This window comes from Zingiber officinale, chromosome 2B (assembly GCF_018446385.1).
Source record: "Zingiber officinale cultivar Zhangliang chromosome 2B, Zo_v1.1, whole genome shotgun sequence".
Classification (NCBI taxonomy): Eukaryota; Viridiplantae; Streptophyta; class Magnoliopsida; order Zingiberales; family Zingiberaceae; genus Zingiber; species Zingiber officinale.
Window position 1 is genome coordinate 1203069 of NC_055989.1, and position 114808 is coordinate 1317876.

Below are 114808 nucleotides of genomic sequence, written 5' to 3' on the forward strand. Positions count from 1 at the left end.
AGAATTATATCCACCAAATACCCACTTCATACCCACCCTTAGGTGGTCGACCAAGCAAGCTTGGGTCGGCCAAGCCAAAGGCTTGAGCCAAGTAGGGTGGCCGGTCATAGCTTGGAGCCCAAGCTTGGTGTGGCCGACCATATTAAAATAAAAGGATTTTATTTTTTAAAAAAAAATTCTTATGTGGATATCATGGTTTTAAAAGAGAGTTTAAAATTTAAATCTTTCCTTTTGTAGCTTTCTACAAAAGATTAAGTGAAATGATTGATATCTTTCCTTATTTGTAGTTAAAAGGAATATTTTAATTTTTGATAAAACTTTCCTTTTTTGTAACCATTTTAATAATTTAAAAGAGAGTTTTAAAATTAAATCTTTCTTATTATAGTTTCTACAAAAGATTAAGAAAAGATTTGATATCTTTCCTTATTTGTAGATTGAGAGGAAGATTTTAATTTTAAAGATAACTTTCCTTTTTGGAAATCATCCACATGTTTTAATAGAGATATTTTAATTTATAAAATTTCCTTTTATAACCACTCATGAAGAGAAAATTAATAGAGAAATTTTTATTTTAAAAATTTCTGGAAACAAATAAGGAAGTTTTAATTTTGTGTTTAAAACTTGCCTTATATGGAGCAATTGAAGGGGTTGGCCATGTAAAGGGTTAAAAGGAATTTTTAATTAAATTTTCCTTATTAAGCAATGACAAGGAGGAGAATAAGGGAATTTTAATTATAATTAAATTTCCTTATTTGCCAAGACCAAGGAATATAAAAGAGAGGGTAAAGGTGTCTCACCTTACAACATATCTTCTATTGTTTCTCCTCTTTTCCTTGGTGTGTGGCCGACTCTATTCTCTTCTATTTCTCTTCTTCTTTAGTGGCCGGTGCATCCCTCTCTTGGAGCTCTTGTTGGTGGCCGGTTTTTACTAGGAGAAGAAGGAGAAGGAGAGAAAGGAGGTTTTGCTCTTGCATCCCTTGGAGCTTGAAGGTTGGTGGCCGAAACTTACAAGAAGGAAGTTGTCTTGGTGGTTCTCATCTCGATAGATCGTTGCCCACACAATGTTTGAGATAACAAGAGGAATACGATAGAAGATCAAGAGGTTGTTGCTTATAAAGAAAGGTATAACTAGTAATTCTATTCTGCATCATACTAGTTTTCTTTGTATAGTTTTTGAAATACCAAACACAAGAGGCATATGATTCTAGTTTTCGAATTTGTGATTCGAATTTGTGTTTTTTTTTGTTTTTAGAATTTGTGATCCGATTGTTCCTTTTGGTTAAACTTAGGATTACTATAAGGAAATTAAATATTAAATTTCTTTAAAAGGCTTTGTCTAGGCGGTGGTGGATGATCTCATACCCAAGAAGGCCTAGTACCTCGTCATGCAGTCCTGGAAGCTAATTTTAGAAATTAATATTTAATTGAATTTGTAACATGGGTGGATTTGGATCAATAATATTAAGCATCGTTTGCAATCCAAGTCTAAACCACTAAGAACAGATAAGTTAAATTTGGAATCAATAATGTTAAGTTCCGTTTGCGATTCCTAATTTAATTTCTAAAGAACACAATAGGTTGTTAGTAAATGTTCAGGACTTGTACAAAATTTTTGTACAGGGGAACCGGTATGATATTCAGCATAGCAACCAACAGGGGAATCTCGACTCTGACTATGTCCGAGTCGAGGGAATTTGGACCCTAAAGAGGACGCGAACGATACAATATATGCTCGACCCCTTTGTAGAGGTGAGATTGATATCACAATCGGAAGGATCTCAACCCCGACTATGCCCGAGTCGGGAGAATTTAGGCCCTAAAAAGAACATGGGTGATACGATATATGCTCAACCCCTTTGTAGGGTGAGGTTGATGTCGTAATCTTAAGAATACTCGACCCCAACTATGTCCGAATTGGGAGAGTTTATGTCTTGAAAAGGACAAGAATGATACGATATATGCTCGAACCCTTTGCAAGTGTGAGGTTGATATCTCAGCCAGAAGGATCTCGACCCTAACTATGTCAGAGTCGGGGGAGTTTCAGCCCTGAAAAGTGTTGGGTCACTTCGGGAGCGGGCTTGTTTGCTTGCTTCAAAGATGATGATGATGATGATGATGATGATGCAGTGGAAAACCTCACAGCAAGCTCACAATGCTAACACTAGAATTTACTTGGTATCCATCTCAAGAAGAAGTGACTAATCCAAGGATGCACACACACGAGCACTCTCCACTATGAAAACCACTCCTTCTCGATAACTACCGAAGGTGGAGAAATCTCGTACAAACTCACACAAGCATACAACTCGAAACAAGAAGCAAAAGTAAACAATACAATGAATAATCTCTCTTATTCGATCTTGTGTAGCTTGTAGATGCCTCTTCACTCTTGGAAGTGCAGCAACACTTGTCCCCAAGATGTTCCAAGAACTGGCGGAAGACTCGTGAGCTCGGTGGAGAAGAATCGGGAGAGATATTCGTGTAAGCGCTGCTTCATTTGAATTCGCTGTCACCTTTATATTCTGTGATCTAGGGCTCCCAATCAATTGGGCCTCCTCCCAATCGATTGCCACATCAAATCCCAATGATCCCAACCGTCCAAAACTTACATCCTGTGTAATGGTCATATCCCAATCGATTGACCAATCAATTTGGGAGGCTTGAATTGATCGACCAATCGATTCAAAGTGTCTATGTGCTCTCGTTGGAAAAGGCCTAAATCGATTAATCAATCAATTCAGCCTTTCTCACATCCTTACAAGAAATCTATCCCCAATTGATCAACTAATCGATTAGGAACCTTTCTGTGCTCGCGGGAAGGTCTCCCCAATCGATTGGTTGATCAATTGGACTACCTTCACTCGCAGCACACTCCCAATCAATCAGCTGATTGATTGAGCTCTGGTTCAATCGATCACCTGATTAATTGACTAACCCTAACTTGCCTAACTCAAGTCTAGGGTTCCCAAACCCAATATCCAATCAACCTTGACCTGTTGGGACTCCTCATTGTCTAGCATCAGTCAACCTTGACTTGCTAGGACTTCTTCACCAAGTGGTTGGTCAATTCCTTAACCCACTTGGACTTTTCTCCTTGTGCCAAGTATCCGGTCAATCCTTTGACCTACTTAGACTTCCAATCACCAGATGTTCGGTCATCCTTGACTACCTGAATTTCCATTGCCTGACTTCACTCACCAGGACATTCTTATTGCCTAGTTTCACTCACTAGGGCTTTCACCTGGCTTCACTCACCAGGATTTCCATCTGTCTGCATCACTCTCTAGGTCTTTCACCTAGCTTTACTCACTAGGATTTTCACAATGTCTGACTTCACTCACCAGGACTTTCCTGCTATCTGGCTTTACTCACTAGGATTTTTACCTAGCTTCACTCACTAGGATTTTCCTTCTGCCTGACTTCATTCACCAGGACTTTCAACACCAAGTGTCTGGTCAACAATGATCCACTTGAATTTTCCTCTTCTACCAACCTTCTCGGTGGACTTATCCTTGCCTAACCTCTAGTTAGGACTTTTCCAGTCAAGTTTTCGGTCAACCTTGACCTACCTGACTCTTCTTCTTGTCAACCTGGTCAACCTTGACCAATCTCCCAAACGGACGATTGTTTCTGTAATCTCCATACATTATTAAAACAATATTCATATATTGTCAAACATAGAAACTTACACATTACGACTCAAGCTTGAGTCAATTCAAACTTAGTTAACCTGGTAAACCTTGACCCAAGGATTATTGCACCAACAAAAAGGACACAGACAATACGATATATGCTCGACTTCTTTGCAGAGGTGAGGTTGATATCGCAGCCAAAAGGATCTCAACCCCGACTATGTCTAAGTTTGAGGAGTTTCATCCCTGAATAGGACACGAGCGACACGATATATGTTCGGACCCTTTGTAGGGATGAGGTTGATATCATAGCTAGAAGGATCTCGATCTCAACTATGTTTAAATCGAGAAAGTTTATGCCCTTAAAAGGACATGACGATACAATATATGTTCGACCCCTTTGTAGGGGTGAGGTTGATATCGCAGCCAGAAAGATCTCAACCTTGATTATGTCTGAATCGAGGGAGTTTGGGCCTTGAAAATGGCATAGGTGATACGATATATTCTCGACCCCTTTGCAAGGGTGAGGTTGATATTACTGACAGAAGGATCTCGACCCCGACTATGTCTGAGTCGGGGGAGTTTAGACCTTGAAAAGTACACATACGAACGATATATGCTTGACCCCTTTGTAGGGGTGAGGTTAATATTATAGCCAAAAGGATCTCGACCCCGACTATGTCCAAGTCAGGGGAGTTTGAGCCTTGAAAATGACACGGACGATATGATATATGTCAAACCCCTTTGCATAGGTGAGATTGATATCGTGGCCGGAAGGATCTTGACCTTGACTATGTCCGAGTCGGGGGAGTTTGGACCTTGAAAAGAACACGGGTGATACGATATATTCTCGACCCCTTTGCAGAGGTGAGGTTGACATCACAGTCGGAAGGATCTCGACCCCGATTATGCCTAAGTCAGGAGAGTTTGGGTCTTAAAAAGGATACGAGTGATACGATATATACTCGACCCTTTCATAGGAGTGAGGTTGATATCGCAGCCAGAAGAATTCGACCCCAATTATGTCGGAGTCGGAGGAGTTTTGACCCCCGACAAGACACGAACGATAGGATATATGCTTGACCCTTTTGCACAGGTGAGATTGATATCATAGCTAGAAGGATCGACCCTGACTATGTCTGAGTCGGGGGAGTCTAAGAGAAACTAATTTGAGACAGATGCTTTCATTTCTGTTAAAAAAGTAAGTACAATAAAAGTTTTTCAAGAAAAATGTATAAAAGATAACTATAGGATATTAGGATAGCTTAAGAATGATAAGACTTTAAATGATTGACACTCCATGGTGGATTCAGCCATTTGCCGCTTGAATTTGCAAGGTAATGAGCTCATGAGTTTAACCTTTCTATTACCCAAAATGGTCTCCTTCATTGAGGTTCTAGCTTGCACACGTCCCCTATTGGCTTCACTTTCTTCCAGACTAGGTCTCCGACTTGGAATGATCGATGTTACTCATTTATTGTAGTTGAGGTGCATCTGCTGGCAATATGCTACGAGTTGGGTGGTAGTTTTTGTTGGAATAATCTATGTGCCCTAGGTTTTGATATTTGGATAAAGATTTAAGTTAGGTTTATTATTGTATTTGATATACATTGTGAGTGAGCAAAATACAAGTACAATAAGGAAAGTCCAAGTGTGATCTTGACAAAGGAGAAAAGTCCAAGAGGAGTCTTAACAGTATAAGTCCAAGTATGTAGTCTTGGCAACGTAAGTCTAAGTATGTAGTCTTGACAACATAAGTTCAAGTATGACTTGGCAATGGTTGAAATCCCGAAGGTGAGAAGTCTCTTGGCAAAGGAAGACCCAACAATAAGGACAAGGTCAAAGGAAGCTCCAGAAGACAAGGCGTGAAGGATGAGGAGGAATCTGAGGGACGTGAGGCTGATGGAGGAGGCTAGAAGGCCAGGTCTAGGTTGGTCGGGCGAGAACGAGTGTTGAGAGAATGTACTCGGGGGTCAAATCCTAGGGTTAGGGTTTGACCAGTTGACTGGGCTAGGGAACAGAATATTTCTGTGCTCGATGGCTATGAAAACAATAAAATGCTCTGTAGCAGTACTATAGTAGTCGACTGGTATTTTTATCAATCGACTAGTATCGAGTTATTGACATGTAACTGTCGAATTCCACAAAGGACCAGTCGATTAGTGATTGTACCAGTCGACCGGTGGAGAAAAAAATATCTTGGTGTTTTCCTCCCGAGCTCTATTTAATAGAACTCGGGGTGCTTGACCATGGTTGACGAAATAAGTTGTGGTTAACCCTAATTAGAGTCTCCAAGTGCTCAAGTGATCTAGTGTGGTCTTGTGTGAGTTGTGGTGAGGTTTCTCCACCCACAAGGAGATACACAAGCTAGCCGGAAGTTCTCCAGGGAATCATCCACCGATGGATCAAGATCGTCCATCTTACGGACAACCGTGGAGTAGGAGCTTTATCTCTGAACCACGTAAACGAGCTTGTCTTCATGGCTTGCTTGTCTTCATTTTTCTTGTTTTAGTTTAGCTTTGTATTTGTTAGTTTGTTTTGTATTTCGTTGTGTATTAACATTATACATTATAGGAAGCGAATGATTTGGGTGAAACGTTATTCCCCCCCCCCCCCCCCCCCCCCCCTTTTTTAGTGGGCGTTAAGGTCCCAACAGCTTTCTCCCTGGTCTCCGAAATCAAATGCAAGTCGAGAAGACGTAGTTTATCATTGTCTTGCCTATAAATATTCCTTATGATAAATTCGTCTCTAACTTCCACTAAAACGACTGCCTCCCTACCATAGACAAGATGAAATGAAGTCTTCATGTACTCTCTCGAGGGGTCATTCGATACGCCCAAAAAATACTTGGTAATTCATCTACCTAGCTCCCTAGACCTGTTCTAATTTAATTTTTAGTCACTTACTATATCCCTGTTGACCAACTCGACTTACCCATTGCTTTGAAGATATGCTACTGAGGTAAAGACTTGTTGAATGTCAAAGCCTCCGCACCACTCCTTCAGCTGGCAACCTTAGAATTGTCATCCATTATCTTAAACAATTTTATAATGCCGGCAACCTTAGAATTGTCATCCATTATCTTAAACAATTTTATAATGCAGACCAAATCAACAAACGATATTTTGCCATAATAATTTCATGACCTCTTGTTCAGTTATTTGGGCTAATGGTACAATCTGTACCTATTTAGAAAAAATAGTCTACTACAACCAAAAGGGACTTCTTTTGTTGTTGCTCGATAGAAAAGGAACCCACGATATTCATACCCCATTGATCAAAGGGATAAGCCACGATGAAAATTTTTAAGAACTCAGTTGGGCGATGAGTGAGGTTCTGATGTTTCTGATAATGAAGACAAGCATCGACAAATCGAGTCATGTCTGCCTATAGAGTTGGTCAAATGTATTCAGCCAATAATATCTTCCAGGCTAATGTTCTTTCTCTTATATGATTATCTCAAATGCTCCTGTGAATTTTCCATAGGACATAGTTGGCATCGTCGTAGCCCAAGCACTTGAATTGGAACACTCTTCTTTTAAATAACCGAGCTTGTTCAAGGTCGAAGTCCTCATTCTAGATAGGCGGTGATGGATCTTCTGCGGTAGGCAGGTCCACTTTGGTTTGCAGTTTGATTAATCTGGGAGATCAATATAACTTGGGGCATATAGTCTTCGGTCCTAAATTGTGCTGGCCAATTTGGCCAGCTATCTGTTTTCTGATTCTCTGTCCGAGAGATTTTTTTTTCAAAGACTAACCTCTCGGAACGCCAATTGACGATGACCGACAATAACACGAGGCATGCTTCAATTTGAATTCTCTCCAAATCATAAAAATATATATATAATAATAAAGAGATGCATTCTATTAACGAGTTCAAATTTAACACTTTTTTAATAATAAACATTCACAATATCATTGGAAGCTTGGAGTCCAGTTACATAAGATGAAGCGATCTTAGATACATGTGTAGTGTTTCATAATATCCTTTCCTTTAGAAAATGACTTACATACTCGAATGAGGAAAGTTGAAGATGTAGACTTCATCGTATCCTCTCCTGCGATGCGCGATAGGCTATGTTAGTGAGTGAAAAACAGAACATAATATGAGCAAGAGAAAATCGCGATATGTTAAGTTACCCACCCTGCTCTCCCGCAATAAGTAGGACTATAATTGTATATGAGATTGTCCAAGACTTTATCAGCAGGAGGTCTATTTGATGATTTCCTCGCCTCACTACAAAAGAGATACCACGACCATCAAAATGCAAGCTAGCTAACGCATTGAGTGGAACGGAAACGAATATTGAAGCATTGTAGAAGTTAAAGTTCTTTAACAACTATGGGGAAACCTGATAAAATAGTTGGCAACATGTTGAGTTACACGCACTGCGTCCTCGCTATGGGGAATCATTGACAATCCCCACTCAAAAGCATTTTTCTGCAGTAATCCAGAGGTTTAGTTAGTCCTTCAGCAAACTCGTAACCTGTTAACTAGTTTCTCATCTGTTTCCTGTAGATTGCTAGTGGTGAAAACCAATATTTGATTGGAAATTCTTATACTGAGATCAAAACTGAGCTATAACCGAAGAACTTGTTGGTATGTAAATGATGGAAAGAATAGCAGATGAAAATTCACTCAATGTTTTGCCCGACTAAAATTCATAAGCAGGATCTTGATTCTAAAATGTTAGAGGAGAAGATATAGATTGGGATAAAAACTGATCAATTAGAGAAAATTGTTATGGTGATTACGATTACCTCTGGATGCCACTGAAAGCCGGTCACAGGATAATTATATGCTTGAACGGTTGAAACATAAACCTAAACTTGGAAAAAATAAAAGGGGCAAAAATTCATTATATGATATGAGATCAATATGTATGGGCACAGTAGAATATGACACCTTGTAGTACCTTACCATACTCATCCTTTGATGTTGTCAGAATTTGGAAAAAGCTTGAGAGAGCAGCATTACCTTGAAATTTTTTAGGCGATATACCAAACTTCCAGGTATCGCAATAATTAAACACAGATAAGAAATGTTAGGCTGCAGCATTGAGTGATGGACCTATGTATTTATATTTAATGGAAACCCCAAAAAGCAACGTGTAGTGAGATTATCAATATAGATAAATCAAATTGGTATAAAGAAAGTCAGCGAAACAGAATAATGAGACTGATCATTTCAAATAGGATAGAATCATACTTTATACCAAAGGTACAGAAGAATACCTTAGTCCAAGATCCTAAAAATACAAGAACAATCTAGGCTGCAACTGAATTTAAAAGAATATAACAATTCTTAGATAAAAGAATAAAGTCCATATGGTTTAAATGAACATACTTTATGATTTTGCATGGCAAGGCACTCTGAACTCAATTTCCTCAGTAATTCATTAGGGAATCTGCAGAATAAACATAGAAAGGATGGTTATGTGCATATTTCTATACACCAATTTACTGATTCATTGACCAAACAGACAGCAAAACATTGATAACAAGCGTTGAAGGATTCCAATAAATCTCATGAATATATATTGGTAGGATTCTACCTTCAGAATTAAGGATGGTGATGAAAAATTTGCATAATGGCAAACTAAAAAATAGTTTAAAGTAGGAGATCATATTAATGAAGTATGTGTAAATATGATAAATAATCAGTTGGCTAGCGCCTGCTTGTAGTCTCACAAATCTTTCCAGATCTCAGATAATAAAGTTTTTTATTTTTTTTGATGAAAAGTCAGCAAACCCATGTGATTGAATTGCAATATTTTGAATGAAACCAACAAGAAAGTGTTTTTTGTTTGTAATTGCTGTTGCACTTTCACCAAAACTCAAAGATTTTGTGATGAACTTGTGATTGACATGATACTAAGATCCTGATCATTTCTTCACAAATGATCCAAGACAGGAAAAAACAAACATTCAATTCTGGAAAATCACTATACAACCATGATAATCATTATATAATGAACTATCATTATGTCTGATAAATTAAAAGAAGTATAATTACTATAATTAGAAAATAGCACAAGTACTACATATAAGGAAGAGGTACACCACACAAGGTTCATGAAAGCACTTTCTCAACCACAGAAAGAATAACATAGCATAAAAGGAGGGGAAAAGAAGCACAAACAAATTTCACCTCCAACATTATATGCACACTAAATAAGGTGAACTTGTAATTCATCTATTTTTCTATTCATCGTGCAACCAGCATATTATGAAATAAGAAATGATTGCACATACCGCTCAAATACAGATCTTTGAACATCTGAATAATCTTGGAAATAAAGAGAAGATGCTTGATTCTCTCCATGAAACCTCTCTAATATATCACGGTCCTACAGTGGTCATAGAAAGTGCAAGAATGCTTATAATTCAAATTAGTTTACAAAATAAAATCAAACTTAATTTGGTTGTTACATTGTAAATAAAATTTCTCCCAATAGGCATATCTACATGTGTCATAGTCCCAAACTTAGGAGTCATGAGGCTCTTTCCCATAACATGACATGAAAAATAATCAAACACATACTTTTGCTCATCTTTGTCAAATTCTTCACTTTAGCTTATCATTGCACTCCAAAGCAATAGTTTCTAATGGAGAAACGTGGTTATATAATTTTCAGTCTGGCAATGAGATGGTAAACACTGATTCATGTTAGACAATGTTTCATTTGGGTCGTTTGCTTCAGATTGAGGCACAAGGATGGCATGGTGGATAACCTGTAAGAATGGTTTCTCTAGGTTGTCATACAATCTATATGTTATCATATAGCAAAAAGGCACTTGACTAACTGAGTTATACAAAGACAGAAAGTGAGAAGAAATGTGTTATCAAGCAAGTTTAGTTTATGTGATACTGATGCTAAATAAAGATTCTAAAGGCAAACTTATTCTACTAGTGTCACAATCAAACTATCAAAGAATAGAAAGGTAAAATCAATGGATTAATTCATATAATGGTGCATCGGACGAGTAATGGGCAAGAATGCATACTAACATAACATACAGATTAAAGTTCAGTGATATTTTCGACGTGAATAAACTCTAAAGAAAGCCTCTTTTATTGCAAATGAAATCAAATGGATAAACTAATATATAATCAATTGGGCTAGGAATAAATTAAGCAAACTGCAAGAGTTAATGAGACCTGAACAAATAAAAAGTTGTTAACAATTTACCTAAGACTAATCAAAGAAAGACACTTTTGCACAAACAGTTGAAATATCTACAATGTATCCATAAGCCCAATCTGAAAATGACCATTAATTACTATTTGAGGGCAGAAAAATCATCATTAGATATTAAAACATGGTAACCAAGGGAACAAAAAACAGAAGAATCATTTGACAGCATTACTAATCTTTCAGTGAAACAACTTCAACCTTGATGTGAGCCTGTTGGGCGTAAAACTGTAATAGAATGTAAGATACAAAATATTATAACGAATAATCCATAGAGGTGGGTGATTTCATATTCTGCAATTTACAATGGATGAGACAACAAAATAGGGGAATCTCCTGAATGCTATAAGCACTATAGTAACAGAACAAACTTCCAAACTAATTAATCAGAAACACATTTAAACATCTACATCAGGTATTGCACAATAAAAAAATACGCACATTATCAATATATGGATGGCAACATGCAAAGAGATTTAGCATGTCACCTTGCTGACAATCATGGTTAGGAGTTCAAACCCTAAACAAATGGCAAACAAGGGAAAATGTTCACCGGCATCATTTCTTTCCAGAGCTATCTGTCAACAAATGAAACATTATATATGAAAGCGTGAATATACAGGATACAATTCATTTCTGTAAGTAAGTATGCGACTCTATCGAGCAAGTATTAGGCAATACTCAATAGCCAAACAGAGAATAGTAAATCCCACCATCTCCCTCCTTACTAAAGATTAGAAAGAATACCTGGAAAACCTTTTTAATCGTCTCATAGTACAGTCCTGCCTTGGCCCATCCTCCGGTGAACAGTACGCCATTGACCAAATTCAGCTTCTGCAGCCGAAAAAAAAGAGTAAACAGTCACTTAACCTTCAGAATTGTTCTTAACGCGTGAAAAGCGAGAGAATCGCCTACCTCAATCAGTGTCTCCTCGGGCTCGTTGTAGATGAGAGGGATGACGCGGGCACCCGCTGACTCGACGAACTTGACGTAAGAGGCTGGAATGTTGGAGTCGCCGGAGGCGTTACTCAATCTGCCCGAGGCTCCATCTCCGGGGTGGCTGACGATCCCGATCACCGGCAAGTTGTAGAGAGTGGGGTCCGGGGAGGGGCAGCTCAACCCGTCCCGCGAGTACTCGAACGGCTCATCATCCTCCCTTTCCCATCCACCGGAGAGAAGGATCGAGCCACCCATAGCTTCTTCGTAGCGGACGGAAGAGGCGCCGACGAGCAGGAGAAGAGAGATGCACAGGATTACTCCTCGCCGCCGCGAAGCCATTCTTGGGGGAGGGTTAAGGTGAGAAACGGTAGGCAAGGAGCCGCACCATAAACTGTCCCATTTAATGATCAAAATTCAATGTACTACCTTTAAGTACCCAACAATGAACCTACCTCATGATCATCGGTGGTTCCCACCTGGATCCGCATGTAATTGCCTCACAGGGCGGTATGGTTCGACAGCTGGTGGAGATACTAGTCTAAACACGCACACACATTCAATGACTAACTCGAATCCGTACGGCCCAATCATACAACATACCCGTTGAATATCCTTTAGATGGGCCTCACTGGTCGTTTCCCCCAACTATGCCGCGAGTAAACTCGGGGTATTTATAGAGTTGGTCGAAATAGTGTTTTATTCGGAGAAAGTGCATGCGTGGCGGTAGAGTAACGATCGAGATTTGTGTACGGTGTTTGTGGAAGAAAATGATCTCTTAGGCAACAGCGGACACGCGCACTTTATCTGATTTAGGTATTGCGGACGTGGATTTTAGCTGGATTAAAGTTTGTTGGATCCTATTTGTCGTGGTTTTGTTGGATTTATTCTGTACTTTTTTATTTCCCGTCTTGAGCGCACTTTAATTTCTTCCTTAATATTCTTATAATTTATTTTACCTCTGAATAGACTTTTAATCACATTTATCCACATTATTCAAAAAAGACAATAAATTTATCCGGGAGTGACTATGCTAGTCCGATATATGAGAGTCGTCCATGAATATGTAAATCAATAAATGATCATTTTATGGTAAAAAAATTTGAAACCGTCATGTTACCAGCCCTAGGCCGCCCATTATTATTGATTAGAAGGTAAAATGAAGAAATTCAAGTAGTGAGTACTTGAGTGGAAATTTATTGAAGTGATGAAATTTTCTGTTGAGTTTGGCGCCCCCCTCTATCATTACAGTCTTATCTCAAATATTTATCATTGAACTATACCTTTAAGAGCTATCTATTATTATAATGTTTTCTTCAAGATGATCTCATACACTTTAAAAGACGATAAATCAGGACTTATTCAATTTTAGTCGAGTGATCTTCCCAAATAAGGAGTACGAGATACTCTGAATCATGCCCCTTAGTTAACTTAACAGTCAGTTATAACTTAACCTCATAATTTATCTCTCTTTATGTAACAAGATAACTTGTATTCATGCTCTTTAATTTACTCGTGCGCTTGAATTATGATCCAATATTTAAATTCACATAACATAACCATCTAAATACTATTTTATTAAATTTTTTTGTAAATTTCGATGAAACATCTATAACTCTCCTCTATTTTCAACTATATTATTAGTCCTTCATATAAAATATCTAAATTAATGCATCATCTTTTATTTTAATAATTATTATTATTATATAAAGGCTCGATAGTCTAGACGATGTCGGTGGGTGTCACCCATAGGCACCTCTCATATTGGGAGGCAAGCACCTTATCATTGGAAGCGCCTCTACATGTGAGGTGAGAGGCACTCACCGGGTGACATCCATCGTCGTCGCCTATATATATACCTCTCCATGCATATCTCTTATGCATAACTAAGTGCGTGGGGCGTCCGGATTACTTCCAGACATTTGAAAATACACATTTATAAGCGTCCAGATCACTTTCAAGTGCTTGGAAGATTTCTAGACACGCGAATTATATATAAATATACACATTAGAAAAATCGATCCCTCCAGAGATCCAAACGAATATAGTATATACACGTTTTCTCTCTATCAAAATAAAATAGTTACCTTTATTGCATAAATGATACAATCCCGACAGCAACTTTAATTCGTCAACAAATCTTAGCATGATCAATACGTCCGCGCCTCTACGGTATCCACACGAGTAAGTTCCTTGGTTCTTCTCCAAGAACTTCGGAATTAGATCTCTCTCTCTCTCTCTCTCTCCCCACGGAAATATAAGAGGAGAAAAGGATTCACACCAACCACCTCATCTTGCTAGAGCTAACATATATATTGGCAATCCAAGAGACACTCAAAACCTCTTTACCTTCTTAGCCTCTTTATGGATATTTAAGGTGACATTAAAAGGGAAGATAAACACTAACTCTTTATCTTTTCTGATGACTATTAATATTTATCTTAGTGGGCTCTTGATTACGTTGGGTCATAATAAGGTCCAAAACTAATTTCTGGATTAAGGCTCAAACCGATATAATTTTAGTCAAACTAAAATAAATCAATCTCCAAGTCAACATGCTCTTTATGTGTGACCTAATAGGTTCTTGTAATGTTGGCCATGTTTCTAAAAATATTTTAGATACACAAGCAATGAGCGACATCTAGTAATGCATCATTGCTACCCAAGTGATGAGAATGTTGAGATTCGACCTAACTTTTTTATGTTTATTATCTTGTATAATTTGGTCATTCTATTCTTGATATCTAGATTAATCCATGAGGCATAAACTGTGTCATCCTCTTAATCAATCTTTATATTTCTTCACCTCTAAATAGACACACTTAATCAAATAAGATCAATATCTCATATTGACAAATTTGAGCATGTTATGCATTCTTATGTCCTACTTAATCAAGGGGCTCACAGATATCACTTCTATTATATGGAAGGGATAGATCCATCTACATCACTCACATCCCTCCACATAACTTATTGCATACCCAGTGATCGACTTTATAATTCTTGTTATAAGTGACATTTATCAATACTAAAGTACACAACCCTTATGTAGAGAACCATAATGACTTCAAGTTTAAGAACTAGTCATACCAATAGTCACTATGAGAATGTTTATGACACTCATATAATGATCCATGAAATATTCTTATAACGGGTTAATTCAGTACATATTCTCTAATATATACTCATATGTCAACTTGATATCTCATATCCATGACTTGTAAGATTAAGTCATCAATTGACCTACATATTAGTCTCAATACATTAATATTGACCTTGTATATTAATGTTTGACTAAGAATAGTTAAGAGTGGTGTTATATATATATATACAGCCTCACTGATCAATTCAATCAATTGATATACTTAGACTAGAACTTACTACCCTATGATATTATTATACTTATTCATCTGCACAGATCTAAAGTAATATAATAATCATAAACTTTGTCTTTTATTAAAAAAAATGATACAAAAAATTCCTTGACAATCATCTCATAATTGACTCTATGGGCTAATACTAACAGATAACGCATTAGGCATGTAGCTTTCATGTTAACTAAGTAAAGACTCCTCGTTGGAAAAAATAACTCTGAACGGTCCTGCATGTCAAAAGGAACGTTAGCAACCGGGCTAGGGAAGGGGTCCTGGCGCAGGCACTCTGACGCTCAAGTTAATGGTCAAGCTAAAGACAATGAATAACAACGAATAATAGTAATAGATGAGTAGAATTACATAGCCTTGCCTACTTACGTCTGTAGATGGAGACCCCCTTTTATAGTGTTATTGTTTGTTGGTTCGTGAATTTCAAAGTATTTCTAAAAAATGATAGATCATGAAGATGCTCTGACATCTTTCTTAAAATGGACTCACAATCTCTGCGTTTGGCATGATGGAAGCTTCCAATGTAAAGATTGCATATAAAATATTCTCTGTCACTCGTGGCATAAAAAACCAAAAAAGAAATGTGAGGCCATTGAATTGAGGGGCCTTTAATATGTTTAGCTGTCAAACCAACCTAGCCTATCATGTATCCCGATCAACTGTCGCCTATAAGAACCACTATGTCGGATATGAGGAATGTTGTCAAAGACTCATCCTTCTCTCGACCTCTCCACTTAGCCCCAGAGTTCAATCGAACCGAGTGCATAGTTTACCCGACCGGATGGTAGGTCTGATCGGCTAGCTTACTCGATCGAATTAGTTAACCATGCTAACCCCGAGTGATGAAGAGGACATGGCTCTGAATGACACCAACTTGACTTAAAGTTTCATCAATATTGAACGGCTTGGCGTAGGGGTGGATCCAGAATTTTAAATTTGGGGGGGGGGGGGGGTGCATGTTAAGTGACAAAAATAATTGTCGTCAGAAATTTGTACACCCTTGAACAACCTCCGAATTCTCAATTTAGGGTTGAAATCGAGGTCAAAATTTACCTAGAAATCACCGTCCTAGGTTACACAGTGGTTGACGAGACAACAATAGTGAACAAGTTTAAATATAGCTCCGACACGAAACAAGAGCCAACGACCCTTCTCAAGTTGCGATATTACTTCAAGATTTTGGTATCAAACTACCAATAAAAAATTTAGGTTGTGGACTTTCTAAATATGTAATCAATTTTGAATTATGGTGATCGACGATGGCACAATTAACAATGAAAGCAACAACAATGGTTTTGGAGTGAATTGGAGTTTGATACCAAATTGTCTTTCATGTTATAGCAGCTATGTAACCGTAACTGCTACAACTACCACGAAGCCGTAGTTGCTATAACTACGTAGTAAATTTTTGAAAATCATAACTTTTGACTTGAATATCAAAATGAGACTTATTATTTATAGATTTCTAAATGAACTTCGATTCAAAAAAAAAAAAAGATCGTCTTATTGTGATATTTGAGTCAAAAGTTATGGTCTTTGAAAATTTACTACACAATTGTAGCTTCTACACTAACAACTATAGTTTTGTAGTTGCTACAACTGTATAGCAGCTACAAATCTGTAGCTGTAATAAAATAAAAAATAATTATAGTTGTAGTAGCTACTACACAGTAATTTCTACACGTTGTAGCAGCTAATAATTACTATACGTTGTAGCAGCTACTAATTGTTACAAGTTGTAGCAGCTACTGCACAGTAATTGTTATACATCGTAGCAGTTACTAACTGCTTCATGGTGTAGCAACTGTTGGGATCTTGGCGTCCGCTAGAGGGGGGTGAATAGCGTCTTATCCAAATCGTTACTTCCTACGCTTATTAGTGCATAGCGGAAATACAAAACAAATCTAACAAATAGAAAGCTAAACCAAGAGCCAATATCCAAGACAATCAAACCTCTAACACGTTATGTAACGTGGTTCGGAGATTAGGGCTCCTACTCCACGGTTGTCCGTAAGGTGGACGATCCAGATCTGTTGGTGGATGACTCCCCCGCAAACTCCGGCTAACTCACGTAGTTCCTTGTGGGTTGAGAAACCTCACCACAACTCTCACAAGAACACTTGAGACGCTAGGGTACAGGTGGACTACTAATAGGGGTTAACCACCTATATTTCGTCAACCTCAACCAAGCTCCCAAGTCTTGGTTATATAGGCCACGGGTTGAAAAATCCCGCATACCAGTCGACTGCCAAAACCATCGGTTGACTGTCCTCTGTGGAAATTCGACCGTTGCAGCCCAACGGCTCGATACCAGCCCTCTGTTCGCTCCCAGTCAACTGTCGACTGCTACAGTAACGCTACAGTGCTGCTACAGTAAACCCTAATCATATGATTTAACCCCCGAATACATTCACTCAGTACTCGTCCTCGCCCGACCAACATAGACCTAGCCTTCTAGCATCCTCCATCAGCCTTGCGTCCCTCGGATGTCTCCCCATCCTACACGTCTTGCCTTCTGGAGCTTCCATCGACCTTGTCATTATTGTCGGATCTTCCTTTGCCAAGAGGTCGCGCCTCCGGGACTTCATCCATTGCCAAGTCACACTTGGACTTACGTTGCCAAGACTACATTCTTGGACTTACACCGCCAAGACTCATCCTTGGACTTTCCTCCTTTGTCAAGATCACACTTGGACTTTTCTTATTGTACCTGTATCCTGCACACTCACAATGCATATCAAATACAACAATAAACCTAACTTAAACCTTTGCCCAAACATCAAAACCTAGGGTACCTAGATTGCTCCAACAACAACTACTTATTGGTGCAGGTTGCACTAACAGTTGAACTCAGGTTTTGATGAATAACAAAGTAAGTTAAGTTAGGTTTGTTATAATCTAACGATGTAATTAAGTGTGCAGGAGAAGTCCATATAGGTCGATGGACTGATCGGATATCTGACAAGAAATCCAACTAAGTCGATGGGCTGATCGGATATCTGGCACGAAGTCCAGCTAGGTCAACAGGCCGACCAGATAGATGACACGAAGTCCAAACAGGTCGACGGACTGACCGGATGTCTGACAAAACAGTAAGTTAAGGTAAATCACTAGAGGAGAGTGACTTGGTCAGGACACTTTCCCTGTTTAAGGGAACAGTAGGCGTCGATCCAACTTAGATCCATTTCGGAAATCTAAGTTGAGATCTTGACTAGATTCTAGTTTTGAGGAGACAGAATCTAATTACTACTCTATTTGCTATATTGTGCTAACTTTATTTTGCAGGGTAATATAATTTTTATTATCTCAGACTAACTTTTTCTTGCAGAAAAATGAGTTAACGAAAAAGTCAGGTCCGGGCGCTCGGATTCAATCCGAGCGCCCGGAATGCCAAAATCTATCTCAATGTCAATTTGGAGCATGCTGATTGGATGAGCTAACGTCACGGTCCAGGCGCTCGGAAGGGGTCCAGGCACCCGGAACTGCCTATACAAGCAACCTTCCACAGGAGCATAATAAGCAAGCTTCTTCAGTGGCTAGCGCATAAGGTGTTGCCATAATGAGGTATGGGGTTCGAATCTCGGCAAAGCCGAGATAAATACCTCCCTTATGTGCTAGTCACTATTCCAAAGGCTAGTAGCCGCCCGTGATTTACCTCTTCCTTGTTGACCTTGGGACGAGTTGGCGAGGGCGTTGGGGGCGAGCATATTCACCTTTTGCCACAATAATAAGCAAGCTTCTTCTGCGATTACTTTCTTGCGCGCTGCTCCAAAGACGCTCCTGCAACTCCATGACGCGACTCTGACGGCAGAGTCACGCTGCTCCGACGACTGAGCAACACAACTCCGATGACAGAGTGACGCGACTCCAACAACTAAAAGCACAACCTTCCAAATCTATGAGAAGTTGTTGGTATACTTGTTTATTTCTGCACTTAAATTATAGATTTGTTGTATTCCTCTTGTAAAGATTTGTGAATTGCGAGTGGATTGCCCAACGAAAGCACTCGACGAGTGCGAGTCTTGGAGTAGGAGTCGACGAAGACTTCGAACCAAGTAAAAATTGATCTGTTAGCGTTGTTTTCAATTTTCTCTTCCACTGCGCACTTTAATTTTATGTCTATTTTTTACGATCGCTATTCACCCTCCTCTAGCGTTTTTCACGATCCAATATATACTACTAACTATTACATATTTGTAGCAGGTACTACGTTGTAGCAGCTATACCACCTTAATGTTAGTTTTTAAAAATAAATATCACAGTGATTATTACATGTAATCAAAGAAGAGAAAAGAGAGCGCTTTAGAGGAAATAGATAGTTACATATAAATGAGAGATAAATTAAAAAAATTAAATTTTAGCCGTGTTATATATATATATTTAGATTTCTTTCAGATAGTAAAATCTTGAATTAACATGAAAGGTTAATCCAATTAAATAATCAAATTTTTATATATTTTATTTGATTCAAATTGATTCATTTGACTCGACTAGCTTCTTTCAAATGATATGTACTCAATTAAGATCAATCCGATCATTCAATTCGCCTTGACCGATCCACCTGTGTCGATTGACTCAAGTAAAATGATCATTTAGCCCAAACAACTCATAATCGTTCTACCCATCCAGACTGATTAGTCTATTTCAAAAAATTTCATATCCAGAAATTATGTTATAAAAATTGATAGAAAAACAGAACGGCTAATTAGTTTTTTATAAAAAAATTATAGAAAAATAGACTAATTCTTACAGTCGTTCGACGCACAGTCGGTCCAATAGAGCGACTACACGTCGCGTTAAATTCCCACGTCACCTTAATTGATCAATCCCGGAAATTGACCGAGTCCGACTATCCGACGTCATCACTTCCGGATGTTTCTAATCCACCAATTATTAAAAGATTAAATCGAAAATCGAAATATTAATATAATCCGATAGGAAATAACAGAAACCATTTGGAGGGTTTGAAAAGCGACGGCGTGATGGGATGGGAGAAGTAGGTGATTGGTGGCTTGTAATCACCGGTCAACTCTCTACTCTTCGGAGGGCAATAATAACAAATAAATAAAAATAAAAATAAAAAGCGCGTTTTTTTTTGTATCGATGTGGGAGCGGTCAAGAAGTCCACCCTTCGCCACTCCTGCACTCCACGCCAAACAAACCCTTCCTCCGTCTCCCTCTACCGCATCGCCTCCTCCTCGCCCCCAACCGATCTCCATTGACGACCAATCCCGATCGGAGGTTTAGGGCTAGGATCCGCGAGGAGGCGCGACGGGGACGGGAGAAAGATGAGATGAGATCGAACCCCTGGCTGATGCGTTTGAGTATCGACGCTGCTTCTGGGTGGGGTTTCGCGCATGGATAGGGCGAGGGGGGCGTCGGCCGCAGCGGGAGGCTCGGAAGCTCTGGTCGCGACGCTGACGAACGCGGTGCAGGCGCTCGGGCGGGGGTTCGACGTCACCTTAGATGCGCGGCTCCTCTACTGCAAGGGTGCCCCTGGGTCCCGCCTCGTCGTGCTCGACGACGCCAGCAGTAGGAGCTTGGTCATCGCCGACGGAGACTGTGCCGGGGGCGAGATCGTGCTCCCTGATGTGCCCTTGGACATTACGATCACGATGGAGAGCGACCGGCGAGAGCCCTCCGGCGTCTGTACTTTTCAACAGGCAAGTGGGTTCCAATTTGCTTTATCGTCTGTGTTGCTCTTGAGCTCAGGTCTCGAGAAATCTCTTTACGGTTTTCATAGATCAGATGCCATCGAATGTATCTAGGCTTTTAATTCCAGTCATATTCATTTTTATTACTGTTTATTTTTTTACATCAAATGTCGAGACATTTGAAGCATTTTTTTTTGTCTCTTATTCGGAGGAAACAATTGCCTGATTCCATTTGTTTTATAATAATAATAACAATAATAATTTATAACTTTTAAGAATGGATATCGTATCTTAACTTCACAAGTAGTGCTCTCATCAATATGCCATCGTTCTTAGAATGCATGTCCACCTCATGGAGCATTGAACCAGATGCACACAAAGATCTCAAGATGCACATTGACGTCTTCTGGCACATCTATCGTGCAGTATAACTGTTATTTGATATTGTATGTGGAAGTGAACTTTGTTTTGAGATAAGTACCTCACATGTCAAATATTAAGCTAGAGTTTGAAGAAGGAAAACAGGAAAGTTAACATAGCCTAGTTATCCTACTTAAAGTTTATGTGGAGTGCTGAGGAGAGTTTGACTGCGTGAGTTTGATGACACTTCTTCCATTTGAAGGCAGTATCGTACTTTTACATTATCATTTTCTAAGGTAGTAGTATCATTTCACTAAGCTAGGTCTTGATGGTAGAAGAAATTATTGTTACAGCCCTTCAGGTATAAAAAAACATGGTCTTTGAGTAGACAAAAATGATTGCAGCTCATATTGCTATGACTGTTCTGGTAATGCAGTGGTAGCCATTTAGAATGTGCTTGCTAAGCAAACTGTCCAACAATCAAACAAAAAATGAGGAACAATAACTTTTGCATCTCATTCCTCATAGCCAAGTCCCAAAGCTTCATCAATAATATTACCTTCCTTTGAAAAACCTGCTTTCAACAAAGATAGGATAGGCATTATGGTTGCGGAATATAACCACAACCCCTTTCATTCGGCAAGAGTCACCAGAAACCATCAGAATTAGGTTTCAACCACCTCCTGAATGGCCTACATTTGACATTAGTAATATAAGGAATAACAAATACATAACAATGCTCAACTTTGTGCATTGCAATATGTGGCTTAATGAATCTTTTCTTGCAATTCAACAGTAAATTAGGCTGGAGTGGTAAACATGTAAAGTCACATGCATGTGCACATATCCATTGAAGTGAAATCTGATCTCTTCTCAGATAGCAACGTGACTTGAACTGTAATCTATGTGACTGTTCTTGTGACTTGGATTTTGAAAATATTGCAATTTGATGTTGGCCGACATATTTGTCAGATACAAAATTAAGCCGTATCATTATTTTTATATTTAAACATCCATTGCAGTGTCTGGCTAGCAATTGAGTGTTCTTTGTGTATCCTTGTTCTATTCTCATACTAGTTCTACATCGTTTTCAGATGGCTGAGTATTTCAACAGGAAGTCGGATTTGCCTGGAACAATTCCTCTTGGCAGCTTTAACTCTATGTTCAATTTCACTGGATCTTGGAAAGTTGATGCTGCAACAACCAAAGCTCTTGCAATGGATGGTTTTTACATCCCTTTATACAAAGCTAAACTTATAAGTGATGAATTGGTTCTCCGAGATGATATCAAGTGTGCTATTCCTCGCAATTGGGACCCATCGATGTTGGCTAGGTTAGTAGGTAATAGTTTTGTTTACATCATGTCGAGGTATTTTAATCATGATTCTTTCTTTTGAAAATTGTATTTTCAATTTATAAAGTGCATAGCTTGTTTTCTTATCAGTGATGAAAGTCACATGTTTCTGATCAGAACTTACGTGATTATTATTTTGCTTATCATTGGGGAAAGTTGTATTCTTCTGCAATGATTATTATTATTTTACTGATTTTCTGACCAGGTTTTTCATATCTTGTTCAGCTTTATTGAGAACTTTGGCACCCATATAATCACATCGGTTACAATTGGTGGAAAAGATGAAGTGTATATTAAGCAGCACCATTCATCTCAGTTATCAGAGTCAGAAATTAAAAACTATGTTAAAGAAATTGGGGACCAAAGGTTCTTGAATTCACAGAATCAATCATTTAATGCTCCTTTGACCTACAAAGACAAGGTCAGTAGCCTTGCGACCTTCAAGTACATATCATATGGTATATGATACATAATGCTGTCCAACTATTGATTGTTTTCCTTTCAAATCCAGCTTTTGTTTGCAATCACATATCATATTATCTAGAGTTGCATTTCTCAGGAAGCACGTTTGCAAACCTATAACACAAATTGATGAACCAATATGTCATAGCCTAAGAAATAATGAAAATTAGCTGAAAATATCAATAGGATTTTGAAGTGATTCTATTTGCATGTTTGAAGTTGACATCAATAGGATTATTATTATTTTTGAAAAAAGTAGTGTGTACGGAACACCTATAGACTGACACATCATGCATCTGGCATTACTTCTTTTCAAGGATATTATTACATGTATTAGTGGCGATGTATAGCAATTTGAAAAATCATAAGAAAATAGCAAATTTTGTGTTTTTTTGGTCATTGGTCAATAGTTTATTCTTTATATTATCCAGATGACGTTTTCTTTTATGCAGGATATTACTGTTATCTTTCGGAGGAGAGGCGGTGATGATCTTGTTCAAAATCATGCAGAGTGGTTGAGCACCATTTCTGCAGCACCAGATGTTATCAATATGACCTTTCTCCCCATTGTTTCTCTTCTGACTGGATTACCTGGAGCTCAGAATCTAGTTCGTGCTGTTGACCTATATTTAGAGTGTATGTTCTGGTCAATCCCCTGTTCTTCTTTATTATACTGAATTATCTTTTATTTGATCATAAGGAATTAGAAATTTTATATTGCAATAGTCTCCAATTCATGTCACTAGATAGAGCAAATGCTGTGTCATAGACCAAAAGCTTCGTTTTGATTTATATTTGATGGCATGAGAACATTAGTGTCCCAAGAAGGCAATGATTTTAGTTTTTTGATGTTGTTGAACATCCCTTATTTAATTAATGTTTGTCACAAGAGATCAGACTCATTCGTGTGAGGTTAGTAGACATAGTGCTAATGTCTTCTAGGGACCTTTGTTTGTATTAATTAATGAGAAATTTTCTCATGTTCCATTGTAATTTGGACCTTGCCTACACATTATTTGCATAAGTCAGTACCTGTTTGTGTAATTAAGTGTTGTAATATTTCCTACTTGATTTCTCTCACCTTCTGGAACTTATCCTCGTAATCTTTGATTGTGTTTTATTTGATTATTTTAACTTGTGTGAAAAAGAGAGGATGAAAATCTCTCATATAAGTCGTGACAAGCATAACATTTAACTTTTACTGTTCCATGTCATTGTTTTCAGTAACCATATAATAATGAATCTGTAGCAATGCTGACTTAGTTTGCTTATGCCGAAAATCTAACTTGTGCCATTTTGCCGCACAATGTGAAATTGTACAGATTGTGTACTTACATTTGTATTTATAATTTTGTCTGCAGATAAGCCTCCTATAGAAGAACTAACATATTTCTTGGAGTTCCAAGTACAAAGAATTTGGGCTCCTGCACGAGTTAATGCTCCTGGACACCATAGAAAGGAGCCCATGTGTCCTTCTCTTCAGTTTAGTTTAATGGGCCCTAAGCTTTATATTAGCACAGAACAGGTAAATAGGAATCTAGTTGGCCATGTTTGAGACAAACTTAACGTAGTACAATGATTGTATGCCCTACCTTCTTTATGGGATTCACAGTAGATAATTGCCAAACCTTTTTGATCTGATTGCTGCATGCTGAATCATTCTTTATTGTTATTAATGGAATTTTGGACAAAGTAAAGAATTTGCTTTGGTAGCAAAGAAAGATGACTCTACGACCAGATCCCTAGTAACTTTTCCCATTTATTTCGTGCAGTTTTCATGTAGGTCAATAAGGCCTATCCAGGTTTAGATAAATGGTATCCTCTGCTAACTGTGAAGGGATTGAATTTTATGATCCTGTTAAAAATAAAAGCCTATCAATCTTTGAAATTGCTGGTGAAGAATTATTCTTTGAATTGTAATTTTGCTCAAATTCTGAAACAATCTTTATTCCTATGACAGACGTAAAACAAGAGCAATATTTCATGCTACTTTTGCTTTGCCGTATTGGAAGATTGATGAATGCATTTTATCAAATTCTTTTAGCTAAAGAAAATGTGGCTATTTTCAAGGTCTTCACTTTACTGCTATATATAGCAAGGTCTTGTTTTATTATTATATACAGCAATATGTGTGCCTATCATTCCCAACATGTATTATTGATTTGGCATCTCGAAAGCTACAAAAGTTTATTATTCTGTCAATATATTCTCTAGCTAAGAATTTCATAACTTAATGCAGGTATCTGTTGGTCGCAAACCTGTCACTGGCCTTAGGCTAAGTCTTGAAGGGAGCAAACAAAACCGGTTAGCCATCCATTTGCAGCATTTTGCAACCCTACCAAAGATCCTCCTACCACATTGGGACTCGCATGTTGCCATTGGCCCACCGAAATGGCAAGGCCCTGAGGAGCAGGACAGTCGCTGGTTTGAACCCATCAAGTGGAAAAATTTTGCCCACGTCAGCACCACACCCATTGAGAGTTCTGAAAGAAGCATTGTTGACCTCTCTGGCGTGTACATAGTAACCGGAGCTCAACTTGGGGTGTGGGATTTTGGTGCCAAGAGTGTCCTACACCTCAAACTGTTGTTCTCTAGGGTGCCTGGGTGTACCATAAGGAGATCTGTATGGGATCACAGTCCATCTACTAGCCAGGTACGGAAGGTAGAGGATACATCTTCTTCCACTTCAGTAGATAACTCCAAGCTCGCAAAGATTGTTGACATGACAGAGATGTTGAAGGGACCACAAGATACTCCAGGCCACTGGTTGGTAACTGGAGCCAAGTTAGGGGTCGAGAAAGGGAAGATTGTTGTGCGTGTTAAGTATTCCTTGTTGAACTACTGATTCCCCTACCTTTTCGTTATCCAGTTTATATTCAGTCCTCTGAGGCATTCTTTGTAATGGATAGCAGTGTCATTTTGTTCCTTTTGTACATTGTTATATGCAAAAGCTAGTTAACACACCCCCTTGTGGTTGTTTTTCTTACTTTTCATTTGTATGGTCCTGTTGTTGCTTGTATTCTAGAAAGGCTTCATTTTTATGTATAACATGAAAACAGTCCATTTTGATGTTTTCTTTGTGATCTGTGTAATAGTTAGTTTCTTGATTAACTTTCCCATTTCTAATCATCAAGGGAGACACTCATGTCTGGATGCAATAGGGGAACTTCTTTCTGACCGATGGCTTAGATTAATATATTGTTTCTGTTTTTTGATATTTGAACGACATTTGGCTCAGATTAACATATTGTTTCTTCTCTTGATATTTGAACAACATATTTGCTAAATTTCAGCCTACTGAATTGTCGTGTTGATCCTCAGAAAAGTCTTTAGCTGCTTCGATTGTTTTTGTATTTTCAGAGTATGTCTGCCTTTTGCTGATGCTTTGGAACTGTATATTCTTAACCCAGCTTTGTCAGATCCTCAGAAAAGTCTTTAGCTGCTTCGATTGTTTTTGTATTTTCAGAGTATGTCTGCCTTTTGCTGATGCTTTGGAACGTCTTAACCCAGCTTTGTCAGATTGTGAACAAGAGGGCAGATTGAGGCAGGTGATGAGGAACATCATATAACTATTCCAGGCAATGGGGACAGAATAAATGCTAAAGATGATGCTTCGTCTCTGAAGAAATTTGGCTGTTGTTCAAGGTAAGTAATGCTGATGCAATTATAGATGCTTCGTCCAGAAATTTGGCTTTCTATTTACAGATGCATTCTATACTTCTTCCATGATGAATTCCCTTTCAGGGATTAACAATTATAGATCTCAACTTGTAGAGAAAGGGGTCAGCTTACTCTGTTACTGAGCATTCACAACTATAAGCTACCAAGGTTAGTTTCAATACTTGAATTATTCATTTATCCTCTTTTGACTCAACACTTCAACATCCATACCTGTTAATCTTATACAAGGACCTTTACTGAGCACATCCATGTTTGTGTTGGATATCATACACGAGACCTGGTAACTCAGATTATAACTGTTTATCTTGCATGGCTATCTTTTCTTTTTAATGCAACTAGTGTTTGATTGTTACTCGTAACCAACTTTAGGGAAATTAGGTGAACTTGTGGGCCATTTCTTATTCCTTAACTCTCCTTTTGTTTTCCTTATTATATTTTTATTTAATCAAACCGTTGAAAAATAAAAACATTTGATATATAAAAAAAATAGCGCAAGACTAGCTACATAACTGCTTTTTGAATAAGAGTCCCACGACTTAATACATTATAATTTTACAAGGGTGTCCTTGTAAATAATTAACAATAATAGTAGAAACTTTAAGGAAAATAGATGAAAGAAAAAAAAATAAACATGAGAAACTTTAAGGATGAACATGAAAATAAAATAAAATAATGAAGCAATTAGCCTATTTTATAATACACCGCCAGCTGTCAAATCACAAAATTATTTTCTTATTTGCTCCTCATGTGCTGTTTTCTTTTTCTGTATGAATGAAATAATAATAATAGAAGATGAAGTAATTATTGATGCAGTCAAACAAAAAAAATGAAAAAGAAAAAGAAAAGACGTGTACGCGTCGTGACGAGAAACCAAGATCCAAATCAACGGTCGCCAATCCATCCGCTCGTTGTCCCAATCCAGGAAGCCGCCGCCGTCCCTCGGCGGAGCACCACCGAGTACTCCGGCAGCTCGCCCAGCCCCGCGAACAGCGCGTCGTCATCTCCCGCCCCCGCCGCCGTCTCCCTCTCCTCCGGCACCAACTCCGCCTCCCCGCCGCCGAAGAGGACGGATCCGTACAGCAACTCGTCGGATCCGGCCGAGGCGGGGGAAGTGGAAGTCACGTCGGGGAACCACCGGAACTCCGTGCCGTCCTCGAACGCCGTCATCATGGACCACAGCGGATCTTCCTCCCCCACCGCCGGCAGGCATTTCTCCTCCTCCTCCTCCTCCTTTACCACCGCCGTTTCCGCCGCCGCGGCTGGCGGCGGCGGCGGAGGCTGCGGCGTAGCGTGGGTGTGGCGAGCGCTTTTGGGTAGCGGCCAAGGGTGGTTGTGCTCGAAGGAGTAGGTGACGACGAGCGTGGTGGGATCGTGCCGGCTCCGCTCCACCTGCTTCCTCGCCGGACAACCCTTACAGCTGCTGCATCGGTAATAACCTCTGCAACATATACATTACATCTTTTATTATATATACAAATTATCTGGTAATTTTATTTATTTATTTATTTATTACCTTGGATACGAAGATCCCTTGATGGGCTTCTGGCCGTACTTTCTCCACGCCCACGAATCCGTGGGCGGGAACACCTCCCCGCCGCCCCCATTCTTCGGCCGGAGCCCCTCCGTACTGTCGCCCAACGGCACCGACACCACCCGCTTCTGGACCACCCGCCTGCTGCTCGACAAATTGCCTCAGTGAGACCGATGAGATCGCTGCATCGCATCCACTCTACTTCCAAACCAGAGTAAAAGTCTCACCTTCTCTTTCCCGGAGGCTGAGCCGCCCTAAAGTCTCCAGCTTTTCCGGCGACATCCTCCTCCTCCGTCACAACGGCGACGCCGTCCTCACTGACCTCCCAAGATTCCAACGACATCTCCTCCATCATGATCGACTGAGCAGGGCAGGGAAGGTAGGAGATGAAACAGGGACGGCCATGCCTTCCATATATATATAAATATAAATATAAATATAAATATTTATATATATAAAAAAATGTTTCGTCGGCCGGCGATTTCTGTGGGTTGTTATCAAGCAGAGGAAGTGTTCATAATCAAATGGCGTTCTTCATGCATGACAAGAGAGGTAAGGCAGGTTTTAAACAAAAAAAAAAAAATCTTGAATTGTGAAAATGATGGAATCGATGGTGCCATTTTGTTTTGTTTTGTTTTGTTTGGTTGTATATCATTTGTTCGCATTAAGTTCTATGATTCGATTTGTAATATCAGTATCATTAACCCTTGTACTATTATTTGTCAGCTGTCATTAAAGTTTTATAAATAACTTAACTGTCCCCAAAATTTAGTACAGACGATGGACGTATGAGATCTCTGACGTAATAATGATCAGGGGTCGGATTTTAAAAATTGACGATCTAAGTTTCATTCCATCATACGTTTATATACTTACATATATCTCTTTTCATATCCATAAAATTGATACTAAAAAAAATTTATTAATGTAATATATTTCTAATTAAAATTCGTAAAATTATAGGTAGTAAAAGATAAGAAAGATTAACTGCCCTAAATTTCAACTGTGATTTTTTATTTTGTCTTTTTGTTATTAAATACATAATAAAAAAAATGATTCCTCAGATCGTGCATACACTTTCTAAACATATTTAATTTTAGACATCTCATTCAATTCACCATCTTATCCGATCTCAGTTTCTTCACTTTGGATATCCAGAAGATACAAAAGAGTAGATAAATTAATAAATATATCATATTTGATATCTTTATTTATTGGAAAAAAAAATCAAAAAAGATTCATATTTTTTATTGAAATCATCTAGTTTTTTTATTTATTATCAAAACAACCCCTTCATTCCATCTCAATACATTTTTATTTTCAAAATCATCTTTATTTTTGACATTATTATAAACTTATAACTTAGACATGTCAACTTTTAATCAATACTATTAATAAAACTGTATTATAATAGTTATAGTTTATAATTTTCTTTTAGTTTAGATGGATCAATATTATACTATAGAAATACTTTAATTACGATCCATACTAATAATAAAGTATTATAAAAAAAATGATAATTCTAATTAATCTCATTGATTATTTTTAGGATGATTGATTTGGTCCCATAAAATTTTTCCATTAGTTATCAAGGTAAATCGGGAAGCGCACGCGGTGACTAACCCAGAAGTCCAGCATCCTTTGATTACGCCTCCCATTTGGAGGAAAAATTTCTACAAATATATCGTAACTGAGGTTCGAACCGTAAATTTTTGGATGACAATCTGAATATCCTATTATGGCACTATGACCCAGGAACAAATAATACCATATTATAGTAACTATAATTCATCATTATTACCAGGACATATTTAGAATTTTAGATTAGGGGCATGACCCCTAGTCCTATTACAATTGATTATTATAATATAAATACGATCTCTCTAATCAACACTCATTAATATTATATTATAATAATTATGAAACAATTCTAGATAATTTATTTCTTATCAACACTAATTAATAATATGTTATAACAACTATAGAATTATAGCTATTATAATTATGTATTATGTAGTTAACAGTTACAAAATTATAATTCGCATAATATAAGATCATAATTGATATAATTGTGTAACACTAGTTATATATGATCTTTCAGTTGCTATATTAATGTTAAAAATAAAAGTAATTTTGAAAAGTAAAAGGTAAAACAACGAATAAAATATTAATTTTAATAATAAATAAAAAAGGAAAAAAATATTTTCATGATTCAAATAAAAAAGAGGTCTTTTGACATTTCCCTCTTATTTATTTTTTAAAGTTCAAGCCATAAGGACAGATTGGAATGCCCATTTGATCACATCTTCTTATTAATTCTTTAAGTGCATCACTACAACTTGTTCTTCTCCTCTCTTTCACAGCTCTATATATTTATTTATTCATATTGAATATTTGTTTATTTTGCAATCGATGGCATGAAGTTTAATGCCCAATTGCTTGTCTCGGTCAACTACCTTTATGAATTTTTAACTTAAAAGTCAACGAGAAATTGGGTGTGAGGGTGGCCATAAACATGGCCATAGCTACCTAGCTGGTGCTAATTAAAAGGTTAATTATTAATTAAGTAGAGGATTAAGGTTAGGGTGGTAAACAAGTCAAGCCGAGTTTTGGGATGTTCAACCTTATTTGATAAGGTAATCAAGCCGAGCCGAACTTAAAATGAACCAAACTTTTAAAATGAGTGTTCAAGCTTAACTTGATTTATTTTTTATGAGCTTGAGCTTGTTTGAAGTTTGACTTGAACTTGATTCGTTTAGATATTATCAAGCTCTTAATTCAAGCTTGGCTTCGAGTTTTGTTCGTTTAGATGTTATCAAGCTCTCAATTCAAGTTTGTTTGATTGTTTGAAATTTTTAATTATTTGATTGGCTATTGAGCTTGATAATTTAAATTTATTTATTTATTTTATTTTATTGTTTATTTAGCATATTAAAATTTTTTTTATTAATGAATATGATTCGTGAACATTGTTCACGAACGTTAATGAGCTGAACACATATGTGTTCAAGCTTGTTTATTTAGCTTAACGAGCTATTTAAGCTTGTTTGTTTAATTAATCTTATATATATTGAGCAAATATAAACAAGCTCTTAGCAAATCGAACACCAAGCTTGTTCACGAACGTTTGATTCATTTACAACCCTAATTAAGGTGCTTAATTTATGTTACCATTGAGGGAAGCAGATTAATTAATATCAATATTTAATATCAGTGACAATTATGATACACAAGTATGAGATATGAGATGTGAGGTTAATTCTGTTCAGAACAAGTGAAGGTATAAGAAGAACAACAAGCAATCAATGGCAATGATCATCTCACCACAAGAGATTGCGCATGAGATTTGCTCTTAATTTTTTCCCTTAACTATTCCTTGTTCGATATCGCCTCAGGAAGCTTGAATGTGGGACGTCTATCGGCTCCCTTTCTCGAGTACTCTCGCCACCTTCTCGCCGCCGCAGCAGCACTCTTAGCCCTCGCCTTCACTGCTTCCTCTGTCATAAAGAACAGGAGCAAATATATGGATTGGAATGTAGAATTTTGTTTCTTTTCATCTTAATTTTGTTGTTATGAGAAATACCTGTATTCTTTGGTGAACCCCAAATATTGTTCCAAAATGCACTCGTAAATCCGCTCTTATCGGAATCTTTCGGTTTCATCATCTGCATCTTAGCCTTTTCCTGGAAATTTGGCATGAGCTTCAGAGTAAACAATTGAATGCGGCATCTAATGCTTTGATTACGAGTTAAATTTTCCGCGAACAAATAGACGAATCAATTATTAATATAACTTGATCACAATTGAATTTATCACTTGAGAGAACTCACCAAGACTTTTGCTTGGCGCTTTTCCCATCTCGAACTTGCCTGCCACATCAGAATGATTATATTCACTTTCGTAAAACTATAGCGCAAGGGATGCCAATAATATTAACTAACAACTTCATTCGAGTAAAAGAGATTCAGGAGAATCAAAGGAAGGCATCCAAAGTCTAAGATCAATAGCTTTACGCGACCGGAAGAGCTTTGCCAATTAATATATGATTTTAGATCTAAAATTCTGAACATATCTAGTTAATCTATAAAGACAAGTCAGGGAAATAAATCTTTATGTACCATTCTGAAAACATCCATGGATGATCTTCCCATTCCGGCGAGCATTAGCCCAACCTGTTCAAATGATATCAAATTTCCCATCACAAAACTTTTGCGTAAATAAATGGTATTGGAATAACATCTGACAATTTCATACTTAAATGTTCCCTAAATTAAATCTGTTTATAGAGTTTTATAGGCAGTATGATGTTCTAATTCTTTAATTCACACTACAGTTGATGCCACACTGAGTTGTAATTTTGAATAAGAGATACCATCACAATGGATTTCAGACAAAAATAAGTTCATACCGTTAAACAAATGATGCAAAACCCCAAACGACGACGACTAAGGAAACATTAATAGCACAGCTTTGGTTCAAAGTAATAAACTATCGTAAATACATCCAGAGAGATCATTAACTTTAAGACACAGCTTTGGTTATGCGAGTTTATGAATATATCTAACAGAGAATCATTAACTTTAAGATGAAAAATTGTCTTGTCTTACATTTACTCTCTCAACTCTACGCATTTCATCTTCAAGGAGAGAAAGTTGGGCAGCGGATGTCCAGTGAATGCAATCAACCGGGCTAAAATATAAATTAACAATAAAAACCACCGAGATGGCGGTTAAATTAGTGATTCATGAACTTGAAGAAAGTTGAAAGCATGGTTATGAGTGCTGTATCATGGAACAAAAACGATTAGGCTAATATGCAAATTATGACCACAAATGAGATAGAAGAAGAATTAGGGTAAAATTCTTGCAGAAATTTGCACATGCGTCTTATACAACATACTTCATGAATGTTTTGTTACCTATAAGATATTCTTGAATGGGAACAAGAAATTACAGAAAGCAAGGAACTACTGTAAGAATATGATATTTTGAATACTTACCAAAATATATTCTGATAACCAAATGCCTCTGCTCTTAATTCAAATTGAGCTTATGATGAATGATGGTTCATATGACCCTCATAGTTGCTCAAATATATGATGCATGATATGTTCTCAAATATCAAGTGCTATAAATATCTATATGGCCGGTTTGCCTTTACAATAGAGGCAAATCAAGATCAGTCAAACAACTGAAGTATTTCCAATATGCTCACAATATCTCACCAGGTATCAATTGCTTCTTGAACCAAGTTAAGATTCCCTGATTGGCTGCAAACTCTTGCACGGCCAAAGTCTTCCTCTATTTTGAACACATCCGGAGCCACATTAGCACAATTTTTGCACCCTACTCATGCAAGGGAAGAAAATATCAATGATGAGTATCATGTTTTTAGGACATAGATGAGAACCAGTTTAAAATCAGAATTTCACTAGCGCATGACAATTTAGTAAAGTAAGATGAATAGAAATGGTGAACCAAGTCCCTATTATAAGAAGCATAACATGAACATGTAATTGTAAGTTAGATTCTATGAACTCAGAAGAGCTGTAATCAAGTATTCAATATATATATATTATGATGCCATGTTGAGCATATTATGGTCATTCATCAATAGATCCAAACTAAGAAACTTGACATACCTATGCAACAAAACTCATCAACAAATGTATGATCTTTTGGAGCACTATCATCCAAGAAAGGATTCATAGCTGTTGCAGCATATCCATGAATTTCATCATATACCATACGCTGCACAGGATCACTGAGCACCTGCCCTTTCCATTCATATTAATTCACTGACCAATCAGTTTCCTAATGAATGTGAGATTGCAAAACTGTAGACCAAATCCATTTTGAAGAACTTACCGCATAGACCTCATTGATAAACATGCAGAAGTTATTGATATCTGGATCATTCCCGCTCAAGTCAGGATGGCATGATTTCATACAAGTATAATAAGCTTCCTTTATCTGCCGAGGAGTGGCATCTGACACCTGGTAGTGAGATAATGCAGGAATAATACATCAGAACTAGGTTGTAATATGAAGAGGCATAAAATCATTTATCTTTTAAGTTTGCCTATGAGGTACAACCATCTAATCATCATCATCAAACCTAAGGTATAAGCATCTTAAATTTAGATTGACGTTCATAAGTGTACAAATTTTTCACAAGAAACAACTTAAAGCCATGAAGATAATAATTAGGAATGATGAAGTTGTAAGATCCCGGCACGATTTCTACCTAGGATTTAGGATCTAGATCATTTGGGTCAATTTGAATTGTAAGGTCCTAAGTTCTACCATGGTAAGGAAGAAGAGAAGGAGATTTTGAGTTGTAACTTTCTTCTCCTATTCCTTTTCTCATGTGTATTTATGATGTTTACAAGCCCAACCAAGCTGAGCAGCACGTTCTACATTAACAAGAACATGGCTTCCTACTAGTATGCCAATATGTACATGGGAATCCAATACCTCATGTAACCAATTACAGAATCTAAACTCCCTATACTGTAGTACCAAACCGCAACGACTACAGATGTTCCCTTCGACTAAATGGTGGAAAAATGAGTCAACACAAACTTGAGCAAAATAACTCGTTAGCCAGACTTGGTTCCATTGGTTCACATAGAGAAGATCATACATTAGGCTTAGAGGGGATGAATCGGCTTGGTCTTGAACATATAACATCACTCCCTACCCAATCAAGATGTGTGCACACAAGCACTGAAACGATGGACCCTTCATGTTCTACGCAATTCACAGCAAAGGAGTCCATGACTTCTTCCACTCAGATCTTCATAATAAGCAATAGGAATACATCCTGAATGTTCATGCTTAGGCTGGGTCATCCTCAATCTTCATAAAAAGTAGGGTTTACTACTTTCAAACTGAAACCAAAACTACTAATTCACAAGATGAAGAATGCATATTTTATCAACCAAAATCCATGGATGGGTTCACGAACCAGGATCATCAATAAGCAGAAACGAGCTTACCAGCCCGAGAACAGCGTAGTAATCTTCGGCAACGCCATCTCGTGACGAGAAACCCTCAACATTCGCCGCAGCGATCTTAACGTCCCTCTTCCACTTCCGGCTATCCCGGCGATGGCGGCCAGGCCTCAAATACTCCGCGGCCGCTCTGCTCCGCCACCGGTTTCCATAACACGGCGCTAACTTGGGGAATTCGAGAAGCAATTCGGTGCGCACCGGCGCGAGCAATGAGGCCATCTGGCTACGAACGAAGTGAAGCCGGTTCTGCTTCCTGTGACGTACGAAGTTCTCCGTTTTTTTTTTTACTTCAATATTTTCTTTTATTCCTCCGCCTCTAAAAAAAAGAGATTTTTTTCCCCCTTCTCCTTCCCCAATTCGATTTTTTGGTTCGGATGAGGCCCAGAAATTTCCATCCTGGTGACTTAGATTCATAAAAACGAGTAATACGAACGATGAAAAAGGGGGGAGAAATCCAAAAATGAGGATAAAAGATTGAAAACAAATGGATACCTTAACTGAGGCGGAGATAAATCAAGGCGGGACCTAGTGAATCCGTAGCTTTCGTCAAGAACAATGGAGAGGAGTAATGCAGGGTGGGTGCTTGAATCCTGGGCCCGTTCGCAAGCTCCGCCACAACTCTGCCTTGCTCCAGGGCGGCACCCATCTAGAGCGCCCTTGTGGATCTGCCGCGGAGTCTCCCGGCCCTGTCGCCGTAGGCGTAGAGCCAAAATGCTGCGGGGGCGCAAGGAGTCGGGTCGTGGCCAAATCGTCTCAGCTATTTCATTTTAAAAAATCATTTTTTTATAAAAGGCATAAGGAAAAAAATCATTTTTTTTTTGCTATATATAGCGGTCAGCTAACAGGATACGGCGCAGCAAGGTTTTAGGAGGAGGCGGCGGCGGCGGCGGAGGTTTTCATCGAGGAAGCGTGCGTTCGCCATGGCGTCTAGGGTTTCTCTCAAGGTGAAAGGAAAGGCGAAGGCCGGGAAAGGACCCAAGTCCAAGGAGCAATCGACCTGCGAGCTCGTCAAGGAGTGGACCACCTGGGCGATGAAGAAAACCAAGGTGATCACCCACTACGGCTTCATCCCCCTCGTCATCCTCATCGGCATGAACTCCGAGCCCAAGCCCCATCTCTACCAGCTGCTCAGCCCCGTCTGATCGGCAAGTTTCTCCTCCCCGCCCCCAAATAATTAGGGCTTTTGAGTTTGCCATGAATATCTACTTTCCAATGCCTGTTTATCACACAGTAATATAGTTTCTGGTTTCCAGTTAAATCTTTCTTGAATGATTGTTCATGATGCGAGCCTGTTACCAAATCTGAATTTTGATATCAGTAAACTGTTCTTGCAATAACTCAGTAATCAATCCAACTTTCAAACTAAAATGAATAACTTGATGGTTGTGATTGATCACTCGAAGGCTTGCTGATTAAGGTTTCAGGGGATCAGAACTCAAAGCGACTCTGGTATTAGCTTAAAAAGGCTAAGAGAGTGTCTAATTTAACCCAAAAACATCAAGACATTTAGGTGAGAAATCTCTCGATATTTATGTATCTTTTAAGATCCATTACTCAAATATGTGAGACTAAGGTGGAGTTTATCTTACCCTCTCACATTCTACAAATAATGATCTCGATAAGTTGAAAATGGCATGCCGCATGATCTTGTCCGAATGAAGGAAGCTGAAAAGTCAGGGATGAGGTGATCGTTGACGGGATGAAAACTTCAATTCTGTATAACAAAACCAAACCAGGGAAGGAGTCTCTGGCGTTGGCCCTCCGACGCTCAAATCAAAATCAGGAAGAAAATGAGTAATCAAGAAAATGATAAATCTTGCCTTCTACATACCTGATGTATCTTTTTATATCTTTTTCTGTGATCGTTCATCTGTCTGGAAGGCTTCTTTGTCTGGACTTCTGTGCATTGATGGTAAATATAGTATTCTTCTTTATCTTGACTTCTTCATACTTAATGATAAACGACGTGTTCTCTTTTGCTTTGTTGTCTCCTCCTGTGTAATATCATTCCTTGTGTTGAATGGACGGTTCGAGCGGCTCGTTTTCCTGCTGACCAGTCCATGATGCCTTTACCGGTCGAGTGATGTCCGATCGGCCACTCCTTTGTCGATCGAGATAACCGAAAGCTCGACGTTGACCGTCTTAACTTTTATCGACACTGTGTCAATTGACCTGTAACAGATGGACCCTCCCTTATCACTGCAAATGCCAAGTAGAGGACCATTAGGCTCAATACTTTTGAGCAACAACATGTCGACTCATGCACAATGAGGAGTGGATGTGAGGTCGGGATAGAACTCGATCATGCTCGACGACTCAAATCCAAAGTCCTAAATGTCATGGAGTGCCGCGGCACACACCATCATTGAGGTCTTGAATCCCCATTTTTTATCTGATATTGATGGACATTGTAAAGTAAAGACTTAATGTTAGATTGTTTTAGTGGAGTAAAATTGAGGTGTCATGAAGAAGACACTTTGAGGTCTAATCTTATCTATGGGTCGATTTCTTAATCCTAGTGTCAAGCTACTACTTGTGCTCTTTTGTTAGCATTCTTGCGATCGACTATGAACCGGATAAAGATTAAGCCAGTTAGCTAGCGAGTTTTAGAAATTTAATTTTGACGTTTACAAAGTATTATAAGTTTTATTGTATCCTCTAATTATGTTGGGAATTTTGTGTTATCATTGTGGTCTATTATGGCTGTCTTGTTTGTTTTTCGGGTCGGATCCGGGTAATTTTAGAGATGATCAGTTCGATTAAAAATATTTATGACGGACGGTCCCGGAGTTTGACATCTTTTTCCGATTGCTTGGACGCCTTGCAATTGTCTTGTTCCATTGATAGAACGATGATTTTTTACGTTTTGTTTGGACTAAAATGATTAATGAATTCAAACAAACTCTCTCTCATTTGACATTACCAAAGTCAATTACTGTAGGACACCCTGTTAGTCAAAGCAGGCAAGTTGAGGATTTGACTTTTTCCAAAGTCAAGCTGTAGAACACCTGTCAGTCAAAGCAGGGCAAGATAAGGAAGAGGAGGAGGTGGTCATGCTCCTCTTCAAGCCTCGCCTTCCTTAGGAAGACGCTGATTTAAAATTTTATAAAATCATACTATTTTATTAATATGCATTTTTATTAATTAATTTTAATGTAGTTTAAAATGAAATTATGTTGTTTGTATAAATATCTTGGACAAATAAGTCAAATTTATAGGTCTGAATATTAAATTTATATTATATTATATTATATTATAATTATAATGTGCGCTCGATGACTATATTTTTTAAAAATAATTAGTATATGTATATATCTGAGAAATTAAATGTAATTTCTCTCTCGCTTAATTTTCTTTTTTTTATATATATATAATTAGAACCCACCGTATCAAAAAAATCTTATTGTTAATATAAAATCAATTTTCCGTAATTATACTCCACCCAATTTTCCACCATGCTCGTGGTCATCCAATTTAGATTCTCTGGATCATAACTCCTGATTCGTTCCTAGATCAAGGATGATTTATAAGTGAAATTTCATGAATCTCACCTATAAAATAGATGAGGTTCATAAAACTCCATCTATAAATAAGCTGGTCCATCTTCCTCTAGATCATATTTTGTAATTTAGAATTTACCTTCTCCGTGTTGTATTGGGACGGATTGACGGACGCGCTGGGGGCGAATGTATTCATTTTTTTTATCACAATATTTTATGATCCAGAAAATTCATGCTCGCGGCCATCATCTGGATCGCTTTTTACGGTCTAGGGATGACCCTTTTGCATACATTAGTGGGATGGATGACCTCTACTTATAAATAGGTGAAGGTCATCCATCCAATGCTCGCTCAGGATGCTGTGATTTACCTCCCTCGTGATGGCCTTGGGTCGGATGCGGCGGGGGCGCTGGGGGCGAGCGATTTCACTTTTTTACCACGGAAAGGTCATCCATTCCACCAATGAATATAAAAGGATTATTTCCTGGATCGCGATCAAGAGGATCTGCTCTCAACCCACAACCACCTCAAAACCTACATGGTGACTTGAACCCACCTACTGACCCAACTTTAAATATCCATCCATTCTATACTTATAAACACCGAGTCGTTGCTCCATCCATTGAAACTTGAATCAAAAGGTTTTGATTCCCACAGCTCAACCTCCGCCGTCGCCGCCGTCTCCGCCGTGGCCGCCTTCATCCTCAAGCAAGCGCAGATCGATCCGAGTGGCTAGACACGGAGTGAGTCTCGGTATTTTTGTGTTGATTTTATTTGTGTGCGTTTGTTGTTTGCGCAAATATCGTTACGCGACGCGTGTTTAGGAGTGAGATTCCATTCCAAGCGCGTTCGACGACGACGGCGACGACTCCACCTGTCTCGTTATTGTATTCATATATTCACGTTTGGTTTTGAGTTTGAAGGCGTGGGCGGCTGGGCTGCGCAATGAGGGGGCCGTCGGCGACGCGGCACCAGCGGCGATGGGCGTCGGACACCGTGCCGGCGGGGAGGGCGCTGAGCGCGGCGACGTCGCCGGCGACGTCGGGGATGGTGTCGGACGACGGGGAGGAGTTCGTGGAGGTGACCATCGACCTCCAGGACGACGACACCATCGTGCTCCGCAGAGTCGAGCCGGCGGCGGCGGCGGCCATCGAGGCGGGGTACGCGTCGGACGCCGCGTGGTCGGAGGCGGCGTCGGCCTCGCGGTCGCCGTCCATCGGGCGGAGCTCGTCGCACCGGCTGCTGCAGATCTCGCAGGAGCTGAAGGCGGAGGCGGTGGCGCGGGCGCGGCAGCTGAAGGAGGACCTGAAGGCGGAGCTCAAGCGGTTCCCGTGGGGCCACGGCCCGTCCTCGCGGGCCGCGGCCGCCTCGTCCTCCTCGGCGACGCCTGGCGTCGACTCGGCGCTGGCCGCGAGGGCAGCGCGCCGGCAACGGGCGCAGCTCGATCGGAGCAGATCCGGCGCCCACAAGGCGCTCCGAGGCCTCCGATTCATCAGCGGCCGCAAGGCCAACGGCGTCGACGCGTGGAACGAGGTGCAGATCAACTTCGACAAGCTCGCGCACGACGGCTTCCTCGCCCGATCCGATTTCGCCCAATGCATAGGTCCGCCCCTCCGTCTCCCCCAACTCATTCCCGCTCCATCTAACCGAACCCTAGCCCGACGCAGGAATGAAAGACTCCGAGGAGTTCGCATTGGAGCTGTTCGACGCATTGAGCAGGAGAAGAAGGCTGAACGTCGAGCGGATTAGCAGAGACGAACTCCACGAGTTCTGGTGCCAGATCACCGATCAGAGCTTCGATTCCCGACTTCAGATCTTCTTCGACATGTAAGAAATCCCTAATTTTCCTCCTCCTCCTTCATTCTCTCAACCCCAAATTCGATCCCCAATTTTCAAATTTTGAATCCGTTTAGGGTGGACAAGAACGAGGACGGCCACATCACAGAGGAGGAAGTAAAAGAGGTAATTTCTCCCCCTCCTTCCTTTTCCCTTCATCGTTTACTTTTAGTAAAAAAAAAAAAAATATTGAATCATGTAACACCGATTTATGATGATAATTTGACATCCTTCCGTTGTATCGTAGTAGTCAGATTACATTTAAAATTAAACTTAATGGAGTTGGTGAACAGAACCGGCGACATCAGTATCAACTACCCGATTTCCTCCACACCTCACAAAATCCTTCGCTTTCATTGACACATTCTTAACAGCTCTGCCGAAGTTCCCATCTTGATTTTTAGTCCGATGGAATATTAGTTTACTGTTTTGCCCAGCTCAGGCCCAGTCCACTGCCCCTGTCACAGCGGTTGGTAAAGGGTATTTAGGTCAAATACTATCATTTCCATTTGAATTGCACATCAATGTCTCTGTCTTATTGATATGTTTGGGATATTTTAATTGTACAATGAAAAAGTATCGCATTTTGAACATTTTTTAACTAAGTTGTTTTGAAAACTAACCTTATTTATATAGATTTTGATTGACTTGCGTCATTATTTTATTTTTTTTCCTTTTCAGATAATAATGCTTAGTGCTTGCGCTAATAAGCTGTCGAGGCTGAAAGAACAGGCAGAGGAGTATGCAGCTTTAATAATGGAGGAGTTGGATCCCGAGAGACTCGGCTACATCGAGGTCACTCTCTCCTTTTAATTAAAATATATTCAAACGTGAATTCTTCCATAACTGCATGGTTTAAATAATAAATTTATTATATATACATATATATATATATAGCCATGGGTCCAGCCTGAGATAGCACGGGAGCTCTGGTCTGTTCTGTGTGTCGTAGTCTCTTCCATCAATCTTAAGATATGGATTTCAAGAGACGTCTGTTAGGTTAATTTCACTCTTATTTCTTGGTGTTCTTGGTGGACCTGTACCTGTCTCCTTTTCGAGTTCTAGAAGAATGTTGGTGCCTTTGTCAAACTTGTGGACCAACTTGATCACTTTAATTAAAATGGGATGGTGGTGCATGCAGAAAGGACGTTTGAGGTGGCCTTCTTACCCGAATCACCACTTACAGCCTTGTTTTTCATCACCAACGTGAGGACGTGTATTTCCACTTTGTCACTTCTCCCCAAATCCATGCATTTTAATTCAAGCACTAATTTGTTTCCCCTTTGGGTCGAAGAAAGCTTTGCCGATCGATCACTTGTATTAATTAATGATATTAATAAACTAAGCAAGAGTTTAATAAAGAAGTAATTTTCATGGCGATGGCAGCTTTGGCAACTGGAGACGCTGCTGCTGCAGAAGGACACGTACTTCAACTACAGCCAGGCGCTGAGCTACACGAGCCAGGCGCTGAGCCAGAACCTTGCCGGGCTGAGGAAGAAGGGACCAATCAGGAAGCTGAGTACCAAGCTGGCCTACTACGTGGAGGAGAATTGGAAGAGGCTGTGGGTGGTGACCCTGTGGATCGCCCTCATGGCTGGCCTCTTCATCTGGAAATTCATTCAGTATCGCAACAGGTACGCGTTCCGTGTCATGGGTTACTGTCTCACCACCGCCAAGGGCGCCGCCGAGACGTTGAAGTTTAACATGGCTCTCATCCTCCTCCCGGTGTGCCGGAACACCATCACCTGGCTACGCTCCACCCGCCTCGCCCGTGCCCTGCCATTTGACGACAACATCAACTTCCATAAGGTCAGTCCGTATTCTAATTAATTCTTTCTTTTATACTCTCCAATTTCGTATGTATTATCTATCTTTTCTTATTATACTATGAACATTTATATTAATAACAAAAGAGTAAAATACTGCGGGGATAAGATAAGATAAAACTAGTGAAGCTCTTTCTCCATTAATTTCTTCGCCCTATTATTATGTATGGCCGACATCAGATATAAAGGGTAGGCGCAATAATGATTATTGCATTAAATAGATGGAGTATGCCATAAGTTGGGCAGATAAGAAAAATGATATGCACAAGGAAAAAAACTCAATGAAAACCTCAAGGATAGACACATAAAGTCATGGCCCACCATTTCAAGGATAGACGCATAAAATGATGGGGCCCACAAAAAGTGAAATGGTGGGCCATGACTTTATGTGTCTATCCTTGAGGTTTTCATTGAGTTTTTTTCCTTGTGCATATCATTGCTCGGCAGATAAATACGTGGAAAGCGATGGCATCACCTAACCACCACGGAAGAAAATATTTAGGGTTTATTTGGTTGAAGATTATCCTTGATAATTTTGGTTATTGAGATTTTTCTTGATTCTGGGGTTAAAATTTTTTTTTTACCCAAAAAATCCTTGGATAAGAAAAAAATGTGCCAAAAAAGAAAACATAAAGAAAAAAATGAAAAATATAAAAAATAAAATTTTAAATTTTAAAAAATGTACAAAAAAAAAAAAAAAAAAAAAAACATAATAAAAATCTTTAAAATATAAAAAATATAAAAAACCATAAATAACGTAAAAAACGTAAAAAATAAAAAACGTAAAAAAATGTAAAAAAAATAAAAAAATAAAAGACATAAAAAATTAAAAACGTAAAAAAATAAAAAAATATATAAAAATATATAAAAAAGTAAAAAATTGCTAATAATAATAATAATAATATGTATGGTTGATTTTGTAACTGAAGGTAATATGGTAAAATATTAAAATAGGTTATTCATTAAAACTTTCAAACAAACAAGTTTTTGTTGCATTATTTAGGTTGAACCAAACAATATTTGGTTATGCTTTATTTCCCTTGACCTTGGTTATGTGATTACTTGGTAATCACATAACTAAGGTTATACATGATAACTTGAATCAAACGCACCCTTACAGGAGAGAAATACTCCCCGTGGGTCGTAGTTTGCTTAGGACGACAAACTTAGTATAATGGGATAAGAGATTAATTTTCGACGGATATATATTTTTAGGGAAAAAAAATTTTCTCACTCTCTAATCAACTTATCGGTCGACTATAAGTTAATCATGTAATTTATCTTCCTTTATTGGGGACGGACTATGAGGGGTTGCTACCATATACAAGAAGAAATACCTAACTCTTCATGTGTGGTATGAAATCAGGAAAGATAGTGCGCTAGGTAGGTGGTTTCGATGTTGACCGTTAGAAAACTTTGAGCTAGAAGCAAAGGGCGCCGAACAATCCTGTGTGTCAAAAAAAAACATAGAGGGAAAAAAATACAACAACTAGGCCAAGAAGAGGTTCTCGACGCACACACTCTGACGCCCAAGTCAAACAAGTAGTCGAGAGGAAATGGAATGCAGTGACTAGTAGAAAGGAACAGTGGGTTATGAGTGCTTAATGTTGCGTACCTGTGCCTTTAGAAGGGAATCCCTAATATAGTGCTACTTTTCCTCTACGCACAAATATCGGTGCATTTTCAAAAAATAATCAACCATTCTAACATTCTAACACCTTTATGAAAATAGACCCATTACTTCTATGCTTTGCAAGGTAGAAACTTTCATCATAAAAACTGCACAAGGAATATTCCCTTGATTCTTTGATAACCATTACACAAAACGTCAAAAAGGCATATTAGGCCGTTGGGTTGATGGGCCATTAATATGCTTTGATGGTAGGTCGACCGAGCCCCCTCTCTTGTCCGATCAGACCTCGTTCGCTAACGGGTCAAGTCGGCTAAGGAATGATGACCCTCTCGAGGACTCGGCCTCCGCTCGGTCAAAGAGTCCGGTTAGACCGTACGCCTAGCATATCCGATCAAACCAAAAGAACTTGGCTATGAATTGCACTAATACAACTCGGGCTTCCATCAATCTTGAGGGACTTGAGATCCGATCGAACCAGAAGTCTGATCGACTAGACCACTCGGCTGAGACATGTGACCATACTAGCTCTGAGTGTTGACCCCTCGACTTTGATCACCACGTCAGCCGACTTTCTTGACTTTAACACCGACTTTGGGGGGCCCTACGTTATTTGTCGTATTACAAGTCTCCCCTCCAAGTCTAGTCAAAGGAGGTTGCAAGCCCGACTGACTAGACACTTGTTTCTTGTGTCTCTTGTTCTCCGATCGGACGCTCGGTCCATACTCCATCACTCAACTCGAGTTGACGTTACACTAGTGTCTTGAAAACAAGGTATGTCACTTACTATTAATGCTTAGTATGATGAACACGCCTTTTCATCATAAGCATGCTTACCACTGTAGATCCGCGTTAAGCCGGTGATGCGGTGATAAAGGGAAGCCCACCTGTCACGGGTCAATTGACACAATGTCGGTCAAAGTCAAGGCGGTTAACGTCGGGGCTTACGGAAAGAGCCTTGGCCAAAAGTGGTTGTCTGGTTATCCCGGCTGGCAAAGGATTGGCCGAATAGATCACCTGGCCGGTCAGACAAATGGACATCATGGGCCAGTCGGACAAATGGATAACCCGTAGTTGGTTGTTCCGGTCGGCAGGAAAACGAGCCGATCGAACCGCCCATCCGGCAGGAAACGAGTCGCTCGGACTGTCCGTCTGGCACAAGAATGACACTACACAGGAGGAGACGAGAAAACAAAAGAGAACACTCCGTCTATTATCATTAAATATGAAGAAGCAAGACCAAGAAGAACACTTCATTTATCATTAATACACAAAAGTCAAGACAAAAAAGCCTTCCTCTGGCAATTAATATCATTAAATAAGGGCAGAAGAACGATCACAAAGAAAGGTATAAAATGGTATACCAGGTATGAGGAAAGGCAAGATTGATCATTTTCTTGATTACTCATTCTCTCTTCCTGATTTTAACTTGAGCGTCCGAGGGCTAACGCAGGGCCCCTACCCTAGTTTGGTTTTCTTTTGCAAGATTGAAGTTTTCATCCCGTCAGTGGTCACCCCATCCTCGATTTTCCAGCTTCCTTCATTCGGACAGGATCATCCGACTAGAGGGGGTGAATAGTCCTGAAAATTAAACTAGAATAATATCTCTTGCGTTTGCTTTAATAAGGATGCACAATTAATTAAGCAAATATAATTAACATAAAATAGCAAAAATAAAGTAAGAGGACAAAAGATTTTATTTAGTTACAACCTAGGTGGTTGTTAATCCAAGATAGTTGAAAGCTCCACTAAAATTCTCCTTCGTGAATGCGAAGTAGTCTTTGAAAACTCAAGAATTACTAGAAAGATTAGTACAATGATTGATATATAATTCTTAGCTCCAAAGGGATTTTTATAGCCTCCTGGAAAAAATTACCATTTTTTGGAGGTGTCTCTAGGGGGATAAAAGTTTATCCTCTTCTCAATGGTAGCCTAATGACTATTGTTTATTGGAGGCGCCTTTATAGAAGCTCCAAGGCGCCTCCTATAGAGGCACGGGTCTCCAATCTCTAGTAAAACGCCTACTTCTTGAGGCACGAGGGTGTCTCCATGCTCCTTGGAGGCACCTTCATTCCGGCGACTAGTAGATGTAATTCTGACACTCGAGGCGCCCTTAATCGCAAGTGAGGCGCCTCGAGTCTTCAAGATTAACCTCCAAGTTGATCTTCATCAATCCTGCTCGCTTGGGTGATACTCCGGTTGTTTGGAGTTAAGCTCACTCAAACTGAATTCTGTCTTTCTCCTCGAGCAGGCTTCCTCCCCAGTTTATCATCCCTCGAATGTCATGCATGTCCTTCTCGTCCACCTGTATACTCTTTCGCAGTTTCTCGTTCCTCAGATGCACCGAGCCCTTCACGTGTCATACTTCTCGCTCGCTGCGTCTTCCGCTCGACTCCTTGTATTCTTAAGTTCCTGAACACTTAAACGCATCAAAACATCACAAAACTTAACTTAACTCGGTTGATTATATCAAAACTAATCTAGGATACTTACAATGCGCATCAACCTGAGTTAAGATTATGATAAAATATGTAAATAAAATGCAATTAAAACATTAATATGACATTTAAGTGCAAGTGTTAAATGCAATAAGATAAATGCAATAAAATAGCAATTAAAGAAATAAATAAATAAAATCTCTCCCTAAACTTAATTTAAGTTAATTATTTTTTTTTGTTAAAAATAGGCAGAGTTAAAAAAAATCTAAATTTTTTTTCTAGTGGCCATACATAAACATCCCAAAGCTATGAATTTTTATTGAAATAAATTTGTAAATAAATTGATTTTTAAGAATTAATTTTCAGATTTCTTAAAAATTATTTTAACTTTTTAAAAAATATTGAAAATTTTCAGATTTATTATATTATGAACATTTATATTAATAACAAATGAGTAATCGAAAGATAAAAATAGTGAAGTATGTATGGCCGACATCAGATATAAAGTGTAGGCGCCTGGAAAATAATGATTATTGCATTAAATAATTGGAGTATGCCATAAGTTGGGCAGATGAGTATGTGGAAAGCGATGGCATCACCTAACCACCACTGAAGAAAACATCAACAGGGAAGAAATACCTAACCAGATATCGTCATGTGTGGTCAACGGTCTAAAATATTTGGATCAAGAGATGCTAGCATCAAGATATATTATGAAAGCACACTGTTATTGAACATCCATAAATGAGAAACTGCATTTTCATACTTTAATGGAGAAAGGAAAGGGCAAGGACCATAATTGTAATTATAAGTTTTGTCTTTGACCATGAAATATCTTGACACCGTATTATCTGTAAAACCTGAACTAAATATTTCATCTGGTAGGAGAATTTATCTTTCTGCTAGCATTTGCATCGGTTGCTCACTTGTTTTACTGTATTTAGACCATAGCAGCAGCGATAGTCGTTGGAGTGATCCTCCATGCTGGCAATCACCTCGCTTGCGACTTTCCCCGGCTAATCTCGTCCTCCAAAGAGAAGTACCAAGGTTTGCGCCCTTATTTTGGAGACACAAAGCCAACCTACTTGGATCTCATGCGAGGTGTTGAGGGCATCACTGGAATCATAATGGTGGTCTGCATGGTGTTGGCTTTCATCCTTGCAACACACTGGTTTCGTAGGAGCCTAGTGAGATTCCCTAAGCCCTTTGATAGGCTTACTGGTTTCAATGCTTTCTGGTACTCCCACCACCTATTTGTCATCGTCTACATTTTGTTGATTGTGCATGGTGAACGTCTCTACCTTATCCACAAGTGGTACAATAAGACAGTATGTTCTTTCTTCATTGGAATTTCAATTTTATGATTTTTCTGCTATTATATGACTCAACTTTCTTGACTGATGCAGACATGGATGTATCTTGCAGTTCCTGTTCTTCTGTACGTCGGGGAGAGGAGTCTAAGAGCCCTCAGGTCCGGTCATTACTCTGTTCGTTTACTAAAGGTAACTCTGTTCTATAGTGAAAAGTTGACCGTGTGTGGACAATTATGTAATGTAGTAACTTCGACTTCTTAACTCCAATCCAGGTTGCCATATATCCAGGTAATGTTCTCACGCTTCAAATGTCAAAGCCTGCAGCATTTCGCTACAAGAGTGGTCAGTACATGTTCGTGCAGTGCCCTGCTGTCTCGCCCTTTGAATGGTATATATCAGGATGCAAAATCATCTGTTTAGGAGTTCTAAGTCTACTATAAACTATATTCTTACTGTATTCTTTTTTTCCTGTAGGCATCCTTTCTCAATCACTTCAGCTCCTGGAGATGACTACTTAAGTGTCCACATTAGACAACTCGGTGACTGGACAAGGGAACTAAAACGAGTTTTTGCTGCAGCATGTGAACCTTCAGTCGCAGGAAAGAGTGGCCTCTTGAGAGCAGATGAGGCTACCAAAAAGAGGTATGTCTTGCAGTACTGACTGGAATTAATTTGGTCTTACATATTTGGGACAATTTAAACACTATCTAAACTATATTAGTAGTGATATTTTAAAGAGTCGGGCCACCCTCACAGATTGGCACAGTTAGTCCTTGTATATATGTTTGCTATAATAAGTCTTAGAGTCAATTCCCAACAGATACAAAATACCTTGTTGGGAATCTGATCTTCTCCATGTAGCTATTGTATTAGGGCAAAATATCCCTTGTGATTTATCTGTATCTTACCGTGAAGCCGGTGATACTGAACCGTTCAGGATTAGCGATATTATCTTTTCTCCATTAGTGATGTTTTCAACTGCTCATTTTTCTAATTGCAGCTTGCCAAAACTTTTGATTGATGGGCCTTATGGTGCTCCAGCCCAGGATTACAAGAAATACGATGTTCTTCTACTTGTCGGCCTCGGCATTGGTGCAACACCTTTCATTAGCATATTGAAGGATCTACTCAACAACATTGTCAAAATGGAAGAGGAGAATGTGAGATTTAGATTCCTTTTTCTTATTGCCCTTATTCAAATGTAGCTCTACCTCAGTTGAGATGTCAATTTATTAGTGTTCCTGACACAGGAAGCACTCTCCGAACTCTGCCCGCCAAAGCAACCACAAAATGGGGAGCGAGTTGATTTGGCAACACTCATGAGAGCCTCACGCAGAGTAAAGTGGACTCTCAAAACAACAAATGCATATTTCTATTGGGTTACTCGTGAGCAAGGCTCCTTTGATTGGTTTAAAGGAGTTATGAATGAAGTGGCTGAGTTAGACCAACGGGTAATTAACTACAACTACAAGTTCAAATTTTTTAGAATTTGATTCACAAGCATATACATCTGCAGTATTTCCTAGCTAATTCATTTGGACCGATAGGGTATAATCGAGATGCACAATTACTTGACCAGCGTGTATGAAGAAGGAGATGCAAGGTCAGCTCTAATCACCATGATCCAGGCTCTCAATCACGCAAAGCATGGTGTTGACATCGTTTCCGGCACTAGGGTGAGTTATCTCATTGCTTGTTTTATTATAAGATTGAAGTTTGATGATACATTGCAAGAATGAAGTCAGGAATAAGCCTAAATGCCAACAACTTCAGATATTTTCTAATTGATTCTTCAGGTGCGCACGCATTTTGCTAGGCCTAACTGGAAGAAAGTCTTCGCCAGAATAAGCTCCAAACACCCCGACGCGAAAATAGGTCAGTTTTGTAGTTCTTCAGTATTCTTATTCAGTAGCCCTACCATATCAGTAAACTTGAATCCATGGTGCATCCATTGGACACAGGAGTATTCTACTGCGGAGCACCCGTTCTCGGGCAGGAGCTAGGCAAGTTGTGCTATGACTCCAACCAGAGAGGTTCAACCAAATTTGAATTCCACAAGGAGCATTTCTGATCAACATTCATCGATCTGGTACGCTATACGGTAGAGAAAAAAAATGTAAAGCCTTTTTGTTTATTTCCCATAATGATATTGAGAGGCAAAGAAAGCTTGACTATGTTATCAAGAGTTAGATTTTATCAAGAGCTAGAAAGTCTATGTTATTGTGACTAATAATTGTAACTACTAGCAATAAGTGAGGAGAAAAGGAATTGCTATCTAGTGTATACTTGTATATGAACCCTAAAAAAACTAATAATTGACTGACTGTATATGATTGTTGAGGGGGTGAAAGGTGGTGTCTTAATGTTTGTATTTTATTAACATGTTAAAATTGTTACAGTTGATTCTGCAATCAATGGACTGGGAATTTAGTCCCGCGTCGCAAACTCTAGCTCAGTCATCTGGAAAAGAATGCTATTTAAATATAGGCCCGACATCATTGTGTTTGATATCTTTTTCTGACCTATTGGTTAAGATTAAGTGTAGTATATATTGTGATAGAAGGCGCACTTTACTATTGGGGTGTCGCATTTGCAATTCACTGTTACATGAGCATGGCTCTACATATGTAGAGAAGATGAGTGTTCTTCTGATAAGTAATGAAAAGACATCTTTATCCAAATTTTAATGTATCCAAAAGTTGTCATTAAAGAGATTCAAAAATCATCCATTCATAACACTCCCTTTTAAGTAATCACTTTTATCTTGTACTGTGACGGTACATTCCAATTTTATACACTCTTTTAAGAGCATCCGTAATACATCCGTGTTATAACGTCCGTCATCTCATCTCACATAGTTGTTATAATAATATTTTTTCCACCCATATTCTTTTTAACGTTAATATTCATTATTCATGGGTCCCACCGTGCATTTAAAATTATATCATATTAAATAAATAAAATTTAAATGAATAATAATATTATTAGAAATATCTTTATTATTTATTAGTTACCCATTTTATTTATTTTTTCTAATTTTAGGATTTTATTCAATTATTAAAAAATTTTAAAAAAAAAACACACCATGGGTGGGGCTGGCCCACCCATTGTACAAGAATTGTACTTTGAACGCGTTCAATTGTTTGAACGCGTTCAAAGTGGGTGGGGGGTGTTATAACACCCCTCCATAATGGGTGTTAACACCAAGGAGTGTTATAACACCCCCTATTAACAAGTATTACTGATGCTTTAAGTCATCTCTTATTATCTTGTGGACCCTCCATTCCAATATTATGAATCAATTTTTCAAATATTGTAGTTGATAATGTTTTTTGAATAAATCTATAAGATTTTCACTTAATTGAAATTTTTTTATATGTCAATATCTCCACTTCGTAGCACATCATCTCCACTTCGTAGTACATCATGTGTGAAAAATACCTCCGATGGGTCTAGTGGCTAGCGTATGAGGTGTTGCCACAATGAGATATGTGGTTCGAATCTCGGCAAAGCCGAGGTAAATACTTCCCTTATGTGCTAGTCATTATTCCAAAGGTTAGTAGCCATCCGTGATTTACCTCCTCCGTGTTGACCTTAGGACGAATTAACGGGGGCGCTTGGAGCGAGCGTATTCACCTTTTGCCACAATGTGTGAAAAATAGTTTTGGGAGATTTGTTTCGTCATATTGCCTTATTCCCTTTTGATGTATCTACCGTTTAATTGGTTACGCAAATAGCATTTTCTTCATAAAGTATCATTAGAGTCTTCTTGTTTATTAATTAACCTCATGATTCTTGAATGTGATAAGTCATTAACCTCAACGACACATATTCACCACTTGTCTCATGGAGTGCAATTATTTCAGTATGATTTGATGAAGTAGCAGTTATAGTATGTTTTAAAAATCTCCAAGATATCACTGTTCTACTATATGTGAAAACATAACTTGATTGAGACATGCAAAACTACTCGTTGGGTGTCTGAGCTCCCTCATACAAAGGGTCACTACGATAGGGTAAAATGTCCCTCATGATTTACTTGCATGTATCTTACGATGAGGCCGATGATATTGGGTCGTTGAGGTGAGTGATATCACCTTTTGCTCTAATAACATGATTGAGATTTGGATTTGTGTGAATCAAATAAGTATAATACATTGTATACCCAATTAATTTACATTTGACTCATGAGGATAAAATAGACTCATATCAATTGTTCCTTGGAGATATTGAAAAGTATGTTTAATTTCGTTCAATTGTCTTCTAACTAGGGCAAAACTATATCTTATTAATAAATTTATAGCAAAAGCAATATAAGGTCAAGTATTATTAGCAAGATATATTAAAACACCAATAGTACTTTAGTAGGACATTTCAGGACCAAAAATTTTCTCATTATTATCCTGAGGACGAAAATGATCCTTTTGTATATCAAGTGATTGAACAACCATTGGGTTAGTTAATGGGTATGAGTTATCCATATTAAATTGTTTTAAACCTTTCTCAGTATAAGTTGATTGATGAACAAAAATCTAATTATTTAAATACTTAAACTGTAGGCCGAGACAAAATTTAGTTTTACCAAGATATTTCATTTTGAATTCTTTCTTTAAATAATTTATTACATTTGAGATCTCTTCGAGAGTGTCAATAATATTTAAATCATCAACATATACCGTGATTATCACAAAACCATATCCAAACCTTTTTATAAAAATGCACAGACGAATATGATTATTTATATAACCCTCTTTTAACAAATATTCTCTAAGACAATTATATCATATACGCCTAGATTATTTTAAACCATACAAAGATCATTATAATCTAATAGAAAATAATTCTCAAGAATTGCATGCTTCGGACATCTTTCATCCTTACAGGACTTTCATGTATATGCTATTATCTATGCATCATATAAATATGCTACAATGACATTCATCATTTGCACATGAAGTCTTCTCCATAGTCGCCTCGGGTGGTCAAGGTGGGTCTGATGCACAGGCCCCACCTTCGGTGGGGCCCACTTTTTTTAAAATAATTTTTATTTTTAAAAATAAATGGTAACAAAATGAGTTCATTGAATAAAAAAATTAAATTAAAAAGGTTGGACCACCTTTTTTAATTTATACATATATATTTAAAGTAAATACTAACAAAACAAAGTCCATGTTAAAAAAAATTTAAAATGATCTAAGTATAAATTCTAAAACATTATGATCTTTTTTTATAAAAGTATCTGAAAAAGTAAAACATATGCACATAACAATAAGCAGACATTTTCTTTCTCCTTCATCATCCTTTTTACAATGGACACAAAAGTCTCATATTTTAAGAGAGATGCTAGTTCTGTCTGAATTGCTTACTTCCATTTTAGTCAATCCCTTCTTGATTGACATTTTTTTAAAGTCATGGTTTAATGTCCTCATTCAGACTATCAATTGTCACATTGTAGGCAAATATATTATCAATATTTGTATTTGTTCGATCCCATGTTGTAGAAATGTAATTTATTGATATTTCTTGATTATCTCTTTTAACTTTTTTTGGAAGTTTTTCTTATTGAATTGAATTATTTCCTTGTTCTATATAATCAATTTGTCCATTTGTTCCTCTTTTCTTTTAAGGGTTTTTATCCTTAGAACTCATTGGTCTTCCATGCTTCCGGCATGGTTGAGATTCATTTGTTAGGAGAGATTCTTCAGATACATCAATACTAATAAGAGCATTTTCTACTTAAATATGTGATTTTGTTACTCATTTTGGATTAGAGAAATTATCTGACAATTGATTAGAGACATCAATTTTGATAGGAGCATTTTCTGCTCAAATATGTGATTTTGTTACCCATTTTAGAATAAAAATTATTTGGCAATTGATTTTGTTACTCATTTTAGATAAATATGACCATACTTGGAGCTTTAGCGCTTGTGCAAATCAATAGAGAACTATGAATCCGAGCAACCAACATGAGAGGTGCCAAATGAAGGTTGCTTCTTGGAACATTAAGGGCTTTCGCAAGTCCCTAAAACATAGGGGGTATAACATCTTCTCGAGTACAAGGATATTCAAGTGATGACTGATCCGGGAGTAAGAGGGGGGACCTTATTCAGCAGAGTCAACGCCACGGGGAGATCCAAAGGTAATAGGCCAACCATAAGCTTGGCCGAGCGGATAATGAGGACGACGACTGACTGAGGCTTCCGAGCGGAAGCAATACACCCCGCCGAAGACGGGGTTCCGACGCTCATGGTGAACAGTAGGTAGTGCCGAGCGGATGGTCGGCTCAGCCGAAGGAATAAAACATCAACACTACGAAGTCTAGAGCACGTGACCGAGAATCTCCCGAGCGGATCATCACATCCGACCGGCCGGGCGCGAAGAAACCGCCGACCGGCCGGACGCTCGACGAAGAGTGAGAAAAGGCAGGGATAGAAACATCTTCTGACAGCAGATGACACGCAGAATCTTAGGACGTGATCTCACTGTCCCATCAAAGACGTGCTCATACTGTAGCAGTAAGGAGTCAGGCAAGTTCCTCTGACAAGCCCATACTGGGTATGGGCTGAGGACACATGTGTGTGCCTCGATATATGTGCATCAGCCTCCCTAGAAGTCTATATAAAGCCTCCACTTCTTCAACCGGAGGTACGCGGGCCTAGATCTCTGAAGCCACTTCCTTTGTTATTCCTCGCCTGACTTGAGCGTCGGAGGGCCGTCGCCGGGACACCCCTCCCGGCTCGGTTTTGTTGCAGGTTCGCCGGAGCACTCGAGGATCCAGCAGGGAGCGCCACGTCCCCAGCGTCCGTTGACTCCGGATTCGGACAGGATCAATTTGGCGCCGTCTGTGGGAACGCACCTGCATCCGAGCAGAGGCAATGGACGAGGCTGGAAGACTACACACCGTGGCACTCTCACAAGAAGAGTTTGACGCTATAGTCGAGGCGAGGGCAGCCAAGATAGTGGAGCAGCAAAAGGAGAAAGCACAAGCTGAGCGAGCGCAACAGCAAACAACCTCAGCTTCAGCAGGCCGGGCGGCGCAAGCAGACCGCCCGGAATATGTTTCAACAGGAGGGTTCCCTCGGGCTCTCTTCCGTACTCCTCCAGAAACCGCGCCCGCCCACGGGGAGCAAGGATCTTCGTCCGATGAGCCTCCCGTTCAGGATCATAGAAAGGGCAAAGCTCCCCGACCGGACGCGCCACCCGAGCAAGTTCACCGACAATTCTCTGAAGCCATACATCGGGATCCGCTACCAAAATATTATACACCACCGCCGATCGGAGCTTACAATGGAATGACCGACCCCGACGATCATTTGGGGAAGTTCGACAGCATCGCCACCTTGCATCAGTACTCCGATGGCGTAAAGTGCCGGGTATTTCTCACCACTCTATCGGAATCTGCACATAGGTGGTTTCGGAGACTGCCGGACGGCTCTATCACTAGCTTCCAGGAGTTCCGAACGGCATTTCTTCATCACTTTGCGAGCAGTCGACGTTATCAAAGGACAAGCGTCAGCCTGTTCACCGTCAAACAAGAACCAAGAGAATCTCTCCGGGCGTATATACAGCGATTTAATCAAGTAGCGATGGACATCCCCACAGCCGCTTCGGAGACAATGATGAACGCATTCACGCAAGGCCTCGTGGAAGGGGACTTCTTCCGCGCGCTCATTCGCAAACCACCCAAAGACTACGACCACATGCTGCACCGGGCGAATGAGTATATAAATGTGGAAGAGGCGGAGGCTGCCTGACGGAAGGGAACTCATGCCGAACGTCCGGCCCAAGCCGAACGGAAGCAGCCCGCTGCCCATCAGCCACCAAGAGGGCCAAGAGTTGAGGCATCCCGGGCGCATCATACGAAGTCCCCGGTGGTCCAAGAGGTAGCGGCCGAGCGGCCAATGATGAAGAAAAAGAGGGTATGGACTCCAATGTTTTGCTCTTTCCATAATACTGACTCTCACAACACCCGCGATTGTCGAGGCTTGCCTTCAATCACCCACCCCGTGCGACGGGGTGGTCCTCGTCGATCACCTTCGCCCGATCGTCGGCATCGTCAGCAAGAACCCGGTCGGCGAATATATAGGAGATCTCCCGAACGGTGTCTCCCTCCAAGGCATGAAGATCGTTCTCGAAGGACCAATGAGCGACCTAGGCAGTCCGCTCGGGAAGAGGAGAATAGAAACAACATATCCCGGGGAGAAATCAATATCATTGCGGGTGGGCAGACCGGAGGAGATTCACACAGGGCAAGAAAGGCAAGCGCTCGGCAGCTCAGAATCCATGAGGTGGGTTGCAGCCAAGAAAGGGCGAGCGGACCCGAGATCAGTTTCGGGCCCAAGGATCTTGAGGGAGTTGAAGTGCCGCATGATGATGCCCTTATCATCAAAGCAGTAATAGCCAACTACACCATCCACCGTATCTTCATTGACACTGGCAGCTCCGTCAACATCATCTTCAGAAAGACCTTTGATCAACTACAAATCGATCAAGCCGAGCTGCTGCCCATGACGACCCCCCTCTACGGGTTTACGGGCAATGAGGTTCTTCCGGTCGGACAGGTAAGACTGGCTATCTCCTTAGGGGAAGAACCACTCCGGAGAACGAGGACAACAAACTTTGTGGTGGTCGACTCCCCTTCATCCTACAACGTGATATTGGGGCGACCGGCGTTAAGCGAATTTCGAGCTGCCGTGTCGACATTCTACCAGAAGATCAAATTCCCGGTCGAGGACAAAGTCGGCGAAGTACGAGGAGATCAATTAGCCGCTCGAAAATGCTATGTGGAAACAGTCCGAGCTGAATCCAACGCCGCTCGAAAATCTCCACGGATCGAGGTGCACGCCATAACCGAGAAGCCCCCTGCCTTAATTTATGATGAGAAGGAGGAAGTGCAGATTCATCCGAGCCGACCGGAGGTCACAACCTTTATTGCCGCCGACCTGGAGGACGAACAGAAAGAAGAGGTGGTCAAATGCCTCCAGAGGAATCATGACGTCTTCGCCTGGTCGACGCATGAGCTGCCTGGTGTCTCCCCCAGCATAGCCCAACATAAGCTTCACGTCCGACCGGATGCTCGGCCAGTAAAACAGAGAAGAAGAGATTTCAGCGCCGAGCAGAATATTATCATTCGAGCAGAGGTAGAAAGACTCTTAGAGGCCGGCCACATACGGGAGGTTCAATTCCCAAGCTGGTTAGCAAATGTGGTGCTCGTCTCCAAGCCGGGCAACAAATGGAGGGTGTGCATCGACTTCAGAGATCTGAACAAAGCCTGCCCGAAGGATTTCTACCCTCTGCCCCGAATCGACCAGCTCGTAGATTCTACAGTCGGATGCGAGCTCATATGTATGTTGGACGCCTATCAAGGCTATCATCAAGTGCCGCTCGCCCCGGAAGATCAGGAAAAAGTTAGCTTCGTTACATCGGACGGGACGTATTGCTATACGGTGATGCCGTTCGGGCTGAAGAATGCCGGAGCAACATATCAAAGATTGATGAATAGGGTCTTCCGCGAGCAAATCGGACATAACCTGGAGGTATATGTAGATGACATCCTCATCAAATCTTTCCGAGCGGCCACTTTATGCAAAGATATGGAAGAAACCTTCCATACACTCAGAAAATATGGGGTCAAGCTCAATCCTCATAAGTGTTTGTTCGGCGCCAAAGGAGGACGCTTCTTGGGCTATATTGTGACCGAGCGGGGTATTGAAGCTAATCCTAGCAAGGTGAAGGCTCTTCAGGACATGCCACCGCCCAAAAATATGAGGGAAGTACAGAGGCTGACTGGTCGGATTACAGCGCTATCACGCTTCATCTCTAAGACTGCCGATCGGAGCCTTCCGTTCTTCAAAATCCTCCGCAAAGCTACAAAGTTCCAATGGAATGAAGACTGCGATCGGGCCTTTGAAGAACTGAAGACGTACTTAAGTTCCCTACCTATGCTGGCCAAGCCAACTGTCGGCGAGCCGTTGCACATTTATTTATCCTCAACCGAGCATGCAGTGGGATCGGCGTTAGTCCGGTCGGGAGGTGAGGAGCAACCTGTATATTTCCTTAGTCATATCTTGAAAGATGTTGAAACCCGCTACACCGGACTCGAGAAGTTGGCCTTTACTTTGATTCTTGCCGCTCGGAGGCTTCGTCCTTATTTGTTAGCGCACACAATTATCGGCAAGACCAATAGCCCGCTGGGACGAGTGCTTTTGAACCCAGAAGCTTCCGGACGGCTCATCAAATGGACAACCGAGCTAAGCGAATTTGATATCCAATATCAACCCCGCTCGGCTATCAAAGCACAAGCCTTAGCCGATTTCGTGACAGAAGTGCAGAACCCGGAACCCGAAGCTGTGTGGAAAGTGTTCGTGGATGGATCGTCCACTAGACACGGAAGCGGAATTGGCATAGTATTGCTGTCCCCTTAAGGAGAGCGGATGCAGCTCTCCGTCCGACTAGATTATCGAGCGACCAACAACGAAGCAGAATATGAAGCCCTTATTGCTGGATTACAAGCCGCTCGGCACGTTGGAGCCGGCCGAGTCATCCTCTATTCAGATTCCCAGTTGGCTGCTCAGCAAATCTCGGGGATTTTCGAGATAAATAGTACAAGGCTCAAGCTCTACGTGGAAGCTATTGAAAAACTTAAACTCAACTTCAGGGAGGTGGTTATTCAGAAGATCCCCCGGGCGGAGAATCAAGTGGCGGACGAATTGGCCAAGCTAGCGAGTGTGTTATCCCTGATCGGCTCTCAGAAGCCGATCGAGCAAGTATCTCTAGTGGCACATGTCGATCGGATGGAGGACATCACATACCCGAGCGACTGGAGGACAACTATTGTGGAGTTTTTACGCTCGGGAGCTACCCCATCCGACCGGGAAGAAGCTCACTTACTGAAGAGAAGAGCTAGTCGGTTCACCCTCGTATGAGATCAACTCTACAAGAAGGCCTTCTCCCGTCCGCTCCTAAAATGCGTCAGCTGGGAAGATGCCGAGTACATCCTTCGAGAAGTGCACCAAGGTTCGTGCGGTGGACATCCAGGAGGAAGGTCATTGACCAGGAAGATTTTGCTAGCCGGGTATTTTTGGCCAACACTTCAAAAGGATGCTGCCCAGACCGTTGCAAATTGTTTGTCCTGTCAGAAGTATCATAGCATGTCCCACCGACCGGCAGAAGAGATGAAAGCATCAACTGTGGCCTGCCCGTTCGACCAATGGGGGATGGACATCGTGGGACCCTTCCCCATGGCTACCGGGCAGCGGAAGTTCTTATTGGTGACGGTCGATTACTTCTCAAAATGGGTGGAAGCTGAGCCACTTGCAAAAATATCCGAGCAGATGGTCAAAAAGTTCATATGGCAAAATATCATATGCCGCTTTGGCATCCCAAGACGACTCGTCTCTGACAACGGACGTCAATTCACGGGGAAGTTGCTCGAAGAGTGGTGCGACAGTTATGGTATCGAGTAGCACTTCACATCGGTGACATATCCCCAGAGTAACGGTCAAGCCGAGGTAACAAACCGGGAAATTCTCAGAATTTTACGGGCTCGGCTTGACCATGAAGGAGGTAGCTGGGTAAACGAGCTGTCGGGCGTCTTATGGGCTCTCCGCACGACACCAAAGGAGGGAACGGGCGTTACCCCCTTTCACTTGGTATATGGAGGCGAAGCAGTCATCCCGATTGAAGTTGGGGTGGAGTCCGTCCGGGTGCAAAACTACGATGAAGATAACGCCGAACGGAGGAACGTGGAGCTAGACTTGGTCGAAGAGGAAAGAGCTAAAGCGTCCGTCCGGCTGATGGCGTACCGGCAGCGTATGAAGCGGAACTACAACCGACGCGTGATCCCTAGGGCCTTTCAAGTAGGCGACCTGGTTTGGAAAAAAGTTAAGCCGGTTGGAGATGTTGGCAAGTTGGAAGCTCCCTGGGCAGGACCCTTTGAAGTGGTCGAGAAGCTCCGTTCGGGCGCTTATTACCTCAAGGATGCGGAAGGTCGTATGCTAGACCGGCCATGGAATGCCAATCACCTTCAGCCCTATAGAGCTGGGTGAGAGGTGCGCTTTGCTCTATTTTGTGTGAATTCAAAATAGCTGTATTCCTTTTATCGCAGGAAGTAAATTATTCCCAAGGCATTCTGTGTTCATAGCCGAACGGTTGTTTATACGAAGGCCCCGAGCCGTTCGGCCGGAGGTATATTGAACGAGCCACGCGCTCGAACGAAGGCCAAGGCCGCTCGGCCCGATAAGGAGTTAGCCTTGGAAGACCGACCAGCTCCGTCGTTAAAGATCGAGAGCCGCGCCGACCGGCTATAAATATCCGCGCCGACGAGCTCCATCGTTAAAGATCGAGAGCCGCGCCGACCGGCTATAAATATCCGCGCCGACGAGCTCCATCGTTAAAGATCGAGAGCCGCGCCGACCGGCTATAAATATCCGCGCCGACGAGCTCCGTCGTTAAACATCGAGAGCCGCAACGACCGGCTATAAATATCTGCGCCGACGAGCTCCGTCGTTAAAGATCGAGAGCCGCGCCGACCGGCTATAAATATCCGCGCCGACGAGCTCCGTCGTTAAACATCGAGAGTCGCGCCGACCAGCTATAAATATCCGTGCCGACGAGCTCCGTCGTTAAAGATCGAGAGCCGCGCCGACCGGCTATAAATATCCACACCGACGAGCTCCGTCGTTAAAGATCGAGAGCCGCGCCACCGGCTATAAATATCCGCGCCGACGAGCTCCGTCGTTAAAGATCGAGAGCCGCGCCGACCGGCTATAAATATCTGCGCCGACGAGCTCCGTCGTTAAAGATCGAGAGCCGCGCCGACCGGCTATAAATATCCGCGCCGACGAGCTCCGTCGTTAAACATCGAGAGCCGAGTCGATCGGCTATGAACATCCGCGCCGACCGGCTATAAATATCCGCGCCGACGAGCTCCGTCGTTAAACATCGAGAGCCGAGTCGATCGGCTATGAACATCCGCGCCGACGAGCACCGTTGTTAAACATCGAGAGCCGAGTCGATCGGCTATGAATATCCGCGACTGTGAACTTACTGGACGGAACTAAGGACGCCAAAACACGAGCGTTCGCCGCAAGTACTAAATTGGTTAAGGCCGAATGGCCAAACGGCCATCAGCTTGCCAATACTTCGTCTTCACTGGATGCAAACAGTGTAGCCAAGTGCTAAATGGTTTCGAGGAAAACGAGTCTACCTATTAACCTGATCGGTCATCCAGTGAGAAACGCGTGGAGCTTAACTGACTCTACGAATAAGCACCAAATATACAAAGGTGGGCAATGAAGGGCAGACAAAAATAGCAGAGGGAGATAATTATGCCGAACGGCAAGTACAAAAATTTTACATCCGTCGAGCGGATGAAATACAGAGAATACTTGAAAGAACTCGCCTCACTCCGAGTCCTCAAAATTAAAGAAGGCGTCCGGGATATCATCAATCATGGCCGCCAGGTCGGAGGCGGGAATATGCATTCCCTCAGGAAGGTGGCCACCCTTCTTCAAGTACGCCATGGTGACCTTGACCGCTTCGGCGAAAGTAGAGGAGACATTGCCACCGAATTTTACGCCGAACCTCTCCGAGCGGAGGTATTCTTGGCGCGCTGCTGCTAAGCGACTCGGTTCTCCCTCCTTATATTTTTTGAGCACCGCCCGGGAGGCAGTTAAGGAATCTTGGAGGACCTTCAAGTTCACTTCAGCCTTTGTGCGTTCAGCCGAACGGACCTCCCGCTCGGCGTTCAGCTGGGCCTCCAGATCCTTGGATCGCTGATCTAGCGCACGGACATCTACTTTCATTTTGTCCAGATCAGCAATCGCCCGCCTCTTCCGACTACCGGCGCGCTTCACGTCTTTGTCGCGCTTCTTCACCAGGTCTTCGAGTCGAGCCACCTCTGTAGCCAGGTCGGCAGCCTTCTTCTGTTCGGCCTCAAGGGCTTGTTTCTCCCGCTCGGCCGTTGGACCCCCCGACACTTGGAGTTTTTCCAGAAGCTCCTCCAGCTCGGCTAGCCGATGGCTAGTGGCGATTTGCTCAGCCCAACGCTGTAAGGGAAACAATAAAATCAAGAACCGAACAATAGCATGGCACAAGAAGAAAAATGAACTTACCTGAGTGGCCTGCTGCATGTTGTTATCACCGAGCTGCTTGGGCGTCATGAGGGCCACCTGAATCTGGGTGTCCTCGAAGAGCTTGGCGAGTGGACCCGTCAGAGTTATTTCATGAACGGGGCTGGATGGCCGTTCGGCAGACAACAAAAATTCCTCCGATGGAAATCGAAGGGTAGTCTTGATGGTCGGATGGCCGGCCGGCGCCTCTTTGGCCGCAGCCGCCTGGCCCGAAGACTCCCCTATGGTTGAAGTTTCGCCCAACCGTCGTAGGCGACGATGAGTCCGTGGAGGGGAGCCAGAAGGCTGTGCAGTGGGCGAAGCCACAGGGGTCCCAATATGTGATGGCGTGCGATCTGGCGAAGTTACGCCGATCGGCGCTTGTGCTTCCCCCTCTTGGGTCGGCGGAAGGCTGGAGTCTCTTCGACGTTTTCGCCGAACCTCCAGTGGTGGATCCCCGACCTGGGGAACGCCCAGCTCGGCGGGGGCCGAGGAAACAGGATCAATTTCCGCCTCAACCTCCGTTGAAGCGGATGGGGCAGCTTCTGTTTCAGGGGCGGACTGTGCCCCCCCTCTCCTGCATCTGCCGGGTGGTTGGGGATGAGACCCCGCTCGGCGAGCTCTTTTTTGGTGGCCGCTTCAATTTCCACGGACTTCAATTTCAAATGAGCGGTAGCCTTGGAGCGCCACATGACTTCAGTTGCAGTGAAAGAAATTAAAATCAATTAGACAAAAAAGACTAAGAGAGTAAAGAGTCCTTACTCATGCGGAAGGGGAGATTTGCCCGAACGGGAGATAATCCGAAAATATATAACACCCCCTTGAGAAGCAACTGGTCGATCTTGTACCGCTGACCGGACAACCAGTTCGCCGCATGAAGGTAGGCTGGATTGCTTCTGAACTTGCCGAGCTCCGGCTGGGTCGGCACAGCGGTCTGCCATTGGGTTCGGAATGCTGGCCGATCGGGAAATCGGATATAGAAGAAAACTCCTTCCAGTGTTTGTTGGAGGTCGACATATTATCAAAAAATTTAAAGCCTATTCTACTTTGGAAGATAAAAGTGCCCAACTCGGATTGTTTGGGGTAGAAGAATAAGTGGAATATTTTGGGGTCAAGAGGGATATTGTGCAGCTTAAAGAAGATGACCACCCCGCTCAGCAGCCTAAAAGAATTCGGCACAAGTTGGCCGAGCGGGATGCGGAAATAATTACAAACCTCCAGAATAAATGGATGGGTAGGAAATCTAAGGCCGCCCTGGAATTGGTCTAAAAAGAAACAAATGGAGCCGATCGGCGGGTCATGTGGCCGGTCAGTCGGGTTGGCTATAAATATTTCATGGTCATCAGGGATCCCATACGTCCGAACAAGGCGCCGAGCGCCCTCTTCATCAAACCGACTCTCCATGGTCGTAAACCACGGGCCATGAACATCAACGGTGGGTACGGAAGTGCTTGCCATGGCTAAAGTACCAAGAAAAAGAAGGAAGGAAGCCGAAAGACACTCGGAAACAGAGGACCGATGAAAGTTCGCAAGCAAGGGGACGAAAGGAGTTCCCCGCGAAAGGGAAAGGCCGAAAGGAAGGGAGAAGCTTACTGAGGGAAGATGGACAGAAAGGATCACCAGAGAGCCGAAGACCACCAAGAGGCGAGAACTGGGACAGCCGGAATGATGCAGCAGCAGCGGGCACCTTCGACGGAGAATGCGCGATGAAACAGAGAATGCGGCGTAAAAGGCGAAGACGAGGGCTTTATACGGCCGAGGCCGCTCAGCCTCCGCCGTCGGATGCAGGTCACGAAAGGCGAGGTCATCATCTAACCGTCCATTTCAAAGTAATCTGCGTCCCATCGTACGGATCAATCATCGCCACGCCAGGAGAGCCACGTGGCGCTCTGTCACCAGGTGCAATTAATACGCCCATACCGCGCATGCTTCGACTTAATGAGAAGGATTTGCGCAATTTTCGAGAAGATTTAGACAAGCAAACATCCACGTTGAACGCCAAGACATCCAAAACGAAGAGCCGAGCGGCTGAATCCGGCATAAGGGCCGAACGGCTCAAGGAATATTATAGGCGATGGTAAGGCGACGACCGCCCGCTCGGACGCATAGTCCAGTCAGTCGGACTCACTGCCTCCTTCGACTAGACTTGAAGGGGAGGCAAGTGATCCGGGAGTAAGAGGGGGGGACCCCATTCAGCAGAGTCAACGCCACGGGGAGATCCAAAGGTAATAGGCCAACCATAAGCTTGGCCGAGCGGATAATGAGGACGACGACTGACTGAGGCTTCCGAGCGGAAGCAATACACCCCGCCGAAGACGGGGTTCCGACGCTCATGGTGAACAGTAGGTAGTGCCGAGCGGATGGTCGGCTCAGCCGAAGGAATAAAACATCAACACTACGAAGTCTAGAGCACGTGACCGAGAATCTCCCGAGCGGATCATCACATCCGACCGGCCGGGCGCGAAGAAACCGCCGACCGGCCGGACGCTCGACGAAGAGTGAGAAAAGGCAGGGATAGAAACATCTTCTGACAGCAGATGACACGCAGAATCTTAGGACGTGATCTCACTGTCCCATCAAAGACGTGCTCATACTGTAGCAGTAAGGAGTCAGGCAAGTTCCTCTGACAAGCCCATACTGGGTATGGGCTGAGGACACATGTGTGTGCCTCGATATATGTGCATCAGCCTCCCTAGAAGTCTATATAAAGCCTCCACTTCTTCAACCGGAGGTACGCGGGCCTAGATCTCTGAAGCCACTTCCTTTGTTATTCCTCGCCTGACTTGAGCGTCGGAGGGCCGTCGCCGGGACACCCCTCCCGGCTCGGTTTTGTTGCAGGTTCGCCGGAGCACTCGAGGATCCAGCAGGGAGCGCCACGTCCCCAGCGTCCGTTGACTCCGGATTCGGACAGGATCAATGCCATTTTTGGAAATAAAGCTCATGGAGAATTCTCCAGACCTAATTATGCAAAGACAGTTTTCAGGTATGAGATATACTCATAACTTTGGTATGTCTAACCATGGTCGTATATTACTCTTTCGGGACTTGCAGAGGGTTGTTATGGAGGTCATCATGACAAGTGATTAGTGTTAGGATCCTTCGTACGGAGGCTAGAGAGGGGGGTGTGAATAGCCGACCCCAAATCGTCGCGTTTCTACAAACTAGGTTAGCGCAACGGAAAATAACACGTAGAAACGAAGGAAAAGAAAACAAACCTCAAACAAACCGATGTAACGAGGTTCGGAGATGAACTCCTACTCCTCGGCGTGTCCGTAAGGTGGACGAAGCCTATCAATCCGTCGGTGGATGAGTCCCCGGAAAACCGGCTAAAAATAACTCCTTATGGGTGGAGAAACCTCGCCACAATACTCTTGCAACAACAAGATGAATGTACAAGAAATACAAGAAGAAAGACAAGAACAATGTACAAACACTAACTCGCCTTCTTGTCGACTGCCTGTGAAGCAACAACTTCTCGGACAACAGCAGCAGCTGACCGTCGACTGGAAGCTCACACGAAGCTTACTGGGGAGAGCTCAAACAAAGCTCAGATCGCAAGCAGCAGCAAGCTAGATCAAGGAGAGGAAGAAGAAGCTATAGGCTCGCAGCAGCAGCCCTCCTTTTATAACCTGCGAAGAAAGCGAAGAAACACAGAAGAAATCTAGCCGTTGCGTCGCAACGGCTAGTTCCTGGATCGATCTGTGGACCGATCAGGCTCCATGTGGATCGGTCCACAGACCGATCCATTCCCTAGCCTTCGCTTCTGTTCCGTCCCTGATCGGTCCGTAGACCGATCAGGCTTCTCTTCTCCCGAACTCCTTTGCGCCTCTGATCGTTGTCTGATCGGTCTGGGTGACCGATCAGATTACCGATCAGTAACCGAACAGAGAGCTTCTGTTCGGAATCTGATCGGTCACCAGACCGATCAGAGCAAACAAAGTATCACTGGATCGGTCTGGTGACCGATCCAGAGCTTGGTTTTTGTCCAAACCAAGTCCCAAGTCTCCCAAACCAACATCCGGTCAACCTTGACCTAATGGTACATCGTGCTTAGCATCCGGTCACTCTCTTGACCTGCTAAGACTCCCCACCAAGTGTCTGGTCAATCCCTTTGACCCACTTGGACTTTTCTCTTCGTGCCAAGTATCCGATCACTCCCTTGATCTACTTGGACTTCCCAACACCAGATGTCCGATCACCCTTGATCCATCTGGATTTTCCCTTGCCCGGCTCCACTCACCAGGACTTTCACCTAGCTTCACTCACTAGGGTTTTCACCTGGCTTCACTCACCAGGATTTCCAATCTGCCTGGCTTCACTCACCAGGACTTCCAAACTGCCTGGCTTCACTCACCAGGACTTTCCCGAATGCCTGGCTTCACTCCCCAGGACTTCCACCTTCACCTAGCTTCACTCACTAGGATTTTCACCTGGCTTCACTCACCAGGATTTCCCGACTGCCTGGCTTCACTCACCAGGACTTTTCCCCGTGCCAAACTCCCTGTTTGGACTTTCCCCGTGCAAAGTCTCCATACTTGGACTTTCCCCGTGCCAAGTCTCCATACTTGGACTTTCTGCGTGCCAAGCTACCTGCTTGGACTTTTCCTCGTGCCAAGTCTCCGTACTTGGACTTTTCCAGTGCCAAGTCTCCATACTTGGACTTTTCGCGTGCCAAGTCTCCATACTTGGACTTTCTCCCGTGCCAAGCTCCCTGCTTGGACTTTTGCCAAGCTTCCATACTTGGACTTCTCCATGCCAAGTCTCCATACTTGGACTTTCTCCCATGCCAAGCTCCCTGCTTGGACTTTTCCGAGTCAGGTCAACTCACCTCGGGTCAACCAGGTCAACTTTGACCACGATTGCACCAGCAATCTCCCAAACATCTATTCTTGTCAAACATCAAGAATACAACTCTCTTCTCGTCAAACATCGTCAAACATCAAAACATAACTCGAGTCAGGTCAACTCGAGTCAGGTCAACCAAGTCAACCTTGACCTAAGGTTGCACCAACAATTTTCATCCATTGTCATATTCAGTGTCGTGTATTCGAGAGGGGCTTCTTGGTGCGTTTCACTCTATTATTACTCGAAGGCCATTATGAGAGACACTTAAGATGAGGGATTTTCAAATATTTACTCATGCATGTGGTTTAATGGATCTTTGTTCCATCAGATGTTGGCTCATTTGATCAAATGGTACAGTTTCTAATAAATTGAATAGAGCTTTGGTGAATTCATATTGGTTGATGGCAGATTTTGATGTTTATGCTGAGTTTACAACTCTCGAATGTCTATCAGATCATTCTTGCTGCATAATGCACACCCTAGCGAAAGATCAGGCTCTGAACAAGCTGTTTAAGTATCTCAATAGGTGGCCACTGCATGAGGACTTTCAAAGGGTGGTGGTAGACTCAGGGGCAGCCTCAACTATTGGAAATGGCCAATTTATGCTCAAGGCAAAATTGAATTGGTTGAAGGGTCGGTTGAGGGAGTTAATTGAAAAATAGTTTGAGCACATTTCGAAAAAGGAAAGAAGGAAAATGCAAATTTAGAATAAATACAAAAGGTATTCTTGCAAGAGGGGTTATTCCCATGGACTATGGGCGTATACAAAAGCAAGTCGCCCTCCTTGCGGAGATGGAAAAATAATTCTATCAACAAAGGGCAAAAAATGTTTATTTAAGGAGCTCGGATAAGTGCACCGAATTCTTTCATGATGTGGTGAACAAGAACAACAAAAGGAATGTCATTATTATACTCACTAAGAGAAATGAAGATCAAACAACAAGATTGAATGAGGTGGCAGATGAGTTTGTGGACTTCTTTCATGATTTACTTGGCCAAACAATGCCTTGTAACCCTATGGACATTGATGAACTTCCTAGAAGGCGGTAAACTGATTCTCTGTCCGAGAATTTGATCAGGCCGATGGGGATGGAAGAGATCAAGGCAACCCTATATGACATTGGATGGATATGGAGCGAAGTTCTTTACCTTAGCATGGGATATAGTTGGTTCAAAATTTATTATAGCATTACAAGAATTCTTTTAAGGTGGGAAGTTGTTAAAACAATTGAACTACTCATTGATTTCTTTGATATAAAAGGCGGATCATGCTTCGAGAGTTTCGAATTATTGGTCTCTCTCTTGTTGTAATGTCTTCTATAAGATAATTGCTAAAGTGTTGACCAGGAGGTTAGCTATGGTATTAGGGTATTTGTTAGATCCGACACAAGTAACTTTTGTGAAATGACGGTCCATTGGTGACAGCATCAACTTAACCCATGAGCTACTATAAAAGTATGCACGCAAAAGAATCTTGCCAAAGTGCATGATTAAGGTGGACTTAAAGAAGACATTTGATATGATGGATTGAGATTTCCTCATAACAACCCTTATTGATTTTGGTTTTCCCCAACAATATTGTGGTTGGATTAATTAAGGAATGTGTCACCGCAGTTTCTTATTCTATCTCCTTAAACAGTGACCTTCATGGTTTCTTTAGTGGAAGGTGCGGCCTAAGGCAAGATGATGTTAGTATCCCAAGGTTATTTTGATGTGATCAAAAAAGTTAAGTTAGGTCCTGTTGCGTTTAACCCTGTGTCTAAGTGTGCAGAAACTTAGGAGCACAGGATGTCGAGCAAAAGACAGCTAGCGAGAAGGACGACACAGGAGAGAGTCGATAGACTCGATGTGTCTGAGGGACGAGGTGCTATGGAAGAGTACGCGGGCGGACGGGAAGGAGGCGCGCGACATTTTTGAGGGACGAGAAGCCGAAGCGGAAGCTTGCTCGAGAATGCCGGAATTTGGGTTCGGGTGAACCCTATTCCGGATGACCGAAATCACCCAAGCGAGCGGAGCCGGAACGGAAGACCAGGACCGAAGCAAGCAAAACCGAAGCTAGAGGCCCAGAGAGAAAGTTAACAAAATGTTAACTTTCCCCTTCGGGGCACCCAAAACCATTCCGAGCGCTCGGAGCAGTCCGGGGTGCCTGGAACCCGAGTTTTATCAGTTTCGATGTAGTCTTTGACCGTTGCGTAGGGGATAGAGTTCTATCTCACTCCAGGCACCCGGAGCCCTTCCAGGCGCCCCGAGCAGGATTATATAAGTAACCCTGCTCCCAGAAGCTAAGTACAACAGGAAATATCCAAGCAACACTTGTACGCTTTTACTTTCTGTTTAGCTTCGTCTTTCTGTGCGTTTATTGTTGTAAAGAGGTTTCTCCGCCTGAAGGAGATTTTTAGCGCACTTTAACTTTCTAGATTAACAACCTCCCCGATTGTAACTAAGTAAATTCTCGGTACCTCTTTTCTTTTAGTTTCTTTATTATTCTTTTATGCAAGTGTTTATTTTAATTAAGTTATAAGTCCGAGAAAGATTCATTTACTTGATTTGTGCAGGACCTATTCACCCCCCTTCTAGCCGACCACCGAGGGTCCTAACAGATGACTCCTTATCACCTTTGCCTTTTGATTTATGCATTGAGGTATTTATCCAGAATATTGTAAATTGCCTCCTCGCTACCCTCTTTTCACTTCCATCTCATATACAAAGAGATATATATCACTCACCTTACATATCTATCATGGAGTTAGCTGGCTATTTTGAAAGATTCGGGAATGAAGTGAGGTTGCGGGCTAATCCATTGAAATCTAACATATATATCGGCGAAGTTGATGATAGCATGAAGGGTTGGTTACTTTAACTTATTGAGTTTAAAGAAGGTATGTTCTCATTCCAGTACTTGGGAATACTACTTGCAGCGGAGAAGTTACGAATTGCCAACTATGAGTCTTTACTCGATGCTAACAAAGAAGATAAATGTTTGGCCAAAGCACACCTTATCGTATGCAGGATGATTGGAGTTGGTAAGAACGATCCTTCAAGGAATGAAATATTATTGGCTTTCTATGTTCTCTATTCCTGGTTGTGTCATTGAGAAGACCAAAGTCATATGTCGGATGTTTGTTTGGTCTTCCAAGCATCCTCCAATATTGTGGATCAGTATCTGTCTTTCTAAAATTGATGGGGGATATGAACTTCAGGATCTTCATGCATATGGACTAATGCTCTACTAAGCAAAACACTATGGGAGATTTAATCAAAAACTGACTCGCTATGGGTGAAGTGGGTGTACCAATATTGCATCAAGAGTGTTAATTTTTGACATTAGGAAGTCAATTCTTCGGACTCACCTCTTATTAAGAGGCTTATGGATATTTGGAACAAGATCCAAAGGGGTTTAAATGAAATTGGTGTAGCGAACATGATGATAATTAAGTGGTTCTCAGCAGAGAAGAAGGGGATTGCAAATGCCTATGAGTTCTTCAAACTAAGAGGGTCGAAGGTGACTTGGGCACCGGTGGTCTGGAGGCCAGAGATCATGTCAAAACATCGTTTCATACTTTCATTATATGACTATTTGCACATGGGAAACTACGAACAAGAGACATAATGTCATATGAACCGAACAAGGGTTGTGTATGTTGTTGGCGACATGATGAGTTAAACAACCACTTGTTCTTTGAGTGCTCCAACACTTGTGCTCTTTGGAACAAGGTGAAAAGATGGATAGCGATCAATTATGAGGTCCATTCGGTAGCGGAGTTATTTCAAATCTTTAGGCAGTACTACAAAGGTGTCAATCACAAAAATGAAGGTTCTATATCTTGGTGTTTCAAGTATGATAGCAAAAAAGGTAGAATCCGCCATCCCAGCGGCCCCACACGGTCGACCTCACGATCATCTGTGAGGAGATAAATCGGGAAACTGTAGTTGGTCAGTACAGAGGAGGACTTTTTTTCCTCGACTTTGTCGAGATTCGAACGCTTGCCCTATAGTAACAATCATGCCTTATATCTTGGTGTTTCAAATATGAGTTATGTCTTGTGGTATTGATGTTTCAAGTATGATCTATATCTCATGAAAAACTCGCAATAGATATCTTTATGAGGGGATATATATATATATATATATATATATATATATAATTTGTGTTCGTGTATCAGAATTTATTTATGATTTAGAGGAGTTTACCTTGAGGTAGTTAACTCTGTTTTTTTTAATTGTATCTTTAAATTTTAATTTTACATATCGAGGTTATAACCTCTCGAAGCATTCTTAAAATATTTACCTAATTTAAATAAATGCATACCATTTATAATAATGCATATTAATTTATTAATCTCATGCCTATTACGATAGAGGGAAAAAGGAAAAAAAAAAAACAAATCACGACTTTATTTTTGATTTTTTTAAATAAATACAAGACTTACCAATTAACTTTACTCTAATCAGATAGTTGAATGCTAACATATATATCACATAACTATTTAAACAATGAGAAAATTAGTTTTCGGTCTTGTAATTTATACTTATGTTAATTTTAATCTTGTTACGAGTCAATTTACATTCTTAGTCCTGTTATTTATAATGTTTTTCAATTTTAATTTTTTCCTTCAAAATTAAAATTTTTTATTAAAAAATACTTAGTTGATGATCAAAATAAAAAAAGTCACATGAGTAAAATTTTTAAATTTAATTTATAACTCAACAATTTTTATAGAAAATTTTAATTTTAATAAAAAGGATTAAAATTAAAAAATATTATAAATTATATGACTAAGACTCATAACAATTCTAAATAAATTTAATTATGGTATTTAATTAAATTATGATTAGAATTTAATTGTTTGTGGTGGATGGTGTTTTAGGAAAGAGAGGACGGACAAAAAGCGATGTCATTGCCCGAAAAGTAACGAAAAGGGTAATCTAAACGGGTAAAAATAAAACGAGTATGAGTAGCGACGCAGTCTCGCTCGAATCGGGGGAGTATCTCAGCTGCCATTTCCTTTCGTCTTCTCTCCACAGGAATGAAGGCGCCAGAGATGTGACTGCTTTACTTTATACGCGGCTTCGAACTCCAAGTTATGCTTCCCCACCTTCCTTACTCCCCTTTTGCACCTCCTCCCCGTCTCTCTCTCTCTCATTCGTGGATCTCGCGATCTCGCCGCCGGTGATGAGATGGCTTCCTTGGAGAAGCCGCTTCCCTCGACGCGCCCCGCCGCCCGCTTCCGATCCTCGCTATCCCCCGCCTCCGAGAGACGCCCGCGGATGCGGCCCAGGTTCGTTTGTCTCTCCTCCAAGATCGAGTACCAGCACTGGGCGCTCGCGGTCGTCGCCTTCTTCCTCGTCGTGCTGCTGTACCAGGCCTTCCTCCCCAGCTCCCCCGTCGCGGATCGGTCCCCGGGGCGTCTCTCGGCGAGTGCCCTCGTCGGTACTGCGGGGGTCGGTGACTTGGACTTCGGCGACGGCATCAAGTTCGTCCCCCAGATGCTCTTTGAACTGGAGCGGGAGAAGCAGGAGGAAGCGAATAGTTCGGCTCTGGCCTCCCGAAGGCGCGTGAAGCGGTTCCAGCTGCGGAAGCCGAAGCTTGCGCTGGTGGGTCTTGATATCTTGTCTAGTTTTGGGGGTTGCTTTTATTATGGTGCTCAGATTCGTGTTCCGGTGTTGGTGACTTGTTAGGTTGTTCCCGATCTGTCGCCGGATGCCTTGCAGCTGAAGATGGTCAGTATCGCGGTTGCTCTGAAAGAATGTGGATATGATATCCAGGTTTGCTTCCGGGGGATGTTTTGATTTTGTTTTGTTATTTATTCATCGCCCATATCTATAACTCCACGCTATTGATGAATCTGATATTTGTTTTATGGACATGATCTCCATCATGTATTTTTATTTTAGATAAAATTATGCCTCATCTTATAACATAGGATGGATTTTGATTGTATGCTAGTTTTGGCTCATCGAAACAACTAATATTGATGTGCGTTCTTTTTGCAACTCTCCCTATTGCTTCACTGATGAATTTTTAACCTTAAAATCGAGTAGATAATTGATTGTTCTGAAAAGGCCAACTGTTAATTAATTTATGCAGGATTTTATTAGAATTTTGTCACAGCTTAATTCATCTCGGTGTTATATGTTGGAGCGATAAAGAGTTTTCATTTTAGGTTTTAATCTATATGTAAATTGGTACCTTTGAAATTTAATTTATTTTTGGTGTGTTTGGATTTTCGGTCCAGGTTACGTGGCATTTGTGTATTATTCAAGGCAGATTAGTAGCTGAGATATGGCTTTTATCAATATATTAAGTTCTTTATTTCTACATGCTGCCTTCCTGCAGCTGTTGGTTTTTAAGGATACATTCTTTGTTCCTACAGCTTTCACAGTAAATTATATGAAACTATTGGATGAAAGTGGCTTGTTTTTGAATGATAAGAAAAAGGTAGACAAGCATTATTTTTGAAGCATATGCTTTTATCTCAGCTTGTTAAAGAAAGAGGTTAAATTGCTATTTTTTTAAGACATGATGAAATTTTATCAGTCAGTAAATCTGTTTATTATCCTTATATACTACATTTTTTAATATTTCACACTAAAATGCAACTTCTATTTGAAAACTGAAACTATTTGCTGATATACTTGTTTCTATTATATTGCTATTGTAATTTGTATTTCAAGCAAGAACTGTTGTGAGTTTTGGTCGTTCTTGTTACTTTATGGTGTTACATATATTGTGTAGGTTTTCTCATTCAGTGATGGGCCTGCTCACATGGTTTGGCGAGCCATGGGAATCTTTATTGTAATTTTCCCTTCCATCCTGAATCCTGGAGCAAATATAGATTGGTTTGAGTAAGTGATGAAATTAATGCAGAGCTTATGTATGGAGTTTAAGATAAGTGTAGCCTCCATTTGATTGAATTCTGATTTCATTTTCCATTTGCATCCTTGTGTAGATATAGTGCCATTCTTGTGAGTTCTATGGAGGCAAGTCCCATATTTTCAAGGTAATTTATGTTCCACTGTAACTGGAATAGCAGTTCTGCTCGTACAACATATTGCACCTGAATGGGTATCCATTTTGGTTGCATGAGATGAAAGTTCAGATGCATTACATATCAAATACTTGGGCATGCTTGCATTGCTGAGGAACTTAGGTGCAACTTCAATTTTTAAAGATGATGAAACTGTACATCATTTAAAGCCAAATAGATTTTTATAAAGTATCTATATGATAAGCTATAACTTCAATTTACTATGAAGCCAATAAAAATTTTAGGATAAAAAGAAGATTCATAGAGGCAGTTTTAGTATGAGAGATATCGAAGAATTTTACTAGGAAACAATTGCAAATGATTTTTACTGATAGTAATGCTCCTTGGTGTGGAAATTTCTCAAATATCATTTGACCAAATAATTGTGAGTTGTGATATTATGACTTGTTCTGATTCTTGTTTTGTTCCATCTAAGGATCCTGAAGGCATTCTAGATTCTGAGATTGTAAAATAGGAATAAATAGGCACATGAAATGACAAAAATATTGACATGTGAATTCTTGTTTTAGGAAAAGGATGACATGCGAATGCTCTCATGTATTTTATGGAACTCATGTATTTTATCGATGTAGAATACTTATAGTAGTTGACAGTCTTTTGCAGGAGCCTTTCAAATATATTCCTGTAATATGGAACATTGAAGAAGCTTCTGTAGCCTTTCATTTAAATGTATATTCTTCCGAAGTGCAGTTGCATTTCGTTAATGATTGGAAGCAAGATTTCGCTAGAGCTACTGCTGTAGTTTTTCCAACCCATTCTTTGCTGGTAATATGTGTTTTGGTGCTCAACCTGTTTAATCTTTTTAAAATTTGCTTCATCTTTGGGTTATGTTAATTTATGTTCAATGTTCTTTGATTTTTTGTAAGCTTTCAGATACCATATTCAGCATTTGATATGGGAAACCATATTGTTATTCCTGGTTCTCCTGCCGAAGCATGGGAAGCAGATACTTTTCTGGCCAGATATAAAGGTCAATTGTTGAAAGAGAGTTTGGGGTATATGCCAGAGGACTTTCTTATTACTGTTATTGGCAGCCAGTTTTCATATAGTGGAATGTTACTCGAACATGGCCTTGTCTTGGAAGCATTAAAACCGCTGCTCCAGCAGTTTCTTTCCTCAAACACATCTTATTCCCTGATGAAAGTTTGCATTTATGGTTGGAACTTCACTAGTTCCTACAAGAAGGCTGTTGAGGTAATGGATTTGGTTTCTTTTTCTGAGTCTTCAAACTAATTGGTGCATTTCATTTGTCACTGGTGATTTTCTGAATATGTTTCAGAATATGTTACTCTGCCAAATTTCTGATAAAAATTATTTGTCATCTTCATTATTTCAGGCTATTGCACAAAAGGCCGGCTATTCAAGTAGCCTGGTTGAGCATATTGTTATTAGCGATGATCCTAAATATCTTGGTTCAGCAAACCTAGTAATATATGGATCATTTTTGGAGGAGCAATCTTTTCCAAGTATTCTAAAGCATGCTATGTGTCTGGGGAAGCTTATCGTTGCTCCAGATCTGGACATGATTAGGAAATATGTAATTTCTGTTGATGCTCATTTTTTTCTTAATTGGTTCCAAAATCCAACTATATTTAAACAGAATCTAATATCTGTGCTGATAATTTCCCCCTAGGTTGATGATCAAGTGAATGGGTATCTTTTTCCAAAGGAGAACATTCATATGCTTACTCAGATTTTACTTAATGCAATTTCCAAAGGAAAATTGTCTTTATTTGCTCAGAGAATTGCATCTGTAGGAAAAAGTCATGCCAGAAACCTTATGGCTGCTGAAGCAATTCAAGGCTACATATCCTTGCTCGAAAAGGTCATCACGTTTCCTTCTGATGTTCTATATCCTAAGGCTGTCGAACAAATACCTCTAAGATTGATGGAGCAATGGCAATGGGAATTATTTGCCAATGTAAGTGAGGAAGGCTTGCTCAATAGTAGTTCTCGAAGCAGTACATTTTTAAAGAATCTTGTGGAGAAGTGGAATAATAGTCATACAAATAACTCTGCCCATTCTTATGCCGATGCTGATGGAACATGGAACCCAATTGATTGGGAGGAAGAGAAAAAGACTGAGATGATGATCGCTGAAGATAGATTAGAGGAGGTAATTGATGAGGGCATTTTTGTGCTCTCTGTCACTATGTTACTTTGGGTTGATATACACTGATTTTGTAATCACATTATGCTTAAAAGTTGTTTTTTGAACCACAATGCAGTTGGACAGAGATGACCAGCCACATGGAACATGGGATGAGATTTACAAATATGTCAAGAAAGCTGAAAGGCTGAAAAATGAATTGATTCAATCGAAGGAAAGAGATCACAGGGAGCTGGAGCGGACAGGTCAACCTTTATGTATATATGAACCTTATTTTGGTGAGGCGACTTGGCCATTTCTACATCAGACGTCACTTTATCGTGGAATCAGCCTTGTAAGTTGTTAATGCATCATTAATACATTGGACCTTACATCCAAACGGTAATGTAGGAATTTGAAAAGGGAGTCATGCATGAACAAGTAGATTTTTTATACTCTAGGCATTTATGATGTGATTTATGTGCTGTATATTGTCTGAATCAGTTAGGAATAGGATGTCATTCATCTTTAATAAAAGAGCATTCAACATCTAGAGAAAAAATATTTGCTAAAGGGCCTCCTATATTACTAGTAATGGATCATGCTGCAAAAGGTTGGAACCGCCAACCCAGCGGCCCCCCCAACCCGGCCCCACAAGTATGAGAGGGAGTAAATCACGGTGAATACGGGCCCAGCTATGACATGGTGGTCTCAGGTGTTTAGCACGGACAGATATTGATGTTATCGCATTTGCTGCCGCAGACCCTCGACCTCTCGACTCATGCTGCAAGAATCCATGTCATAACCAGTTGATCCCGCCCGTGGGGGCTTTACTAGTAATGGATCATGATCATACAATTGGGGTGGAAGAATGATATACAAGAAGTGGGTGTAGTGATACAATTTGTTGTTAAGTCTGGGAGCAGGTCATTATTGCAAATATAGTTATCTAAATAATTATTTCTAATAAAGGTACTTTATTGTGCGGTCTAGTAAATAAAAGAAGTTGCTCTTCTACAATTTTTTTTTGGTGAATCAATTGTTTGTTTTTATGAACAGTCTTCTAAAGGCCAGAGATTGGAAACTGATGATATAGATGCTTCTTCTCGTCTCCCACTTCTTAGCAATCCATATTACAGAGACGCACTTGGTGATTATGGAGCATTCTTTGCTTTAGCTTACTTAATTGACAGTGTGCACAAAAATGCTTGGATTGGTTTTCAATCTTGGAGAGTTTCTGCAAGAAAGGTTTGTGCATCTCCTATGTTTGCACTTTTCATTACTTATGTTTCTTCTTTGTTAAGTTTATAAATGCCAAAGGTGGATATCCTACTGAAACTAATGGTGATAAATTTTTCATTGTCCTTCTGCTGTGTACTCTCTTTTGAATCAAAGTGTTTCGCTTGCTGCTTGACTGGAGTTAATTATTGACATTGGTTGTGATAATCTACAAAAAATATTGCTGCTATTTAGGATGAAATTTCTTTTATTAAAGCAATAGACCTCTAGCATGGCACAATGCGAGTCAGATCCTGCAGGGGAAATGTTGTTGATCCATTTACATTGTTTACCTCATTCAGATCCAGTGGAAATGTTAGAGTCCAAATTTTTCTGGCTGCTCGTGCAAGAAGACAAATTAGAAAGTTGAAATTTCCACAATGAACTCTAGTTTGTTTGTTCTATCAATAATCACAGATTCTGGAAGGTAAGCAGAGAGACTATGGCCACTGGGTTGGCATGGGGCTGGACATTGACATAACTATTGCAATTCATTTCTGCTGTCTATTGGCGAAAGATTTTATATTTTTTATTTAATTTGTTGGGGTTGAGGCTGCTATAGCATTGCTTGTTGCTATCAATATTGCCAAAGATAATAAATGTCATTCCACCTTCAAAATTTAACAATGTTTTGATCTCCCACAGGCCAGCTTATCTAGAGAAGCTGAGACAGCGCTTATAAGGGCCATTGAAGAAGAAATCCATGGTGATTCACTTTACTTTTGGTTTGCAATTGATAAAGATCCCAGAAATTCTGAGAAAATGGATTTTTGGACATTTTGTGATGCTATAAATGCTGGAAATTGCAGGTTAGATACTTTTTTTTTCAGAATTCATTTTCTTTTTGTGGAAACGTAAATATGTGTTAAGAGAGTTGTTTATGCTCAAATAATGCTTCAGAATAATTCCGTGAGTAAATATTTGCTGCTGGTAACTAATTGAAGAAATTAAATTCCCAACTTGGAATTTGTTACTCAGAGCCTTTTATTTTCACGTAGGAGAAGCTTTCTCTTAGCTGTGTGGCATCGGCTTTTGGCCCTGCTAGAGGAAGGAGAATTAATGAATGTTACATTTATCCTCGTACCTTTTCAGAAGAGTACTCCATGTCTATATTTTTCTAGCCAATCTTATTTTACTGACATCAAATATTGTGTTTTATTCCACAGATAATTTTACAATGAATAAGGTTATTATTCATTCTAACAATTTTGCAATTGCAAGGAACATTATCTGTGCTCATAAGTGAAGTTTTTGATGATTAGGAGTTTTTCCTAAACGCCAAGTTAGAGACAACTGTCTCATTTCTATTCTCCTCAACTCTCAATGAATATACCATTTTTTTTGTAATTCAAACTTGGAATAAGTTGAGTTGTGTCTGTCTTTTGGTTGTGGACCTTAGGTTTTAGCTTCTTGGAAACTAGATTTTGAATCTTAGAAAGCTTTCTGTATCATATACTTTTGTTTCTTGTCAGTGACAGATGAAGATTGAAATCATTTTTCTATAATTTTCTCTTTCAAGGACTGCTGTAATTGAGGCTTTTCGAAGGATGTATGGTTTAGGAGATGATTGGAACCATTTGCCGCTGATGCCTGATGACGGTGATTCATGGTCTATAATGCATAGCTGGGCTTTACCGACACCGTCTTTCCTTGAGTTTGTCATGTTCTCAAGGTAAAAAATTGGTAGATTTTAACATTTTTTTTTTACAATTTGAAGCAAAATTGCATAATCATGATTTCATGAAGCCTGCCAACAGTGGTTAGTGCCCAGAAATATTTTAATGGAGAAAGATCATTGTTTACATAAAGGCTGGGTTTACTGAGTGTTAAGATAGGAGGGATAAAACAGAGGAAAAGGGGGAGGAATGAGGAAAAGGAAAGGGAGGGATAGCTGCATAGAGAAGGGGGTGAAATTGATTACTTGGGTGATGAAAAAAGGAGAAAAAGGAAATGACAAAATAAATAATCTTTACTTCTTTCCTCCTATGTTTTTTCTTTTTTCCTTGATGTCTTATTGGCACCTACCGGCTCCATTTTTGGTTTGCTGTCAGTATGACCAAGAATTCTCATTCAAGCCAGGTAGACTGATACTTGGATTTGAAAAAAAAAACAATATTACTTTTTTGTTTTTATAAATCCAATGAAATCCTCTTCAATGACTTGCGAATAATAGTATTTGCCTTTTTTATTTCTATTCCACTGAATTATCTCTCATCATGAGAAGTAGCATACTTTGCGAACCAAGTCTATGTTCAACATGCAACAGTTATTTATGAAATAGGATATGCATTCGTTTGCTAGTTATTGTAATCAGATATATCTGAAAATTGGCTGGTCTCTTTCAGAATGTTCGTCGATGCATTGGACAGGGAGATGTATGAAGAGCATCATCGAAGTGGGTACTGCTACCTGAGCACTTCTAAGGTAAATTGCTCATGCCGTCCCTCCATTCATCATTTACAGCAGCATTTAATTAGTGATTGGAGATTAACTATTTCATAATGCTATAATGAAGTGCCAAACCTATTTACTTATTTTTCAGAACAGGAAGGGAATGGTTACACTAAGATTTTAATACTGGTAGATGTATCGAGATCCTCTTTTTTTCTTGTTTAATTCAGAGAAAGATACAATGCACTCTTGTCATCGACACACCTTACCACATCAGTTACTTCTGTGTGTTTTAAACCATCGTATGGAATGTTGTTTTACAGGACCGGCATTGCTACAGTAGACTGCTGGAGCTACTCGTGAATGTATGGGCATACCACAGTGCTCGGCGGCTCATATATGTAGACCCGGAATCTGGATCAATGCAGGAACATCATCGTCTGGAGAACAGACGAAACAAAATGTGGATCAAGTGGTTTTCTTACTCAACACTGAAGGGCATGGATGAGGATCTAGCAGAAGAGGCAGACTCTGATCCTCCGAACTGGAGATGGCTGTGGCCGGCCACCGGTGAGGTCTTCGGGCAAGGCGTGCACGATAGGGAGATGATCATGCGGCAAAGCGAAAAAGAAAGAAAGAAAAGAGAGACCAAGGAGAAGATTCAACGAATGAAGAAACGGGCCCGGCAAAAATCGATAGGGAAGTACATAAAACCTTTACACGATAAAACCAGTGATTCAAACGCATCCAAAACTGTATGATACCACACAAAATTCATCATTCTTTTCGTTGTTACTACTGTCATTTTGGTTTTTACACAAAAAATATTTACGATTCCAGAAATGATTACTCATTTCTTCTAGATCCTGTTTGTTATATAAAAAAACTAATGATGGTATTATTTTTAATTAATAAGTTTACAAAAAAAATAATTAAGTTTTTATGCCTCGAAGGAACTCAACACTGATCAGAAGCTTACCTATTACAGCTGGCGACGGACATATGTGGAGTCGTTAGAGAGAGAAGCCAGAACAAAAACAAAAAGACATGTCGTTGATTCGCCGCACAGCCGTCGACCACCACCAGCCAACACTGCAGCTTTTGAGGCCTCATGTTTCGCCATCACCCGGATCGCCGCCGTAGCTACAAATCAGCAGTAACGCAGTCTCTCTCTCTCTCTGTCTTGCTTTGCTTTGCTTTTTTACATACCGAATAATCAAGAGCCACCAGAACGCCACCGCCGGTCGATCGACTGAATCACTGCCACTGACAAGCGCCATTGTTGATCGGCTGTCGGGCAGTGGCCAAACGCCACCTCTGGCCGAGCACCAGAGCTTCGCTGCTGGCGGAGTGCTAGAACGCCGCCGCCGCCGCCCGTCGCTACCGTCAAAGCTCCGATCGGGGCGTCGCTGTCAGCAGATCATCAAAGTACCGTCATCGATTGGCCCCAGAACCACCACCGCTGACTCAGCATTAATCATTTTATTTGTTTTTATTTTATAAACGATGAAATTTTTTTCTGGAAAAAAAAATTTAATTAAATGAGCCCGGTCAAATGTCCGCAAGCCGATGAATTGACCGCCTTTCTTTAGCCTGGCGGTGAGCGGGCGGCTCAGGCCACGGTCGGCTCCCTCACGTGACGCCGGCCCGCTGCACGAGGAGGACTCGAACCTCGGTGGGCTCCACCAAAAGGCTGCTCGCCCTCCTTGGCTATTTGCTTCTCGCGCATAAACCCAACAAAAAAAAAATCAAATATCTCTCAACAAATATGTTAATTCGTTAAAAGTATTTTTCTTCCTAGAGAAAAATAAAATTAAAGTCTTGATCTCCTTCTTGTACAATTAAACAGTTGGAAGTGAGAAACTAAGTTGGGAATTTAATGCGAGCTTTCCTCTTAATTCCACTCTTTAAATAATCCAGCGAGGGTTCTGAGCTCGCCTGCTCCAAAATTCTCACCTTCCGCCATTAAAGACATCAACCACGACCTCTAGCTCTCCCCTTCTCTCTCTCCCTCTCTCTCTTCCGGCCACAAGCTAGCCCTCCTCTGTTCTCCTGGGGATAGCAGCAGTAGCGGCAGCAGAGGGATCATAAAACAACAATATTACCTACTCCTCTGCATCTTCCCCCTGCTGCTACATCGCACAGAGTACTGCGCCGTGTGAAGCACACAAGCTTCCTCCTTTCCTCCAAAGTTCTCATCTTTCCTTTCCGTTCCTTCTTCCTCCCCCTCCCTCCTCTCCTCTCCTCTTCTCTCTGGTAGCCGACCGTACTCCGCTGGGTTTTCTCTCTGTTTGCTGTTTCTCGCTTTGAAGTTATCTTTACCCCTTTATTCCTCTGCAAGATCTCGGCGGAATCCCCCCTTTTTGCTGCTTCTTTGTTTCCCGTTCTAAAGATTTCACCTTGGCCGCCGCTGCTGGTTGAGGTTTCGCTACCGTGCGCTTGTCCGCTCCGTGGAAAGTGGAAACAGAGGTTCCGGGGAAGGAAACGGCCGCCGGGATATGAAGAAAGCTCGCACCTTGCGCGTCTTCTGGAACGACCCCGACGCCACGGACTCCTCCGGGGACGAAGAACATTACGGCTTCTCTGGTCGCCGTCGGGTAAAGGAGATTGCTTTCGAGTGCTGCGAAAGAAAGGGAGGGAGGGCGAGGAGGAAGCGGGCGGGGGAGGAGCGTCGCAAGCCGAGCGGCGGGAGCACAAAGTTCCGCGGCGTCCGCCGGCGGCCATGGGGGAAGTATGCGGCGGAGATCCGCGACCCCTCGCGCGGCGTCCGCGTGTGGCTCGGCACCTTTGACACCGCCGAGGAGGCGGCATTTGTGTACGACTCCGCCGCGTTGCAACTCCGCGGCCCCGGCGCCGCCACTAACTTCTCCTCCGCTTCCGCCGCTCGTCCCGCCGCTCGAGAGGAGCCCATTCCCACATCCGTCTCCGCCGCCTATGACTCCGGCGACGACTCCCACGTCCTCTCCTCCCCCACCTCCGTTCTCCGGCCATTCCCCTCCCGCTCCGTTAATGAAACGCCCGCAGAAGACCACAACGCCGGTCTTTGGTCACCGGAGTTCCTACCAATTCCATTGGACGACGCGCCGCCCTTATACAACGATCTTTCGTGTTCAGCTCTGTGGCAGTCGACCCAACCAAGCCTCTACCAGAAGGAGACAACATCCTGGATCGCCTTCTCCGCGCCGCCGCAGTACTACTCGGCGAACGATTCGCCGGCGCGGGAAGAGAACGATTACTTCCACGGGATCGGCGATCTCTTCCCGCTCGAACCGCTACCCGCTATATTCTAAAATTAAACTCTTCGTAACTCCGCTACTTTGTGCCGTTTTTCCTCGGAGGCGGCCGTTACTTAAATTTGTGGCGCTTGTGGCTTGTCCTGCTCATTGTATCGGTTATTTTGTTTAAAAATTAAGGCGAAATTTTGGCGTGTATCAGTGAATTATTTATTTATTTTAATCGTTGAAAATTCGTAGCAGCAGTAATTGGAGGGAGAAATACTGCGTGATGTTATTTACAGAATTGCAGGTGCATCACTTGATGTGCGTGGTTGTAATAAAGTGGGCGACGATATTATTATATTAATATAAATTAAAATAAAATTATAAAAATTGTTTTTTATTTAAGAAAATCATTAACCGTTACGTTTTTATGTGTTACAAAAACCTCCCGTTACATCTTTCTTTTCAACGTTACCGTTACGCTCGCCGTGAGTAGTGCCCAGCAACCGTCGCTCTTTCTTCCCTCGATCATTCCGCTCCTAATAAATTAGCGGAATGTGAGTCCAAAAAAAAACAAAAAATCCCATCTCGTGTCCCATCTCGTGTCCCGTATGCTCCTCGGCTTCCAACGAAAAGGAAGCGAGACCGAACCAAGCGTAGGGGAGCAGCTTCGTCTCCTCCGTCTCGCCCACGGCATTCGTCCGCATTACATTGAGATCGCCACCATCGCCTCGCTTCGTCTTTCTTCCGATCTTCCCTTCTCCGGCTGCGGATCCACGGAGCTACCGTTGGATCTTTCCTGGCCAGATCAGGTGAGTTGGATCTACTGCATTCTTCCGTCTCTTCATCGATGCAGGATTTCGCGTCGTATCGCTAAAATCGAGATAGCGGTTTAATTGAGATAAGATATGATCTGATCTATTATTTACTATGTCGCATTGGTGCCATTTCTTGATTTTTTTTTTCTGTTTCTGTGCCTGACATGTTTTTTAGATTTATAATGAGGCAACTGCGGATGGATCCGTCAGATATACTTCTAGTTTTCCATCGCAGTTGTGCTGTGGGTCTAAGAAACTTACTGCTGATATTTGTCACGGTTGTCAAGGGACTTAGAATGATCATGTGTCGTGGATTCTCCATTGTGAGGCATTGAACGCCTCATGCACAACTCCTTGGACAACTTTAATTCCATCTAAGACTTCATATTCTGCTTTATTATTATTGCTGCTGTTGTTGTTTTTGTCCTTCATGAGAAGGAGAATTGTAGAAAATATACTTTTTTGTGGTTCTCCATGATCTGGATGGTTGGTATATGGGTCCAACGCCTACATTGTCTCTCGCAAAGAAACTATTTAGATAAATGACCTGAGCGATTCAACAATCAAGTCAACTAAAGTTTGAGCTTTAATACTAGTCTTAGATCGGTAAATATCAAACTCTCTTAGTTTTACTGTGCGTTCAATAATCTCTTAGATATTTCAGACATCCAATACTTGTTTTAAAGGTTGATTTTGTGTTTGATCATTCAACAATCTCCATTTTGATCATCCATTCTTTTATGCTATTAAATTATATTTTCAACAATATCTTCTTCTAGTTAGATAATGGATTTGAGATACCTAAAATTCTCATATTCTCACTTACATGGATTCATGTTCATCAATGATTTTTTTTTCTTATTCCTATTATTTATATATATATTCAAGTTTTGTACTATTTGTCTTAATAGCTTTGATTTATAGTCTTTATACACAATTTTGTTTTAGATTTAATCTAATTACAATCTCATCAATCCACAAAGTGTGACATTATGTTTCATCAATTATGTACTACTTATTATGAATACGATTGGTTTGTTCATTTGGGAATTTAGTATAATTGTGAAAAGATAGGGACCCAGAGCTGACATCGTCGATGTAAATCCACAACTTCAAAAAAATCAAGTTGTAACACGCTTAGTTACTCTAACATTAGTAATTAACCTCCATATTAAGCAGTAATAGGATATTAGAAGCTAAAGATTATTTCAATGACTCGTTGAATGTCAGTGGAACTAGGCATTTATAACTGCAGTATATCCTTCTAGTAATTCCTATGTAAAGATAAGATCTCTGTAAATGAATTCAAGTAGTTGGGAATACTAGGCTTAATGTAGGCAAATGTTCCAACATATTTACGTATATAGCTCATTCACTACTTTTCGAAATACTGTTGTAGATATAGATCATAGAAGGTCACTTATTTTGTTTTTGCTATTGCTGATGTAGAAGCATTTGTGGAGCAATGCTTACCGTTATTTGGAGACGTAGAGACGAATAAAGTAGCAAGTGCGCACAAGTAGAAAGTATGGCACCTACAAGCAAGGCTGATAGGAAGGCAGCATTAGATGCAGCTGCATGGATGTTCAATATTGTTACATCTGTAGGGATTATCATGGTTAACAAGGCCTTAATGGCAACTCATCACTTCACATTTGGTATGGCGATACAAGTTTCAGTTTTTATGGTTCTACTGTTAATTTAATGTCTTTTTGTGTTAAATGGCAGTTCTTTGTACCTTCCAGCATGAGAATTTGATTTAAACATAATATCAACCTTGTGAATATAATGATTTAATTTCGTTAACAATAATGAATGTGAGTTGAACTTCATGATTCCCCTACCACTGAACATTGATGCATTTACTAGGCATAAAGTCTGATTTTTTTCATTGCCTGCTCTCATATGGTCTCTATGTTTTTTTATTGCAGCCACAACGTTAACAGGTCTACATTTTGCCACGACCACAGTTCTGACTGTTGTATTTAGGTGGCTTGGATACATTCAACCCTCTCATTTACCATTATCCATCCTTATAAAATTTGTCCTTTTTGCAAACTTATCGATAGTTGGTATGAATATAAGTTTGATGTGGAATTCTGTTGGATTTTATCAGGTTTGCCCTTGCCATAACAATAAAGTAAAAAACATAGAATTTCATAAATTGACATGATTTTGTAACTATATTACAGATTGCAAAGCTGTGTATGATCCCAGTATCCTGTCTTCTGGAAGTTGTATTCGATAAAATTCATTATTCAAGGGCAACAAAGCTCAGCATACTGGTGGTTCTTTTAGGTGTTGGCATTTGTACAATTACTGATGTGAGCGTGAATACTAGAGGACTCATAGCAGCTACTATAGCAGTTTGGGGCACTTCCTTGCAGCAATACGTAAGTAATCAAGATCCATATTTCTTAATTTTTGCAGCTCTCTGCACTTGGACATAATCATGATCAAATTTATCTCTCTAGCACTCTTGTTCAACCATGTGGAGAAAAAATAAATCACCACCATTAGCCCAAGATCTCCAATTTTTGTGTCAGTAAAAGTACAACCGAACAAAGAACAAGTGAAAGAAAGAAAAACTTCTATTGAACTTGCACACAAATTTACAAATGACTTAAGTAAAATGAAACTAATACGACCTATTTATAGATGCAAAAGTGACCCATCAGCCATGACTTACAATACTTCAAGTTAGTCGTTCAATGATCTGAGAATAAATTGCAAACATTTTAGCTCTCTTAACAAATTTACAAATATCTGTGTTCGTTCTCAGTACGTGCATTTTCTTCAAAAGAAGTATTCACTTGGATCATTCAACCTCCTCGGGCACACGGCTCCAGCCCAAGCAGCATCTCTGTTGATTGTAGGGCCCTTTGTTGATTATCGGTTGACAAACAAAAGGGTGGACACATTTGATTACAATGTAACCACTGTGGTAAGTACATGGCGATGCTTTGATCTTTAAACAGATGCTGCATTGAATGAAAATATTTTGACAGCTCACTTTTATTTGTATGTTGCAGTTCTTCATCGTACTCTCATGCACCATAGCTGTGGGAACCAATCTTAGCCAGTTTATCTGCATAGGAAGATTCACCGCCGTCTCTTTTCAAGTTATAGGACACATGAAGACAATCCTCGTCCTAATCTTGGGTTTCTTCTTGTTTGGAAGAGAAGGTCTCAACTTACATGTAATCTTCGGAATGATCTTAGCAGTCTTGGGCATGATCTGGTACGGAAATGCATCATCTAAGCCCGGAGGAAAAGAGCGACGCCCTTCTTATCCGTTGCCCGTCGACAAATCATCGAAGCACGGACTACTAGCAGAACCTGGAGATCACAATGACAAAGTTTAAACTTCAGTTCAATGAACAAACAATGGTACATTGCTTACTCTCACACCTTAAAACTCATCAATTACCTGCTTCTAGCTATAGCATTATTTGCCACTTATGATCCCATTGAATTTGGGATCCCTAGTGATTCTTTTCCTTATCTCTTGACAAAATTCAAGACCCATGATCATACTGGATGAGTAACTAAAGTCATTTTTTTTTATTTTTCATTTAAAGGTTTGTGTTAATTAATTGACTGGTTTTGTTTTTTATGTTGCATTTTACAATCGTATCCGATGTAGCTACCAACAGATTATGTGTGTTAGTGTTTCTATCTCTTTCAGAATTCTACATAATATTGTAAGTGATGACTATTTTTTACTTTGAGAAAATAAAATTAAAAATTGTATGAACTCTAGAGGATATTAAATTCTTTCTAGTGGAAGAAAATTAAACTTATTTATCGCCTTCATTTTTATGGTAACTTATTTAATAAATCAGCATGCAATATGGGCACACACAATAAATTATCCTGAAAAGATCATCATCACTTGTTAAATATCGCAAGAAATAAAATAAAAATAATAAATGCGTGCAAAATTTTCCTTATATTTATTTAAAAAAAAGGAATCCTCACGAATAAGGATCATAATTAAATAAAATATTTCCTGTTTTTCCGAAAGACTATTTGTAAAGTTTATCTGATTTTTTCCCTTAAATAAATTGTTTAACAAGCATCAAAGCCGTTGATGTGTTTTTTATTTTTATTTCAAATTGTACCCGACGCCCGAGATGACCTACGAAGGGACTTCTCGGTTCCGTGACAACCTAATGAAGTTACTTAAATACCCTCACGGAGATTTGGAAAATACTAATATTCGACGGTCTAGATTTGCGGATTCATCTCGGCGATGGTTTTGAGGAGAGCAAGGGGAGGCTAAATATGTATTTTAACAACCCACTGTGATCCCATTAATAATGGTTCGTATCGCCGAAGTTAAATAAGGAAATAAAAACGATAAATAGACAATTTCAAATCAAATATATTCGGGACATACCAAAAAAAACCTCTTATCACCATAAAAGCCAACGGTTACGATTCGATCTCGAGTTCTTCCCGTTAATCCTGGCCGTGGAACGTGTCCACAGATGGCAGAGTGACGGCGATGTGATGTGCCGTTAAGTCACGACCGGGGCGCTCGGGAGGAGAGCACCTGCGGGACGTCAGCATACAAAGTGCTATGCGGAATTGCCTTGTCCGTCAATTTAGAAATTAACGGCGAGAGACTCGGTCTCGAAGGAGAAAATAAAATTAAGAATTGTATGAACTCTAGAGGATATTAAATTCTTTCTAGTGGAAGAAAATTAAACTTATTTATCGCCTTCATTTTTATGGTAACTTATTTAATAAATCAGCATGCAATAATAAATAAATCTTGTAGGACAATGACACGTTCAATATATGCACACACAATAAATTATCCCGAAAAGATCATCATCACTTGTTAAATAACGCAAGAAATAAAATAAAAATAATAAATGCGTGCAAAATTTTCCTTATATTTATTCAAAAATAAGGAATCCTCACGAATAGGAATCATAATTAAATAAAATATTTCCTGTTTTTCCGAAAGACTATTTGTAAATTTTATCTGATTTTTTCCCTTAAATAAATTGTTCAAGAAGCATCAAAGCCGTTGATGTGTTTTTTATTTTTATTTCAAATTGTACCCGACGCCCGAGATGACCTACGAAGGGACTTCTCGGTTCCGTGATAACCTAATGAAGTTACTTAAATGCCCTCACGGAGATTTGGAAAATACTAATATTCGACGGTGTAGATTTGCGGATTCGTCTCGGCGATGGTTTTGAGGAGAGCAAGGGGAGGCTAAATATGGATTTTAACAACTCACTGTGATCCCGGTTCGTATCGCCGAAGTTAAATAAGGAAATAAAAACGATAAATAGACAATTTCAAATATATTCGGGGCATACCAAAAAAGAACCGCTTATCACCATAAAGGGTCAACGGTTACGATTCGATCTCGAGTTCTTCCCGTTAATCCTGGCCGTGGAACGTGTCCACAGATGGCAGAGTGACGGCGATGTGATGTGCCGTTAAGTCACGACCGGGGCGCTCGGGAGGAGAGCACCTGCGGGACGTCAGCATACAAAGTGCTATGCGGAATTGCCTTGTCCGTCAATTTAGAAATTAACGGCGAGAGACTCGGTCTCGAAGGAGCGGTTTTATGCGGCCCGACGTTCGAGGCAGTGCGGCTTCTCGGTGGCTTTACAAGTAGCGGCAGGAGATAGAAGGCGGAGCAGAACGGCGAGGAACGGCGCACGGAGTTGCAGATCTTCTTCGCTTTCGATGTAAGCATTGTCCGTTTCGTAGATATTGCTGTTCGCTAGGGTTCTTCCCTATGTTTGAAAGATTCTACGCTTTCTGTTGGCGTAGCAATCGCAGTTTTTTCGCTAGGGTTTTGGGTTTATGAGTATGTTTTCTGTTTCTCTTTGGTATTTTGCTGTTAGATCGAAGCGCTGTTGCTTCAAGTTTCCAGCATTGATCTCTGGCCGTTTGTTGGTAACCTCATCCGACGTTCAGGCTATTCCAGTTTGCTTTCTGTTCACATGTTCGTGAGATTAAACTGCGACCACGATAGAAACTAGTTAGGATGTGAGATGTACCGCTAAGCGGCATGTTTTTAACTTGAATCCATGATCACTTCATGATTGATACCTGATTGTTTGTATTTTGACTTAGATTTAAAACCTGTTAACTCTTAGGAGGATATGCTTGTTCCTTGGTCATTTAGAGCTCCTCACAAAACTGTCACATAATAAGAAATTTTTTGTCTAGTGTTTTTTTTTATTCTTTTTGTAATTGTTGTATCTGTTATCTGATTAGAGTCCTTATTGTTGTTAGTTAAACTTCAATTACCCCAAAATGTGTACATGGAATTTTCACAGATAATTGTTATTCTGTTCTCATTGATTTCCTTTGTATGGTACATTGGCTAGTTGTTTGATTGTTTTTTAGAGATTTTGTATTTATGTTAAGTGTGCAGAAATTTTGATTGGAAGACGTTTTGGTTTAAAACCTAGCAGTGTTTCATATTCTATAGATTCTAGTGTGAAATGGTCTAAACATTCTCATCTAGCATCCTTTTAAATTGATGCTTTTTACGCTTATTTTCATTTTGGGTTGTGTTTGTAACTGTGATTTTAACTCTTATGCAAGGATATCATAATTATTTTTGCCTTGCCATTTTCGTTTTTGCTAGATTGAAGACAGACAAGATGGATCCTCAGGTTAAGCCTGACCCTGATAACATCGAAAGTTTGCCACCGCCTCCTTCCATTCCTCCTAATGTTAACCCCATGAAGGCTACAAAACCTAAAAGAACTCCAATGGCTAGACCTGGCATTGGAAAAAAGGGCAATGCTGTGCAGCTTTTGACTAATCATTTTAAAGTTTCTCTCAGAAACGTGGATGATTATTTTTACCACTACAGTGTAGGTTATCGTTATTCCTTGTTTACCTCTTTCCTGATGTAACTTGTAATAATGGAATTTTATTAGTGTTTGAAATTGTTATTGTTATTCAATTAGGTGGCACTGAAATATGAGGATGATCGTCCTGTGGATGGGAAGGGTGTTGGAAGGAAAGTTATTGACAAACTGCACCAGACATATGACACTGAGTTAGGAAAAAAGGATTTTGCATATGATGGTGAGAAGTCTCTATTCACCCTAGGTGCCCTTCCTCAAGTCAACAACGAATTCACTGTGGTGCTTGAGGACCTGTCCTCAAACAGGTAATAGTTTTTTTTATGAACCTTGCATTTACTGATTAATCCATTCCCAACTTAACATGTGTATGACATTTGTTTTCTATCTTTGACCTAGAATTCCTGGCAATGGAAATGCTGGAAATAATAGTCCAGGTGAAAGCGATCACAAACGTGCCAGACGTCCGAAGCATACTAAAACCTTCAAGGTTTTGTTGAGTTTTGCAGCTAAAATACCTATGAAGTCCATTGCTGCAGCCTTGAAAGGCAATGAAACCGAGAACTCTCAGGAGGCATTACGGGTTCTTGATATTATTCTGCGACAGCATGCTTCAAAACAGTATGCGAATTTCCTTCTAATTATTTATTGTTGAAATTATGAATTACATAATCGTGGGTTTGTTTGTTGCATTCTGATAGTTGCTAAAATACATTTTTAGGGGATGCCTTCTTGTGAGACAATCATTTTTTCACAACAATCCTAAAAGCTTTACTGACATTGGTGGTGGAGTCATGGGATGCAGAGGTTTTCATTCAAGTTTCAGAACTTCACAAGGAGGACTTTCTTTGAATATTGGTAAGCACGTACAATCTCTCTACATTTCTGCTTTTTGCTTTTTCTTGCATTGTCATTCAATCACTTTATTGTTTTAAAAATATTATTATCTTTCTTATATATTGAATATAGATGTCTCTACTACTATGATTGTGAGGCCTGGCGCAGTGGTTGATTTTCTACTTGCAAATCAAAATGTCAAGAATCCAAATCAACTGGACTGGAACAAGGTGATTAAGAATTTGTTCTTTATTTTTATGTTCTAGGTTATTGAATGCCTATATATAATATACCTATTGATGCGACCTGTTTCATCTTGCCTTCTTCATTATTCGTATTGTGTCTACTTAGATCTTATTATTTTTTCACACATTTTGTTGTTGGTAGGCTAGAAGAACTTTGAAAAATTTGAGAGTGAAGACAACTCATACAAATCAAGAATTTAAAATCATTGGGATAAGTGACAAGCCTTGCAAAGATGAAATGTGAGTCTTTCCAGGTTGTGTTGTTTCATTATTTGTAATGAAGCATTATTGTAAGAAAGAAGCTTCTTTTATATAAATGTGAGTGTGTACAACTTCTGTGTTTCTTCCTTTGGTGATAAGAATTTATTGTTTGGAAGTGGCACTGCAGAATTTTCCTCTTTCTCTGCCTATGTTTGGAACTAATCTTGCTCTCTGAAAACCATTACTGTTTGTATAATGTTGATGTATCTGCCACAAGGTTGGAACTGGTCTTGCTTCCTCCCGTTGGCAAATATGTTTTTTATTGTTGTACTTTGTAGCCGTGAGTGGAGGTTGATAAGCCATTAAAAATTGATAGGTAATTTTATTGAGAAATATCTTTATGATTTTATTTTTTTATGTTTATTTTAACATTTCAGATTCACTCTAAAGCTGAGAAATGGAAATGATGGAAATGGAAATTCAGATACAGTTGAAGTAACTGTTTATGATTATTTTGTGAGACATCGGAGAATGCAATTGAGTTACTCTGCTGATTTTCCTTGCTTAAATGTTGGAAAACCAAAAAGACCAACATATGTGCCCCTTGAGGTTTGCAAGCTCTTCCACTTGGCTATTTTTTTTTAATGTTTTTTGGTGCAAGAATCTTTATTTTTATCCTGACAAATTTGGCAAATTATTCAGCTCTGTTCCTTGGTTTCACTGCAAAGATATACCAAATCACTGTCAACATTTCAACGAGCTGCCCTCGTGGAAAAGTCAAGGCAGAAGCCTCAAGAACGAATGAGTGTCCTCAGCGAGGTATGTGCTGATTTGTAAGATTGGTTTTGTTGGTATGGCCGTTAGGCTGTTTTTCATGATTATCCTTGGATGATAGGCTTTGAGGAACAATAATTATGATGCTGACCCACTGCTACGTGCATCTGGTGTTAGCATTGCCACCAATTTTACTCAAGTAGAAGGCAGAGTATTGCAGCCTCCCCGGGTATGGTTTTATGTTTTGTATTTATACTTTTACATATTGATTTGAGGTTATTTATGACAACTAAAGCAAATGCTGCAGCTCAAAGTTGGCAATGGAGAGGACTTTATGCCATCAAGGGGGAGATGGAATTTTAACCAAAAGGTGTGTTGTTTTGAAGATTATATTTTTTTGCTTTCAATAAGTTTATTCTTGTAGTTAAAATGTTTACTTCTTTCAGAAATTGATTGAGCCATCTCAAGTCAACCGTTGGGCTGTTGTTAATTTCTCTGCTCGATGTGATATCTCAAGCCTCATACGTGACATGCTCAAATGTGCAAATATGAAGGGCATTGTATGTTTTTGGCATTACTTTTTCCCCATGGATTCTTAAATGCTAACACTGTTTCTTTCTCAGTCAATGGAAGAACCTTTTCAGCATTTTTTTGAGGAAAGTCCTTCGATGAGAAGGGCTCCACCTGTTGCCAGAGTGGAGGACATGTTCCAGCAAGTTAAGCAGAACTTACCTGGTGCTCCAAAGTTTCTTCTATGCATTTTAGCTGAGAGGAAGAATTCAGATATTTATGGTTTGTGTTTTTTCTGTCTTTATGGTATCATTATATATATTTGCGGTTAAGCATAATCCCTGAATAGGTCCTTGGAAGCGCAAGTGTCTAGCTGAATTTGGAATTGTTTCTCAATGTATCGCCCCTACAAGAGTCAATGATCAGTACCTTACCAATGTGCTCCTTAAAATCAATGCAAAGGTGCCATATACTATCACTTTCTAGTGCCTTTACCCTCTTTCTCTATTTCTAATATTTTGTGTTTCCTACACAGATGGGTGGTATAAACTCTTATTTGTCAATTGAAAGATCATCAAATATTCCTCTAGTCTCAGATACACCAACAATCATTTTGGGCATGGATGTTTCCCATGGATCTCCTGGGCATTCGGATATTCCTTCTATTGCTGCGGTATATTTAACAGGCTGCATTTCTACTACTTTTGTTACTTCTCTAATTATGTAACTATAATGACTGTTTGCAAAAAATATTTCTAGCTAGTCATCTTTTGCTATTTCTTACATGCCTAACCATTTAGTCTCGTTTTAAGGTTGTAAGCTCGAGGCAATGGCCATCTATTTCACGCTATAGAGCTTCTGTGCGAACACAATCTCCCAAGGTTGAAATGATAGACTCACTTTTTAAGCCTGTAGGAGAGAAAGATGACAGTGGCATAATTCGGTTTGTTAACATTTCTAAATTATAATACCATGTCATGTTTTGATTATTTTTCATCAGCTTCATCTGAGTATTATTCTTCTTGTAAACGAAAGCCATTATCTATGATGTAGGGAGCTGCTGGTTGATTTCTACACCAGTTCAGGAAAAAGAAAACCAGAAAACATTATCATTTTCAGGTAAACTCTACTCTAGTTTTTACTATTGGATTAATTTATGTGGATCTGTTTCTTGATGGGGTGTGTGTGTTTTCCAATATGTTTGAGCTGTTTGTGATGAGTTTTTGATATTCAGGGATGGTGTTAGTGAATCACAGTTTATTCAGGTCCTCAACATTGAATTGGATCAGATTATTGAGGTATGTCGGGGTATATGGATACTGATGTCAGTTGAGTCCTGATTTTGCTCAAATTCTTGTTTCTATTTGTAGGCCTGCAAGTTTCTTGATGAACAGTGGTCTCCAAAGTTTACATTAATAATTGCCCAAAAAAATCATCATACCAAGTTTTTCCTTCCAAATTCGCCTGACAATGTCCAACCTGGTATGTATTTTATTATTGTTGGTCTTCAATTTTCTATTACTTTTTGACCTTTTACCTCCAAGTTATAATTTTTGAATTTTAATTTTGCATGGTTTTGGGATTGCAGGGACGGTTATTGATAACAAAATTTGTCATCCAAGGAATTATGACTTTTACATGTGCGCTCATGCCGGCATGATTGTAAGCTCTGTTTTCAACAGTTGTAATCTATTTAAAGCCTGTCGTTTTAATATTTTTAGCATCTTTGGTCAGTGTAGATTTTATTTCGGTGCTTCTCTTTTACAGTAGGTGCTTTGTGTATATACTTAGATATATTTTCAAAATTAAACTATTGTTTCTACTTGAGATTAATTTTTCTGAAATTATATTTGTAATAGTTTTTGATATATCAGACTATCTGGTTAATATATTTATATAAAAATTTTCTGCCATTTGTCTAAATAAATAAATTCATTTTGTTAGAGTTATATGTGTAATTCTAGTTTTTCTTATATTGGTCTTTGCAATTCCACAGGGCACAACCCGGCCCACTCATTACCATGTGCTAATGGATGAGATTGGGTTTTCTGCCGATGCCCTGCAAGAGCTTGTTCATTCGCTTTCTTATGTGTAAGTGTACATATTTACACGTAACTAATACTTTAGTTCTTCAATGTTTGATATCGGAACTTAAATTTTTTCCATTCTATGTCCAAATGTTCAGATATCAGAGGAGCACAACTGCAATATCTGTTGGTAAGTTGTCAGTTCTTTTAGGTGATTTGTGTAGTTTGTTGTATTGTTCCTTGCTATATTATATCTATATTATTATTTTTGTTTTTTTGATGCAGTTGCACCCATCTGTTATGCTCACTTGGCTGCTGCTCAAATTGGGCAATTTGTGAAATTTGAAGATTTATCTGATTCTTCATCCAGCCAAGGTGGACAGCAGCATACTGCACCTGGAGCAGTTCCTGTCCCGGAACTACCTCGTTTACATGAGAATGTGTCTAGCTCCATGTTCTTCTGTTGATATGGACCGTCTCTTAGTCGTCTCTAAGTATATTTTGGGTGAATTTTTGTTTTATGGAATGGTTGACCTTTTTGGTCGTGGGGGAAGACAATCACAAGGCTGACTTAAGGTCTTACTTGGAACCTCTTAGTTTAATATTTGGTATGTATTTTGGTCGACTTAAGTAGTTCTAAGCGGGCTTTTCTAGTCTTTATTTCTACCTTGTGATCATCAGGAATCTCGTAGTTGCTGCGTCTTTTTATTTCTTTAATACGTTTTCAGATGTCATTCAAAACGTGTCGTTTAGTATTCATGGCTAAATCATTTCTCTGAAGGTGGCTCGTAATCATATTTTTAAAACAATCATACGATTGTCTAATGAATTCACAATTCACGTTGGAAAGTTTTTAGAATGAATATTGGGATTTAGATCTTCACCCAATGGCAAACTCTGAGCATGACGGCCTAAAAGCTCAACAGCGGCCTTCAATTCCTTTCTCCATTTCCTTTCTCAATTCCCAATAGTAGCTGCGACCGCAGGAACCAGAGTTTCGTTTTCAATGTCAATATTGAGCATTTCACATTTTGCAACACAAGCATTAGATGTGATTTTGAATAAATTAACCAAACTTTTAAAGATTTTTAGAAAAAACTAAATTAGCAAAACTCAAAAATAAACATCTTTGAGATGCAGGGGTAAATTTACACCTTATTGGGAAATTTCCAAGATTTCAGATACACCGACTATGCTTGGCGTTATTTACAAAAATCCGGGATGGAAAAAAGAAATAGTGACCCAGCCAAAACTGACCACCGGCAAGGATCTCAAAATCCCCCACATATGTATATGAATGTACAGACCCTCTAAGCCATACTACAAGATCAAATTATGATCACAGATAACAGAGCTAAGGCTGTCTAAAATTGAGCACGGCAGAGCAGCGAACTATGGTGCGACTCCCTGGTCATCAAAACCACCAAATTCGTTCTTGCTGCAATCTTTACCAGAAGCCACGTCGACCTTTTCCTTAGCTCTGAAATCTTCAAGGCTGCAGTACTGTTCTCGAAGAAGCCTCTCCAACTCTAGGTGTTTTCTTAGAGTAACTGTGCTGCCACGACCTTCTCTGTAATGGTGAAATGCCCTGTGGCATCCAAACAGATATCGCAATCAACGAGAAAGTAAAGATGCGAATGATAATGCAGTCATCTGACTTCTCAAATTACAAAAGATGCTGTACCGACCATCATCAATAAAATTCCCTTGGCTCATTATTTTTATGAATACTTTTATGAATATAAAAACTAGCAAAGGAAATTATAAAGAATTTCTGTGCTTATGACTAGCGCAGGATATGCCCAACAATATATCTAAGCTCAGTGTATAAAATCTTTTACAATATAGCTCCTGAAACTAAAGGAACCATTTCATTATTTAAAGGACAACCCAGTGCATAAAGCTCCAGCCAATACGGATCGTTGGGAAGGGTCTATTGGACGCAATCTTACCTTGCTTTGCAACTGAAACTCGACCTCTAGATCACACGACAGCAACTTAAACATTGTGCCAAGGCTCCCCTTCGAAGCACATCCGAATTATGTTCTCTTTTCTAGTTACTTCAGTCATTTACAGAGGTTAGTTATTGTTAATTTTATGAAATCAATCACTGAGGATTTTAGTTCATGTGGGTTAATTCATAACTCGATCATAAGAGTCTGTGTTGAACTGAGGTTGAAATGCATTCAAATGTGATTCAGGGCAAGTGGAAATTGGGTTTGATTTAAGTTATGAATCCTTTATGAATGGCGTAATCACACAAGGGTGTGATAATTCACAAAAACATCTACACTGAACCAAATGAAATCTAGCTAAAAAACCTCCGTGTATAACTCAACTTGACCCCATAAATCACCTATTTAGGCAGACTTATCACAAAATTTAAATTTGATTCAACTTTTAAGATAGATAATCAATCTCATAAAATAAAAATTGCAGAAAAATTACAAAATTTAAATTTATATAAAAAGAAGATACAGTATTACCATAATAAATATATGTTAGATACATTACCAGTATTTTTCCAGGCCATAAAGATTGCCTTTATTGTAGGATCCGAGTGTAAGTTGTTCAAAATCATCATAAAGATCATCTCTAAATTCTTTCTCCAACCCATAACTGTAAAAGAGAAAACATAAGAAATTAGTGGTGCGAATTCTAAAAGAAGATTAAAAACAAGAAGTTTCTGAAACAAGATTCTGGGCTTAAAGATCATTTCATGATGGGCACAATATATCAGCAAATCAATACCTATAAAATCTGAAGAGACACTCCAGCCCATAATTATAATTAGCATTTGCATCTTCCATTGCTAACTTACGAAATTCATCATACATTGATTTATTGAACATATCTCTTAGGAAATATGACCAAAACCGATAAAGAGTATTCATTTCCTGCATAGAGAAGCCATAAATTTTCCAATATAGGTGAGAAGAACCTTGAGACAAACAAAAACTAACCAAATCTGGTGGACGGTGCATGCATATAATTGACAGCAGGAAAAAAAGTAAATGATATATTAGCACACAGAATGTAGGGAATCCAGGAAAAAGATCTATTTCCAGAAGTCCAATCTAACAATATAGCGTTGTTTTCCATATGCCGCAAGTACATAATGATAGCAACATTGAAGTTCCTTTTGAAATATACATTAAAATTAATTTCAATGAAAGTCAGAAATCAAGACCTACCTCACTGCAACCAATTCCTAATTTCTTACGCTCATTAAGACATCGTTTGTGGAATTTCAGATACCTTCACAAAGAATATCAGGATCAAAAGCATGAATAGAATACATAAATTGATACTAGCAATAAGAATTCAAGGATAATTCACACTTTTGCTGCTTAAATTGATTTTTCTCTAAAAGTTGGTGGCTTGGATGCTGAAACGGTGGAAAAGATTTTGGCATTGATCCCACAGGTGGGCTTCCAGAATTAATGCTATGTGGTGAGCCACTCAACTTAGAAGACATGAAGCTGAAAGAAAAAAAATAAATGTGAAAGAAAGCTCAACAAGACATGTTAATGGAAAATAATAGCATCATAGCTAAATCTAACTAGAAGTACTAACCCAATGTTTTCTGGTGGTGTTGAACCAAAGAAAAAACCAACCGAATTGCTTGGTGGGCTCTCAGATACAACTCCATGACGATTGCTAAAATTACTTGGAAAAAGACGCCTATGAGAGACATGTGATTTGTTCGCACCTTTGTTTGGGCGCCTTCGAGAGCTAACTTGCCCAGAACCTTCAGAGGCATAATTTATGGTGTTTAGGTTTGCCTTCAGATGCAAGGATGAGGTTCCATTGCTGGAAGCATTATAGTCACCAGATTTAGTCATTTTTGTCTTCAAATTTCTATGATTATTGGATGTTTTGGCATGCAATTCCTGCAAATAACATAGACAATGACGCCTGACTTCATGAGAAGTAGATATGTTGCAGTAAGAGTAAACATGGAAAAGAACATCTAAAACACAGATGGCCTAGAACTAAATAGAAGAACTATGTAATAGAGAACAAACAATTACCTGCTCATAAAAGTAAAGTCCATCATTGATAGCCAAAGCAAGTTCATTGGATATTATTTCTCGTTTCCCTGAGCCAATGCTATCATCTTTGTCAACCCTGGTATCCTGTATTGAAGTTATGTAAGACAAAATTAGTGCAGGAGAATTGGTTTTGTGTTCCTTGCTTAAAGAAAACACAAACAACTAAAAAAACAATGTGCAAAAAGAGTTTCCTGCAAGGTGTTTCTAGACATTTGCAATGTCAATATATCCGTAGCGGAAGGGGGAAATGATTCTTACACGGAACAAAAAACAAGAGAATAAAAAGATACTTGTCCAGAAAGAGAGTAAGCATATTGATAGTGAAATTAAGACAATCAGATTCATGAAGGTGAGCCAATCAAATAACAATCAATCAAGAAGTAACAATTAACATGCCACCCAAAACAAAGTGCACGTTTGCCACTTCACTCCAGTTTGAAATGTCAATACTAAAGCACAAATTTGAGATTCAATATTTAAAAGTGAACTAAATACTGCAAAAAAATAAGTAAAGGGGGCATAACAAACTTGTGTAACAATTATAAGCCTGTGCACATCTTGATCATTAACATCCATTTCATCCTCTTCATCATCAACCCTGTTGATGTTTGGAACTTGTTAGGAACAATATCAGACATTCAATACATAATAACTGTAAATTGATTTGAAAACTGATTCAAAATAAGAGAAATATACAGAATATCATAGTGGAAAATTGAGTAAAATCCAACTATATGAAAGCTACAAGGGTCAATGATCATCAGTGGAATTATGTGGACATAATTACGATTAAAAAAAAATAGATCACTAAATTATGATGAAAGCAAAATCTGAGTGTAGTCTTAAAACAAAAGATGGTTTAGTTTTTGTTTTAATTCATTTGAATACAATTTATTCAAATTTCTTCATTTTAAATTTATTAAGATTTAATAGTAAAGAAGACCTTTCACAAACATTCTCATTATGTACTTCCATTCTAAAGATGTCATAGACAATAGAAACTATAGATAGTAGCAAATATTTTTGAACTGAAAAGCATATCCATTAATCGCTGTCACCCAAACTACAAATTCCAATTTCAAAAGTGTAAGTGTATTTATTGGTTAGATATTGATCATTAATATTAAAATATATTGTTTGTTATTTTAAATGAATGTTGATTGTATAAGATTTGGGATGTTTAAATCCAGTCCAACTCAGATAAAATTCCATATTTTGGGGCCTGTTTGATTTCATGATCAGTTTCTTGTAGCCTATAAATAAGGTTTTGCAGAACCTAAAAACATAACCTGCACTTTGTAAATGCTCTTGATCTTGCAATCGAAGATTATAGTATTTTTGAATAAACTAACATTTTTTTTTCTAGAAATTGAATTTGGGTAACAATGGTCATATACTTATTAGCAGAGTATTTTGAATGGAACATTACTATATTATATTTAAGCAAAACCATGTCCGGGTTCAATAATTTCATTGCAGGCCAATTTTATCTACCATATGAGAACAGGGACTGTAATTGGTGGTCAATGGTCAGAGCCTTCTAAAAATAGAGGACGTTTGGATCAGCCAACTGGCAAACATTGTATTGCATCAATTGAAAATTAACAGAAAATAAATGAGGAAGAATGCTAGTATATTTCAGAGGTTTTGTCAGCAAATATCAGTTTTCCTGGCTTCCACAGCACACATCCCAATCAAAACTTGTCGGTTTCTCTTGTTCAACAGAAACATTTGAAGGCAGAGAAGATGCTAGTGATTGATCAATAAACTTAGACTACTTAGCTATGTCCAATGCAACTTAAGAGAGCCTGCCATCATTTACAAATGGGAGATGCTTATTCTGAACTAGGGGTTAAAAAGGACAGACAAAATAGGCAAAGACAAAATTAATCAAATAAATAGACTTGAAGAAGATATTCAGAGAAGAAGCCTTGTAACCTTCTTTTTAATGAAAGATGATCAATTTCATTTGTTGTATGCTCCAATTCAAGCTCCTCATCAAGCATAAAAGTACTATGTGAATTATAGACATGAGAACTATCAAGAAAAACGTTATCATACTCTACACCATCCGTTCCAGATGCCACTCTCATATCTGCTGGACTAGTTACTTTGTCTACTTTGGGACCAATATCACAGGAGTTGACCTCTGAATTGTTTGAGATGTGAGAAACATCAATTCCACTATCAACATCAACATTGCTGGCAATTGAGTTATTAGATGCACATCTGCAATCACCAAAAGGATCTTTCTGTCTCTCTGAAAATGAGTCATAATCTACCTCCTTATCGTTCATTCTATCTCCATTTTCAGTAACTTCAACACTATCTCCATTTTCAGCAACTTCAACACGAACAAGCACATCTCCAGTATTAAAATCTGAGAAACTGTTAGATTCTTTTATAGAACAAAAAAGTGTTGGATTTGAATATTCATCTTGATCTTCACAATGAGTCTCATGAACAATATAAGCACTATTACTTCTTTCATTAATATTGATATTCTCCCTTGCAGGAAATTGGCTCCTTGTAGACAGAGATTGAGAAGAAACTACAGATGGGGTTGAAATCCACTTGGACCAGTCACCACGCCGCCTTATTTTGTCATCCTGCCCATTAAACAGTGAATGAGGACATAAATATACCAACAAAATCATACTGTTATATAGCTTGTTGGTCAAACAAACTAAACGGTACAAGGGAAAAAAGTTCCATTTCTTAGAGAACTGAATTATTATAACCTGAATTTCTATCAAATTGGAGCCAAGTAAAGCATCAAGAATCAAAGGTATACTAGTTGTCATCCTCTTGACCTGCAATGCCATTTTTTATTAGCAGAAACAGTGTGAAGGATTCTGCATCAAAGATATATTAAATTAGGATCATAAAATTGTTTACTGACATAATTAAACATACTCTATTAAAATCAGCAATTTTGGTTATAGAAACCCATCCATGCTCATCCAGTAATGATATCAGGTATTGATCCTTTTGCAAGTTCTCATCGCTACAAATGAAAGAAGATTGCAAGCATATTTAAGTTCAAGCAATCATTTTGAGATGGAGATTATTGCAAAACTACAGTCTAAAATCTGTCGCACTATTCAGAAGCATGTCAAATTATTGTATTGCAAATGTTAATATGAAAAATCAAGAAACAGAAGAGAGGATAACACCAGTGGAGCCTATGCCAAGAGGTCACAATCCAACCTGAAATAATACTCAATTTGTTTTACTATATTAGCTTGCAAAGCCACCATCTCTTGTGTCATATTGGGATGGACTGTAGGAGAGGGGTAGGAAGGAAATCGAGGAGGGCCATGCATCACTTCGTGAGTAGTAGCAGGAACATAATACATAGGAGGACCTGAGTTTGAGCAATACAGAATGATTTATGAAAGAAAAGATTTGCACAAAATGAAACTGTTTAGATTGAAACACACCAGGAAAACCAGGCCCACTGATAAATCCAGGTGCAGGACCGAGAAACTGAGGAACTGGCCTGATGAAATTTCTCGGTCCAAAAGCACGAGGCATATCTGTGCTATCTCTTGGACCAAAAGGCCGCCTCCACATTTGAGGAGGTTCACAAACATTATATGGTCTACCACCATATCCAGCATTGGGATGCCAATTGTTTGGATCTCGCAGCATAGGCCGAAAATTTCTATTTCCACTATTTCCTCCAGGTTGGCTGGTTGGGACCAGCCCTGACATGTGAGGTTCAGGTGAATTCACAATGTGTGGTTGAACATTAGCAAATGGTGCACGGTGATGCTGATATGCATAATCGGGAACCATCAGAGTTGGAGGCTGTAAAACAGGATACAGTACTGGCTGCCCTGATTGTTGGTATGTCAAATGTACAGGAAAAGGTGGTCCACCATTAACTGGTTCATTACGTCTAGAGCCATTCTTGTGACGATGCTTGGGTGAATTGTTGCTTACAAGCCCACCTGATTTTCGGGTGCCCACTGATCCCTACCCAAAAAAAAAAAGGCCAAATAAGTATTTCATAAAGAACAAACAAAAAACAACTCAAGAGATAAGAAATTTAGGAATTTGCTATTTTTTAAAAGTAATTTGAATAGTAACAATAAATTTATTTCTGAAGATTATTAATGAAAAAAATTGATATTTCTGCTTCTGCAAGCCTTTTTAACTATCTTTGTCGAACCAGATAACATAACCAGTTGCGAAACCTTTTATTATTTAACTGGCCAGCGGAAATGGCATCCATGGAATCTTATTCCTTGAGCACACTGGACATTAGAGTAACTAACAATGCATTTACATACACTTGCCAATTCTTAGGCAAAGTTGGTTCTCCCACTGATCCAGTCAAAAATTATCTAAAAAAAATACAGTCGAAATGGTAAATCCAATTACTTATAAGGCCTTTTAGTAATGATACAGCAAAAGTTGTGTCTTTGTTAAGTGGGTTCAATGAGTATCTTTAATTCTTTTCAAATGCCTATTTTGGGTCAACAACTGTGTCTTTGTTGGTACGATGACATGAATTAATTCACTTTGGATCTCCCCTCTTCCCAACTAATCCTTCTCTATTCCACTTTTTCCAGGTACCACTCCTCAAGCAGATTTCACTTCCTCCAGGTACTGCTCCTCCAGGCAGAAAAGCATGATGATAACAGGACAACTTATGATATATATGTCCAAGATCACATCCAAAAACACCAATATTTCATATCATAAAGTTCAAAGTTGTGCATATATAAATAGTACAGAATTGTAATTAACACAATAATAGCTTAGCCCGATCACAGAAGATAGATAGCAATAGGGATGATAAGGATGCTTTTTAGGGGAAATTTTCCATTTATAAATTTTCTTCTCATAGAAAATAACGTTGCCTTGTGAAAATGTATTTAATATAAAATTCCAAGAAAAAGAGTACAATCAAACCCCAAACTAAATAAACATTTTGAAGAAGTCAAGAGTCCTTTGTGTAAAATAATTTTCACTTCTTTAATAAGACAAAAGGAGATGGTGATTTTGTTATTTTCTTTTCATTTATCGATTCTCTTTTTCTTTACAGAAAGTAAATGCAAAAAAAAAAAAACCAAACTAAACTATGTACAATTAGGAACAAAACACCATAAGAAAAATAATGTAGCACAGATAAAAATGATAAAAAGGACATACAGAGTTAAAATAAAAAAAAATGGCATGACATGTTTAAAGAAAGCTAATACAATAAATAATTAGACAAACGAATCAACTAGAATAGTTGGTATCAGAAGTAAAGGGATAGTATTCTAGTTACTGTAATTTAAAAAGATTCAACCAACGCTACAGATAACCTTGGATGATGTTCAAATGGAGGGTTACAATTTATGGAACAGGAGCTGAATAGTAGAGACACGATAGTTGATGATGATTGTTTATTTTACAAATTTAAGAAAGAACATGTACATTTGTGCATTTAGGTGGCTCTTCATTCAATAGCTACCAGATGGGGAGTTACTTCCGCCCTAAACATCTCATATCTTTTGTCCACGTCAAGTCTTATACTAGTTCGGGGCAGTTCTTCAGTGAAAGTTTTAGCAAGATAAAAGAATCGTAGTGCAAGAAAATTCAACCGATAGAAAACAGTAAAGATCCGCCACATCGAACCCATAGGAGCGTCAAAAAAAAAAAAAAAAAAAAAAAAACCTGAATTGGAACAGCAGGTGGATGAGGACCCGGGTGGTTACCCACTGCCATTGGTGGCGGCACAGCCGCCGGTGTCACCTTAGTCGCAAATCCATTCGGCTTAGTATCTCCAAGAGCGGGCCACGAATCCGCACCCATCAAGAGATCCCCCTCCTTCCGCCCATCAGCAGTCGTCGTCGCTGCTGCTTTCGTCCACGGCGACTGCCCGGATTTCGCCGGAGCCAACTCTTGCGCCGCTATCATTCCAGTATCCACAACGGCCGCCGCGTCTGGCAGGGCGGCGTCGCTCTCCGACGCCAGGATATGATGACTTTGGCGACCAACCTAGTCCGCGCGAGATCGCGACGCCCTACACTCGAATCTACCGTCTAGGGCACAAGGAGCGGAATGACGGGCAGCGTCGATCGAGGGGAAGCCATCGGCGGCCGACCGTAGGCGCTGCGGCGACGGGATTAGGTACTTGAGGAGCTAGGCGGAGAGGGAGAGCGGGATTAGGGTTTTTAGAATGGGCGGAGAGTGACAGGCGAGTAAAGAGAGGACGGAGAAAAAGCGGAGACGCAGAGCTTTTATCGCAGGGAGTGAGGAGGACAGACTATTGGTTGACAATCAGTTTCCTGTCCACCCGTTGAAATGGGATCTGAAACACTGAAACAAAACCAATTGGCTGCTTTTGCCAGTTATTTATTTATTTATTTTATCCTTTGTGGGAAATTAATTTTTGAATTCCCGAATTTTTAAAATTTTTTATTTTGTATTTCAAAAAATAAATATGACGGGTCTAGTGGGTCTAACCTTAACCTGTCCCGTCGGGTTCGCGGGACGGGGTAGGGCAGGGCGAGTCCAAAGGAAGGCAGGGCAGGTCACGAGTTTGGCTAAACTCGTCCCAATCCAGATCCGTTGTCATCCCTAATCTGATCTAACAATTTGATCTGATTTGATTAAAAAAACATGTTTGGATTGGTAATTTTCGAATTTGGATTGGAAGATTTTCAGATTGAAGATTTTCAGTTCGAGTTTGAGTTAACTCGGATTGCTCCGTGTTGATCCAAATTTAAGTTTGATTTTTAACGTTAAATTAAATTTTATTTTAAAAATGAAGATGATTTTATATGTATTAATATCAATATTAGTACGATAATAATAAAATATTGAGATAAAAATAAAAAAAATATAGAAAAAATAGCCAAAAATATTTTTTTTATCAGATTATTCAGATCATGTTTGAATTGGTGGGGTTTAGATTTAAAGGTTTTAAATTATATTCGAGTTCAGATTGAACTCGAGTTAATATTTTTTATAAATTTTTTGTCAGGTCAATTTGAACTCATTCTTTTGAATTGACACCCCTAGTTGGGTAGCATATTTGAGTATGTTTTCCTCATATCTTGGCCACTATACTATTGACTAATAGTCATTCGTAAATTATCTTTTCAATATTAGAACGTTGGGACAAACGAATCGTCTTTACAACCACATTTTGCAGTCTTTCCAACATTCATCTAATTCAATTTTTCTCAAAATAATTTAAAAAAATCAAATATATGTAGTATTGTTTTAAACTGTTCGTCATTTTTGTAATAAGATTGGATTCTCAGTCAATTCCAATTACACTGCACCATAACTGACGGGAGAGAAGATAAGATAGTTGGGAATAGAAGAGGAGTGTAACAATTTAGAGGAGAAATATAGTTAAAAAAGAAATGTAACCTTTTTGTCTCTATATATTTTTCATGATACAATTTGGCTTATATAGCCATGACAAAGGAAGTCCATAAAAAATTTAGTTTTCCTACAGTAAATACATTATTATATCAAATACATGTACTTGACAATTTAACTCATTATGCTAACTTAATTAGACACTAGATAATTCAATCCAACTTGACTTGATGAAGATCAAATCAATTTGGTTTTGAGTTCCAACAATACAATTTGGTTTAGTCTTCAAAGCATGCAATTTGGTTTAGACCTCCAACAATGCCTCTCGTAAAAAAAACTTGCTCTTCATTCCTAAGCTTGCTACAATTTTGTGAAAGTAGGTCATCCAAGTGGTTTAGTGAAGATATCAACCTTTTGTTCATTGGTCCTGCAATATTCAACATGAATAATATTTTCGTTCACAAGCTCCCTTAAGAAATGATATCGAATTCGAATATGCTTTGTTTTTCCATGAAGAATTGGATCCTTCGAAATTGAAATTGTTGAGCTGTTATCACAAAACAAGGTTGCTGGACTTTCTTTATCATGCTTGAGATTTTCCCAAATTTCATGCAACCAAAGTAAATGACATCCTGCAAAAGAAGCAGCAATGTATTCTGCTTCTGTAGTAGAAAGTGCAATAGTAGATTGTTTCTTTGAACACCATGCTATAGCTCCACTTCCAAGATCGAAAACATAACCTGATGTGCTTTTGCTATCATCAATACTTCCTGCTAAGTCACTGTCAGTATAACCAATAAGATTAACTGATACACTTGCTTGATAGAAGATGCCATAATCAAGAGTTCCTTTCACATATCTAAGGATTCTTTTTGCTGTCTCCCAGTGATTAGAGAATGGTTTCTTCATAAACCGACTCACCAAACTTACAGCATATGTAATATCTGGCCTTGTAGCAGCCAAATACATTAAATTTCCAACCAAACTTCGAAACATAGTTGGATTAACCAATTTTCCTTCACCATGCTTGCTCAACTTTAATCTTACAACACAAGGAGTTGAAATAGGATTTGCATTCTCCATTCTGAATTTTTTCAAAATTTCTTTTGCATAACTCTTCTGAGTGATGAAAATTTCATGCTTGGATCTTAGAACTTCAATTCCAAGAAAATGTTGTAACTCTCCCAAATTAGTCATCTCAAATTCATTCTTCATTAAGAATTTGAAATTATCTAGCATCTTCAAATTATTACCAGTAAAAATAAGATCATCAATATAAAGACTTACAAATATAAAACCTCCAGATGAATTGGATTTGGTGCAGAGAGTATGCTCTAATGGCCATTTTAGAAAAACATTCTTCTCAAAGTAATAATTAATGCAACTATACCAAGCCCTTGGAGATCGCTTTAGCCCATACAAAGCCTTTTTCAACTTGTAGATTTTACCTTCTTCTCCCTTTTTAATAAAATCAGAAGGTTATTCAAGATAGACTTTTTCTTGAAGAACACCATTTAGGAATGCCGACTTGACATTCATTTGAAATTTTTTCCAATTGTTTTGAGTTGCAAGTGAGATCATTAATTGAATAGTATCAAGTCTTGACACAGAAGCAAATACCTCTGCAAAATCTTCTCCTTTTTGCATGTATCCTTTTGCTATAAGCCTTGCTTTATGCTTGTTAATGGAGTAATCTACATTCATTTTTATCTTGTATACCCATTTAACACCAATGGATTTTTTATGTCCAGGAAGAGTAGTAAGCTCCCAAGTTTCAATTTTTTTTCGATGGCAGTTATCTCCTCTTTCATGGCCCTTTTCCATACCTCTGCCTTATTTGCATCATCAAAGGAAATTTGTTCTTCTCCTACAAAGAAAGCAAAGAGTACAGAATCATCATATTCAATAGGCTCAATTGAATCTAGGAGTTCCTGCACACTTCGCATTTTCCTTGGAGGACTTGTTGAAGAACTTGGTGAATTTCTTGGTCAATGAGAAGAATTGCCTTCTTTTGATTCTTGTTCACTATATGAAGGAGTGTAGATCTCATTTGCTTTGCCTTTTGGATCATCAAAACTTGCATCTTCATCAAAAAGAACATCACGACTTATCACAATCTTTTTGGTCTTTGGATTATATAGCTTGTAGGCCTTGCTTCTTTCGCTGTATTCAATAAAGATGCATTTTTCAGATTTGTCATCAAACTTATTTCTATTTTCTTGTGGAATGAGTGAATAAGCAACGCTCCCAAACATCTTTAAATGTCGAATATCAGACTTTCTTCATCTTTTAAGCTTTTTATTAGAGAACGATTAATAAGATAACCTGCACAAGAAACAACTTCTGCCCAAAATTCATTTGGTAAATTTTTTCTTTTGAGCATCTCATACTTTCAACAATAGTTCTATTTTTTCTTTCACTTACACCATTTTATTGTGGTGTAAAACGAGATGTCAACTCATGTCTTATACAATGTTCTCTAAAATATTTCTCAGCTTCATTTGAAATATATTCACCATCACGATCAGTTCTTAAAGTTTTGATACGAAGCTCATTATAATTCTCAACTTCAACTTTAAACTCTTTAAAAGCTTGAAATGCTTGTGACTTTTCTTTGAGAAATTTAATCCATACCTTCCTTGTGAAGTCATCAATGAAAGTAATAAAGAACTTACTCCTACCAAGTGATTCTGTTGGCATATTTCCACAAAGGTCAGCATGAACAAGCTCCAATGGTCTTTTTGCTCTCCAAGTTGCTTGTTGTGGGAATGGATCTCTGTGTTGCTTTCTAAGTTGGCATGTTTCACAAACTTCTTCAACTTAGTCAATCTTTGGCATCCCTCTAACCATCTCTTTTGTTGATAACAACTTTAAACTTCCATAATTCAAGTGTCCAAACCTATCATGCCACAACTTTGAAACCTTTTTATCAACAGCAGCAAAACAAGATAAATTTTTAGTTTCAAGTTTGAAAGGAAATAAGTTGTTAGAGGTCACACCAATCTTTGCAATAACTTGATTGCCTTTTGATATAGTGCAAGCATTATAACTCATATGCAAATCATATCCTTTCTTTATAAGATGACTAGCACTGAGCAAGTTACTTTTTAAACCAAGAACAAAATAAACTTTAGATCTTTTTTCAATATTTCCAAACTTAGTTTTAAAGCAAATCTCACCAATTGCTTCAATTTTATGAGTACTAGCATTACCAATCATCACTTCACCATGGTCAATTTTAGATAGACTGGAAAATAGTTTTTTGTTACCTGTCATGTGTTTGCTAGCCTCACTATCTAGGTACCACATTTCATCAACTTTGTTGTCATTAGAAGCAAGCAACAAAGTTTCTTCATTCTTACTTTGATGAATAAGGCCACTTTCAGTTTGCTTGTCATCTTCTTGCTTAAACCAACAATTTGTAACTTTATGTCCAGGCTTGTGGTAGTGACTACACTTAATGTAATCATTTTTCTTATCATCTGTTGTTTGTGCCAGCAATCTATAGCTTTATGCCTTGGTTTTTTCACAATAGCTACATTCAATATAACCACGTCCTCGACCTCTTTGATATCCACCATCTCCTCTTCCTCTTTGAAACTTAAAATTTTGGTTTTTATTGCTATTATTTTGATGGTATTGTTGAATATTTCTTCCTCTTCCACGAGAGCTTGAATCACCCTGCCTTCTAAAATTTTTGCCCCTACCATGATAGGATAAACCACGACCTCTAATTGAAACTTAGGATTTAAGAGCTTGATCAGATTGTTATGATTGGGGAAATAATAGACTAATCTGTTGGTGCAACCTTAGGTCAAGGTTGACCTGGTTGACCCGACTCGAGTTGACTTGACTCGAGTTGTATTTTGATGTTTGACTTGGGAAGATTGTTGGTGCAACCTTAGGTCAAGGTTGACCTAGTTGAGTTGCATGTTGGTGTTTGACACTCGTGAGAGAGTTCTATTCTTGATATGGGACAAGAATAGATGATTGGGAAATTATTGGTGCAACCGTAGGTAAGGTTGACCTGGTTGACCTGATTCGGGAAAAAGTCCAAGTATGGAGACTTGGCACCGGAAAAGTCCAAGCAGGGAGCTTGGCACTGGAAAAGTCCAAGCAGGAAGCTTGGCATGCGAAAAGTCCAAGTATGGAGACTTGGCACGGGAAAAGTCCAAGTATGGAGACTTGGCACTGGAAAAGTCCAAGCAGGGAGCTTGGCACGCGAAAAGTCCAAGTATGGAGACTTGGCACGGGAAAAGTCCAAGTATGGAGACTTGGCACTGGAAAAGTCCAAGTGTGGAGACTTGGCACGGAGAAGTCCTGGTGAGTGAAGCCAGGCAGTGGAAAAGTCCTAACTGGGATGTTAGGCAATGAGAAAGTCCTAACTGGGATGTTAGGCAGTGTGGAAAGTCCTGGTGAGTGAATCCAGGCAAGGGAAAATCCAGATGGATCAGGGATGATCGGACATCTGGTGTTGAGGAAAGTCCAAGTAGGTCAAAGGGATTGACCGGACACTTGGCAGGGAGTTCTAGCAGGTCAAGGGAGTGACCAGATGCTAGGGATGAAGTACCAATAGGTCAAGGTTGGCCGGATATTGGTTTGGAAGTCTTGGGACTTGGTTTGGGCAAAAACCAAGCTCTGGATCGGTCACCAGACCGATCCAGTGATACCTTGTTTTCTCTGATCGGTCTGGTGACCGATCGGATCAAGCTCTGTTCGATTGTCGATCGTGACCGATCGAAGAAAACAGAGGCGAAAGAGCTGATCGGTCCACGCCGATCGATCTCTGATCGGTGCGTGGACCGATCGAGACAGCATCGCAAGAAGGAAGGAAGGGATCGTGGACCGATCGGTGTCTTTGATCGGTCCACGATCGATCGAGTACGCATGAATGTCTACGTACGATCGATCGGGGACCGATCGGTGATCGGTCCACCGATCGAGTTCTAGCCGTTAACGCAGCGGCTAGTTTATTCGCTGTTTCTTCTTCGCAGGTATAAAGGAGACGAGGGCATCTTCTGTGCGTATTCTTCTTCCTCTTCTCTTCTGCTACAGAGCTGCTGTTCTGGTGCTTGAGCTTTGTTGAGCTCTTCTTCGCAAGCTTCGCGTGAGCTTCTTCCTTCGGCTGGGACTCCGACTGAGCTGCTGCTGTGGTTGGCGTCTGAGAAGCTGTTGCTTCTTCAACAGTCGACAAGAAGGCAAGGGTTGTTTACATTTGCTGTGTATTTACTTCTTGTTTCTCTTGTATTTGTACTCCTTATCTTGCTGTTGCAAGAAGTAGTTGTGGCGAGGTTTCTCCACCCATAAGGAGCTCATATTTAGCCGGTTCTCCGGGGACTCATCCACCGACGGATTGGTAGGCTTCGTCCACCTTACGGACACGCCGAGGAGTAGGAGTTCATCTCCGAACCTCGTTACATCGGTTTGTTTTTCTTCTCCTTAGTTTCTTCCTTGTATTTCCGCTGCGACTAACCCTAACTGTAGGAAGAACGCGAGAATTTGGGGCGGCTATTCACACCCCCCTCTCTAGCCGAGTACGAACGATCCTAACATAATCTTCACTTCATGGGCTTTCAGAATGCTTGTAGATCCTCCAAAGTCATGCTCTTCAAATCTCTTGTCTGCTCAATAACAGTAATAAGACTAAAATATTTTTCAGGAAGAGAATGAAGTACCTTTTGTACAATTCTGAGATCATCCAAAACTTCACCATTCGAAGCCATTTGATTCACTATATACCCAACTTTTGTAAAATACTTGGCAACACTATCATTGTCTTTCATCTCCAATTTTTTCAAATTCTGATCTCAAAATTTGAAGTTGAATATTCTTCACTTGTTCATCACTTTTATAAGCTTTTTGTAGAATTTCCCAAGCTTGCTTTGATGTTTTTGCTTTGCGGATTTTCTCATACACCCCTTTGTCTATTGCGAGATTGATTTGATTGAGAGCATGAGTGTCCTTCTTCTGATTATCCTCCAAAACTTTTTTTCAGCATCACTCAAGGTGTCTTCATCTTTAGGCTCAATAAACCCTTTATCGACTTTGTTCCATAAGTCGAATGCTTTCAACCAAACTTCAAATCTGCTGCTCCAATAATCATAATCTTCTCCGTTGAAAGTATGTGGAAATGGAGTAGCAACATTTCTAGATGCAATTTTTCTTGAGTTTCAACTCGCTCTGATACCAATTGATGGGGGAGAAGATAAGATAGTTGGGAATAGGAGAGGAGTGTAATAATTTAGAGGAGAAATATAGCTAAGAAAGAAATGTAATTTTTTTTTCTTTATATATTTTTCATGATACAATTTGGCTTATATAGTCATGACAAAGGAAGTCCATAAACAATTTGGTTCTTCCTACGTTAAATATATTATTGTATTAAATGCATGTACTTAATTATGCTAACTTAATTAGGCACTAGATAATTCAATCCAACTTGACTTGATGAAGACCAAATCAGTTTGGTTTTGAGTTCCAACAATACAATTTCGTTTAGTCTTCAAAGCATGCAATTTGGTTTAAACTTCCAACAATAACGACCATATATTTAAAAAAAAAAATCACTATGACGATCTAAGTCGTTCAAACGAACTGTTGTTCCTGGAGATGGAGAGGTTGTAGTCGCGATGGTGGAGACAGGATTAGAGAGCACCTCTTAGGCCTCACATGCTTCCATGAACTGCTACACATAACTGGCGCTGGAACAACATGTGTTTAACATATCACCCACAATCATTTATAAAGAGGTAAATTAGAAAATCAAGCACCTTATCATCTGGGAGGATATTTTTGTTACCTTGTCTATTTCTATCATATGAGTAACTCGACTATCCACTAAAAGCAAAGATAAGTCTACAATACCATCTAATTATCATCAATAATAAAGTAAAATGAAATCGATACTATAGTTAACAATAGACTGATTTGAATCCATTGCAAAAGTTATTGTATCTTTTACTTGTTATCGAAATTCCCACCGGCGTGAAATGATCTTCTACGAGAGTGGATGACAACCGTGCATTTTTTTAAAAAAAATCATGACAACGATCTAAGTTGTTCAAACGAACTGTTGTTCTCATAGAAGGAGATGTCATAGTTGCGGCACGACAGACAAGGTTAGAGAGCACCTCGTAGGCCTCACACGTCTCCATAAATCGCTGCACATAGCTGTGTGCGTCGAAAATCATCCCTCGAAAAGCTTATTACTTATCTAACTGATTTACATATTAAATCCACATCCAATAATCTAAATCTCATTCTTCCTAAAAATATCAAATCACTTAATTAAGATGTATTTCCTTAATTGGAGTAATAAAGATGACATTGCTCACGTCAGCGACCAAGTGTTGTCATACTCATATTAAAATATAGATAAGTAAATTAAGGGGTATTTTATCCCTAATGAAGATAGAAACTAATTCCTACGATTGTGTGTTATTGTTAATCTCATATTAACCCGTGTAATGAAGACTTAAATGCTCGATGAATAACAAAGACTTCGAAGGCTTAAAATTATAGAGATAGAAGGTGAGATACAAAATCATTAAATAATTCATTTTCATTTAATAATTAAATATAAATATTAAAAGACAATTTGATATTATAAAAAATATCGCATAAGAGTGTGACGTTGACTGTAAACCAGGTCACAGGATTGTCGAATCATCTAGAAATTATTGTTATTATTATTATTGATATTTTTTTAAAAAAATATCTTGAACTGAATATTATTATTATTATTAAAATAATGGAAAGTAATTTTTTTTTTAAACCAAAGGAATGATGACTTCTAGAAGGATTCCTTGCTTTGTAGAGGATTCCTTTATTTTAGTGAATAGAGAAAAACAAGTTGTTGGGCTATTTAACATTATTTAAGGAATAATGTTAATGGAACTATTACGTGCAATTAAGATAAAAATAAATTGGTAATTATATCATGAAAATGTTTTTAAATTTGTGCACTAACTAGCTTTTTCCTAATATTATTGAACTAGTAATAAAATTAAAAATTGAAATATGTTATTGTAAGTGATATAGTCTTAGGGGGCGTTTGGTTTAGGGGAATAGGAGTGGGGAATGAGAATGAGAATTATTGATTACTGATCCGGTTGTGTAAGGGGCAGAAAAGGAGATAGGAGAAAGTAGAGGGGCATTTAGGTCTTTTGAGAAGCTAGGGCTTGGAGGGAAAAAAGGGGGGCTCGGGTTTGAGAGGAAGAGGGGGGGGATTTTTTGGGGGGAGGCGGCGGCAGAGATCAGGGAGAGAAAAAAGAGGCCGTCGCCAGCAGAGATGAAGGGAGGTCTTCTTCCTCCCCATCGGGTACTGTTCGCCGGGGCCATCGCCGGCCGCCATCGCCTAGCCTCTTCTCCCCCTCGCGTTGCCGGCTTTCGGCTTCCCTCGCCTGTAGAGATCTTCGACCGCTG

General features: G+C 39.8%; 11 protein-coding genes across 17 annotated transcripts; 7 read left to right on the top strand and 4 right to left on the bottom strand.

Annotated features, from left to right (window-relative positions):
• Positions 1–7499: 7499 nt before the first annotated feature.
• On the bottom strand, positions 7500–12168 carry LOC122044975 (gamma-glutamyl hydrolase 2-like). The gene is made up of 10 exons (XM_042605011.1): positions 11744–12168; positions 11576–11662; positions 11317–11406; positions 9888–9982; positions 8980–9040; positions 8549–8638; positions 8394–8456; positions 7985–8073; positions 7777–7869; positions 7500–7690 (listed from the first exon to the last, which is right to left on the bottom strand). The coding sequence occupies exons 1-10, from the start codon at positions 12104–12106 to the stop codon at positions 7639–7641; spliced, it is 1083 nt and encodes a 360-aa protein (XP_042460945.1). The 5' UTR covers positions 12107–12168; the 3' UTR covers positions 7500–7638.
• Positions 12169–20270: 8102 nt separating this feature from the next.
• On the top strand, positions 20271–26055 carry LOC122044976 (MACPF domain-containing protein CAD1-like). Its single transcript, XM_042605012.1, has 6 exons — positions 20271–20810; positions 22256–22494; positions 22741–22936; positions 23430–23613; positions 24339–24502; positions 25217–26055. Exons 1-6 carry the CDS (start codon positions 20505–20507, stop codon positions 25820–25822), a joined length of 1695 nt encoding a protein of 564 aa, XP_042460946.1. The 5' UTR covers positions 20271–20504; the 3' UTR covers positions 25823–26055.
• Positions 26056–27328: 1273 nt separating this feature from the next.
• LOC122044977 (probable WRKY transcription factor 65) lies at positions 27329–28553 on the bottom strand. 2 transcript variants are annotated; one of them, XM_042605013.1, is made up of 3 exons: positions 28417–28553; positions 28172–28333; positions 27329–28096 (listed from the first exon to the last, which is right to left on the bottom strand). In XM_042605013.1, exons 1-3 carry the CDS (start codon positions 28542–28544, stop codon positions 27541–27543), a joined length of 846 nt encoding a protein of 281 aa, XP_042460947.1. In that variant the 5' UTR covers positions 28545–28553; the 3' UTR covers positions 27329–27540. The 2 variants fall into 2 exon arrangements, with proteins under 2 accessions (XP_042460947.1, XP_042460948.1); XM_042605014.1 differs by having other exon boundaries at positions 28172–28330; positions 28417–28545.
• Positions 28554–31376: 2823 nt separating this feature from the next.
• On the bottom strand, positions 31377–35847 carry LOC122044980 (chaperone protein dnaJ C76, chloroplastic-like). 2 transcript variants are annotated; one of them, XM_042605020.1, is made up of 10 exons: positions 35697–35847; positions 35190–35607; positions 34057–34185; positions 33831–33960; positions 33414–33534; positions 32797–32878; positions 32308–32361; positions 32020–32058; positions 31773–31872; positions 31377–31686 (listed from the first exon to the last, which is right to left on the bottom strand). In XM_042605020.1, exons 2-10 carry the CDS (start codon positions 35421–35423, stop codon positions 31559–31561), a joined length of 1017 nt encoding a protein of 338 aa, XP_042460954.1. In that variant the 5' UTR covers positions 35424–35607; positions 35697–35847; the 3' UTR covers positions 31377–31558. The 2 variants fall into 2 exon arrangements, with proteins under 2 accessions (XP_042460954.1, XP_042460955.1); XM_042605021.1 differs by having other exon boundaries at positions 35190–35600; positions 35697–35844.
• Positions 35848–35988: 141 nt separating this feature from the next.
• On the top strand, positions 35989–36483 carry LOC122044981 (mitochondrial import receptor subunit TOM7-1-like). Its single transcript, XM_042605022.1, has one exon. The coding sequence runs from the start codon at positions 36125–36127 to the stop codon at positions 36344–36346; it is 222 nt and encodes a 73-aa protein (XP_042460956.1). The 5' UTR covers positions 35989–36124; the 3' UTR covers positions 36347–36483.
• A 2812-nt stretch (positions 36484–39295) lies between these two features.
• Positions 39296–50097, top strand: LOC122044979 (respiratory burst oxidase homolog protein A-like). Of its 4 annotated transcripts, XM_042605015.1 has the most exons (15): positions 39298–39447; positions 39628–40307; positions 40372–40531; positions 40618–40666; positions 41222–41335; positions 41927–42349; positions 47379–47762; positions 47841–47936; positions 48020–48135; positions 48222–48389; positions 48748–48907; positions 48998–49198; positions 49295–49423; positions 49544–49622; positions 49709–50097. In XM_042605015.1, exons 2-15 carry the CDS (start codon positions 39650–39652, stop codon positions 49816–49818), a joined length of 2847 nt encoding a protein of 948 aa, XP_042460949.1. In that variant the 5' UTR covers positions 39298–39447; positions 39628–39649; the 3' UTR covers positions 49819–50097. The 4 variants fall into 4 exon arrangements, with proteins under 4 accessions (XP_042460953.1, XP_042460951.1, XP_042460950.1 ...); XM_042605019.1 differs by lacking the exons at positions 49295–49423; positions 49544–49622; positions 49709–50097 and having other exon boundaries at positions 39296–39447; positions 48789–48907; positions 48984–49103; XM_042605017.1 differs by lacking the exons at positions 49295–49423; positions 49544–49622; positions 49709–50097 and having other exon boundaries at positions 39296–39447; positions 48789–48907; positions 48998–49103.
• A 21628-nt stretch (positions 50098–71725) lies between these two features.
• On the top strand, positions 71726–80433 carry LOC122044982. The gene is made up of 14 exons (XM_042605023.1): positions 71726–72301; positions 72386–72472; positions 73443–73552; positions 73657–73707; positions 74349–74520; positions 74629–74949; positions 75092–75292; positions 75389–75871; positions 75984–76199; positions 76904–77092; positions 77768–77931; positions 78642–78794; positions 79468–79546; positions 79837–80433. Exons 1-14 carry the CDS (start codon positions 71885–71887, stop codon positions 80272–80274), a joined length of 3081 nt encoding a protein of 1026 aa, XP_042460957.1. The 5' UTR covers positions 71726–71884; the 3' UTR covers positions 80275–80433.
• A 905-nt stretch (positions 80434–81338) lies between these two features.
• On the top strand, positions 81339–82981 carry LOC122048921 (ethylene-responsive transcription factor CRF4-like). Its single transcript, XM_042610433.1, has one exon. It carries the CDS (start codon positions 82012–82014, stop codon positions 82801–82803), a length of 792 nt encoding a protein of 263 aa, XP_042466367.1. The 5' UTR covers positions 81339–82011; the 3' UTR covers positions 82804–82981.
• A 341-nt stretch (positions 82982–83322) lies between these two features.
• On the top strand, positions 83323–87202 carry LOC122044983 (UDP-rhamnose/UDP-galactose transporter 6-like). The gene is made up of 6 exons (XM_042605024.1): positions 83323–83543; positions 84999–85207; positions 85481–85665; positions 85742–85942; positions 86332–86493; positions 86582–87202. The coding sequence occupies exons 2-6, from the start codon at positions 85078–85080 to the stop codon at positions 86912–86914; spliced, it is 1011 nt and encodes a 336-aa protein (XP_042460958.1). The 5' UTR covers positions 83323–83543; positions 84999–85077; the 3' UTR covers positions 86915–87202.
• A 1907-nt stretch (positions 87203–89109) lies between these two features.
• On the top strand, positions 89110–95663 carry LOC122044984 (protein argonaute 4B-like). Its single transcript, XM_042605025.1, has 23 exons — positions 89110–89266; positions 90178–90409; positions 90506–90711; positions 90803–91024; positions 91125–91261; positions 91373–91470; positions 91628–91725; positions 92124–92295; positions 92389–92505; positions 92582–92689; positions 92768–92830; positions 92907–93020; positions 93084–93252; positions 93320–93432; positions 93506–93643; positions 93783–93913; positions 94024–94089; positions 94205–94268; positions 94341–94452; positions 94559–94632; positions 94967–95061; positions 95156–95187; positions 95283–95663. Exons 2-23 carry the CDS (start codon positions 90194–90196, stop codon positions 95462–95464), a joined length of 2727 nt encoding a protein of 908 aa, XP_042460959.1. The 5' UTR covers positions 89110–89266; positions 90178–90193; the 3' UTR covers positions 95465–95663.
• A 462-nt stretch (positions 95664–96125) lies between these two features.
• On the bottom strand, positions 96126–105271 carry LOC122044985 (la-related protein 1A-like). Of its 2 annotated transcripts, XM_042605026.1 has the most exons (14): positions 104726–105271; positions 102496–103033; positions 102263–102419; positions 101969–102059; positions 101794–101865; positions 100991–101661; positions 99581–99650; positions 99032–99136; positions 98574–98890; positions 98339–98479; positions 98192–98255; positions 97749–97894; positions 97512–97616; positions 96126–96585 (listed from the first exon to the last, which is right to left on the bottom strand). In XM_042605026.1, the coding sequence occupies exons 1-14, from the start codon at positions 104966–104968 to the stop codon at positions 96390–96392; spliced, it is 2916 nt and encodes a 971-aa protein (XP_042460960.1). In that variant the 5' UTR covers positions 104969–105271; the 3' UTR covers positions 96126–96389. The 2 variants fall into 2 exon arrangements, 1 of the variants encoding a protein (XP_042460960.1); XR_006129873.1 differs by lacking the exon at positions 97749–97894 and having other exon boundaries at positions 96447–96585.
• Positions 105272–114808: the final 9537 nt, after the last annotated feature.

What these genes read in the sequence shown, in the direction of transcription:
- LOC122044975 (XM_042605011.1), bottom strand. Translation starts at nt 12,106, where the DNA reads ATGGCTTCGCGGCGGCGAGGAGTAATCCTGTGCATCTCTCTTCTCCTG. An exon ending in GTTGCCAACTATTTTATCAG is followed by an intron (nt 7,870 to 7,984) that starts GTTTCCCCATAG and finishes TCTCTTTTGTAG; the next exon opens with TGAGGCGAGGAAATCATCAA. An exon ending in ACTTATTGCGGGAGAGCAGG is followed by an intron (nt 7,691 to 7,776) that starts GTGGGTAACTTA and finishes CGCGCATCGCAG; the next exon opens with GAGAGGATACGATGAAGTCT.
- LOC122044976 (XM_042605012.1), top strand. Translation starts at nt 20,505, where the DNA reads ATGGATAGGGCGAGGGGGGCGTCGGCCGCAGCGGGAGGCTCGGAAGCT. An exon ending in CTTTGACCTACAAAGACAAG is followed by an intron (nt 22,937 to 23,429) that starts GTCAGTAGCCTT and finishes TCTTTTATGCAG; the next exon opens with GATATTACTGTTATCTTTCG. An exon ending in TTTATATTAGCACAGAACAG is followed by an intron (nt 24,503 to 25,216) that starts GTAAATAGGAAT and finishes AACTTAATGCAG; the next exon opens with GTATCTGTTGGTCGCAAACC.
- LOC122044977 (XM_042605013.1), bottom strand. Translation starts at nt 28,544, where the DNA reads ATGATGGAGGAGATGTCGTTGGAATCTTGGGAGGTCAGTGAGGACGGC. An exon ending in CAGCCTCCGGGAAAGAGAAG is followed by an intron (nt 28,334 to 28,416) that starts GTGAGACTTTTA and finishes TTTGTCGAGCAG; the next exon opens with CAGGCGGGTGGTCCAGAAGC. An exon ending in AAGGGATCTTCGTATCCAAG is followed by an intron (nt 28,097 to 28,171) that starts GTAATAAATAAA and finishes TATATGTTGCAG; the next exon opens with AGGTTATTACCGATGCAGCA.
- LOC122044980 (XM_042605020.1), bottom strand. Translation starts at nt 35,423, where the DNA reads ATGGCCTCATTGCTCGCGCCGGTGCGCACCGAATTGCTTCTCGAATTC. An exon ending in CCATGGATGTTTTCAGAATG is followed by an intron (nt 32,059 to 32,307) that starts GTACATAAAGAT and finishes CTGATGTGGCAG; the next exon opens with GCAAGTTCGAGATGGGAAAA. An exon ending in AGCGCCAAGCAAAAGTCTTG is followed by an intron (nt 31,873 to 32,019) that starts GTGAGTTCTCTC and finishes CCAAATTTCCAG; the next exon opens with GAAAAGGCTAAGATGCAGAT.
- LOC122044981 (XM_042605022.1), top strand. Translation starts at nt 36,125, where the DNA reads ATGGCGTCTAGGGTTTCTCTCAAGGTGAAAGGAAAGGCGAAGGCCGGG.
- LOC122044979 (XM_042605015.1), top strand. Translation starts at nt 39,650, where the DNA reads ATGAGGGGGCCGTCGGCGACGCGGCACCAGCGGCGATGGGCGTCGGAC. An exon ending in CGATTTCGCCCAATGCATAG is followed by an intron (nt 40,308 to 40,371) that starts GTCCGCCCCTCC and finishes AGCCCGACGCAG; the next exon opens with GAATGAAAGACTCCGAGGAG. An exon ending in ACAACATCAACTTCCATAAG is followed by an intron (nt 42,350 to 47,378) that starts GTCAGTCCGTAT and finishes TACTGTATTTAG; the next exon opens with ACCATAGCAGCAGCGATAGT.
- LOC122044982 (XM_042605023.1), top strand. Translation starts at nt 71,885, where the DNA reads ATGGCTTCCTTGGAGAAGCCGCTTCCCTCGACGCGCCCCGCCGCCCGC. An exon ending in TGGACATGATTAGGAAATAT is followed by an intron (nt 75,293 to 75,388) that starts GTAATTTCTGTT and finishes ATTTCCCCCTAG; the next exon opens with GTTGATGATCAAGTGAATGG. An exon ending in GGAGAGTTTCTGCAAGAAAG is followed by an intron (nt 77,093 to 77,767) that starts GTTTGTGCATCT and finishes GATCTCCCACAG; the next exon opens with GCCAGCTTATCTAGAGAAGC.
- LOC122048921 (XM_042610433.1), top strand. Translation starts at nt 82,012, where the DNA reads ATGAAGAAAGCTCGCACCTTGCGCGTCTTCTGGAACGACCCCGACGCC.
- LOC122044983 (XM_042605024.1), top strand. Translation starts at nt 85,078, where the DNA reads ATGGCACCTACAAGCAAGGCTGATAGGAAGGCAGCATTAGATGCAGCT. An exon ending in AACTCATCACTTCACATTTG is followed by an intron (nt 85,208 to 85,480) that starts GTATGGCGATAC and finishes TTTTTATTGCAG; the next exon opens with CCACAACGTTAACAGGTCTA. An exon ending in GCACTTCCTTGCAGCAATAC is followed by an intron (nt 85,943 to 86,331) that starts GTAAGTAATCAA and finishes GTTCGTTCTCAG; the next exon opens with TACGTGCATTTTCTTCAAAA.
- LOC122044984 (XM_042605025.1), top strand. Translation starts at nt 90,194, where the DNA reads ATGGATCCTCAGGTTAAGCCTGACCCTGATAACATCGAAAGTTTGCCA. An exon ending in CGACAGCATGCTTCAAAACA is followed by an intron (nt 91,025 to 91,124) that starts GTATGCGAATTT and finishes ATACATTTTTAG; the next exon opens with GGGATGCCTTCTTGTGAGAC. An exon ending in AGGACTTTCTTTGAATATTG is followed by an intron (nt 91,262 to 91,372) that starts GTAAGCACGTAC and finishes TATTGAATATAG; the next exon opens with ATGTCTCTACTACTATGATT.
- LOC122044985 (XM_042605026.1), bottom strand. Translation starts at nt 104,968, where the DNA reads ATGATAGCGGCGCAAGAGTTGGCTCCGGCGAAATCCGGGCAGTCGCCG. An exon ending in CAAATTGAGTATTATTTCAG is followed by an intron (nt 102,060 to 102,262) that starts GTTGGATTGTGA and finishes TTTCATTTGTAG; the next exon opens with CGATGAGAACTTGCAAAAGG. An exon ending in AAATTGCTGATTTTAATAGA is followed by an intron (nt 101,866 to 101,968) that starts GTATGTTTAATT and finishes ATGGCATTGCAG; the next exon opens with GTCAAGAGGATGACAACTAG.